Genomic DNA, 144179 nt, shown 5'->3' with positions numbered 1-144179 from the left:
CTTCAATATATTTTTGGAAGATAGCTGTCATTTATAACTCTGCAGGATTGTGAATTACAGTGCCCCTGAGCTACTTTCTTCAACTCGCTTTCTTGTGAGCTGGCCGCAACACCGCAGGATTGCTTCAGGCCCTAGTGTAGTTCCGGCATTGCATGCTGAGCCTTTGGTTAATTCCTCTTCCTGGTTGGAAATGAGAGTTAAATTTGCCCGTCCTCACAGCTCCAGCTAGTCTCTCATTGGTTCTCCCTATTCCTGTTAATCCTACGCAGAAATTGCAAACTGGGCCAAACAGGAGGTTAAAGGCACTGACTCTCCAAGTGGGGAGAGTGTTAGTAAAGCGTCTTGAATGTTGCACCCGAGTACCAGGGGACGAAAACTGAGACACATTTGAACACGTTTCCTGATCACACGGTGGATCATACTCTGTGTTCCACATGCATGTTTCAGCTGAAGGAAGAATCCCTTAAACCTGGAGAGTTGAGACCCATGGAATGGGTACCATGCAGTATGACTTCAAAGGGTCTACATTTGCTCACCGAACCTCACCAATCCTATCACTGCTGCGTTTATGCCGCCGTACACACGCTTGATTCTCTTTCGGAGACATATAAATCCATAGGTTTTAAGATTATTTCTAGTCAGGTATATTCTTAGGCGTTTAATATGGGGTGTTGAGTCCACTGCGTTGAGCAAGGAGTAGCTCTTGTCTATTACATATTTGGCTTATGGAACGGTATCTGTGCTAATTTCAATCTCTGGTTTTAGGCAGCACCCCAACTCACCTTTCCCCTTAAGCAAGCATAAGTTGGTTTTCTACATTTGAGACCCTGTTCTGTTTTGTAATTCAGTTCCTGTGTAGCCAAGTTTACATTCCGTGTAGTAGTGATACCTTATGATGTTTCTTTTTCTGTGTGATTTATTTCACTTAGAATCATCGTACCTGCATCCACTCATTATGCTGCTACGGGCCTGATGACATTGATTTCATTGCTGAGTGATATTGCATTGTACGTAAGTACCACAACTTCTTTATCCATTTTTCGCTTTCTGTGATATTGAACTTGTACCGTAAACGAGGTTCTTGTCAACAGAGCCGGCCCAAACTTTGGGGTGGCTGTGTCTTTCTGATTTTAATTTCCCTAAGCTATAGGACCATAAGTGGAAGTGCCCTAGGCTCTGTTGCTTTGTTTTTTAGATGTTTCAGGAAACACCGTACACTTCTCCAGAGTGGCTGTTGGCAATTTACATCCCGCCCACCAGCATAACAAGGCTCCCAGTTCTCCATGGCCTGTCCTGCCTTTCTGGATTTTACACTTTTTTCAGATGGCCCTTTTGACCGTGGGGCAGTGAGACTTCATTGTAGTGCAGATTTCCTTTGCAAGCTTGCTTGGTTGGCCAAAAAGGGCGTATGCGTTTTTTCCTGAATATATTCAGGAAAAAACGCATACGCCCTTTTTGGCCAAGTGCATCATTGTGGACGTTCTGCCTCTTTTCCTATGCTGTACATGCAATTCCCGTCTACCTCCTGAAATCGGTTTCCTGCAATTCTGCCCCGCTTTCAAGTCCTCTTGGCAGCCTTACTTCAATATATTTTTGGACGATAGCTGTCCTTTATAACTCTGCAGGTTTTTGAATTACAGTGCCCCTGAGCTCCTTTCTTCAACTCGCTTTCTTGTGAGCTGGCCGCAACACCGCAGGATTGCTTCAGGCCCTAGTGTGGTTCCGGCACGGCACGCTGAGCCTTTGGTTAATTCCTCTTCCTGGTGGGAAATGAGAGTTAAATTTGCCCGTCCAGACACCTCCAGCTAGTTTCTCATTGGTTCTCCCTATTCCTGTATATTTTCCGCAGAAATTTCAAACTGGGCCAAACAGGAGTTTAAAGACACTGACTCTCCAAGTGGGGAGAGAGTTAGTAAAGCGTCTTGAATGTTGCACCCGAGTACCAGGGGATGAAAACTGAGACACATTTGAACACGTTTCCTGATCACACGGTGGATCATACTCTGTGTTCCACATGCATGTTTCAACTGAAGGAAGAATCCCTTAAACCTGGAGAGTTGAGACCCATGGAATGGGTACCATGCAATATGACTTCAAAGGGTCTGCATTTGCTCACCGAACTTCACCAATCCTATCACTGCTGCGTTTATGCCGCCGTACACACGCTTGATTCTCTTTCGGAGACATATAAATCGGTAGGTTTTAATATTCTTACTAGTCAGGTATATTCTTAGGCATTTAATATGGGGTGTTGAGTCCACTTCGTTGAGCAAGGAGTAGCTCTTGTCTATTACATATTTGGCTTATGGAACGGTATCTGTGCTAATTTCAATCTCTGGTTTCATGCAGCACCCCAACTCACCTTTCCCCTCAAGCAAGCATAAGTTGGTTTTCTACATTTGAGACCCTGTTCTGTTTTGTAATTCAGTTCTTGTGTAGCCAAGTTTACCTTCCTTGTAGTAGTGATATCTTATGGTGTTTCTTTTTCTGTGTGACTGATTTCACTTAGAATCATCATACCTGAATCCACTCATTATGCTGCTACGGGCCTGATGACATAGATTTCATTGCTGAGTGATATTGCATTGTACGTAAGTACCACAACTTCTTTATCCATTTTTTGCTTTCTGTGATATTGAACTTGTACCGTAAACGAGGTTCTTGTAAACAGAGCCGTCCCAAACTTTGGGGTGGCTGTGTCTTTTTGATTTTAATTTCCCTAAGCTATAGGACCATAAGTGGAAGTGCCCTAGGCTCTGTTGCTTAGTTTTTTAGATGTTTCAGGAAACACCATACACTTCCCCAGAGTGGCTGTTGGCAATTTACATCCCGCCCATCAGCATATCAAGGCTCCCAGTTCTGCATGGCCTGTCCTGCCTTTCTGGATTTTACACTTTTTTCAGATGGCCCTTTTGACCGTGGGGCAGTGAGACTTCATTGTAGTGCAGATTTCCTTTGCAAGCTTGCTTGGTTGGCCAAAAAGGGCGTATGCGTTTTTTCCTGAATATATTCAGGAAAAAACGCATACGCCCTTTTTGGCCAAGTGCATCATTGTGGACGTTCTGCCTCTTTTCCTATGCTGTACATGCACTTCCCGTCTACCTCCTGAAATCGGTTTCCTGCAATTCTGCCCCGCTTTCAAGTCCTCTTGGCAGCCTTACTTCAATATATTTTTGGACGATAGCTGTCCTTTATAACTCTGCAGGTTTGTGAATTACAGTGCCCCTGAGCTCCTTTCTTCAACTCGCTTTCTTGTGAGCTGGCCGCAACACCGCAGGATTGCTTCAGGCCCTAGTGTGGTTCCGGCACGGCACGCTGAGCCTTTGGTTAATTCCTCTTCGTGGTGGGAAATGAGAGTTAAATTTGCCCGTCCAGACACCTCCAGCTAGTTTCTCATTGGTTCTCCCTATTCCTGTATATTTTCCGCAGAAATTTCAAACTGGGCCAAACAGGAGTTTAAAGACACTGACTCTCCAAGTGGGGAGAGAGTTAGTAAAGCGTCTTGAATGTTGCACCCGAGTACCAGGGGATGAAAACTGAGACACATTTGAACACGTTTCCTGATCACACGGTGGATCATACTCTGTGTTCCACATGCATGTTTCAACTGAAGGAAGAATCCCTTAAACCTGGAGAGTTGAGACCCATGGAATGGGTACCATGCAATATGACTTCAAAGGGTCTGCATTTGCTCACCGAACTTCACCAATCCTATCACTGCTGCGTTTATGCCGCCGTACACACGCTTGATTCTCTTTCGGAGACATATAAATCGGTAGGTTTTAATATTCTTACTAGTCAGGTATATTCTTAGGCATTTAATATGGGGTGTTGAGTCCACTTCGTTGAGCAAGGAGTAGCTCTTGTCTATTACATATTTGGCTTATGGAACGGTATGTGTGCTAATTTCAATCTCTGGTTTCATGCAGCACCCCAACTCACCTTTCCCCTCAAGCAAGCATAAGTTGGTTTTCTACATTTGAGACCCTGTTCTGTTTTGTAATTCAGTTCTTGTGTAGCCAAGTTTACCTTCCTTGTAGTAGTGATATCTTATGGTGTTTCTTTTTCTGTGTGACTTATTTCACTTAGAATCATCATACCTGAATCCACTCATTATGCTGCTACGGGCCTGATGACATAGATTTCATTGCTGAGTGATATTGCATTGTACGTAAGTACCACAACTTCTTTATCCATTTTTCGCTTTCTGTGATATTGAACTTGTACCGTAAACGAGGTTCTTGTAAACAGAGCCGTCCCAAACTTTGGGGTGGCTGTGTCTTTTTGATTTTAATTTCCCTAAGCTATAGGACCATAAGTGGAAGTGCCCTAGGCTCTGTTGCTTAGTTTTTTAGATGTTTCAGGAAACACCATACACTTCCCCAGAGTGGCTGTTGGCAATTTACATCCCGCCCATCAGCATATCAAGGCTCCCAGTTCTGCATGGCCTGTCCTGCCTTTCTGGATTTTACACTTTTTTCAGATGGCCCTTTTGACCGGGGGGCAGTGAGACTTCATTGTAGTGCAGATTTCCTTTGCAAGCTTGCTTGGTTGGCCAAAAAGGGCGTATGCGTTTTTCCCTGAATATATTCAGGGAAAAACGCATACGCCCTTTTTGGCCAAGTGCATCATTGTGGACGTTCTGCCTCTTTTCCTATGCTTTACATGCAATTCCCGTCTACCTCCTGAAATCGGTTTCCTGCAATTCTGCCCCGCTTTCCAGTCCTCTTGGCAGCCTTACTTCAATATATTTTTGGACGATAGCTGTCATTTATAACTCTGCAGGTTTGTGAATTACAGTGCCCCTGAGCTCCTTTCTTCAACTCGCTTTCTTGTGAGCTGGCCGCAACACCGCAGGATTGCTTCAGGCCCTAGTGTGGTTCCGGCACGGCACGCTGAGCCTTTGGTTAATTCCTCTTCCTGGTGGGAAATGAGAGTTAAATTTGCCCGTCCACACACCTCCAGCTAGTCTCTCATTGGTTCTCCCTATTCCTGTACATTTTGCGCAGAAATTGCAAACTGGGCCAAACAGGAGTTTAAAGGCACTGACTCTCCAAGTGGGGAGAGTGTTAGTAAAGCGTCTTGAATGTTGCACCCGAGTACCAGGGGACGAAAACTGAGACACATTTGAACACGTTTCCTGATCACACGGTGGATCATACTCTGTGTTCCACATGCATGTTTCAGCTGAAGGAAGAATCCCTTAAACCTGGAGAGTTGAGACCCATGGAATGGGTACCATGCAATATGACTTCAAAGGGTCTGCATTTGCTCACCGAACCTCACCAATCCTATCACTGCTGCGTTTATGCCACCGTACACACGCTTGATTCTCTTTCGGAGACATATAAATCCGTAGGTTTTAAGATTATTTCTAGTCAGGTATATTCTTAGGCGTTTAATATGGGGTGTTGAGTCCACTTCGTTCAGCAAGGAGTAGCTCTTGTCTATTGCATATTTGGCTTATGGAACGGTATCTGTGCTATTTTCAATCTCTGGTTTCATGCAGCACCCCAACTCACCTTTCCCCTTAAGCAAGCATAAGTTGGTGTTCTACATTTGAGAACCTGTTCTGTTTTGTAATTCAGTTCCTGTGTAGCCAAGTTTATATTCCGTGTAGTAGTGATATCTTATGATGTTTCTTTTTCTGTGTGACTTATTTCACTTAGAATCATCGTACCTGAATCCACTCATTATGCTGCGACGGGCCTGATGACAAGATTTCATTGCTGAGTGATATTGCATTGTACGTAAGTACCACAACTTCTTTATCCATTTTTCGGTTTTGTGATATTGAACTTGTACCGTAAACAAGATTCTTGTAAACAGAGCCGTCCCAAACTTTGGGGTGGCTGTGTCTTTTTGATTTTAATTTCCCTAAGCTATAGGACCATAAGTGGATGTGCCCTAGGCTCTGTTGCTTGTTTTTTAGATGTTTCAGGAAACACCATACACTTCTCCAGAGTGGCTGTTGGCAATTTACATCCCGCCCATCAGCATAACAAGGCTCCCAGTTCTCCATGGCCTGTCCTGCCTTTCTGGATTTTACACTTTTTTCAGATGGCCCTTTTGACCGGGGGGCAGTGAGACTTCATTGTAGTGCAGATTTCCTTTGCAAGCTTGCTTGGTTGGCCAAAAAGGGCGTATGCGTTTTTTCCTGAATATATTCAGGAAAAAACGCATACGCCCTTTTTGGCCAAGTGCATCATTGTGGACGTTCTGCCTCTTTTCCTATGCTTTACATGCAATTCCCGTCTACCTCCTGAAATCGGTTTCCTCCAATTCTGCCCCGCTTTCAAGTCCTCTTGGCAGCCTTACTTCAATATATTTTTGGACGATAGCTGTCATTTATAACTCTGCAGGTTTGTGAATTACAGTGCCCCTGAGCTCCTTTCTTCAACTCGCTTTCTTGTGAGCTGGCCGCAACACCGCAGGATTGCTTCAGGCCCTAGTGTGGTTCTGGCACGGCACGCTGAGCCTTTGGTTAATTCCTCTTCCTGGTGGGAAATGAGAGTTAAATTTGCCCGTCCACACACCTCCAGCTAGTCTCTCATTGGTTCTCCCTATTCCTGTACATTTTCCGCAGAAATTGCAAACTGGGCCAAACAGGAGTTTAAAGGCACTGACTCTCCAAGTGGGGAGAGTGTTAGTAAAGCGTCTTGAATGTTGCACCCGAGTACCAGGGGACGAAAACTGAGACACATTTGAACACGTTTCCTGATCACACGGTGGATCCTACACTGTGTTCCACATGCATGTTTCAGCTGAAGGAAGAATCCCTTAAACCTGGAGAGTTGAGACCCATGGAATGCGTACCATGCAGTATGACTTCAAAGGGTCTGCATTTGCTCACCGAACCTCACCAATCCTATCACTGCTGCGTTTATGCCGCCGTACACACGCTTGATTCTCTTTCGGAGACATATAAATCCATAGGTTTTAAGATTATTTCTAGTCAGGTATATTCTTAGGCGTTTAATATGGGGTGTTGAGTCCACTGCGTTGAGCAAGGAGTAGCTCTTGTCTCTTACATATTTGGCTTATGGAACGGTATCTGTGCTAATTTCAATCTCTGGTTTTATGCAGCACCCCAACTCACCTTTCCCCTTAAGCAAGCATAAGTTGGTTTTCTACATTTGAGACCCTGTTCTGTTTTGTAATTCAGTTCCTGTGTAGCCAAGTTTACATTCCGTGTAGTAGTGATACCTTATGATGTTTCTTTTTCTGTGTGACTTATTTCACTTAGAATCATCGTACCTGCATCCACTCATTATGCTGCTACGCGCCTGATGACATAGATTTCATTGCTGAGTGATATTGCATTGTACGTAAGTACCACAACTTCTTTATCCATTTTTCGCTTTCTGTGATATTGAACTTGTACCGTAAACGAGGTTCTTGTAAACAGAGCCAGCCCAAACTTTGGGGTGGCTGTGTCTTTTAGATTTTAATTTCCCTAAGCTATAGGACCATAAGTGGAAGTGCCCTAGGCTCTGTTGCTTTGTTTTTTAGATGTTTCAGGAAACACCATACACTTCTCCAGAGTGGCTGTTGGCAGTTTACATCCCGCCCACCAGCATAACAAGGCTCCCAGTTCTCCATGGCCTGTCCTGCCTTTCTGGATTTTACACTTTTTTCAGATGGCCCTTTTGACCGGGGGGCAGTGAGACTTCATTGTAGTGCAGATTTCCTTTGCAAGCTTGCTTGGTTGGCCAAAAAGGGCGTATGCGTTTTTTCCTGAATATATTCAGGAAAAAACGCATACGCCCTTTTTGGCCAAGTGCATCATTGTGGACGTTCTGTCTCTTTTCCTATGCTTTACATGCAATTCCCGTCTACCTCCTGAAATCGGTTTCCTGCAATTCTGCCCCGCTTTCAAGTCCTCTTGGCAGCCTTACTTCAATATATTTTTGGACGATAGCTGTCATTTATAACTCTGCAGGTTTGTGAATTACAGTGCCCCTGAGCTCCTTTCTTCAACTCGCTTTCTTGTGAGCTGGCCGCAACACCGCAGGATTGCTTCAGGCCCTAGTGTGGTTCTGGCACGGCACGCTGAGCCTTTGGTTAATTCCTCTTCCTGGTGGGAAATGAGAGTTAAATTTGCCCGTCCACACACCTCCAGCTAGTCTCTCATTGGTTCTCCCTATTCCTGTACATTTTCCGCAGAAATTGCAAACTGGGCCAAACAGGAGTTTAAAGGCACTGACTCTCCAAGTGGGGAGAGTGTTAGTAAAGCGTCTTGAATGTTGCACCCGAGTACCAGGGGACGAAAACTGAGACACATTTGAACACGTTTCCTGATCACACGGTGGATCATACTCTGTGTTCCACATGCATGTTTCAGCTGAAGGAAGAATCCCTTAAACCTGGAGAGTTGAGACCCATGGAATGGGTACCATGCAGTATGACTTCAAAGGGTCTGCATTTGCTCCCCGAACCTCACCAATCCTATCACTGCTGCGTTTAAGCAGCCGTACACAGGCTTGATTCTCTTTCGGAGACATAAATCCGTAGGTTTTAAGATTATTTCTAGTCAGGTATATTCTTAGGCGTTTAATATGGGGTGTTGAGTCCACTGCGTTGAGCAAGGAGTAGCTCTTGTCTATTACATATTTGGCTTATGGAACGGTATCTGTGCTAATTTCAATCTCTGGTTTCATGCAGCACCCCAACTCACCTTTCCCCTCAATCAAGCATAAGTTGGTTTTCTACATTTGAGACCCTGTTCTGTTTTGTAATTCAGTTCTTGTGTAGCCAAGTTTACCTTCCGTGTAGTAGTGATATCTTCTGGTGTTTCTTTTTCTGTGTGACTTATTTCACTTAGAATCATCATACCTGAATCCACTCATTATCTGCTACGGGCCTGATGACATAGATTTCATTGCTGAGTGATATTGCATTGTACGTAAGTACCACAACTTCTTTATCCATTTTTTGCTTTCTGTGATATTGAACTTGTACCGTAAACGAGGTTCTTGTAAACAGAGCCGTCCCAAACTTTGGGGTGGCTTTGTCTTTTTGATTTTAATTTCCCTAAGCTATAGGACCATAAGTGGAAGTGCCCTAGGCTCTGTTGCTTAGTTTTTTAGATGTTTCAGGAAACACCATACACTTCTCCAGAGTGGCTGTTGGCAATTTACATCCCGCCCACCAGCATAACAAGACTCCCAGTTCTCCATGGCCTGTCCTGCCTTTCTGGATTTTACACTTTTTTCAGATGGCCCTTTTGACCGGGGGGCAGTGAGACTTCATTGTAGTGCAGATTTCCTTTGCAAGCTTGCTTGGTTGGCCAAAAAGGGCGTATGCGTTTTTTCCTGAATATATTCAGGAAAAAACGCATACGCCCTTTTTGGCCAAGTGCATCATTGTGGACGTTCTGCCTCTTTTCCTATGCTTTACATGCAATTCCCGTCTACCTCCTGAAATCGGTTTCCTGCAATTCTGCCCCGCTTTCAAGTTCTCTTGGCAGCCTTACTTCAATATATTTTTGGACGATAGCTGTCATTTATAACTCTGCAGGTTTGTGAATTACAGTGCCCCTGAGCTCCTTTCTTCAACTCGCTTTCTTGTGAGCTGGCCGCAACACCGCAGGATTGCTTCAGGCCCTAGTGTGGTTCCGGCACGGCACGCTGAACCTTTGGTTAATTCCTCTTCCTGGTGGGAAATGAGAGTTAAATTTGCCCGTCCAGAAACCTCCAGCTAGTCTCTCATTGGTTCTCCCTATTCCTGTTCATCTTACGCAGAAATTGCAAACTGGGCCAAACAGGAGGTTAAAGGCACTGACTCTCCAAGTGGGGAGAGTGTTAGTAAAGCGTCTGGAATGTTGCACCCGAGTACCAGGGAACGAAAACTGAGACACATTTGAAAACGTTTCCCGATCACACGGTGGATCATACTCTGGGTTCCACATGCATGTTTTAGCTGAAGGAAGAATCCCTTAAACCTGGAGAGTTGAGACCCATGGAATGGGTACCATGCAATATGACTTCAAAGAGTCTGCATTTGCTCACCGAACCTCACCAATCCTATCACTGCTGCGTTTATGCCACTATACACACGCTAGATTCTCTTTCGGAGACATATAAATCCATAGGTTTTAAGATTCTTACTAGTCAGGTATATTGTTAGGCGTTTAATATGGGGTGTTGAGTCCACTTCGTTGAGCAAGGAGTAGCTCTTGTCTATTACATATTTGGCTTATGGAACGGTATCTGTGCTAATTTCAATCACTGGTTTTATGCCGCACCCCAACTCACCTTTCCCCTTAAGCAAGCATAAGTTGGTTTTCTACATTTGAGACCCTGTTCTGTTTTGTAATTCAGTTCCTGTGTAGCCAAGTTTACATTCCGTGTAGTAGTGATACCTTATGATGTTTCTTTTTCTGTGTGACTGATTTCACTTAGAATCATCCTACCTGAATCCACTCATTATGCTGCTACGGGCCTGATGACATAGATTTCATTGCTGAGTGATATTGCATTGTACGTAATTCCCACAACTTCCTTATCCATTTTTCGCTTTCTGTGATATTGAACTTGTACCGTAAACGAGGTTCTTGTAAACAGAGCCGGCCCAAACTTTGGGGTGGCTGTGTCTTTTTGATTTTAATTTCCCTAAGCTATAGGACCATAAGTGGAAGTGCCGTAGGCTCTGTTGCTTTGTTTTTTAGATGTTTCAGGAAACACAATACACTTCTCCAGAGTGGCTGTTGGCAATTTACATCCCGCCCATCAGCATAACAAGGTTCCCAGTTCTCCATGGCCTGTCCTGCCTTTCTGGATTTTACACTTTTTTCAGATAGCCCTTTTGACCGGGGGGGCAGTGAGACTTCATTGTAGTGCAGATTTCCTTTGCAAACTTGCTTGGTTGGCCAAAACGGGCGTATGCGTTTTTTCCTGTATATATTCAGGAAAAAACGCATATGCACTTTTTGGCCAAGTGCATCATTGTGGACGTTCTGCCTCTTTTCCTATGCTTTACATGCAATTCCAATCTACCTCCTGAAATCGGTTTCCTGCAATTCTGCCCCGCTTTCAAGTCCTCTTGGCAGCCTTCCTTCAATATATTTTTGGAAGATAGCTGTCATTTATAACTCTGCAGGATTGTGAATTACAGTGCCCCTGAGCTACTTTCTTCAACTCGCTTTCTTGTGAGCTGGCCGCAACACCGCAGGATTGCTTCAGGCCCTAGTGTAGTTCCGGCATTGCATGCTGAGCCTTTGGTTAATTCCTCTTCCTGGTTGGAAATGAGAGTTAAATTTGCCCGTCCTCACAGCTCCAGCTAGTCTCTCATTGGTTCTCCCTATTCCTGTTAATCCTACGCAGAAATTGCAAACTGGGCCAAACAGGAGGTTAAAGGCACTGACTCTCCAAGTGGGGAGAGTGTTAGTAAAGCGTCTTGAATGTTGCACCCGAGTACCAGGGGACGAAAACTGAGACACATTTGAACACGTTTCCTGATCACACGGTGGATCATACTCTGTGTTCCACATGCATGTTTCAGCTGAAGGAAGAATCCCTTAAACCTGGAGAGTTGAGACCCATGGAATGGGTACCATGCAGTATGACTTCAAAGGGTCTACATTTGCTCACCGAACCTCACCAATCCTATCACTGCTGCGTTTATGCCGCCGTACACACGCTTGATTCTCTTTCGGAGACATATAAATCCATAGGTTTTAAGATTATTTCTAGTCAGGTATATTCTTAGGCGTTTAATATGGGGTGTTGAGTCCACTGCGTTGAGCAAGGAGTAGCTCTTGTCTATTACATATTTGGCTTATGGAACGGTATCTGTGCTAATTTCAATCTCTGGTTTTAGGCAGCACCCCAACTCACCTTTCCCCTTAAGCAAGCATAAGTTGGTTTTCTACATTTGAGACCCTGTTCTGTTTTGTAATTCAGTTCCTGTGTAGCCAAGTTTACATTCCGTGTAGTAGTGATACCTTATGATGTTTCTTTTTCTGTGTGATTTATTTCACTTAGAATCATCGTACCTGCATCCACTCATTATGCTGCTACGGGCCTGATGACATTGATTTCATTGCTGAGTGATATTGCATTGTACGTAAGTACCACAACTTCTTTATCCATTTTTCGCTTTCTGTGATATTGAACTTGTACCGTAAACGAGGTTCTTGTCAACAGAGCCGGCCCAAACTTTGGGGTGGCTGTGTCTTTCTGATTTTAATTTCCCTAAGCTATAGGACCATAAGTGGAAGTGCCCTAGGCTCTGTTGCTTTGTTTTTTAGATGTTTCAGGAAACACCGTACACTTCTCCAGAGTGGCTGTTGGCAATTTACATCCCGCCCACCAGCATAACAAGGCTCCCAGTTCTCCATGGCCTGTCCTGCCTTTCTGGATTTTACACTTTTTTCAGATGGCCCTTTTGACCGTGGGGCAGTGAGACTTCATTGTAGTGCAGATTTCCTTTGCAAGCTTGCTTGGTTGGCCAAAAAGGGCGTATGCGTTTTTTCCTGAATATATTCAGGAAAAAACGCATACGCCCTTTTTGGCCAAGTGCATCATTGTGGACGTTCTGCCTCTTTTCCTATGCTGTACATGCACTTCCCGTCTACCTCCTGAAATCGGTTTCCTGCAATTCTGCCCCGCTTTCAAGTCCTCTTGGCAGCCTTACTTCAATATATTTTTGGACGATAGCTGTCCTTTATAACTCTGCAGGTTTGTGAATTACAGTGCCCCTGAGCTCCTTTCTTCAACTCGCTTTCTTGTGAGCTGGCCGCAACACCGCAGGATTGCTTCAGGCCCTAGTGTGGTTCCGGCACGGCACGCTGAGCCTTTGGTTAATTCCTCTTCGTGGTGGGAAATGAGAGTTAAATTTGCCCGTCCAGACACCTCCAGCTAGTTTCTCATTGGTTCTCCCTATTCCTGTATATTTTCCGCAGAAATTTCAAACTGGGCCAAACAGGAGTTTAAAGACACTGACTCTCCAAGTGGGGAGAGAGTTAGTAAAGCGTCTTGAATGTTGCACCCGAGTACCAGGGGATGAAAACTGAGACACATTTGAACACGTTTCCTGATCACACGGTGGATCATACTCTGTGTTCCACATGCATGTTTCAACTGAAGGAAGAATCCCTTAAACCTGGAGAGTTGAGACCCATGGAATGGGTACCATGCAATATGACTTCAAAGGGTCTGCATTTGCTCACCGAACTACACCAATCCTATCACTGCTGCGTTTATGCCGCCGTACACACGCTTGATTCTCTTTCGGAGACATATAAATCGGTAGGTTTTAATATTCTTACTAGTCAGGTATATTCTTAGGCATTTAATATGGGGTGTTGAGTCCACTTCGTTGAGCAAGGAGTAGCTCTTGTCTATTACATATTTGGCTTATGGAACGGTATCTGTGCTAATTTCAATCTCTGGTTTCATGCAGCACCCCAACTCACCTTTCCCCTCAAGCAAGCATAAGTTGGTTTTCTACATTTGAGACCCTGTTCTGTTTTGTAATTCAGTTCTTGTGTAGCCAAGTTTACCTTCCTTGTAGTAGTGATATCTTATGGTGTTTCTTTTTCTGTGTGACTTATTTCACTTAGAATCATCATACCTGAATCCACTCATTATGCTGCTACGGGCCTGATGACATAGATTTCATTGCTGAGTGATATTGCATTGTACGTAAGTACCACAACTTCTTTATCCATTTTTCGCTTTCTGTGATATTGAACTTGTACCGTAAACGAGGTTCTTGTAAACAGAGCCGTCCCAAACTTTGGGGTGGCTGTGTCTTTTTGATTTTAATTTCCCTAAGCTATAGGACCATAAGTGGAAGTGCCCTAGGCTCTGTTGCTTAGTTTTTTAGATGTTTCAGGAAACACCATACACTTCCCCAGAGTGGCTGTTGGCAATTTACATCCCGCCCATCAGCATATCAAGGCTCCCAGTTCTGCATGGCCTGTCCTGCCTTTCTGGATTTTACACTTTTTTCAGATGGCCCTTTTGACCGGGGGGCAGTGAGACTTCATTGTAGTGCAGATTTCCTTTGCAAGCTTGCTTGGTTGGCCAAAAAGGGCGTATGCGTTTTTTCCTGAATATATTCAGGAAAAAACGCATACGCCCTTTTTGGCCAAGTGCATCATTGTGGACGTTCTGCCTCTTTTCCTATGCTTTACATGCAATTCCTGTCTACCTCCTGAAATCGGTTTCCTGCAATCCTGCCCCGCTTTCATGTCCTCTTGGCAGCCTTACTTCAATATATTTTTGGACGATAGCTGTCATTTATAACTCTGCTGGTTTGTGAATTACAGTGCCCCTGAGGTCCTTTCTTCAACTCGCTTTCTTGTGAGCTGGCCGCAACACCGCAGGATTGCTTCAGGCCCTAGTGTGGTTCCGGCACGGCATGCTGAGCCTTTGGTTAATTCCTCTTTCTGGTGGGAAATGAGAGTTAAATTTGCCCGTCCAGACACCTCCAGCTAGTTTCTCATTGGTTCTCCCTATTCCTGTACATTTTCCGCAGAAATTGCAAACTGGGCCAAACAGGAGTTTAAAGACACTGACTCTCCAAGAGGGGAGAGAGTTAGTAAAGCGTCTTGAATGTTGCACCCGAGTACCAGGGGATGAAAACTGAGACACATTTGAACACGTTTCCTGATCACACGGTGGATCATACTCTGTGTTCCACATGCATGTTTCAGCTGAAGGAAGAATCCCTTAAACCTGGAGAGTTGAGACCCATGGAATGGGTACCATGCAGTATGACTTCAAAGGGTCTGCATTTGCTCACCGAACCTCACAAATCCTATCACTGCTGCGTTTATGCCGCTGTACACACGCTTGATTCTCTTTCGGAGACATATAAATCCACAGGTTTTAAGATTCTTACTAGTCAGGTGTATTCTTAGGCGTTTAATATGGGGTGTTGAGTCCACTTCGTTGAGCAAGGAGTAGCTCTTGTCTATTACATATTTGGCTTATGGCACGGTATCTGTGCTAATTTCAATCTCTGGTTTCATGCAGCACCCCAACTCACCTTTCCCCTTAAACAAGCATAAGTTGGTTTTCTACATTTGAGACCCTGTTCTGTTTTGTAATTCAGTTCCTGTGTAGCCAAGTTTACATTCCGTGTAGTAGTGATATCTTATGATCTTTCTTTTTCTGTGTGACTTATTTCACTTAGAATCATCGTACCTAAATCCACTCATTATGCTGCGACGGGCCTGATGACATAGATTTCATTGCTGAGTGATATTGCATTGTACGTAAGTACCAAAACTTCTTTATCCATTTTTCGCTTTCTGTGATATTGAACTTGTACCGTAAACGAGGTTCTTGTAAACAGAGCCGTCCCAAACTTTGGGGTGGCTGTGTCTTTTTGATTTTAATTTCCCTAAGCTATAGGACCATAAGTGGAAGTGCCCTAGGCTCTGTTGCTTTGTTTTTTAGATGTTTCAGGAAACACCATACACTTCTCCAGAGTGGCTGTTGGCAATTTACATCCCGCCCATCAGCATAACAAAGCTCCCAGTTCTCCCTGGCCTGTCCTGCCTTTCTGGATTTTACACTTTTTTCAGATGGCCCTTTTGACGGGGGGCAGTGAGACTTCATTGTAGTGCAGATTTCCTTTGCAAGCTTTCTTGGTTGGCCAAAAAGGGCGTATGCGTTTTTCCCTGAATATATTCAGGGAAAAACGCATACGCCCTTTTTGGCCAAGTGCATCATTGTGGACGTTCTGCCTCTTTTCCTATGCTTTACATGCAATTCCCGTCTACCTCCTGAAATCGGTTTCCTGCAATTCTGCCCCGCTTTCAAGTCCTCTTGGCAGCCTTACTTCAATATATTTTTGGACGATAGCTGTCATTTATAACTCTGCAGGTTTGTGAATTACAGTGCCCCTGAGCTCCTTTCTTCAACTCGCTTTCTTGTGAGCTGGCCGCAACACCGCAGGATTGCTTCAGGCCCTAGTGTGGTTCCGGCACGGCACGCTGAGCCTTTGGTTAATTCCTCTTCCTGGTGGGAAATGAGAGTTAAATTTGCCCGTCCACACACCTCCAGCTAGTCTCTCATTGGTTCTCCCTATTCCTGTACATTTTGCGCAGAAATTGCAAACTGGGCCAAACAGGAGTTTAAAGGCACTGACTCTCCAAGTGGGGAGAGTGTTAGTAAAGCGTCTTGAATGTTGCACCCGAGTACCAGGGGACGAAAACTGAGACACATTTGAACACGTTTCCTGATCACACGGTGGATCATACTCTGTGTTCCACATGCATGTTTCAGCTGAAGGAAGAATCCCTTAAACCTGGAGAGTTGAGACCCATGGAATGGGTACCATGCAATATGACTTCAAAGGGTCTGCATTTGCTCACCGAACCTCACCAATCCTATCACTGCTGCGTTTATGCCACCGTACACACGCTTGATTCTCTTTCGGAGACATATAAATCCGTAGGTTTTAAGATTATTTCTAGTCAGGTATATTCTTAGGCGTTTAATATGGGGTGTTGAGTCCACTTCGTTCAGCAAGGAGTAGCTCTTGTCTATTGCATATTTGGCTTATGGAACGGTATCTGTGCTATTTTCAATCTCTGGTTTCATGCAGCACCCCAACTCACCTTTCCCCTTAAGCAAGCATAAGTTGGTGTTCTACATTTGAGAACCTGTTCTGTTTTGTAATTCAGTTCCTGTGTAGCCAAGTTTATATTCCGTGTAGTAGTGATATCTTATGATGTTTCTTTTTCTGTGTGACTTATTTCACTTAGAATCATCGTACCTGAATCCACTCATTATGCTGCGACGGGCCTGATGACAAGATTTCATTGCTGAGTGATATTGCATTGTACGTAAGTACCACAACTTCTTTATCCATTTTTCGGTTTTGTGATATTGAACTTGTACCGTAAACAAGATTCTTGTAAACAGAGCCGTCCCAAACTTTGGGGTGGCTGTGTCTTTTTGATTTTAATTTCCCTAAGCTATAGGACCATAAGTGGATGTGCCCTAGGCTCTGTTGCTTGTTTTTTAGATGTTTCAGGAAACACCATACACTTCTCCAGAGTGGCTGTTGGCAATTTACATCCCGCCCATCAGCATAACAAGGCTCCCAGTTCTCCATGGCCTGTCCTGCCTTTCTGGATTTTACACTTTTTTCAGATGGCCCTTTTGACCGGGGGGCAGTGAGACTTCATTGTAGTGCAGATTTCCTTTGCAAGCTTGCTTGGTTGGCCAAAAAGGGCGTATGCGTTTTTTCCTGAATATATTCAGGAAAAAACGCATACGCCCTTTTTGGCCAAGTGCATCATTGTGGACGTTCTGCCTCTTTTCCTATGCTTTACATGCAATTCCCGTCTACCTCCTGAAATCGGTTTCCTGCAATTCTGCCCCGCTTTCAAGTCCTCTTGGCAGCCTTACTTCAATATATTTTTGGACGATAGCTGTCATTTATAACTCTGCAGGTTTGTGAATTACAGTGCCCCTGAGCTCCTTTCTTCAACTCGCTTTCTTGTGAGCTGGCCGCAACACCGCAGGATTGCTTCAGGCCCTAGTGTGGTTCTGGCACGGCACGCTGAGCCTTTGGTTAATTCCTCTTCCTGGTGGGAAATGAGAGTTAAATTTGCCCGTCCACACACCTCCAGCTAGTCTCTCATTGGTTCTCCCTATTCCTGTACATTTTCCGCAGAAATTGCAAACTGGGCCAAACAGGAGTTTAAAGGCACTGACTCTCCAAGTGGGGAGAGTGTTAGTAAAGCGTCTTGAATGTTGCACCCGAGTACCAGGGGACGAAAACTGAGACACATTTGAACACGTTTCCTGATCACACGGTGGATCATACACTGTGTTCCACATGCATGTTTCAGCTGAAGGAAGAATCCCTTAAACCTGGAGAGTTGAGACCCATGGAATGCGTACCATGCAGTATGACTTCAAAGGGTCTGCATTTGCTCACCGAACCTCACCAATCCTATCACTGCTGCGTTTATGCCGCCGTACACACGCTTGATTCTCTTTCGGAGACATATAAATCCATAGGTTTTAAGATTATTTCTAGTCAGGTATATTCTTAGGCGTTTAATATGGGGTGTTGAGTCCACTGCGTTGAGCAAGGAGTAGCTCTTGTCTCTTACATATTTGGCTTATGGAACGGTATCTGTGCTAATTTCAATCTCTGGTTTTATGCAGCACCCCAACTCACCTTTCCCCTTAAGCAAGCATAAGTTGGTTTTCTACATTTGAGACCCTGTTCTGTTTTGTAATTCAGTTCCTGTGTAGCCAAGTTTACATTCCGTGTAGTAGTGATACCTTATGATGTTTCTTTTTCTGTGTGACTTATTTCACTTAGAATCATCGTACCTGCATCCACTCATTATGCTGCTACGGGCCTGATGACATAGATTTCATTGCTGAGTGATATTGCATTGTACGTAAGTACCACAACTTCTTTATCCATTTTTCGCTTTCTGTGATATTGAACTTGTACCGTAAACGAGGTTCTTGTAAACAGAGCCGGCCCAAACTTTGGGGTGGCTGTGTCTTTTAGATTTTAATTTCCCTAAGCTATAGGACCATAAGTGGAAGTGCCCTAGGCTCTGTTGCTTTGTTTTTTAGATGTTTCAGGAAACACCATACACTTCTCCAGAGTGGCTGTTGGCAGTTTACATCCCGCCCACCAGCATAACAAGGCTCCCAGTTCTCCATGGCCTGTCCTGCCTTTCTGGATTTTACACTTTTTTCAGATGGCCCTTTTGACCGGGGGGCAGTGAGACTTCATTGTAGTGCAGATTTCTTTGCAAGCTTGCTTGGTTGGCCAAAAAGGGCGTATGCGTTTTTTCCTGAATATATTCAGGAAAAAACGCATACGCCCTTTTTGGCCAAGTGCATCATTGTGGACGTTCTGCCTCTTTTCCTATGCTTTACATGCAATTCCCGTCTACCTCCTGAAATCGGTTTCCTGCAATTCTGCCCCGCTTTCAAGTCCTCTTGGCAGCCTTACTTCAATATATTTTTGGACGATAGCTGTCATTTATAACTCTGCAGGTTTGTGAATTACAGTGCCCCTGAGCTCCTTTCTTCAACTCGCTTTCTTGTGAGCTGGCCGCAACACCGCAGGATTGCTTCAGGCCCTAGTGTGGTTCTGGCACGGCACGCTGAGCCTTTGGTTAATTCCTCTTCCTGGTGGGAAATGAGAGTTAAATTTGCCCGTCCACACACCTCCAGCTAGTCTCTCATTGGTTCTCCCTATTCCTGTACATTTTCCGCAGAAATTGCAAACTGGGCCAAACAGGAGTTTAAAGGCACTGACTCTCCAAGTGGGGAGAGTGTTAGTAAAGCGTCTTGAATGTTGCACCCGAGTACCAGGGGACGAAAACTGAGACACATTTGAACACGTTTCCTGATCACACGGTGGATCATACTCTGTGTTCCACATGCATGTTTCAGCTGAAGGAAGAATCCCTTAAACCTGGAGAGTTGAGACCCATGGAATGGGTACCATGCAGTATGACTTCAAAGGGTCTGCATTTGCTCACCGAACCTCACCAATCCTATCACTGCTGCGTTTAAGCAGCCGTACACAGGCTTGATTCTCTTTCGGAGACATAAATCCGTAGGTTTTAAGATTATTTCTAGTCAGGTATATTCTTAGGCGTTTAATATGGGGTGTTGAGTCCACTGCGTTGAGCAAGGAGTAGCTCTTGTCTATTACATATTTGGCTTATGGAACGGTATCTGTGCTAATTTCAATCTCTGGTTTCATGCAGCACCCCAACTCACCTTTCCCCTCAATCAAGCATAAGTTGGTTTTCTACATTTGAGACCCTGTTCTGTTTTGTAATTCAGTTCTTGTGTAGCCAAGTTTACCTTCCGTGTAGTAGTGATATCTTCTGGTGTTTCTTTTTCTGTGTGACTTATTTCACTTAGAATCATCATACCTGAATTCACTCATTATCTGCTACGGGCCTGATGACATAGATTTCATTGCTGAGTGATATTGCATTGTACGTAAGTACCACAACTTCTTTATCCATTTTTTGCTTTCTGTGATATTGAACTTGTACCGTAAACGAGGTTCTTGTAAACAGAGCCGTCCCAAACTTTGGGGTGGCTTTGTCTTTTTGATTTTAATTTCCCTAAGCTATAGGACCATAAGTGGAAGTGCCCTAGGCTCTGTTGCTTAGTTTTTTAGATGTTTCAGGAAACACCATACACTTCTCCAGAGTGGCTGTTGGCAATTTACATCCCGCCCACCAGCATAACAAGACTCCCAGTTCTCCATGGCCTGTCCTGCCTTTCTGGATTTTACACTTTTTTCAGATGGCCCTTTTGACCGGGGGGCAGTGAGACTTCATTGTAGTGCAGATTTCCTTTGCAAGCTTGCTTGGTTGGCCAAAAAGGGCGTATGCGTTTTTTCCTGAATATATTCAGGAAAAAACGCATACGCCCTTTTTGGCCAAGTGCATCATTGTGGACGTTCTGCCTCTTTTCCTATGCTTTACATGCAATTCCCGTCTACCTCCTGAAATCGGTTTCCTGCAATTCTGCCCCGCTTTCAAGTTCTCTTGGCAGCCTTACTTCAATATATTTTTGGACGATAGCTGTCATTTATAACTCTGCAGGTTTGTGAATTACAGTGCCCCTGAGCTCCTTTCTTCAACTCGCTTTCTTGTGAGCTGGCCGCAACACCGCAGGATTGCTTCAGGCCCTAGTGTGGTTCCGGCACGGCACGCTGAACCTTTGGTTAATTCCTCTTCCTGGTGGGAAATGAGAGTTAAATTTGCCCGTCCAGAAACCTCCAGCTAGTCTCTCATTGGTTCTCCCTATTCCTGTACATTTTCCGCAGAAATTGCAAACTGGGCCAAACAGGAGTTTAAAGGCACTGACTCTCCAAGTGGGGAGAGTGTTAGTAAAGCGTCTTGAATGTTGCACCCGATTACCAGGGGACGAAAACTGAGACACATTTGAACACGTTTCCCGATCACACGGTGGATCATACTCTGGGTTCCACATGCATGTTTTAGCTGAAGGAAGAATCCCTTAAACCTGGAGAGTTGAGACCCATGGAATGGGTACCATGCAATATGACTTCAAAGGGTCTGCATTTGCTCACCGAACCTCACCAATCCTATCACTGCTGCGTTTATGCCGCCGTACACACGTTTGATTCTCTTTCGGAGACATATAAATCCACAGGTTTTAAGATTCTTACTAGTCAGGTGTATTCTTAGGCGTTTAATATGGGGTGTTGAGTACACTTCGTTTAGCAAGGAGTAGCTCTTGTCTATTACATATTTGGCTTATGGCACGGTATCTGTGCTAATTTCAATCTCTGGTTTCATGCAGCACCCCAACTCACCTTTCCCCTTAAGCAAGCATAAGTTGGTTTTCTACATTTGAGACCCTGTTCTGTTTTGTAATTCAGTTCCTGTGTAGCCAAGTTTACATTCCGTGTAGTAGTGATATCTTATGATCTTTCTTTTTCTGTGTGACTTATTTCACTTAGAATCATCGTACCTAAATCCACTCATTATGCTGCGACGGGCCTGATGACATAGATTTCATTGCTGAGTGATATTGCATTGTACGTAAGTACCACAACTTCTTTATCCATTTTTCGCTTTCTGTGATATTGAACTTGTACCGTAAACGAGGTTCTTGTAAACAGAGCCGGCCCAAACTTTGGGGTGGCTGTGTCTTTCTGATTTTAATTTCCCTAAGCTATAGGACCATAAGTGGAAGTGCCCTAGGCTCTGTTGCTTTGTTTTTTAAATGTTTCAGGAAACACCATACACTTCTCCAGAGTGGCTGTTGGCAATTTACATCCCGCCCACCGGCATAACAAGGCTCCCAGTTCTCCATGGCCTGTCCTGCCTTTCTTGATTTTACACTTTTTTCAGATGGCCTTTTTGACCGTGGGGCAGTGAGACTTCATTGTAGTGCAGATTTCCTTTGCAAGCTTGCTTGGTTGGCCAAAAAGGGCGTATGCGTTTTTTCCTGAATATATTCAGGAAAAAACGCATACGCCCTTTTTGGCCAAGTGCATCATTGTGGACGTTCTGCCTCTTTTCCTATGCTGTACATGCAATTCCCGTCTACCTCCTGAAATCGGTTTCCTGCAATTCTGCCCCGCTTTCAAGTCCTCTTGGCAGCCTTACTTCAATATATTTTTGGACGATAGCTGTCCTTTATAACTCTGCAGGTTTGTGAATTACAGTGCCCCTGAGCTCCTTTCTTCAACTCGCTTTCTTGTGAGCTGGCCGCAACACCGCAGGATTGCTTCAGGCCCTAGTGTGGTTCCGGCATGGCACGCTGAGCCTTTGGTTAATTCCTCTTCCTGGTGGGAAATGAGAGTTAAATTTGCCCGTCCAGACACCTCCAGCTAGTCTCTCTTTGGTTCTCCCTATTCCTGTACATTTTCCGCAGAAATTGCAAACTGGGCCAAACAGGAGTTTAAAGACACTGACTCTCCAAGTGGGGAGAGTGTTAGTAAAGCGTCTTGAATGTTGCACCCGAGTACCAGGGGACCAAAACTGAGACACATTTGAACACGTTTCCCGATCACACGGTGGATCATAATCTGTGTTCCACATGCATGTTTCAGCTGAAGGAAGAATCCCTTAAACCTGGAGAGTTGAGACCCATGGAATGGGGACCATGCAGTATGACTTCAAAGGGTCTGCATTTGCTCACCGAACCTCACCAATCCTATCACTGCTGCGTTTATGCAGCCGTACACACGCTTGATTCTCTTTCGGAGACATATAAATCCGTAGGTTTTAAGATTATTTCTAGTCAGGTATATTCTTAGGCGTTTAATATGGGGTGTTGAGTCCACTTCGTTGAGCAAGGAGTAGCTCTTGTCTATTACATATTTGGCTTATGGAACGGTATCTGTGCTAATTTCAATCTCTGGTTTCATGCAGCACCCCAACTCACCTTTCCCCTCAAGCAAGCATAAGTTGGTTTTCTACATTTGAGACCCTGTTCTGTTTTGTAATTCAGTTCTTGTGTAGCCAAGTTTACCTTCCTTGTAGTAGTGATATCTTATGGTGTTTCTTTTTCTGTGTGACTTATTTCACTTAGAATCATCATACCTGAATCCACTCATTATGCTGCTACGGGCCTGATGACATAGATTTCATTGCTGAGTGATATTGCATTGTACGTAAGTACCACAACTTCTTTATCCATTTTTCGCTTTCTGTGATATTGAACTTGTACCGTAAACGAGGTTCTTGTAAACAGAGCCGTCCCAAACTTTGGGGTGGCTGTGTCTTTTTGATTTTAATTTCCCTAAGCTATAGGACCATAAGTGGAAGTGCCCTAGGCTCTGTTGCTTTGTGTTTTAGATGTTTCAGGAAACACCATACACTTCTCCAGAGTGGCTGTTGGCAATTTACATCCCGCCCACCAGCATAACAAGGCTCCCAGTTCTCCATGGCCTGTCCTGCCTTTCTGGATTTTACACTTTTTTCAAATGGCCCTTTTGACCGGGGGGCAGTGAGACTTCATTGTAGTGCAGATTTCCTTTGCAAGCTTGCTTGGTTGGCCAAAAAGGGCGTATGCGTTTTTTCCTGAATATATTCAGGAAAAAACGCATACGCCCTTTTTGGCCAAGTGCATCATTGTGGACGTTCTGCCTCTTTTCCTATGCTTTACATGCAATTCCCGTCTACCTCCTGAAATCGGTTTCCTGCAATTCTGCCCCGCTTTCAAGTGCTCTTGGCAGCCTTACTTCAATATATTTTTGGACGATAGCTGTCATTTATAACTCTGCAGGTTTGTGAATTACAGTGCCCCTGAGCTCCTTTCTTCAACTCGCTTTCTTGTGAGCTGGCCGCAACACCGCAGGATTGCTTCAGGCCCTAGTGTGCTTCCGGCATGGCATGCTGAGCCTTTGGTTAATTCTTCTTCTTGGTGGGAAATGAGAGTTAAATTTGCCCGTCCAGACACCTCCAGCTAGTTTCTCATTGGTTCTCCCTATTCCTGTACATTTTCCGCAGAAATTGCAAACTGGGCCATACAGGAGGTTAAAGGCACTGACTCTCCAAGTGGGGAGAGTGTTAGTAAAGCGTCTGGAGTGTTGCACCCGAGTACCAGGGGACGAAAACTGAGACACATTTGAACACGTTTCCTGATCACACGGTGGATCATAATCTGTGTTCCACATGCATGTTTTAGCTGAAGGAAGAATCCCTTAAACCTGGAGAGTTGAGACCCATGGAATGGGTACCATGCAATATGACTTCAAAGGGTCTGCATTTGCTCACCGAACCTCACCAATCCTATCACTGCTGCGTTTATGCCGCTGTACACACGCTTGATTCTCTTTCGGAGACATATAAATCCGTAGTTTTTAAGATTATTTCTAGTCAGGTGTATTCTTAAGCGTTTAATATGGGGTGTTGAGTCCACTTCGTTGAGCAAGGAGTAGCTCTTGTCTATTACATATTTGGCTTATGGAACGGTATCTGTGCTAATTTCAATCTCTGGTTTCATGCAGCACCCCAACTCACCTTTCCCCTTAAGCAAGCATAAGTTGGTTTTCTACATTTGAGACCCTGTTCTGTTTTGTAATTCAGTTCTTGTGTAGCCAAGTTTACCTTCCGTGTAGTAGTGATATCTTATGGTGTTTCTTTTCCTGTTTGACTTATTTCACTTAGAATCATCATACCTGAATCCACTCATTATGCTGCTACGGGCCTGATGACATAGATTTCATTGCTGAGTGATATTGCATTGTACGTAAGTACCACAACTTCTTTATCCATTTTTCGCTTTCTGTGATATTGAACTTGTACCGTAAACGAGGTTCTTGTAAACAGAGCCGTCCCAAACTTTGGGGTGGCTGTGTCTTTTTGATTTTAATTTCCCTAAGCTATAGGACCATAAGTGGAAGTGCCCTAGGCTCTGTTGCTTTGTTTTTTAGATGTTTCAGGAAACACCATACACTTCTCCAGAGTGGCTGTTGGCAATTTACATCCCGCCCACCAGCATAACAAGGCTCCCAGTTCTCCATGGCCTGTCCTGCCTTTCTGGATTTTACACTTTTTTCAGATGGCCCTTTTGACCGGGGGGCAGTGAGACTTCATTGTAGTGCAGATTTCCTTTGCAAGCTTTCTTGGTTGGCCAAAAAGGGCGTATGCGTTTTTTCCTGAATATATTCAGGAAAAAACGCATACGCCCTTTTTGGCCAAGTGCATCATTGTGGACGTTCTGCCTCTTTTCCTATGCTTTACATGCAATTCCCGTCTACCTCCTGAAATCGGTTTCCTGCAATTCTGCCCCGCTTTCAAGTCCTCTTGGCAGCCTTACTTCAATATATTTTTGGACGATAGCTGTCATTTATAACTCTGCAGGTTTGTGAATTACAGTGCCCCTGAGCTCCTTTCTTCAACTCGCTTTCTTGTGAGCTGGCCGCAACACCGCAGGATTGCTTCAGGCCCTAGTGTGCTTCCGGCATGGCATGCTGAGCCTTTGGTTAATTCTTCTTCTTGGTGGGAAATGAGAGTTAAATTTGCCCGTCCAGACACCTCCAGCTAGTTTCTCATTGGTTCTCCCTATTCCTGTACATTTTCCGCAGAAATTGCAAACTGGGCCATACAGGAGGTTAAAGGCACTGACTCTCCAAGTGGGGAGAGTGTTAGTAAAGCATCTGGAATGTTGCACCCGAGTACCAGGGACGAAAACGAGACACATTTGAACACGTTTCCCGATCACACGGTGGATCATACTCTGGGTTCCACATGCATGTTTTAGCTGAAGGAAGAATCCCTTAAACCTGGAGAGTTGAGACCCATGGAATGGGTACCATGCAATATGACTTCAAAGGGTCTGCATTTGCTCACCGAACCTCACCAATCCTATCACTGCTGCGTTTATGCCGCTGTACACACGCTTGATTCTCTTTCGGAGACATATAAATCCGTAGGTTTTAAGATTATTTCTAGTCAGGTATATTCTTAGGCGTTTAATATGGGGTGTTGAGTCCACTTCGTTGAGCAAGGAGTAGCTCTTGTCTATTGCATATTTGGCTTATGGATCGGTATCTGTGCTAATTTCAATCTCTGGTTTCATGCAGCACCCCAACTCACCTTTCCCCTTAAGCAAGCATAAGTTGGTTTTCTACATTTGACACCCTGTTCTGTTTTGTAATTCAGTTCTTGTGTAGCCAAGTTTACCTTCCGTGTAGTAGTGATATCTTATGGTGTTTCTTTTCCTGTGTGACTTATTTCACTTAGAATCATCATACCTGAATCCACTCATTATGCTGCTACGGGCCTGATGACATAGATTTCATTGCTGAGTGATATTGCATTGTACGTAAGTACCACAACTTCTTTATCCATTTTTCGCTTTCTGTGATATTGAACTTGTACCGTAAACGAGGTTCTTGTAATCAGAGCCGTCCCAAACTTTGGGGTGACTGTGTCTTTTTGATTTTAATTTCCCTAAGCTATAGGACCATAAGTGGAAGTGCCCTAGGCTCTGTTGCTTTGTTTTTTAGATGTTTCAGGAAACACCATACACTTCTCCAGAGTGGCTGTTGGCAGTTTACATCCCGCCCATCAGCATAACAAGGCTCCCAGTTCTCCATGGCCTGTCCTGCCTTTCTGGATTTTACACTTTTTTCAGATGGCCCTTTTGACCGGGGGGCAGTGAGACTTCATTGTAGTGCAGATTTCCTTTGCAAGCTTGCTTGGTTGGCCAAAAAGGGCGTATGCGTTTTTTCCTGAATAGGAAAAAACGCATACGCCCTTTTTGGCCAAGTGCATCATTGTGGACGTTCTGCCTCTTTTCCTATGCTTTACATGCAATTCCAGTCTACCTCCTGAAATCGGTTTTCTGCAATTCTGCCCCGCTTTCAACTCCTCTTGGCAGCCTTCCTTCAATATATTTTTGGACGATAGCTGTCATTTATAACTCTGCAGGATTGTGAATTACAGTGCCCCTGAGCTCCTTTCTTCAACTCGCTTTCTTGTGAGCTGGCCGCAACACCGCAGGATGGCTTCAGGCCCTAGTTTGGTTCCGGCATCGCATGCTGAGCCTTTCGTTAATTCCTCTTCCTGGTGGGAAATGAGAGTTAAATTTGCCCGTCCTCACAGCTCCAGCTAGTCTCTCATTGGTTCTCCCTATTCCTGTTCATCTTACGCAGAAATTGCAAACTGGGCCAAACAGGAGGTTAAAGGCACTGACTCTCCAAGTGGGGAGAGTGTTAGTAAAGCGTCTGGAATGTTGCACCCGAGTACCAGGGAACGAAAACTGAGACACATTTGAAAACGTTTCCCGATCACACGGTGGATCATACTCTGGGTTCCACATGCATGTTTTAGCTGAAGGAAGAATCCCTTAAACCTGGAGAGTTGAGACCCATGGAATGGGTACCATGCAATATGACTTCAAAGAGTCTGCATTTGCTCACCGAACCTCACCAATCCTATCACTGCTGCGTTTATGCCACTGTACACACGCTAGATTCTCTTTCGGAGACATATAAATCCATAGGTTTTAAGATTCTTACTAGTCAGGTATATTGTTAGGCGTTTAATATGGGGTGTTGAGTCCACTTCGTTGAGCAAGGAGTAGCTCTTGTCTATTACATATTTGGCTTATGGAACGGTATCTGTGCTAATTTCAATCACTGGTTTTATGCCGCACCCCAACTCACCTTTCCCCTTAAGCAAGCATAAGTTGGTTTTCTACATTTGAGACCCTGTTCTGTTTTGTAATTCAGTTCCTGTGTAGCCAAGTTTACATTCCGTGTAGTAGTGATACCTTATGATGTTTCTTTTTCTGTGTGACTGATTTCACTTAGAATCATCCTACCTGAATCCACTCATTATGCTGCTACGGGCCTGATGACATAGATTTCATTGCTGAGTGATATTGCATTGTACGTAATTCCCACAACTTCCTTATCCATTTTTCGCTTTCTGTGATATTGAACTTGTACCGTAAACGAGGTTCTTGTAAACAGAGCCGGCCCAAACTTTGGGGTGGCTGTGTCTTTTTGATTTTAATTTCCCTAAGCTATAGGACCATAAGTGGAAGTGCCGTAGGCTCTGTTGCTTTGTTTTTTAGATGTTTCAGGAAACACAATACACTTCTCCAGAGTGGCTGTTGGCAATTTACATCCCGCCCATCAGCATAACAAGGTTCCCAGTTCTCCATGGCCTGTCCTGCCTTTCTGGATTTTACACTTTTTTCAGATAGCCCTTTTGACCGGGGGGGCAGTGAGACTTCATTGTAGTGCAGATTTCCTTTGCAAACTTGCTTGGTTGGCCAAAACGGGCGTATGCGTTTTTTCCTGTATATATTCAGGAAAAAACGCATATGCACTTTTTGGCCAAGTGCATCATTGTGGACGTTCTGCCTCTTTTCCTATGCTTTACATGCAATTCCAATCTACCTCCTGAAATCGGTTTCCTGCAATTCTGCCCCGCTTTCAAGTCCTCTTGGCAGCCTTCCTTCAATATATTTTTGGAAGATAGCTGTCATTTATAACTCTGCAGGATTGTGAATTACAGTGCCCCTGAGCTACTTTCTTCAAGTCGCTTTCTTGTGAGCTGGCCGCAACACCGCAGGATTGCTTCAGGCCCTAGTGTAGTTCCGGCATTGCATGCTGAGCCTTTGGTTAATTCCTCTTCCTGGTTGGAAATGAGAGTTAAATTTGCCCGTCCTCACAGCTCCAGCTAGTCTCTCATTGGTTCTCCCTATTCCTGTTAATCCTACGCAGAAATTGCAAACTGGGCCAAACAGGAGGTTAAAGGCACTGACTCTCCAAGTGGGGAGAGTGTTAGTAAAGCGTCTTGAATGTTGCACCCGAGTACCAGGGGACGAAAACTGAGACACATTTGAACACGTTTCCTGATCACACGGTGGATCATACTCTGTGTTCCACATGCATGTTTCAGCTGAAGGAAGAATCCCTTAAACCTGGAGAGTTGAGACCCATGGAATGGGTACCATGCAGTATGACTTCAAAGGGTCTACATTTGCTCACCGAACCTCACCAATCCTATCACTGCTGCGTTTATGCCGCCGTACACACGCTTGATTCTCTTTCGGAGACATATAAATCCATAGGTTTTAAGATTATTTCTAGTCAGGTATATTCTTAGGCGTTTAATATGGGGTGTTGAGTCCACTGCGTTGAGCAAGGAGTAGCTCTTGTCTATTACATATTTGGCTTATGGAACGGTATCTGTGCTAATTTCAATCTCTGGTTTTAGGCAGCACCCCAACTCACCTTTCCCCTTAAGCAAGCATAAGTTGGTTTTCTACATTTGAGACCCTGTTCTGTTTTGTAATTCAGTTCCTGTGTAGCCAAGTTTACATTCCGTGTAGTAGTGATACCTTATGATGTTTCTTTTTCTGTGTGATTTATTTCACTTAGAATCATCGTACCTGCATCCACTCATTATGCTGCTACGGGCCTGATGACATTGATTTCATTGCTGAGTGATATTGCATTGTACGTAAGTACCACAACTTCTTTATCCATTTTTCGCTTTCTGTGATATTGAACTTGTACCGTAAACGAGGTTCTTGTCAACAGAGCCGGCCCAAACTTTGGGGTGGCTGTGTCTTTCTGATTTTAATTTCCCTAAGCTATAGGACCATAAGTGGAAGTGCCCTAGGCTCTGTTGCTTTGTTTTTTAGATGTTTCAGGAAACACCGTACACTTCTCCAGAGTGGCTGTTGGCAATTTACATCCCGCCCACCAGCATAACAAGGCTCCCAGTTCTCCATGGCCTGTCCTGCCTTTCTGGATTTTACACTTTTTTCAGATGGCCCTTTTGACCGTGGGGCAGTGAGACTTCATTGTAGTGCAGATTTCCTTTGCAAGCTTGCTTGGTTGGCCAAAAAGGGCGTATGCGTTTTTTCCTGAATATATTCAGGAAAAAACGCATACGCCCTTTTTGGCCAAGTGCATCATTGTGGACGTTCTGCCTCTTTTCCTATGCTGTACATGCAATTCCCGTCTACCTCCTGAAATCGGTTTCCTGCAATTCTGCCCCGCTTTCAAGTCCTCTTGGCAGCCTTACTTCAATATATTTTTGGACGATAGCTGTCCTTTATAACTCTGCAGGTTTGTGAATTACAGTGCCCCTGAGCTCCTTTCTTCAACTCGCTTTCTTGTGAGCTGGCCGCAACACCGCAGGATTGCTTCAGGCCCTAGTGTGGTTCCGGCACGGCACGCTGAGCCTTTGGTTAATTCCTCTTCCTGGTGGGAAATGAGAGTTAAATTTGCCCGTCCAGACACCTCCAGCTAGTTTCTCATTGGTTCTCCCTATTCCTGTATATTTTCCGCAGAAATTTCAAACTGGGCCAAACAGGAGTTTAAAGACACTGACTCTCCAAGTGGGGAGAGAGTTAGTAAAGCGTCTTGAATGTTGCACCCGAGTACCAGGGGATGAAAACTGAGACACATTTGAACACGTTTCCTGATCACACGGTGGATCATACTCTGTGTTCCACATGCATGTTTCAACTGAAGGAAGAATCCCTTAAACCTGGAGAGTTGAGACCCATGGAATGGGTACCATGCAATATGACTTCAAAGGGTCTGCATTTGCTCACCGAACTTCACCAATCCTATCACTGCTGCGTTTATGCCGCCGTACACACGCTTGATTCTCTTTCGGAGACATATAAATCGGTAGGTTTTAATATTCTTACTAGTCAGGTATATTCTTAGGCATTTAATATGGGGTGTTGAGTCCACTTCGTTGAGCAAGGAGTAGCTCTTGTCTATTACATATTTGGCTTATGGAACGGTATCTGTGCTAATTTCAATCTCTGGTTTCATGCAGCACCCCAACTCACCTTTCCCCTCAAGCAAGCATAAGTTGGTTTTCTACATTTGAGACCCTGTTCTGTTTTGTAATTCAGTTCTTGTGTAGCCAAGTTTACCTTCCTTGTAGTAGTGATATCTTATGGTGTTTCTTTTTCTGTGTGACTTATTTCACTTAGAATCATCATACCTGAATCCACTCATTATGCTGCTACGGGCCTGATGACATAGATTTCATTGCTGAGTGATATTGCATTGTACGTAAGTACCACAACTTCTTTATCCATTTTTTGCTTTCTGTGATATTGAACTTGTACCGTAAACGAGGTTCTTGTAAACAGAGCCGTCCCAAACTTTGGGGTGGCTGTGTCTTTTTGATTTTAATTTCCCTAAGCTATAGGACCATAAGTGGAAGTGCCCTAGGCTCTGTTGCTTAGTTTTTTAGATGTTTCAGGAAACACCATACACTTCCCCAGAGTGGCTGTTGGCAATTTACATCCCGCCCATCAGCATATCAAGGCTCCCAGTTCTGCATGGCCTGTCCTGCCTTTCTGGATTTTACACTTTTTTCAGATGGCCCTTTTGACCGTGGGGCAGTGAGACTTCATTGTAGTGCAGATTTCCTTTGCAAGCTTGCTTGGTTGGCCAAAAAGGGCGTATGCGTTTTTTCCTGAATATATTCAGGAAAAAACGCATACGCCCTTTTTGGCCAAGTGCATCATTGTGGACGTTCTGCCTCTTTTCCTATGCTGTACATGCACTTCCCGTCTACCTCCTGAAATCGGTTTCCTGCAATTCTGCCCCGCTTTCAAGTCCTCTTGGCAGCCTTACTTCAATATATTTTTGGACGATAGCTGTCCTTTATAACTCTGCAGGTTTGTGAATTACAGTGCCCCTGAGCTCCTTTCTTCAACTCGCTTTCTTGTGAGCTGGCCGCAACACCGCAGGATTGCTTCAGGCCCTAGTGTGGTTCCGGCACGGCACGCTGAGCCTTTGGTTAATTCCTCTTCGTGGTGGGAAATGAGAGTTAAATTTGCCCGTCCAGACACCTCCAGCTAGTTTCTCATTGGTTCTCCCTATTCCTGTATATTTTCCGCAGAAATTTCAAACTGGGCCAAACAGGAGTTTAAAGACACTGACTCTCCAAGTGGGGAGAGAGTTAGTAAAGCGTCTTGAATGTTGCACCCGAGTACCAGGGGATGAAAACTGAGACACATTTGAACACGTTTCCTGATCACACGGTGGATCATACTCTGTGTTCCACATGCATGTTTCATCTGAAGGAAGAATCCCTTAAACCTGGAGAGTTGAGACCCATGGAATGGGTACCATGCAATATGACTTCAAAGGGTCTGCATTTGCTCACCGAACTTCACCAATCCTATCACTGCTGCGTTTATGCCGCCGTACACACGCTTGATTCTCTTTCGGAGACATATAAATCGGTAGGTTTTAATATTCTTACTAGTCAGGTATATTCTTAGGCATTTAATATGGGGTGTTGAGTCCACTTCGTTGAGCAAGGAGTAGCTCTTGCCTATTACATATTTGGCTTATGGAACGGTATCTGTGCTAATTTCAATCTCTGGTTTCATGCAGCACCCCAACTCACCTTTCCCCTCAAGCAAGCATAAGTTGGTTTTCTACATTTGAGACCCTGTTCTGTTTTGTAATTCAGTTCTTGTGTAGCCAAGTTTACCTTCCTTGTAGTAGTGATATCTTATGGTGTTTCTTTTTCTGTGTGACTTATTTCACTTAGAATCATCATACCTGAATCCACTCATTATGCTGCTACGGGCCTGATGACATAGATTTCATTGCTGAGTGATATTGCATTGTACGTAAGTACCACAACTTCTTTATCCATTTTTCGCTTTCTGTGATATTGAACTTGTACCGTAAACGAGGTTCTTGTAAACAGAGCCGTCCCAAACTTTGGGGTGGCTGTGTCTTTTTGATTTTAATTTCCCTAAGCTATAGGACCATAAGTGGAAGTGCCCTAGGCTCTGTTGCTTAGTTTTTTAGATGTTTCAGGAAACACCATACACTTCCCCAGAGTGGCTGTTGGCAATTTACATCCCGCCCATCAGCATATCAAGGCTCCCAGTTCTGCATGGCCTGTCCTGCCTTTCTGGATTTTACACTTTTTTCAGATGGCCCTTTTGACCGGGGGGCAGTGAGACTTCATTGTAGTGCAGATTTCCTTTGCAAGCTTGCTTGGTTGGCCAAAAAGGGCGTATGCGTTTTTTCCTGAATATATTCAGGGAAAAACGCATACGCCCTTTTTGGCCAAGTGCATCATTGTGGACGTTCTGCCTCTTTTCCTATGCTTTACATGCAATTCCCGTCTACCTCCTGAAATCGGTTTCCTGCAATTCTGCCCCGCTTTCAAGTCCTCTTGGCAGCCTTACTTCAATATATTTTTGGACGATAGCTGTCATTTATAACTCTGCAGGTTTGTGAATTACAGTGCCCCTGAGCTCCTTTCTTCAACTCGCTTTCTTGTGAGCTGGCCGCAACACCGCAGGATTGCTTCAGGCCCTAGTGTGGTTCCGGCATGGCACGCTGAGCCTTTGGTTAATTCCTCTTCCTGGTGGGAAATGAGAGTTAAATTTGCCCGTCCACACACCTCCAGCTAGTCTCTCATTGGTTCTCCCTATTCCTGTACATTTTGCGCAGAAATTGCAAACTGGGCCAAACAGGAGTTTAAAGGCACTGACTCTCCAAGTGGGGAGAGTGTTAGTAAAGCGTCTTGAATGTTGCACCCGAGTACCAGGGGACGAAAACTGAGACACATTTGAACACGTTTCCTGATCACACGGTGGATCATACTCTGTGTTCCACATGCATGTTTCAGCTGAAGGAAGAATCCCTTAAACCTGGAGAGTTGAGACCCATGGAATGGGTACCATGCAATATGACTTCAAAGGGTCTGCATTTGCTCACCGAACCTCACCAATCCTATCACTGCTGCGTTTATGCCGCCGTACACACGCTTGATTCTCTTTCGGAGACATATAAATCCGTAGGTTTTAAGATTATTTCTAGTCAGGTATATTCTTAGGCGTTTAATATGGGGTGTTGAGTCCACTTCGTTCAGCAAAGAGTAGCTCTTGTCTATTGCATATTTGGCTTATGGAACGGTATCTGTGCTATTTTCAATCTCTGGTTTCATGCAGCACCCCAACTCACCTTTCCCCTTAAGCAAGCATAAGTTGGTGTTCTACATTTGAGAACCTGTTCTGTTTTGTAATTCAGTTCCTGTGTAGCCAAGTTTATATTCCGTGTAGTAGTGATATCTTATGATGTTTCTTTTTCTGTGTGACTTATTTCACTTAGAATCATCGTACCTGAATCCACTCATTATGCTGCGACGGGCCTGATGACAAGATTTCATTGCTGAGTGATATTGCATTGTACGTAAGTACCACAACTTCTTTATCCATTTTTCGGTTTTGTGATATTGAACTTGTACCATAAACAAGATTCTTGTAAACAGAGCCGTCCCAAACTTTGGGGTGGCTGTGTCTTTTTGATTTTAATTTCCCTAAGCTATAGGACCATAAGTGGATGTGCCCTAGGCTCTGTTGCTTGTTTTTTAGATGTTTCAGGAAACACCATACACTTCTCCAGAGTGGCTGTTGGCAATTTACATCCCGCCCATCAGCATAACAAGGCTCCCAGTTCTCCATGGCCTGTCCTGCCTTTCTGGATTTTACACTTTTTTCAGATGGCCCTTTTGACCGGGGGGCAGTGAGACTTCATTGTAGTGCAGATTTCCTTTGCAAGCTTGCTTGGTTGGCCAAAAAGGGCGTATGCGTTTTTTCCTGAATATATTCAGGAAAAAACGCATACGCCCTTTTTGGCCAAGTGCATCATTGTGGACGTTCTGCCTCTTTTCCTATGCTTTACATGCAATTCCCGTCTACCTCCTGAAATCGGTTTCCTGCAATTCTGCCCCGCTTTCAAGTCCTCTTGGCAGCCTTACTTCAATATATTTTTGGACGATAGCTGTCATTTATAACTCTGCAGGTTTGTGAATTACAGTGCCCCTGAGCTCCTTTCTTCAACTCGCTTTCTTGTGAGCTGGCCGCAACACCGCAGGATTGCTTCAGGCCCTAGTGTGGTTCTGGCACGGCACGCTGAGCCTTTGGTTAATTCCTCTTCCTGGTGGGAAATGAGAGTTAAATTTGCCCGTCCACACACCTCCAGCTAGTCTCTCATTGGTTCTCCCTATTCCTGTACATTTTCCGCAGAAATTGCAAACTGGGCCAAACAGGAGTTTAAAGGCACTGACTCTCCAAGTGGGGAGAGTGTTAGTAAAGCGTCTTGAATGTTGCACCCGAGTACCAGGGGACGAAAACTGAGACACATTTGAACACGTTTCCTGATCACACGGTGGATCATACTCTGTGTTCCACATGCATGTTTCAGCTGAAGGAAGAATCCCTTAAACCTGGAGAGTTGAGACCCATGGAATGGGTACCATGCAGTATGACTTCAAAGGGTCTGCATTTGCTCACCGAACCTCACCAATCCTATCACTGCTGCGTTTATGCCGCCGTACACACGCTTGATTCTCTTTCGGAGACATATAAATCCATAGGTTTTAAGATTATTTCTAGTCAGGTATATTCTTAGGCGTTTAATATGGGGTGTTGAGTCCACTGCGTTGAGCAAGGAGTAGCTCTTGTCTCTTACATATTTGGCTTATGGAACGGTATCTGTGCTAATTTCAATCTCTGGTTTTATGCAGCACCCCAACTCACCTTTCCCCTTAAGCAAGCATAAGTTGGTTTTCTACATTTGAGACCCTGTTCTGTTTTGTAATTCAGTTCCTGTGTAGCCAAGTTTACATTCCGTGTAGTAGTGATACCTTATGATGTTTCTTTTTCTGTGTGACTTATTTCACTTAGAATCATCGTACCTGCATCCACTCATTATGCTGCTACGGGCCTGATGACATAGATTTCATTGCTGAGTGATATTGCATTGTACGTAAGTACCACAACTTCTTTATCCATTTTTCGCTTTCTGTGATATTGAACTTGTACCGTAAACGAGGTTCTTGTAAACAGAGCCAGCCCAAACTTTGGGGTGGCTGTGTCTTTTTGATTTTAATTTCCCTAAGCTATAGGACCATAAGTGGAAGTGCCCTAGGCTCTGTTGCTTTGTTTTTTAGATGTTTCAGGAAACACCATACACTTCTCCAGAGTGGCTGTTGGCAGTTTACATCCCGCCCACCAGCATAACAAGGCTCCCAGTTCTCCATGGCCTGTCCTGCCTTTCTGGATTTTACACTTTTTTCAGATGGCCCTTTTGACCGGGGGGCAGTGAGACTTCATTGTAGTGCAGATTTCCTTTGCAAGCTTGCTTGGTTGGCCAAAAAGGGCGTATGCGTTTTTTCCTGAATATATTCAGGAAAAAACGCATACGCCCTTTTTGGCCAAGTGCATCATTGTGGACGTTCTGCCTCTTTTCCTATGCTTTACATGCAATTCCCGTCTACCTCCTGAAATCGGTTTCCTGCAATTCTGCCCCGCTTTCAAGTCCTCTTGGCAGCCTTACTTCAATATATTTTTGGACGATAGCTGTCATTTATAACTCTGCAGGTTTGTGAATTACAGTGCCCCTGAGCTCCTTTCTTCAACTCGCTTTCTTGTGAGCTGGCCGCAACACCGCAGGATTGCTTCAGGCCCTAGTGTGGTTCTGGCACGGCACGCTGAGCCTTTGGTTAATTCCTCTTCCTGGTGGGAAATGAGAGTTAAATTTGCCCGTCCAGACACCTCCAGATAGTCTCTCTTTTGTTCTCCCTATTCCTGTTCATTTTCCACAGAAATTACAAACTGGGCCAAACAGGAGGTTAAAGGCACTGACTCTCCAAGTGGGGAGAGTGTTAGTAAAGCATCTGGAATGTTGCACCCGAGTACCAGGGACGAAAACGAGACACATTTGAACACGTTTCCCGATCACACGGTGGATCATACTCTGGGTTCCACATGCATGTTTTAGCTGAAGGAAGAATCCCTTAAACCTGGAGAGTTGAGACCCATGGAATGGGTACCATGCAATATGACTTCAAAGGGTCTGCATTTGCTCACCGAACCTCACCAATCCTATCACTGCTGCGTTTATGTCGCTGTACACACGCTTGATTCTCTTTCGGAGACATATAAATCTGTAGGTTTTAAGATTATTTCTAGTCAGGTATATTCTTAGGCGTTTAATATGGGGTGTTGAGTCCACTTCGTTGAGCAAGGAGTAGCTCTTGTCTATTGCATATTTGGCTTATGGAACGGTATCTGTGCTAATTTCAATCTCTGGTTTCATGCAGCACCCCAACTCACCTTTCCCCTTAAGCAAGCATAAGTTGGTTTTCTACATTTGACACCCTGTTCTGTTTTGTAATTCAGTTCTTGTGTAGCCAAGTTTACCTTCTGTGTAGTAGTGATATCTTATGGTGTTTCTTTTCCTGTGTGACTTATTTCACTTAGAATCATCATACCTGAATCCACTCATTATGCTGCTACGGGCCTGATGACATAGATTTCATTGCTGAGTGATATTGCATTGTACGTAAGTACCACAACTTCTTTATCCATTTTTCGCTTTCTGTGATATTGAACTTGTACCGTAAACGAGGTTCTTGTAAACAGAGCCGTCCCAAACTTTGGGGTGACTGTGTCTTTTTGATTTTAATTTCCCTAAGCTATAGGACCATAAGTGGAAGTGCCCTAGGCTCTGTTGCTTTGTTTTTTAGATGTTTCAGGAAACACCATACACTTCTCCAGAGTGGCTGTTGGCAATTTACATCCCGCCCATCAGCATAACAAGGCTCCCAGTTCTCCATGGCCTGTCCTGCCTTTCTGGATTTTACACTTTTTTCAGATGGCCCTTTTGACCGGGGGGCAGTGAGACTTCATTGTAGTGCAGATATCCTTTGCAAGCTTGCTTGGTTGGCCAAAAAGGGCGTATGCGTTTTTTCCTGAATATATTCAGGAAAAAACGCATACGCCCTTTTTGGCCAAGTGCATCATTGTGGACGTTCTGCCTCTTTTCCTATGCTTTACTTGCAATTCCAGTGTACCTCCTGAAATCGATTTCCTGCAATTCTGCCCCGCTTTCAAGTCCTCTTGGCAGCCTTACTTCAATATATTTTTGGACGATAGCTGTCATTTATAACTCTGCAGGTTTGTGAATTACAGTGCCCCTGAGCTCGTTTCTTCAACTCGCTTTCTTGTGAGCTGTCCGCAACACCGCAGGATTGCTTCAGGCCCTAGTGTAGTTCCGGCACGGCACGCTGAGCCTTTGGTTAATTCCTCTTCCTGGTGGGAAATGAGAGTTAAATTTGCCCGTCCAGACACCTCCAGCTAGTCTCTCTTTCGTTCTCCCTATTCCTGTTCATTTTCCACAGAAATTACAAACTGGGCGAAACAGGAGGTTAAAGGCACTGACTCTCCAAGTGGGGAGAGTGTTAGTAAAGCATCTGGAATGTTGCACCCGAGTACCAGGGACGAAAACGAGATACATTTGAACACGTTTCCCGATCACACGGTGGATCATACTCTGGGTTCCACATGCATGTTTTAGCTGAAGGAAGAATCCCTTAAACCTGGAGAGTTGAGACCCATGGAATGGGTACCATGCAATATGACTTCAAAGGGTCTGCATTTGCTCACCGAACCTCACCAATCCTATCACTGCTGCGTTTATGCCGCTGTACACACGCTTGATTCTCTTTCGGAGACATATAAATCCGTAGGTTTTAAGATTATTTCTAGTCAGGTATATTCTTAGGCGTTTAATATGGGGTGTTGAGTCCACTTCGTTGAGCAAGGAGTAGCTCTTGTCTATTGCATATTTGGCTTATGGAACGGTATCTGTGCTAATTTCAATCTCTGGTTTCATGCAGCACCCCAACTCACCTTTCCCCTTAAGCAAGCATAAGTTGGTTTTCTACATTTGACACTCTGTTCTGTTTTGTAATTCAGTTCCTGTGTAGCCAAGTTTACATTCCGTGTAGTAGTGATATCTTATGATGTTTCTTTTTCTGTGTGACTTATTTCACTTAGAATCATCGTACCTGAATCCACTCATTATGCTGCTACGGGCCTGATGACATAGATTTCATTGCTGAGTGATATTGCATTGTACGTAAGTACCACAACTTCTTTATCCATTTTTTGCTTTCTGTGATATTGAACTTGTACCGTAAACGAGGTTCTTGTAAACAGAGCCGTCCCAACCTTTGGGGTGGCTGTGTCTTTTTGATTTTAATTTCCCTAAGCTATAGGACCATAAGTGGAAGTGCCCTAGGCTCTGTTGCTTTGTTTTTTAGATGTTTCAGGAAACACCATACACTTCTCCAGAGTGGCTGTTGGCAATTTACATCCCACCCACCAGCATAACAAGGCTCCCATTTCTCCATGGCCTGTCCTGCCTTTCTGGATTTTACACTTTTTTCAGATGGCCCTTTTGACCGGGGGGCAGTGAGACTTCATTGTAGTGCAGATTTCCTTTGCAAGCTTGCTTGGTTGGGCAAAAAGGGCGTATGCGTTTTTTCCTGAATATATTCAGGAAAAAACGCATACGCCCTTTTTGGCCAAGTGCATCATTGTGGACGTTCTGCCTCTTTTCCTATGCTTTACATGCAATTTCAGTGTACCCCCTGAAATCGATTTCCTGCAATTCTGCCCCGCTTTCAAGTCCTCTTGGCAGCCTTACTTCAATATATTTTTGGACGATAGCTGTCATTTATAACTCTGCAGGTTTGTGAATTACAGTGCCCCTGAGCTCGTTTCTTCAACTCGTTTTCTTGTGAGCTGGCCGCAACACCGCAGGATTGCTTCAGGCCCTAGTGTAGTTCCGGCACGGCACGCTGAGCCTTTGGTTAATTCCTCTTCCTGGTGGGAAATGAGAGTTAAATTTGCCCGTCCAGACACCTCCAGCTAGTCTCTCTTTCGTTCTCCCTATTCCTGTTCATTTTCTACAGAAATTACAAACTGGGCCAAACAGGAGTTTAAAGGCACTGACTCTCCAAGTGGGGAGAGTGTTAGTAAAGCGTCTGGAGTGTTGCACCCGAGTACCAGGGGACGAAAACTGAGACACATTTGAACACGTTTCCTGATCACACGGTGGATCATAATCTGTGTTCCACATGCATGTTTTAGCTGAAGGAAGAATCCCTTAAACCTGGAGAGTTGAGACCCATGGAATGGGTACCATGCAATATGACTTCAAAGGGTCTGCATTTGCTCACCGAACCTCACCAATCCTATCACTGCTGCGTTTATGCCGCTGTACACACGCTTGATTCTCTTTCGGAGACATATAAATCCGTAGTTTTTAAGATTATTTCTAGTCAGGTGTATTCTTAAGCGTTTAATATGGGGTGTTGAGTCCACTTCGTTGAGCAAGGAGTAGCTCTTGTCTATTACATATTTGGCTTATGGAACGGTATCTGTGCTAATTTCAATCTCTGGTTTCATGCAGCACCCCAACTCACCTTTCCCCTTAAGCAAGCATAAGTTGGTTTTCTACATTTGAGACCCTGTTCTGTTTTGTAATTCAGTTCTTGTGTAGCCAAGTTTACCTTCCGTGTAGTAGTGATATCTTATGGTGTTTCTTTTCCTGTGTGACTTATTTCACTTAGAATCATCATACCTGAATCCACTCATTATGCTGCTACGGGCCTGATGACATAGATTTCATTGCTGAGTGATATTGCATTGTACGTAAGTACCACAACTTCTTTATCCATTTTTCGCTTTCTGTGATATTGAACTTGTACCGTAAACGAGGTTCTTGTAAACAGAGCCGTCCCAAACTTTGGGGTGGCTGTGTCTTTTTGATTTTAATTTCCCTAAGCTATAGGACCATAAGTGGAAGTGCCCTAGGCTCTGTTGCTTTGTTTTTTAGATGTTTCAGGAAACACCATACACTTCTCCACAGTGGCTGTTGGCAATTTACATCCCGCCCACCAGCATAACAAGGCTCCCAGTTCTCCATGGCCTGTCCTGCCTTTCTGGATTTTACACTTTTTTCAGATGGCCCTTTTGACCGGGGGGCAGTGAGACTTCATTGTAGTGCAGATATCCTTTGCAAGCTTGCTTGGTTGGCCAAAAAGGGCGTATGCGTTTTTTCCTGAATATATTCAGGAAAAAACGCATACGCCCTTTTTGGCCAAGTGCATCATTGTGGACGTTCTGCCTCTTTTCCTATGCTTTACATGCAATTCCAGTCTACCTCCTGAAATCGATTTCCTGCAATTCTGCCCCGCTTTCAAGTCCTCTTGGCAGCCTTACTTCAATATATTTTTGGACGATAGCTGTCATTTATAACTCTGCAGGTTTGTGAATTACAGTGCCCCTGAGCTCCTTTCTTCAACTCGCTTTCTTGTAAGCTGGCCGCAACACCGCAGGATTGCTTCAGGCCCTAGTGTAGTTCCGGCACGGCACGATGAGCCTTTGGTTAATTCCTCTTCCTGGTGGGAAATGAGAGTTAAATTTGCCCGTTCAGACACCTCCAGCTAGTCTCTCTTTCGTTCTCCCTATTCCTGTTCATTTTCCACAGAAATTACAAACTGGGCCAAACAGGAGGTTAAAGGCACTGACTCTCCAAGTGGGGAGAGTGTTAGTAAAGCGTCTGGAGTGTTGCACCCGAGTACCAGGGGACGAAAACTGAGACACATTTGAACACGTTTCCTGATCACACGGTGGATCATAATCTGTGTTCCACATGCATGTTTTAGTTGAAGGAAGAATCCCTTAAACCTGGAGAGTTGAGACCCATGGAATGGGTACCATGCAATATGACTTCAAAGGGTCTGCATTTGCTCACCGAACCTCACCAATCCTATCACTGCTGCGTTTATGCCGCTGTACACACGCTTGATTCTCTTTCGGAGACATATAAATCCGTAGTTTTTAAGATTATTTCTAGTCAGGTGTATTCTTAAGCGTTTAATATGGGGTGTTGAGTCCACTTCGTTGAGCAAGGAGTAGCTCTTGTCTATTACATATTTGGCTTATGGAACGGTATCTGTGCTAATTTCAATCTCTGGTTTCATGCAGCACCCCAACTCACCTTTCCCCTTAAGCAAGCATAAGTTGGTTTTCTACATTTGAGACCCTGTTCTGTTTTGTAATTCAGTTCTTGTGTAGCCAAGTTTACCTTCCGTGTAGTAGTGATATCTTATGGTGTTTCTTTTCCTGTGTGACTTATTTCACTTAGAATCATCATACCTGAATCCACTCATTATGCTGCTACGGGCCTGATGACATAGATTTCATTGCTGAGTGATATTGCATTGTACGTAAGTACCACAACTTCTTTATCCATTTTTCGCTTTCTGTGATATTGAACTTGTACCGTAAACGAGGTTCTTGTAAACAGAGCCGTCCCAAACTTTGGGGTGGCTGTGTCTTTTTGATTTTAATTTCCCTAAGCTATAGGACCATAAGTGGAAGTGCCCTAGGCTCTGTTGCTTTGTTTTTTAGATGTTTCAGGAAACACCATACACTTCTCCAGAGTGGCTGTTGGCAATTTACATCCCGCCCACCAGCATAACAAGGCTCCCAGTTCTCCATGGCCTGTCCTGCCTTTCTGGATTTTACACTTTTTTCAAATGGCCCTTTTGACCGGGGGGCAGTGAGACTTCATTGTAGTGCAGATTTCCTTTGCAAGCTTGCTTGGTTGGCCAAAAAGGGCGTATGCGTTTTTTCCTGAATATATTCAGGAAAAAACGCATACGCCCTTTTTGGCCAAGTGCATCATTGTGGACGTTCTGCCTCTTTTCCTATGCTTTACATGCAATTCCAGTGTACCCCCTGAAATCGATTTCCTGCAATTCTGCCCCGCTTTCAAGTCCTCTTGGCAGCCTTCCTTCAATATATTTTTGGACGATAGCTGTCATTTATAACTCTGCAGGTTTGTGAATTACAGTGCCCCTGAGCTCGTTTCTTCAACTCGCTTTCTTGTGAGCTGGCCGCAACACCGCAGGATTGCTTCAGGCCCTAGTGTAGTTCCGGCACGGCACGCTGAGCCTTTGGTTAATTCCTCTTCCTGGTGGGAAATGAGAGTTAAATTTGCCCGTCCAGACACCTCCAGATAGTCTCTCTTTCGTTCTCCCTATTCCTGTTCATTTTTCACAGAAATTACAAACTGGGCCAAACAGGAGGTTAAAGGCACTGACTCTCCAAGTGGGGAGAGTGTTAGTAAAGCATCTGGAATGTTGCACCCGAGTACCAGGGACGAAAACGAGACACATTTGAACACGTTTCCCGATCACACGGTGGATCATACTCTGGGTTCCACATGCATGTTTTAGCTGAAGGAAGAATCCCTTAAACCTGGAGAGTTGAGACCCATGGAATGGGTACCATGCAATATGACTTCAAAGGGTCTGCATTTGCTCACCGAACCTCACCAATCCTATCACTGCTGCGTTTATGCCGCTGTACACACGCTTGATTCTCTTTCGGAGACATATAAATCCGTAGTTTTTAAGATTATTTCTAGTCAGGTGTATTCTTAAGCGTTTAATATGGGGTGTTGAGTCCACTTCGTTGAGCAAGGAGTAGCTCTTGTCTATTACATATTTGGCTTATGGAACGGTATCTGTGCTAATTTCAATCTCTGGTTTCATGCAGCACCCCAACTCACCTTTCCCCTTAAGCAAGCATAAGTTGGTTTTCTACATTTGAGACCCTGTTCTGTTTTGTAATTCAGTTCTTGTGTAGCCAAGTTTACCTTCCGTGTAGTAGTGATATCTTATGGTGTTTCTTTTCCTGTGTGACTTATTTCACTTAGAATCATCATACCTGAATCCACTCATTATGCTGCTACGGGCCTGATGACATAGATTTCATTGCTGAGTGATATTGCATTGTACGTAAGTACCACAACTTCTTTATCCATTTTTCGCTTTCTGTGATATTGAACTTGTACCGTAAACGAGGTTCTTGTAAACAGAGCCGTCCCAAACTTTGGGGTGGCTGTGTCTTTTTGATTTTAATTTCCCTAAGCTATAGGACCATAAGTGGAAGTGCCCTAGGCTCTGTTGCTTTGTTTTTTAGATGTTTCAGGAAACACCATACACTTCTCCAGAGTGGCTGTTGGCAATTTACATCCCGCCCACCAGCATAACAAGGCTCCCAGTTCTCCATGGCCTGTCCTGCCTTTCTGGATTTTACACTTTTTTCAAATGGCCCTTTTGACCGGGGGGCAGTGAGACTTCATTGTAGTGCAGATTTCCTTTGCAAGCTTGCTTGGTTGGCCAAAAAGGGCGTATGCGTTTTTTCCTGAATATATTCAGGAAAAAACGCATACGCCCTTTTTGGCCAAGTGCATCATTGTGGACGTTCTGCCTCTTTTCCTATGCTTTACATGCAATTCCAGTGTACCCCCTGAAATCGATTTCCTGCAATTCTGCCCCGCTTTCAAGTCCTCTTGGCAGCCTTCCTTCAATATATTTTTGGACGATAGCTGTCATTTATAACTCTGCAGGTTTGTGAATTACAGTGCCCCTGAGCTCCTTTCTTCAACTCGCTTTCTTGTGAGCTGGACGCAACACCGCAGGATTGCTTCAGGCCCTAGTTTGGTTCCGGCACGGCATGTTGAGCCTTTGGTTAATTCCTCTTTCTGGTGGGAAATGAGAGTTAAATTTGCCCGTCCAGACACCTCCAGCTAGTCTCTCATTGGTTCTCCCTATTCCTGTTCATTTTCCACAGAAATTGCAAACTGGGCCAAACAGGAGGTTAAAGGCACTGACTCTCCAATTGGGGAGAGTGTTAGTAAAGCGTCTGGAATGTTGCACCCGAGTAGGAGGGGACGAAAACTGAGACACATTTGAACATGTTTTCCGATCACACGGTGGATCATACTCTGGGTTCCACATGCATGTTTTAGCTGAAGGAAGAATCCCTTAAACATGGAGAGTTGAGACCCATGGAATGGGTACCATGCAATATGACTTCAAAGGGTCTGCATTTGCTCACCGAACCTCACCAATCCTATCACTGCTGCGTTTATGACGCTGTACACACGCTTGATTCTCTTTCGGAGACATATAAATCCATAGGTTTTAAGATTCTTACTAGTCAGGTATATTGTTAGGCGTTTAATATGGGGTGTTGAGTCCACTTCGTTGAGCAAGGAGTAGCTCTTGTCTATTACATATTTGGCTTATGGAATGGTATCTGTGCTAATTTCAATCTCTTGTTGTATGCAGCACCCCAACTCACCTTTCCCCTTAAGCAAGCATAAGTTGGTTTTCTACATTTGACACCCTGTTCTGTTGAGTAATTCAGTTCCTCTGTAGCCAAGTTTACATTACGTGTAGTAGTGATATCTTATGATGTTTCTTTTTCTGTGTGACTTATTTCACTTAGAATCATCGTACCTGAATCCACTCATTATGCTGCTATGGGCCTGATGACATAGATTTCATTGCTGAGTGATATTGCATTGTACGTAAGTACCACAACTTCTTTATCCATTTTTCGCTTTCTGTGATATTGAACTTGTACCGTAAACGAGTTTCTTGTAAACAGAGCCGTCCCAAACTTTGGGGTGGCTGTGTCTTTTTGATTTTAATTTCCCTAAGCTATAGGACCATAAGTGGAAGTGCCCTAGGCTCTGTTGCTTTGTTTTTTGGATGTTTCAGGAAACACCATACACTTCTCCAGAGTGGCTGCTGGCAATTTACATCCCACCCATCAGCATAACAAGGCTCCTAGTTCTCCTTGGCCTGTCCTGCCTTTCTGGATTTTACACTTTTTTCAGATAGCCCTTTTGACCGGGGGGCAGTGAGACTATATTGTAGTGCAGATTTCCTTTGCAAGCTTGCTTGGTTGACCAAAAAGTGCGTATGCGTTTTTTCCTGAATATATTCAGGAAAAAACGCATACGCACTTTTTGGCCAAGTGCATCATTGTGGACGTTCTGCCTCTTTTCCTATGCTTTACATGCAATTCCAGTATACCTCCTGAAATCGGTTTCCTGCAATTCTGCCCCGCTTTCAAGTCCTCTTGGCAGCCTTCCTTCAATATATTTTTGGACGATAGCTGTCATTTATAACTCTGCAGGTTTGTGAATTACAGTGCCCCTGAGCTCCTTTCTTCAACTCGCTTTCTTGTGAGCTGGCCGCAACACCGCAGGATTGCTTCTGGCCCTAGTGTGGTTCCGGCATGGCACGCTGAGCCTTTGGTTAATTCCTCTTCCTGGTGGGAAATGAGAGTTAAATTTGCCCGTCCAGACGCCTCCAGCTAGTCTCTCATTGGTTCTCCCTATTCCTGTTCATTTTCCACAGAAATTGCAAACTGGGCCAAACAGGAGGTTAAAGGCACTGGCTCTCCAAGTGGGGAGAGTGTTAGTAAAGCGTCTGGAGTGTTGCACCCGAGTACCAGGGGACGAAAACTGAGACATATTTGAACACGTTTTCCGATCACACGGTGGATCGTACTCTGGGTTCCACATGCATGTTGTAGCTGAAGGAAGAATCCCTTAAACTTGGAGAGTTGAGACCCATGGAATGGGTACCATGCAATATGACTTCAAAGGGTCTGCATTTGCTCACCGAACCTCACCAATCCTATCACTGCTGCGTTTATGCCGCTGTACACACGCTTGATTCTCTTTCGGAGATATATAAATCGATAGGTTTTAAGATTCTTACTAGTCAGGTATATTGTTAAGCGTTTAATATGGGGTGTTGAGTCCACTTCGTTGAGCAAGGAGTAGCTCTTGTCTATTACATATTTGGCTTATGGAATGGTATCTGTGCTAATTTCAATCTCTGGTTTTATGCAGCACCCCAACTCACCTTTCCCCTTAAGCAAGCATAAGTTGGTTTTCTACATTTGAGACACTGTTCTGTTTTGTAATTCAGTTCCTGTGTAGCCAAGTTTACATTCCGTGTAGTAGTGATATCTTATGATGTTTCTTTTTCTGTGTGACTTATTTCACTTAGAATCATCGTACCTGAATCCACTCATTATGCTTCTACGGGCCTGATGACATAGATTTCGTTGCTGAGTGATATTGCATTGTACGTAAGTACCACAACTTCTTTATCCATTTTTCGCTTTCTGTGATATTGAACTTGTACCGTAAACGAGGTTCTTGTAAACAGAGCCGTCCCAAACTTTGGGGTGGCTGTGTCTTTTGATTTTAATTTCCCTAAGCTATAGGACCATAAGTGGAAGTGCCCTAGGCTCTGTTGCTTTGTTTTTTGGATGTTTCAGGAAACACCATACACTTCTCCAGAGTGGCTGCTGGCAATTTACATCCAACCCATCAGCATAACAAGGCTCCCATTTCTCCATGGCCTGTCCTGCCTTTCTGGATTTTACACTTTTTTCAGATGGCCCTTTTGACCCGGGGGGGGGGGGCAGTGAGACTTCATTGTAGTGCAGATTTCATTTGCAAGCTTGCTTGTTTGGCCAAAAAGGGCGTATGCGTTTTTTCCTGAATATATTCAGGAAAAAACGCATACGCCCTTTTTGGCCAAGTGCATCATTGTGGACATTGTGCCTCTTTTCCTATGCTTTACATGCAATTCCAGTCTCCCTCCTGAAATCGGTTTCCTGCAATTCTGCCCCGCTTTCAAGTCCTCTTGGCAGCCTTACTTCAATATATTTTTGGAAGATAGCTGTCATTTATCACTCTGCAGGTTTGTGAATTACAGTGCCCCTGAGCTCCTTTCTTCAACTCGCTTTCTTGTGAGCTGGCCGCAACACCGCAGGATTGCTTCAGGCCCTAGTTTGGTTCCGGCACGGCATGTTGAGCCTTTGGTTAATTCCTCTTTCTGGTGGGAAATGAGAGTTAAATTTGCCCGTCCAGACACCTCCAGCTAGTCTCTCATTGGTTCTCCCTATTCCTGTTCATTTTCCACAGAAATTGCAAACTGGGCCAAACAGGAGGTTAAAGGCACTGACTCTCCAATTGGGGAGAGTGTTAGTAAAGCGTCTGGAATGTTGCACCCGAGTAGGAGGGGACGAAAACTGAGACACATTTGAACATGTTTTCCGATCACACGGTGGATCATACTCTGGGTTCCACATGCATGTTTTAGCTGAAGGAAGAATCCCTTAAACATGGAGAGTTGAGACCCATGGAATGGGTACCATGCAATATGACTTCAAAGGGTCTGCATTTGCTCACCGAACCTCACCAATCCTATCACTGCTGCGTTTATGACGCTGAACACACGCTTGATTCTCTTTCGGAGACATATAAATCCATAGGTTTTAAGATTCTTACTAGTCAGGTATATTGTTAGGCGTTTAATATGGGGTGTTGAGTCCACTTCGTTGAGCAAGGAGTAGCTCTTGTCTATTACATATTTGGCTTATGGAAGGGTATCTGTGCTAATTTCAATCTCTGGTTTTATGCAGCACGCCAACTCACCTTTCCCCTTAAGCAAGCATAAGTTGGTTTTCTACATTTGACACCCTGTTCTGTTTTGTAATTCAGTTCCTGTGTAGCCAAGTTTACATTCCGTGTAGTAGTGATATCTTATGATGTTTCTTTTTCTGTGTGACTTATTTCACTTAGAATCATCGTACCTGAATCCACTCATTATGCTGCTACGGGCCTGATGACATAGATTTCATTGCTGAGTGATATTGCATTGTACGTAAGTACCACAACTTCTTTATACATTTTTCGCTTTCTGTGATATTGAACTTGTACCGTAAACGAGGTTCTTTTAAACAGAGCCGTCCCAAACTTTGGGGTGGCTGTGTCTTTTGGATTTTAATTTCCCTAAGCTATAGGACCATAAGTGGAAGTGCCCTAGGCTCTGTTGCTTTGTGTTTTAGATGTTTCAGGAAACACCATACACTTCTCCAGAGTGGCTGTTGGCAATTTACATCCCGCCCACCAGCATAACAAGGCTCCCAGTTCTCCATGGCCTGTCCTGCCTTTCTGGATTTTACACTTTTTTCAAATGGCCCTTTTGACCGGGGGGCAGTGAGACTTCATTGTAGTGCAGATTTCCTTTGCAAGCTTGCTTGGTTGGCCAAAAAGGGCGTATGCGTTTTTTCCTGAATATATTCAGGAAAAAACGCATACGCCCTTTTTGGCCAAGTGCATCATTGTGGACGTTCTGCCTCTTTTCCTATGCTTTACATGCAATTCCCGTCTACCTCCTGAAATCGGTTTCCTTCAATTCTGCCCCGCTTTCAAGTCCTCTTGGCAGCCTTACTTCAATATATTTTTGGACGATAGCTGTCATTTATAACTCTGCAGGTTTGTGAATTACAGTGCCCCTGAGCTCGTTTCTTCAACTCGCTTTCTTGTGAGCTGTCCGCAACACCGCAGGATTGCTTCAGGCCCTAGTGTGCTTCCGGCATGGCATGCTGAGCCTTTGGTTAATTCTTCTTCTTGGTGGGAAATGAGAGTTAAATTTGCCCGTCCAGACACCTCCAGCTAGTTTCTCATTGGTTCTCCCTATTCCTGTACATTTTCCGCAGAAATTGCAAACTGGGCCATACAGGAGGTTAAAGGCACTGACTCTCCAAGTGGGGAGAGTGTTAGTAAAGCGTCTGGAGTGTTGCACCCGAGTACCAGGGGACGAAAACTGAGACACATTTGAACACGTTTCCTGATCACACGGTGGATCATAATCTGTGTTCCACATGCATGTTTTAGCTGAAGGAAGAATCCCTTAAACCTGGAGAGTTGAGACCCATGGAATGGGTACCATGCAATATGACTTCAAAGGGTCTGCATTTGCTCACCGAACCTCACCAATCCTATCACTGCTGCGTTTATGCCGCTGTACACACGCTTGATTCTCTTTCGGAGACATATAAATCCGTAGTTTTTAAGATTATTTCTAGTCAGGTGTATTCTTAAGCGTTTAATATGGGGTGTTGAGTCCACTTCGTTGAGCAAGGAGTAGCTCTTGTCTATTACATATTTGGCTTATGGAACGGTATCTGTGCTAATTTCAATCTCTGGTTTCATGCAGCACCCCAACTCACCTTTCCCCTTAAGCAAGCATAAGTTGGTTTTCTACATTTGAGACCCTGTTCTGTTTTGTAATTCAGTTCCTGTGTAGCCAAGTTTACATTCCGTGTAGTAGTGATATCTTATGATCTTTCTTTTTCTGTGTGACTTATTTCACTTAGAATCATCGTACCTAAATCCACTCATTATGCTGCGACGGGCCTGATGACATAGATTTCATTGCTGAGTGATATTGCATTGTACGTAAGTACCACAACTTCTTTATCCATTTTTCGCTTTCTGTGATATTGAACTTGTACCGTAAACGAGGTTCTTGTAAACAGAGCCGGCCCAAACTTTGGGGTGGCTGTGTCTTTCTGATTTTAATTTCCCTAAGCTATAGGACCATAAGTGGAAGTGCCCTAGGCTCTGTTGCTTTGTTTTTTAGATGTTTCAGGAAACACCATACACTTCTCCAGAGTGGCTGTTGGCAATTTACATCCCGCCCACCGGCATAACAAGGCTCCCAGTTCTCCATGGCCTGTCCTGCCTTTCTTGATTTTACACTTTTTTCAGATGGCCTTTTTGACCATGGGGCAGTGAGACTTCATTGTAGTGCAGATTTCCTTTGCAAGCTTGCTTGGTTGGCCAAAAAGGGCGTATGCGTTTTTTCCTGAATATATTCAGGAAAAAACGCATACGCCCTTTTTGGCCAAGTGCATCATTGTGGACGTTCTGCCTCTTTTCCTATGCTTTACATGCAATTCCCGTCTACCTCCTGAAATCGGTTTCCTGCAATTCTGCCCCGCTTTCAAGTCCTCTTGGCAGCCTTACTTCAATATATTTTTGGACGATAGCTGTCATTTATAACTCTGCAGGTTTGTGAATTACAGTGCCCCTGAGCTCCTTTCTTCAACTCGCTTTCTTGTGAGCTGGCCGCAACACCGCAGGATTGCTTCAGGCCCTAGTGTGCTTCCGGCATGGCATGCTGAGCCTTTGGTTAATTCCTCTTTCTGGTGGGAAATGAGAGTTAAATTTGCCCGTCCAGACACCTCCAGCTAGTTTCTCATTGGTTCTCCCTATTCCTGTACATTTTCCGCAGAAATTGCAAACTGGGCCATACAGGAGGTTAAAGGCACTGACTCTCCAAGTGGGGAGAGTGTTAGTAAAGCGTCTGGAGTGTTGCACCCGAGTACCAGGGGACGAAAACTGAGACACATTTGAACACGTTTCCTGATCACACGGTGGATCATAATCTGTGTTCCACATGCATGTTTTAGCTGAAGGAAGAATCCCTTAAACCTGGAGAGTTGAGACCCATGGAATGGGTACCATGCAATATGACTTCAAAGGGTCTGCATTTGCTCACCGAACCTCACCAATCCTATCACTGCTGCGTTTATGCCGCTGTACACACGCTTGATTCTCTTTCGGAGACATATAAATCCGTAGTTTTTAAGATTATTTCTAGTCAGGTGTATTCTTAAGCGTTTAATATGGGGTGTTGAGTCCACTTCGTTGAGCAAGGAGTAGCTCTTGTCTATTACATATTTGGCTTATGGAACGGTATCTGTGCTAATTTCAATCTCTGGTTTCATGCAGCACCCCAACTCACCTTTCCCCTTAAGCAAGCATAAGTTGGTTTTCTACATTTGACACCCTGTTCTGTTTTGTAATTCAGTTCTTGTGTAGCCAAGTTTACCTTCCGTGTAGTAGTGATATCTTATGGTGTTTCTTTTCCTGTGTGACTTATTTCACTTAGAATCATCATACCTGAATCCACTCATTATGCTGCTACGGGCCTGATGACATAGATTTCATTGCTGAGTGATATTGCATTGTACGTAAGTACCACAACTTCTTTATCCATTTTTCGCTTTCTGTGATATTGAACTTGTACCGTAAACGAGGTTCTTGTAAACAGAGCCGTCCCAAACTTTGGGGTGGCTGTGTCTTTTTGATTTTAATTTCCCTAAGCTATAGGACCATAAGTGGAAGTGCCCTAGGCTCTGTTGCTTTGTTTTTTAGATGTTTCAGGAAACACCATACACTTCTCCAGAGTGGCTGTTGGCAATTTACATCCCGCCCACCAGCATAACAAGGCTCCCAGTTCTCCATGGCCTGTCCTGCCTTTCTGGATTTTACACTTTTTTCAAATGGCCCTTTTGACCGGGGGGCAGTGAGACTTCATTGTAGTGCAGATTTCCTTTGCAAGCTTTCTTGGTTGGCCAAAAAGGGCGTATGCGTTTTTTCCTGAATATATTCAGGAAAAAACGCATACGCCCTTTTTGGCCAAGTGCATCATTGTGGACGTTCTGCCTCTTTTCCTATGCTTTACATGCAATTCCCGTCTACCTCCTGAAATCGGTTTCCTGCAATTCTGCCCCGCTTTCCAGTCCTCTTGGCAGCCTTACTTCAATATATTTTTGGACGATAGCTGTCATTTATAACTCTGCAGGTTTGTGAATTACAGTGCCCCTGAGCTCCTTTCTTCAACTCGCTTTCTTGTGAGCTGGCCGCAACACCGCAGGATTGCTTCAGGCCCTAGTGTGCTTCCGGCATGGCATGCTGAGCCTTTGGTTAATTCTTCTTCTTGGTGGGAAATGAGAGTTAAATTTGCCCGTCCAGACACCTCCAGCTAGTTTCTCATTGGTTCTCCCTATTCCTGTACATTTTCCGCAGAAATTGCAAACTGGGCCATACAGGAGGTTAAAGGCACTGACTCTCCAAGTGGGGAGAGTGTTAGTAAAGCGTCTGGAGTGTTGCACCCGAGTACCAGGGGACGAAAACTGAGACACATTTGAACACGTTTCCTGATCACACGGTGGATCATAATCTGTGTTCCACATGCATGTTTTAGCTGAAGGAAGAATCCCTTAAACCTGGAGAGTTGAGACCCATGGAATGGGTACCATGCAATATGACTTCAAAGGGTCTGCATTTGCTCACCGAACCTCACCAATCCTATCACTGCTGCGTTTATGCCGCTGTACACACGCTTGATTCTCTTTCGGAGACATATAAATCCGTAGTTTTTAAGATTATTTCTAGTCAGGTGTATTCTTAAGCGTTTAATATGGGGTGTTGAGTCCACTTCGTTGAGCAAGGAGTAGCTCTTGTCTATTACATATTTGGCTTATGGAACGGTATCTGTGCTAATTTCAATCTCTGGTTTCATGCAGCACCCCAACTCACCTTTCCCCTTAAGCAAGCATAAGTTGGTTTTCTACATTTGACACCCTGTTCTGTTTTGTAATTCAGTTCCTGTGTAGCCAAGTTTACATTCCGTGTAGTAGTGATATCTTATGATGTTTCTTTTTCTGTGTGACTTATTTCACTTAGAATCATCGTACCTGAATCCACTCATTATGCTGCTACGGGCCTGATGACATAGATTTCAGTGCTGAGTGATATTGCATTGTACGTAAGTACCACAACTTCTTTATCCATTTTTTGCTTTCTGTGATATTGAACTTGTACCGTAAACGAGGTTCTTGTAAACAGAGCCGTCCCAACCTTTGGGGTGGCTGTGTCTTTTTGATTTTAATTTCCCTAAGCTATAGGACCATAAGTGGAAGTGCCCTAGGCTCTGTTGCTTTGTTTTTTAGATGTTTCAGGAAACACCATACACTTCTCCAGAGTGGCTGTTGGCAATTTACATCCCGCCCACCAGCATAACAAGGCTCCCAGTTCTCCATGGCCTGTCCTGCCTTTCTGGATTTTACACTTTTTTCAGATGGCCCTTTTGACCGGGGGGCAGTGAGACTTCATTGTAGTGCAGATTTCCTTTGCAAGCTTGCTTGGTTGGCCAAAAAGGGCGTATGCGTTTTTTCCTGAATATATTCAGGAAAAAACGCATACGCCTTTTTGGCCAAGTGCATCATTGTGGACGTTCTGCCTCTTTTCCTATGCTTTACATGCAATTCCAGTGTACCCCCTGAAATCGATTTCCTGCAATTCTGCCCCGCTTTCAAGTCCTCTTGGCAGCCTTACTTCAATATATTTTTGGACGATAGCTGTCATTTATAACTCTGCAGGTTTGTGAATTACAGTGCCCCTGAGCTCGTTTCTTCAACTTGTTTTCTTGTGAGCTGGCCGCAACACCGCAGGATTGCTTCAGGCCCTAGTGTAGTTCCGGCACGGCACGCTGAGCCTTTGGTTAATTCCTCTTCCTGGTGGGAAATGAGAGTTAAATTTGCCCGTCCAGACACCTCCAGATAGTCTCTCTTTAGTTCTCCCTATTCCTGTTCATTTTCCACAGAAATTACAAACTGGGCCAAACAGGAGGTTAAAGGCACTGACTCTCCAAGTGGGGAGAGTGTTAGTAAAGCATCTGGAATGTTGCACCCGAGTACCAGGGACGAAAACGAGACACATTTGAACACGTTTCCCGATCACACGGTGGTTCATACTCTGGGTTCCACATGCATGTTTTAGCTGAAGGAAGAATCCCTTAAACCTGGAGAGTTGAGACCCATGGAATGGGTACCATGCAATATGACTTCAAAGGGTCTGCATTTGCTCACCGAACCTCACCAATCCTATCACTGCTGCGTTTATGCCGCTGTACACACGCTTGATTCTCTTTCGGAGACATATAAATCTGTAGGTTTTAAGATTATTTCTAGTCAGGTATATTCTTAGGCGTTTAATATGGGGTGTTGAGTCCACTTCGTTGAGCAAGGAGTAGCTCTTGTCTATTGCATATTTGGCTTATGGAACGGTATCTGTGCTAATTTCAATCTCTGGTTTCATGCAGCACCCCAACTCACCTTTCCCCTTAAGCAAGCATAAGTTGGTTTTCTACATTTGAGACCCTGTTCTGTTTTGTAATTCAGTTCTTGTGTAGCCAAGTTTACCTTCCGTGTAGTAGTGATATCTTATGGTGTTTCTTTTCCTGTGTGACTTATTTCACTTAGAATCATCATACCTGAATCCACTCATTATGCTGCTACGGGCCTGATGACATAGATTTCATTGCTGAGTGATATTGCATTGTACGTAAGTACCACAACTTCTTTATCCATTTTTCGCTTTCTGTGATATTGAACTTGTACCGTAAACGAGGTTCTTGTAAACAGAGCCGTCCCAAACTTTGGGGTGACTGTGTCTTTTTGATTTTAATTTCCCTAAGCTATAGGACCATAAGTGGAAGTGCCCTAGGCTCTGTTGCTTTGTTTTTTAGATGTTTCAGGAAACACCATACACTTCTCCAGAGTGGCTGTTGGCAATTTACATCCCGCCCATCAGCATAACAAGGCTCCCAGTTCTCCATGGCCTGTCCTGCCTTTCTGGATTTTACACTTTTTTCAGATGGCCCTTTTGACCGGGGGGCAGTGAGACTTCATTGTAGTGCAGATATCCTTTGCAAGCTTGCTTGGTTGGCCAAAAAGGGCGTATGCGTTTTTTCCTGAATATATTCAGGAAAAAACGCATACGCCCTTTTTGGCCAAGTGCATCATTGTGGACGTTCTGCCTCTTTTCCTATGCTTTACATGCAATTCCCGTCTACCTCCTGAAATCGGTTTCCTGCAATTCTGCCCCGCTTTCAAGTTCTCTTGGCAGCCTTACTTCAATATATTTTTGGACGATAGCTGTCATTTATAACTCTGCAGGTTTGTGAATTACAGTGCCCCTGAGCTCGTTTCTTCAACTCGCTTTCTTGTGAGCTGTCCGCAACACCGCAGGATTGCTTCAGGCCCTAGTGTAGTTCCGGCACGGCACGCTGAGCCTTTGGTTAATTCCTCTTCCTGGTGGGAAATGAGAGTTAAATTTGCCCGTCCAGACACCTCCAGCTAGTCTCTCTTTCGTTCTCCCTATTCCTGTTCATTTTCCACAGAAATTACAAACTGGGCGAAACAGGAGGTTAAAGGCACTGACTCTCCAAGTGGGGAGAGTGTTAGTAAAGCATCTGGAATGTTGCACCCGAGTACCAGGGACGAAAACGAGATACATTTGAACACGTTTCCCGATCACACGGTGGATCATACTCTGGGTTCCACATGCATGTTTTAGCTGAAGGAAGAATCCCTTAAACCTGGAGAGTTGAGACCCATGGAATGGGTACCATGCAATATGACTTCAAAGGGTCTGCATTTGCTCACCGAACCTCACCAATCCTATCACTGCTGCGTTTATGCCGCTGTACACACGCTTGATTCTCTTTCGGAGACATATAAATCCGTAGGTTTTAAGATTATTTCTAGTCAGGTATATTCTTAGGCGTTTAATATGGGGTGTTGAGTCCACTTCGTTGAGCAAGGAGTAGCTCTTGTCTATTGCATATTTGGCTTATGGAACGGTATCTGTGCTAATTTCAATCTCTGGTTTCATGCAGCACCCCAACTCACCTTTCCCCTTAAGCAAGCATAAGTTGGTTTTCTACATTTGACACCCTGTTCTGTTTTGTAATTCAGTTCCTGTGTAGCCAAGTTTACATTCCGTGTAGTAGTGATATCTTATGATGTTTCTTTTTCTGTGTGACTTATTTCACTTAGAATCATCGTACCTGAATCCACTCATTATGCTGCTACGGGCCTGATGACATAGATTTCATTGCTGAGTGATATTGCATTGTACGTAAGTACCACAACTTCTTTATCCATTTTTCGCTTTCTGTGATATTGAACTTGTACCGTAAACGAGGTTCTTGTAAACAGAGCCGTCCCAAACTTTGGGGTGGCTGTGTCTTTTTGATTTTAATTTCCCTAAGCTATAGGACCATAAGTGGAAGTGCCCTAGGCTCTGTTGCTTTGTTTTTTAGATGTTTCAGGAAACACCATACACTTCTCCAGAGTGGCTGTTGGCAATTTACATCCCGCCCACCAGCATAACAAGGCTCCCAGTTCTCCATGGCCTGTCCTGCCTTTCTGGATTTTACACTTTTTTCAGATGGCCCTTTTGACCGGGGGGCAGTGAGACTTCATTGTAGTGCAGATATCCTTTGCAAGCTTGCTTGGTTGGCCAAAAAGGGCGTATGCGTTTTTTCCTGAATATATTCAGGAAAAAACGCATACGCCCTTTTTGGCCAAGTGCATCATTGTGGACGTTCTGCCTCTTTTCCTATGCTTTACATGCAATTCCAGTGTACCCCCTGAAATCGATTTCCTGCAATTCTGCCCCGCTTTCAAGTCCTCTTGGCAGCCTTCCTTCAATATATTTTTGGACGATAGCTGTCATTTATAACTCTGCAGGTTTGTGAATTACAGTGCCCCTGAGCTCGTTTCTTCAACTCGCTTTCTTGTGAGCTGGCCGCAACACCGCAGGATTGCTTCAGGCCCTAGTGTAGTTCCGGCACGGCACGCTGAGCCTTTGGTTAATTCCTCTTCCTGGTGGGAAATGAGAGTTAAATTTGCCCGTCCAGACACCTCCAGATAGTCTCTCTTTCGTTCTCCCTATTCCTGTTCATTTTTCACAGAAATTACAAACTGGGCCAAACAGGAGGTTAAAGGCACTGACTCTCCAAGTGGGGAGAGTGTTAGTAAAGCATCTGGAATGTTGCACCCGAGTACCAGGGACGAAAACGAGACACATTTGAACACGTTTCCCGATCACACGGTGGATCATACTCTGGGTTCCACATGCATGTTTTAGCTGAAGGAAGAATCCCTTAAACCTGGAGAGTTGAGACCCATGGAATGGGTACCATGCAATATGACTTCAAAGGGTCTGCATTTGCTCACCGAACCTCACCAATCCTATCACTGCTGCGTTTATGCCGCTGTACACACGCTTGATTCTCTTTCGGAGACATATAAATCCGTAGGTTTTAAGATTATTTCTAGTCAGGTATATTCTTAGGCGTTTAATATGGGGTGTTGAGTCCACTTCGTTGAGCAAGGAGTAGCTCTTGTCTATTGCATATTTGGCTTATGGATCGGTATCTGTGCTAATTTCAATCTCTGGTTTCATGCAGCACCCCAACTCACCTTTCCCCTTAAGCAAGCATAAGTTGGTTTTCTACATTTGACACCCTGTTCTGTTTTGTAATTCAGTTCCTGTGTAGCCAAGTTTACATTCCGTGTAGTAGTGATATCTTATGATGTTTCTTTTTCTGTGTGACTTATTTCACTTAGAATCATCGTACCTGAATCCACTCATTATGCTGCTACGGGCCTGATGACATAGATTTCAGTGCTGAGTGATATTGCATTGTACGTAAGTACCACAACTTCTTTATCCATTTTTTGCTTTCTGTGATATTGAACTTGTACCGTAAACGAGGTTCTTGTAAACAGAGCCGTCCCAACCTTTGGGGTGGCTGTGTCTTTTTGATTTTAATTTCCCTAAGCTATAGGACCATAAGTGGAAGTGCCCTAGGCTCTGTTGCTTTGTTTTTTAGATGTTTCAGGAAACACCATACACTTCTCCAGAGTGGCTGTTGGCAATTTACATCCCGCCCACCAGCATAACAAGGCTCCCAGTTCTCCATGGCCTGTCCTGCCTTTCTGGATTTTACACTTTTTTCAGATGGCCCTTTTGACCGGGGGGCAGTGAGACTTCATTGTAGTGCAGATTTCCTTTGCAAGCTTGCTTGGTTGGCCAAAAAGGGCGTATGCGTTTTTTCCTGAATATATTCAGGAAAAAACGCATACGCCCTTTTTGGCCAAGTGCATCATTGTGGACGTTCTGCCTCTTTTCCTATGCTTTACATGCAATTCCAGTGTACCCCCTGAAATCGATTTCCTGCAATTCTGCCCCGCTTTCAAGTCCTCTTGGCAGCCTTACTTCAATATATTTTTGGACGATAGCTGTCATTTATAACTCTGCAGGTTTGTGAATTACAGTGCCCCTGAGCTCGTTTCTTCAACTCGTTTTCTTGTGAGCTGGCCGCAACACCGCAGGATTGCTTCAGGCCCTAGTGTAGTTCCGGCACGGCACGCTGAGCCTTTGGTTAATTCCTCTTCCTGGTGGGAAATGAGAGTTAAATTTGCCCGTCCAGACACCTCCAGATAGTCTCTCTTTTGTTCTCCCTATTCCTGTTCATTTTCCACAGAAATTACAAACTGGGCCAAACAGGAGGTTAAAGGCACTGACTCTCCAAGTGGGGAGAGTGTTAGTAAAGCATCTGGAATGTTGCACCCGAGTACCAGGGACGAAAACGAGACACATTTGAACACGTTTCCCGATCACACGGTGGATCATACTCTGGGTTCCACATGCATGTTTTAGCTGAAGGAAGAATCCCTTAAACCTGGAGAGTTGAGACCCATGGAATGGGTACCATGCAATATGACTTCAAAGGGTCTGCATTTGCTCACCGAACCTCACCAATCCTATCACTGCTGCGTTTATGCCGCTGTACACACGCTTGATTCTCTTTCGGAGACATATAAATCTGTAGGTTTTAAGATTATTTCTAGTCAGGTATATTCTTAGGCGTTTAATATGGGGTGTTGAGTCCACTTCGTTGAGCAAGGAGTAGCTCTTGTCTATTGCATATTTGGCTTATGGAACGGTATCTGTGCTAATTTCAATCTCTGGTTTCATGCAGCACCCCAACTCACCTTTCCCCTTAAGCAAGCATAAGTTGGTTTTCTACATTTGAGACCCTGTTCTGTTTTGTAATTCAGTTCTTGTGTAGCCAAGTTTACCTTCTGTGTAGTAGTGATATCTTATGGTGTTTCTTTTCCTGTGTGACTTATTTCACTTAGAATCATCATACCTGAATCCACTCATTATGCTGCTACGGGCCTGATGACATAGATTTCATTGCTGAGTGATATTGCATTGTACGTAAGTACCACAACTTCTTTATCCATTTTTCGCTTTCTGTGATATTGAACTTGTACCGTAAACGAGGTTCTTGTAAACAGAGCCGTCCCAAACTTTGGGGTGACTGTGTCTTTTTGATTTTAATTTCCCTAAGCTATAGGACCATAAGTGGAAGTGCCCTAGGCTCTGTTGCTTTGTTTTTTAGATGTTTCAGGAAACACCATACACTTCTCCAGAGTGGCTGTTGGCAATTTACATCCCGCCCATCAGCATAACAAGGCTCCCAGTTCTCCATGGCCTGTCCTGCCTTTCTGGATTTTACACTTTTTTCAGATGGCCCTTTTGACCGGGGGGCAGTGAGACTTCATTGTAGTGCAGATATCCTTTGCAAGCTTGCTTGGTTGGCCAAAAAGGGCGTATGCGTTTTTTCCTGAATATATTCAGGAAAAAACGCATACGCCCTTTTTGGCCAAGTGCATCATTGTGGACGTTCTGCCTCTTTTCCTATGCTTTACTTGCAATTCCAGTGTACCTCCTGAAATCGATTTCCTGCAATTCTGCCCCGCTTTCAAGTCCTCTTGGCAGCCTTACTTCAATATATTTTTGGACGATAGCTGTCATTTATAACTCTGCAGGTTTGTGAATTACAGTGCCCCTGAGCTCGTTTCTTCAACTCGCTTTCTTGTGAGCTGTCCGCAACACCGCAGGATTGCTTCAGGCCCTAGTGTAGTTCCGGCACGGCACGCTGAGCCTTTGGTTAATTCCTCTTCCTGGTGGGAAATGAGAGTTAAATTTGCCCGTCCAGACACCTCCAGCTAGTCTCTCTTTCGTTCTCCCTATTCCTGTTCATTTTCCACAGAAATTACAAACTGGGCGAAACAGGAGGTTAAAGGCACTGACTCTCCAAGTGGGGAGAGTGTTAGTAAAGCATCTGGAATGTTGCACCCGAGTACCAGGGACGAAAACGAGATACATTTGAACACGTTTCCCGATCACACGGTGGATCATACTCTGGGTTCCACATGCATGTTTTAGCTGAAGGAAGAATCCCTTAAACCTGGAGAGTTGAGACCCATGGAATGGGTACCATGCAATATGACTTCAAAGGGTCTGCATTTGCTCACCGAACCTCACCAATCCTATCACTGCTGCGTTTATGCCGCTGTACACACGCTTGATTCTCTTTCGGAGACATATAAATCCGTAGGTTTTAAGATTATTTCTAGTCAGGTATATTCTTAGGCGTTTAATATGGGGTGTTGAGTCCACTTCGTTGAGCAAGGAGTAGCTCTTGTCTATTGCATATTTGGCTTATGGAACGGTATCTGTGCTAATTTCAATCTCTGGTTTCATGCAGCACCCCAACTCACCTTTCCCCTTAAGCAAGCATAAGTTGGTTTTCTACATTTGACACTCTGTTCTGTTTTGTAATTCAGTTCCTGTGTAGCCAAGTTTACATTCCGTGTAGTAGTGATATCTTATGATGTTTCTTTTTCTGTGTGACTTATTTCACTTAGAATCATCGTACCTGAATCCACTCATTATGCTGCTACGGGCCTGATGACATAGATTTCATTGCTGAGTGATATTGCATTGTACGTAAGTACCACAACTTCTTTATCCATTTTTTGCTTTCTGTGATATTGAACTTGTACCGTAAACGAGGTTCTTGTAAACAGAGCCGTCCCAACCTTTGGGGTGGCTGTGTCTTTTTGATTTTAATTTCCCTAAGCTATAGGACCATAAGTGGAAGTGCCCTAGGCTCTGTTGCTTTGTTTTTTAGATGTTTCAGGAAACACCATACACTTCTCCAGAGTGGCTGTTGGCAATTTACATCCCACCCACCAGCATAACAAGGCTCCCATTTCTCCATGGCCTGTCCTGCCTTTCTGGATTTTACACTTTTTTCAGATGGCCCTTTTGACCGGGGGGCAGTGAGACTTCATTGTAGTGCAGATTTCCTTTGCAAGCTTGCTTGGTTGGGCAAAAAGGGCGTATGCGTTTTTTCCTGAATATATTCAGGAAAAAACGCATACGCCCTTTTTGGCCAAGTGCATCATTGTGGACGTTCTGCCTCTTTTCCTATGCTTTACATGCAATTTCAGTGTACCCCCTGAAATCGATTTCCTGCAATTCTGCCCCGCTTTCAAGTCCTCTTGGCAGCCTTACTTCAATATATTTTTGGACGATAGCTGTCATTTATAACTCTGCAGGTTTGTGAATTACAGTGCCCCTGAGCTCGTTTCTTCAACTCGTTTTCTTGTGAGCTGGCCGCAACACCGCAGGATTGCTTCAGGCCCTAGTGTAGTTCCGGCACGGCACGCTGAGCCTTTGGTTAATTCCTCTTCCTAGTGGGAAATGAGAGTTAAATTTGCCCGTCCAGACACCTCCAGCTAGTCTCTCTTTCGTTCTCCCTATTCCTGTTCATTTTCTACAGAAATTACAAACTGGGCCAAACAGGAGTTTAAAGGCACTGACTCTCCAAGTGGGGAGAGTGTTAGTAAAGCGTCTGGAGTGTTGCACCCGAGTACCAGGGGACGAAAACTGAGACACATTTGAACACGTTTCCTGATCACACGGTGGATCATAATCTGTGTTCCACATGCATGTTTTAGCTGAAGGAAGAATCCCTTAAACCTGGAGAGTTGAGACCCATGGAATGGGTACCATGCAATATGACTTCAAAGGGTCTGCATTTGCTCACCGAACCTCACCAATCCTATCACTGCTGCGTTTATGCCGCTGTACACACGCTTGATTCTCTTTCGGAGACATATAAATCCGTAGTTTTTAAGATTATTTCTAGTCAGGTGTATTCTTAAGCGTTTAATATGGGGTGTTGAGTCCACTTCGTTGAGCAAGGAGTAGCTCTTGTCTATTACATATTTGGCTTATGGAACGGTATCTGTGCTAATTTCAATCTCTGGTTTCATGCAGCACCCCAACTCACCTTTCCCCTTAAGCAAGCATAAGTTGGTTTTCTACATTTGAGACCCTGTTCTGTTTTGTAATTCAGTTCTTGTGTAGCCAAGTTTACCTTCCGTGTAGTAGTGATATCTTATGGTGTTTCTTTTCCTGTGTGACTTATTTCACTTAGAATCATCATACCTGAATCCACTCATTATGCTGCTACGGGCCTGATGACATAGATTTCATTGCTGAGTGATATTGCATTGTACGTAAGTACCACAACTTCTTTATCCATTTTTCGCTTTCTGTGATATTGAACTTGTACCGTAAACGAGGTTCTTGTAAACAGAGCCGTCCCAAACTTTGGGGTGGCTGTGTCTTTTTGATTTTAATTTCCCTAAGCTATAGGACCATAAGTGGAAGTGCCCTAGGCTCTGTTGCTTTGTTTTTTAGATGTTTCAGGAAACACCATACACTTCTCCACAGTGGCTGTTGGCAATTTACATCCCGCCCACCAGCATAACAAGGCTCCCAGTTCTCCATGGCCTGTCCTGCCTTTCTGGATTTTACACTTTTTTCAGATGGCCCTTTTGACCGGGGGGCAGTGAGACTTCATTGTAGTGCAGATATCCTTTGCAAGCTTGCTTGGTTGGCCAAAAAGGGCGTATGCGTTTTTTCCTGAATATATTCAGGAAAAAACGCATACGCCCTTTTTGGCCAAGTGCATCATTGTGGACGTTCTGCCTCTTTTCCTATGCTTTACATGCAATTCCAGTCTACCTCCTGAAATCGATTTCCTGCAATTCTGCCCCGCTTTCAAGTCCTCTTGGCAGCCTTACTTCAATATATTTTTGGACGATAGCTGTCATTTATAACTCTGCAGGTTTGTGAATTACAGTGCCCCTGAGCTCCTTTCTTCAACTCGCTTTCTTGTGAGCTGGCCGCAACACCGCAGGATTGCTTCAGGCCCTAGTGTAGTTCCGGCACGGCACGATGAGCCTTTGGTTAATTCCTCTTCCTGGTGGGAAATGAGAGTTAAATTTGCCCGTCCAGACACCTCCAGCTAGTCTCTCTTTCGTTCTCCCTATTCCTGTTCATTTTCCACAGAAATTACAAACTGGGCCAAACAGGAGGTTAAAGGCACTGACTCTCCAAGTGGGGAGAGTGTTAGTAAAGCGTCTGGAGTGTTGCACCCGAGTACCAGGGGACGAAAACTGAGACACATTTGAACACGTTTCCTGATCACACGGTGGATCATAATCTGTGTTCCACATGCATGTTTTAGTTGAAGGAAGAATCCCTTAAACCTGGAGAGTTGAGACCCATGGAATGGGTACCATGCAATATGACTTCAAAGGGTCTGCATTTGCTCACCGAACCTCACCAATCCTATCACTGCTGCGTTTATGCCGCTGTACACACGCTTGATTCTCTTTCGGAGACATATAAATCCGTAGTTTTTAAGATTATTTCTAGTCAGGTGTATTCTTAAGCGTTTAATATGGGGTGTTGAGTCCACTTCGTTGAGCAAGGAGTAGCTCTTGTCTATTACATATTTGGCTTATGGAACGGTATCTGTGCTAATTTCAATCTCTGGTTTCATGCAGCACCCCAACTCACCTTTCCCCTTAAGCAAGCATAAGTTGGTTTTCCACATTTGAGACCCTGTTCTGTTTTGTAATTCAGTTCTTGTGTAGCCAAGTTTACCTTCCGTGTAGTAGTGATATCTTATGGTGTTTCTTTTCCTGTGTGACTTATTTCACTTAGAATCATCATACCTGAATCCACTCATTATGCTGCTACGGGCCTGATGACATAGATTTCATTGCTGAGTGATATTGCATTGTACGTAAGTACCACAACTTCTTTATCCATTTTTCGCTTTCTGTGATATTGAACTTGTACCGTAAACGAGGTTCTTGTAAACAGAGCCGTCCCAAACTTTGGGGTGGCTGTGTCTTTTTGATTTTAATTTCCCTAAGCTATAGGACCATAAGTGGAAGTGCCCTAGGCTCTGTTGCTTTGTTTTTTAGATGTTTCAGGAAACACCATACACTTCTCCAGAGTGGCTGTTGGCAATTTACATCCCGCCCACCAGCATAACAAGGCTCCCAGTTCTCCATGGCCTGTCCTGCCTTTCTGGATTTTACACTTTTTTCAAATGGCCCTTTTGACCGGGGGGCAGTGAGACTTCATTGTAGTGCAGATTTCCTTTGCAAGCTTGCTTGGTTGGCCAAAAAGGGCGTATGCGTTTTTTCCTGAATATATTCAGGAAAAAACGCATACGCCCTTTTTGGCCAAGTGCATCATTGTGGACGTTCTGCCTCTTTTCCTATGCTTTACATGCAATTCCAGTGTACCCCCTGAAATCGATTTCCTGCAATTCTGCCCCGCTTTCAAGTCCTCTTGGCAGCCTTCCTTCAATATATTTTTGGACGATAGCTGTCATTTATAACTCTGCAGGTTTGTGAATTACAGTGCCCCTGAGCTCGTTTCTTCAACTCGCTTTCTTGTGAGCTGGCCGCAACACCGCAGGATTGCTTCAGGCCCTAGTGTAGTTCCGGCACGGCACGCTGAGCCTTTGGTTAATTCCTCTTCCTGGTGGGAAATGAGAGTTAAATTTGCCCGTCCAGACACCTCCAGATAGTCTCTCTTTCGTTCTCCCTATTCCTGTTCATTTTTCACAGAAATTACAAACTGGGCCAAACAGGAGGTTAAAGGCACTGACTCTCCAAGTGGGGAGAGTGTTAGTAAAGCATCTGGAATGTTGCACCCGAGTACCAGGGACGAAAACGAGACACATTTGAACACGTTTCCCGATCACACGGTGGATCATACTCTGGGTTCCACATGCATGTTTTAGCTGAAGGAAGAATCCCTTAAACCTGGAGAGTTGAGACCCATGGAATGGGTACCATGCAATATGACTTCAAAGGGTCTGCATTTGCTCACCGAACCTCACCAATCCTATCACTGCTGCGTTTATGCCGCTGTACACACGCTTGATTCTCTTTCGGAGACATATAAATCCGTAGTTTTTAAGATTATTTCTAGTCAGGTGTATTCTTAAGCGTTTAATATGGGGTGTTGAGTCCACTTCGTTGAGCAAGGAGTAGCTCTTGTCTATTACATATTTGGCTTATGGAACGGTATCTGTGCTAATTTCAATCTCTGGTTTCATGCAGCACCCCAACTCACCTTTCCCCTTAAGCAAGCATAAGTTGGTTTTCTACATTTGAGACCCTGTTCTGTTTTGTAATTCAGTTCTTGTGTAGCCAAGTTTACCTTCCGTGTAGTAGTGATATCTTATGGTGTTTCTTTTCCTGTGTGACTTATTTCACTTAGAATCATCATACCTGAATCCACTCATTATGCTGCTACGGGCCTGATGACATAGATTTCATTGCTGAGTGATATTGCATTGTACGTAAGTACCACAACTTCTTTATCCATTTTTCGCTTTCTGTGATATTGAACTTGTACCGTAAACGAGGTTCTTGTAAACAGAGCCGTCCCAAACTTTGGGGTGGCTGTGTCTTTTTGATTTTAATTTCCCTAAGCTATAGGACCATAAGTGGAAGTGCCCTAGGCTCTGTTGCTTTGTTTTTTAGATGTTTCAGGAAACACCATACACTTCTCCAGAGTGGCTGTTGGCAATTTACATCCCGCCCACCAGCATAACAAGGCTCCCAGTTCTCCATGGCCTGTCCTGCCTTTCTGGATTTTACACTTTTTTCAAATGGCCCTTTTGACCGGGGGGCAGTGAGACTTCATTGTAGTGCAGATTTCCTTTGCAAGCTTGCTTGGTTGGCCAAAAAGGGCGTATGCGTTTTTTCCTGAATATATTCAGGAAAAAACGCATACGCCCTTTTTGGCCAAGTGCATCATTGTGGACGTTCTGCCTCTTTTCCTATGCTTTACATGCAATTCCAGTGTACCCCCTGAAATCGATTTCCTGCAATTCTGCCCCGCTTTCAAGTCCTCTTGGCAGCCTTCCTTCAATATATTTTTGGACGATAGCTGTCATTTATAACTCTGCAGGTTTGTGAATTACAGTGCCCCTGAGCTCCTTTCTTCAACTCGCTTTCTTGTGAGCTGGCCGCAACACCGCAGGATTGCTTCAGGCCCTAGTTTGGTTCCGGCACGGCATGTTGAGCCTTTGGTTAATTCCTCTTTCTGGTGGGAAATGAGAGTTAAATTTGCCCGTCCAGACACCTCCAGCTAGTCTCTCATTGGTTCTCCCTATTCCTGTTCATTTTCCACAGAAATTGCAAAATGGGCCAAACAGGAGGTTAAAGGCACTGACTCTCCAATTGGGGAGAGTGTTAGTAAAGCGTCTGGAATGTTGCACCCGAGTAGGAGGGGACGAAAACTGAGACACATTTGAACATGTTTTCCGATCACACGGTGGATCATACTCTGGGTTCCACATGCATGTTTTAGCTGAAGGAAGAATCCCTTAAACATGGAGAGTTGAGACCCATGGAATGGGTACCATGCAATATGACTTCAAAGGGTCTGCATTTGCTCACCGAACCTCACCAATCCTATCACTGCTGCGTTTATGACGCTGTACACACGCTTGATTCTCTTTCGGAGACATATAAATCCATAGGTTTTAAGATTCTTACTAGTCAGGTATATTGTTAGGCGTTTAATATGGGGTGTTGAGTCCACTTCGTTGAGCAAGGAGTAGCTCTTGTCTATTACATATTTGGCTTATGGAATGGTATCTGTGCTAATTTCAATCTCTTGTTGTATGCAGCACCCCAACTCACCTTTCCCCTTAAGCAAGCATAAGTTGGTTTTCTACATTTGACACCCTGTTCTGTTGAGTAATTCAGTTCCTCTGTAGCCAAGTTTACATTACGTGTAGTAGTGATATCTTATGATGTTTCTTTTTCTGTGTGACTTATTTCACTTAGAATCATCGTACCTGAATCCACTCATTATGCTGCTATGGGCCTGATGACATAGATTTCATTGCTGAGTGATATTGCATTGTACGTAAGTACCACAACTTCTTTATCCATTTTTCGCTTTCTGTGATATTGAACTTGTACCGTAAACGAGTTTCTTGTAAACAGAGCCGTCCCAAACTTTGGGGTGGCTGTGTCTTTTTGATTTTAATTTCCCTAAGCTATAGGACCATAAGTGGAAGTGCCCTAGGCTCTGTTGCTTTGTTGTTTGGATGTTTCAGGAAACACCATACACTTCTCCAGAGTGGCTGCTGGCAATTTACATCCCACCCATCAGCATAACAAGGCTCCTAGTTCTCCTTGGCCTGTCCTGCCTTTCTGGATTTTACACTTTTTTCAGATAGCCCTTTTGACCGGGGGGCAGTGAGACTATATTGTAGTGCAGATTTCCTTTGCAAGCTTGCTTGGTTGACCAAAAAGTGCGTATGCGTTTTTTCCTGAATATATTCAGGAAAAAACGCATACGCACTTTTTGGCCAAGTGCATCATTGTGGACGTTCTGCCTCTTTTCCTATGCTTTACATGCAATTCCAGTATACCTCCTGAAATCGGTTTCCTGCAATTCTGCCCCGCTTTCAAGTCCTCTTGGCAGCCTTCCTTCAATATATTTTTGGACGATAGCTGTCATTTATAACTCTGCAGGTTTGTGAATTACAGTGCCCCTGAGCTCCTTTCTTCAACTCGCTTTCTTGTGAGCTGGCCGCAACACCGCAGGATTGCTTCTGGCCCTAGTGTGGTTCCGGCATGGCACGCTGAGCCTTTGGTTAATTCATCTTCCTGGTGGGAAATGAGAGTTAAATTTGCCCGTCCAGACGCCTCCAGCTAGTCTCTCATTGGTTCTCCCTATTCCTGTTCATTTTCCACAGAAATTGCAAACTGGGCCAAACAGGAGGTTAAAGGCACTGGCTCTCCAAGTGGGGAGAGTGTTAGTAAAGCGTCTGGAGTGTTGCACCCGAGTACCAGGGGACGAAAACTGAGACATATTTGAACACGTTTTCCGATCACACGGTGGATCGTACTCTGGGTTCCACATGCATGTTGTAGCTGAAGGAAGAATCCCTTAAACTTGGAGAGTTGAGACCCATGGAATGGGTACCATGCAATATGACTTCAAAGGGTCTGCATTTGCTCACCGAACCTCACCAATCCTATCACTGCTGCGTTTATGACGCTGAACACACGCTTGATTCTCTTTCGGAGACATATAAATCCATAGGTTTTAAGATTCTTACTAGTCAGGTATATTGTTAGGCGTTTAATATGGGGTGTTGAGTCCACTTCGTTGAGCAAGGAGTAGCTCTTGTCTATTACATATTTGGCTTATGGAAGGGTATCTGTGCTAATTTCAATCTCTGGTTTTATGCAGCACGCCAACTCACCTTTCTCCTTAAGCAAGCATAAGTTGGTTTTCTACATTTGACACCCTGTTCTGTTTTGTAATTCAGTTCCTGTGTAGCCAAGTTTACATTCCGTGTAGTAGTGATATCTTATGATGTTTCTTTTTCTGTGTGACTTATTTCACTTAGAATCATCGTACCTGAATCCACTCATTATGCTGCTACGGGCCTGATGACATAGATTTCATTGCTGAGTGATATTGCATTGTACGTAAGTACCACAACTTCTTTATACATTTTTCGCTTTCTGTGATATTGAACTTGTACCGTAAACGAGGTTCTTTTAAACAGAGCCGTCCCAAACTTTGGGGTGGCTGTGTCTTTTGGATTTTAATTTCCCTAAGCTATAGGACCATAAGTGGAAGTGCCCTAGGCTCTGTTGCTTTGTTTTTTGGATGTTTCAGGAAACACCATACACTTCTCCAGAGTGGCTGCTGGCAATTTACATCCCGCCCATCAGCATAACAAGGCTCCCAGTTCTCCTTGGCCTGTCCTGCCTTTCTGGATTTTACACTTTTTTCAGATGGCCCTTTTGACCGGGGGGCAGTGAGACTTCATTGTAGTGCAGATTTCCTTTGCAAGCTTGCTTGGTTGGCCAAAAAGGGCGTATGCGTTTTTTCCTGAATATATTCAGGAAAAAACGCATACGCCCTTTTTGGCCAAGTGCATCATTGTGGACATTGTGCCTCTTTTCCTATGCTTTACATGCAATTCCAGTCTCCCTCCTGAAATCGGTTTCCTGCAATTCTGCCCCGCTTTCAAGTCCTCTTGGCAGCCTTACTTCAATATATTTTTGGAAGATAGCTGTCATTTATAACTCTGCAGGTTTGTGAATTACAGTGCCCCTGAGCTCCTTTCTTCAACTCGCTTTCTTGTGAGCTGGCCGCAACACCGCAGGATTGCTTCAGGACCTAGTTTGGTTCCGGCACGGCATGCTGAGCCTTTGGTTAATTCCTCTTCCTGGTGGGAAATGAGAGTTAAATTTGCCCGTCCAGACACCTCCACCTAGTCTCTCATTGGTTCTCCCTATTCCTGTTCATTTTCCACAGAAATTGCAAACTGGGCCAAACAGGAGGTTAAAGGCACTGGCTCTCCAAGTGGGGAGAGTGTTAGTAAAGCGTCTGGAATGTTGCACCCGAGTAGCAGGGGACGAAAACTGAGACACATTTGAACACGTTTTCCGATCACACAGTGGATCATACTCTGGGTTCCACATGCATGTTTTTGCTGACGGAAGAATCCCTTAAACCTGGAGAGTTGAGACCCATGGAATGGGTACCATGCAATATGACTTCAAAGGGTCTGCATTTGCTCACCGAACCTCACCAATCCTATCACTGCTGCGTTTATGACGCTGTACACACGCTTGATTCTCTTTCAGAGACATATAAATCCATAGGTTTTAAGATTCTTACTAGTCAGGTATAATGTTAGGCGTTTAATATGGGGTGTTGAGTCCACTTCGTTGAGCAAGGAGTAGCTCTTGTCTATTACATATTTGGCTTATGGAATGGTATCTGTGCTAATTTCAATCTCTGGTTTCATGCAGCACCCCAACTCACCTTTCCCCTTAAGCAAGCATAAGTTGGTTTTCTACATTTGACACCCTGTTCTGTTGAGTAATTCAGTTCCTGTGTAGCCAAGTTTACATTACGTGTAGTAGTGATATCTTATGATGCTTCTTTTTCTGTGTGACTTATTTCACTTAGAATCATCGTACCTGAATCCACTCATTATGCTGCTATGGCCCTGATGACATAGATTTCATTGCTGAGTGATATTGCATTGTACGTAAGTACCACAACTTCTTTATCCATTTTTCGCTTTCTGTGATATTGAACTTGTACCGTAAACGAGTTTCTTGTAAACAGAGCCGTCCCAAACTTTGGGGTGGCTGTGTCTTTTTGGTTTTCATTTCCCTAAGCTATAGGACCATAAGTGGAAGTGCCCTAGGCTCTGTTGCTTTGTTTTTTGGATGTTTCAGGAAACACCATACACTTCTCCAGAGTGGCTGCTGGCAATTTACATCCCAACCATCAGCATAACAAGGCTCCTAGTTCTCCTTGGCCTGTCCTGCCTTTCTGGATTTTACACTTTTTTCAGATAGCCCTTTTGACCGGGGAGCAGTGAGACTTCATTGTAGTGCAGATTTCCTTTGCAAGCTTGCTTGGTTGGCCAAAAAGGGCGTATGCGTTTTTTCCTGAATATATTCAGGAAAAAACGCATACGCCCTTTTTGGCCAAGTGCATCATTGTGGACGTTCTGCCTCTTTTCCTATGCTTTACATGCAATTCCAGTCTACCTCCTGAAATCGGTTTCCTGCAATTCTGCCCCGCTTTCAACTCCTCTTGGCTGCCTTACTTCAATATATTTTTGGAAGATAGCTGTCATTTATAACTCTGCAGTTTTGTGAATTACAGTGCCCCTGAGCTCCTTTCTTCAACTCGCTTTCTTGTGAGCTGGCCGCAGCACCGCAGGATTGCTTCAGGCCCTAGTTTGGTTCCGGCAGGGCATGTTGAGCCTTTGGTTAATTCCTCTTCCTGGTGGGAAATGAGAGTTAAATTTGCCCGTTCAGACACCTCCACCTAGTCTCTCATTGATTCTCCCTATTCCTGTTCATTTTCCACAGAAATTGCAAACTGGGCCAAACAGGAGGTTAAAGGCACTGACTCTCCAAGTGGGGAGAGTGTTAGTAAAGCGTCTGGAATGTTGCACCCGAGTACCAGGGGACGAAAACTCAGACACATTTGAACACGTTTCCCGATCACACGGTGGATCATACTCTGTGTTCCACATGCATGTTTTAGCTGAAGGAAGAATCCCTTAAACCTGGAGAGTTGAGACCCATGGAATGGGTACCATGCAATATGACTTCAAAGGGTCTGCATTTGCTCACCGAACCTCACCAATCCTATCACTGCTGCGTTTATGCCGCCGTACACACGTTTGATTCTCTTTCGGAGACATATAAATCCACAGGTTTTAAGATTCTTACTAGTCAGGTGTATTCTTAGGCGTTTAATATGGGGTGTTGAGTACACTTCGTTTAGCAAGGAGTAGCTCTTGTCTATTACATATTTGGCTTATGGCACGGTATCTGTGCTAATTTCAATCTCTGGTTTCATGCAGCACCCCAACTCACCTTTCCCCTTAAGCAAGCATAAGTTGGTTTTCTACATTTGAGACCCTGTTCTGTTTTGTAATTCAGTTCCTGTGTAGCCAAGTTTACATTCCGTGTAGTAGTGATATCTTATGATCTTTCTTTTTCTGTGTGACTTATTTCACTTAGAATCATCGTACCTAAATCCACTCATTATGCTGCGACGGGCCTGATGACATAGATTTCATTGCTGAGTGATATTGCATTGTACGTAAGTACCACAACTTCTTTATCCATTTTTCGCTTTCTGTGATATTGAACTTGTACCGTAAACGAGGTTCTTGTAAACAGAGCCGGCCCAAACTTTGGGGTGGCTGTGTCTTTCTGATTTTAATTTCCCTAAGCTATAGGACCATAAGTGGAAGTGCCCTAGGCTCTGTTGCTTTGTTTTTTAGATGTTTCAGGAAACACCATACACTTCTCCAGAGTGGCTGTTGGCAATTTACATCCCGCCCACCGGCATAACAAGGCTCCCAGTTCTCCATGGCCTGTCCTGCCTTTCTTGATTTTACACTTTTTTCAGATGGCCTTTTTGACCGTGGGGCAGTGAGACTTCATTGTAGTGCAGATTTCCTTTGCAAGCTTGCTTGGTTGGCCAAAAAGGGCGTATGCGTTTTTTCCTGAATATATTCAGGAAAAAACGCATACGCCCTTTTTGGCCAAGTGCATCATTGTGGACGTTCTGCCTCTTTTCCTATGCTGTACATGCAATTCCCGTCTACCTCCTGAAATCGGTTTCCTGCAATTCTGCCCCGCTTTCAAGTCCTCTTGGCAGCCTTACTTCAATATATTTTTGGACGATAGCTGTCCTTTATAACTCTGCAGGTTTGTGAATTACAGTGCCCCTGAGCTCCTTTCTTCAACTTGCTTTCTTGTGAGCTGGCCGCAACACCGCAGGATTGTTTCAGGCCCTAGTGTGGTTCCGGCACGGCACGCTGAGCCTTTGGTTAATTCCTCTTCCTGGTGGGAAATGAGAGTTAAATTTGCCCGTCCAGACACCTCCAGCTAGTCTCTCATTGGTTCTCCCTATTCCTGTACATTTTCCGCAGAAATTGCAAACTGGGCCATACAGGAGGTTAAAGGCACTGACTCTCCAAGTGGGGAGAGTGTTAGTAAAGCGTCTGGAGTGTTGCACCCGAGTACCAGGGGACGAAAACTGAGACACATTTGAACACGTTTCCTGATCACACGGTGGATCATAATCTGTGTTCCACATGCATGTTTTAGCTGAAGGAAGAATCCCTTAAACCTGGAGAGTTGAGACCCATGGAATGGGTACCATGCAATATGACTTCAAAGGGTCTGCATTTGCTCACCGAACCTCACCAATCCTATCACTGCTGCGTTTATGCCGCTGTACACACGCTTGATTCTCTTTCGGAGACATATAAATCCGTAGTTTTTAAGATTATTTCTAGTCAGGTGTATTCTTAAGCGTTTAATATGGGGTGTTGAGTCCACTTCGTTGAGCAAGGAGTAGCTCTTGTCTATTACATATTTGGCTTATGGAACGGTATCTGTGCTAATTTCAATCTCTGGTTTCATGCAGCACCCCAACTCACCTTTCCCCTTAAGCAAGCATAAGTTGGTTTTCTACATTTGAGACCCTGTTCTGTTTTGTAATTCAGTTCTTGTGTAGCCAAGTTTACCTTCCGTGTAGTAGTGATATCTTATGGTGTTTCTTTTCCTGTGTGACTTATTTCACTTAGAATCATCATACCTGAATCCACTCATTATGCTGCTACGGGCCTGATGACATAGATTTCATTGCTGAGTGATATTGCATTGTACGTAAGTACCACAACTTCTTTATCCATTTTTCGCTTTCTGTGATATTGAACTTGTACCGTAAACGAGGTTCTTGTAAACAGAGCCGTCCCAAACTTTGGGATGGCTGTGTCTTTTTGATTTTAATTTCCCTAAGCTATAGGACCATAAGTGGAAGTGCCCTAGGCTCTGTTGCTTTGTTTTTTAGATGTTTCAGGAAACACCATACACTTCTCCAGAGTGGCTGTTGGCAATTTACATCCCGCCCACCAGCATAACAAGGCTCCCAGTTCTCCATGGCCTGTCCTGCCTTTCTGGATTTTACACTTTTTTCAGATGGCCCTTTTGACCGGGGGGCAGTGAGACTTCATTGTAGTGCAGATTTCCTTTGCAAGCTTTCTTGGTTGGCCAAAAAGGGCGTATGCGTTTTTTCCTGAATATATTCAGGAAAAAACGCATACGCCCTTTTTGGCCAAGTGCATCATTGTGGACGTTCTGCCTCTTTTCCTATGCTGTACATGCACTTCCCGTCTACCTCCTGAAATCGGTTTCCTGCAATTCTGCCCCGCTTTCAAGTCCTCTTGGCAGCCTTACTTCAATATATTTTTGGACGATAGCTGTCCTTTATAACTCTGCAGGTTTGTGAATTACAGTGCCCCTGAGCTCCTTTCTTCAACTCGGTTTCTTGTGAGCTGGCCGCAACACCGCAGGATTGCTTCAGGCCCTAGTGTGCTTCCGGCATGGCATGCTGAGCCTTTGGTTAATTCTTCTTCTTGGTGGGAAATGAGAGTTAAATTTGCCCGTCCAGACACCTCCAGCTAGTTTCTCATTGGTTCTCCCTATTCCTGTACATTTTCCGCAGAAATTGCAAACTGGGCCATACAGGAGGTTAAAGGCACTGACTCTCCAAGTGGGGAGAGTGTTAGTAAAGCGTCTGGAGTGTTGCACCCGAGTACCAGGGGACGAAAACTGAGACACATTTGAACACGTTTCCTGATCACACGGTGGATCATAATCTGTGTTCCACATGCATGTTTTAGCTGAAGGAAGAATCCCTTAAACCTGGAGAGTTGAGACCCATGGAATGGGTACCATGCAATATGACTTCAAAGGGTCTGCATTTGCTCACCGAACCTCACCAATCCTATCACTGCTGCGTTTATGCCGCTGTACACACGCTTGATTCTCTTTCGGAGACATATAAATCCGTAGTTTTTAAGATTATTTCTAGTCAGGTGTATTCTTAAGCGTTTAATATGGGGTGTTGAGTCCACTTCGTTGAGCAAGGAGTAGCTCTTGTCTATTACATATTTGGCTTATGGAACGGTATCTGTGCTAATTTCAATCTCTGGTTTCATGCAGCACCCCAACTCACCTTTCCCCTTAAGCAAGCATAAGTTGGTTTTCTACATTTGAGACCCTGTTCTGTTTTGTAATTCAGTTCTTGTATAGCCAAGTTTACCTTCTGTGTAGTAGTGATATCTTATGGTGTTTCTTTTCCTGTGTGACTTATTTCACTTAGAATCATCATACCTGAATCCACTCATTATGCTGCTACGGGCCTGATGACATAGATTTCATTGCTGAGTGATATTGCATTGTACGTAAGTACCACAACTTCTTTATCCATTTTTCGCTTTCTGTGATATTGAACTTGTACCGTAAACGAGGTTCTTGTAAACAGAGCCGTCCCAAACTTTGGGGTGGCTGTGTCTTTTTGATTTTAATTTCCCTAAGCTATAGGACCATAAGTGGAAGTGCCCTAGGCTCTGTTGCTTTGTTTTTCAGATGTTTCAGGAAACACCATACACTTCTCCAGAGTGGCTGTTGGCAATTTACATCCCACCCACCGGCATAACAAGGCTCCCAGTTCTCCATGGCCTGTCCTGCCTTTCTGGATTTTACACTTTTTTCAAATGGCCCTTTTGACCGGGGGGCAGTGAGACTTCATTGTAGTGCAGATTTCCTTTGCAAGCTTGCTTGGTTGGCCAAAAAGGGCGTATGCGTTTTTTCCTGAATATATTCAGGAAAAAACGCATACGCCCTTTTTGGCCAAGTGCATCATTGTGGACGTTCTGCCTCTTTTCCTATGCTTTACATGCAATTCCAGTGTACCCCCTGAAATCGATTTCCTGCAATTCTGCCCCGCTTTCAAGTCCTCTTGGCAGCCTTCCTTCAATATATTTTTGGACGATAGCTGTCATTTATAACTCTGCAGGTTTGTGAATTACAGTGCCCCTGAGCTCGTTTCTTCAACTCGCTTTCTTGTGAGCTGGCCGCAACACCGCAGGATTGCTTCAGGCCCTAGTGTAGTTCCGGCACGGCACGCTGAGCCTTTGGTTAATTCCTCTTCCTGGTGGGAAATGAGAGTTAAATTTGCCCGTCCAGACACCTCCAGATAGTCTCTCTTTCGTTCTCCCTATTCCTGTTCATTTTTCACAGAAATTACAAACTGGGCCAAACAGGAGGTTAAAGGCACTGACTCTCCAAGTGGGGAGAGTGTTAGTAAAGCATCTGGAATGTTGCACCCGAGTACCAGGGACGAAAACGAGACACATTTGAACACGTTTCCTGATCACACGGTGGATCATACTCTGGGTTCCACATGCATGTTTTAGCTGAAGGAAGAATCCCTTAAACCTGGAGAGTTGAGACCCATGGAATGGGTACCATGCAATATGACTTCAAAGGGTCTGCATTTGCTCACCGAACCTCACCAATCCTATCACTGCTGCGTTTATGCCGCTGTACACACGCTTGATTCTCTTTCGGAGACATATAAATCCGTAGGTTTTAAGATTATTTCTAGTCAGGTATATTCTTAGGCGTTTAATATGGGGTGTTGAGTCCACTTCGTTGAGCAAGGAGTAGCTCTTGTCTATTGCATATTTGGCTTATGGATCGGTATCTGTGCTAATTTCAATCTCTGGTTTCATGCAGCACCCCAACTCACCTTTCCCCTTAAGCAAGCATAAGTTGGTTTTCTACATTTGACACCCTGTTCTGTTTTGTAATTCAGTTCCTGTGTAGCCAAGTTTACATTCCGTGTAGTAGTGATATCTTATGATGTTTCTTTTTCTGTGTGACTTATTTCACTTAGAATCATCGTACCTGAATCCACTCATTATGCTGCTACGGGCCTGATGACATAGATTTCAGTGCTGAGTGATATTGCATTGTACGTAAGTACCACAACTTCTTTATCCATTTTTTGCTTTCTGTGATATTGAACTTGTACCGTAAACGAGGTTCTTGTAAACAGAGCAGTCCCAACCTTTGGGGTGGCTGTGTCTTTTTGATTTTAATTTCCCTAAGCTATAGGACCATAAGTGGAAGTGCCCTAGGCTCTGTTGCTTTGTTTTTTAGATGTTTCAGGAAACACCATACACTTCTCCAGAGTGGCTGTTGGCAATTTACATCCCGCCCACCAGCATAACAAGGCTCCCAGTTCTCCATGGCCTGTCCTGCCTTTCTGGATTTTACACTTTTTTCAGATGGCCCTTTTGACCGGGGGGCAGTGAGACTTCATTGTAGTGCAGATTTCCTTTGCAAGCTTGCTTGGTTGGCCAAAAAGGGCGTATGCGTTTTTTCCTGAATATATTCAGGAAAAAACGCATACGCCCTTTTTGGCCAAGTGCATCATTGTGGACGTTCTGCCTCTTTTCCTATGCTTTACATGCAATTCCAGTGTACCCCCTGAAATCGATTTCCTGCAATTCTGCCCCGCTTTCAAGTCCTCTTGGCAGCCTTACTTCAATATATTTTTGGACGATAGCTGTCATTTATAACTCTGCAGGTTTGTGAATTACAGTGCCCCTGAGCTCGTTTCTTCAACTCGTTTTCTTGTGAGCTGGCCGCAACACCGCAGGATTGCTTCAGGCCCTAGTGTAGTTCCGGCACGGCACGCTGAGCCTTTGGTTAATTCCTCTTCCTGGTGGGAAATGAGAGTTAAATTTGCCCGTCCAGACACCTCCAGATAGTCTGTCTTTCGTTCTCCCTATTCCTGTTCATTTTCCACAGAAATTACAAACTGGGCCAAACAGGAGGTTAAAGGCACTGACTCTCCAAGTGGGGAGAGTGTTAGTAAAGCATCTGGAATGTTGCACCCGAGTACCAGGGACGAAAACGAGACACATTTGAACACGTTTCCCGATCACACGGTGGATCATACTCTGGGTTCCACATGCATGTTTTAGCTGAAGGAAGAATCCCTTAAACCTGGAGAGTTGAGACCCATGGAATGGGTACCATGCAATATGACTTCAAAGGGTCTGCATTTGCTCACCGAACCTCACCAATCCTATCACTGCTGCGTTTATGCCGCTGTACACACGCTTGATTCTCTTTCGGAGACATATAAATCTGTAGGTTTTAAGATTATTTCTAGTCAGGTATATTCTTAGGCGTTTAATATGGGGTGTTGAGTCCACTTCGTTGAGCAAGGAGTAGCTCTTGTCTATTGCATATTTGGCTTATGGAACGGTATCTGTGCTAATTTCAATCTCTGGTTTCATGCAGCACCCCAACTCACCTTTCCCCTTAAGCAAGCATAAGTTGGTTTTCTACATTTGAGACCCTGTTCTGTTTTGTAATTCAGTTCTTGTGTAGCCAAGTTTACCTTCCGTGTAGTAGTGATATCTTATGGTGTTTCTTTTCCTGTGTGACTTATTTCACTTAGAATCATCATACCTGAATCCACTCATTATGCTGCTACGGGCCTGATGACATAGATTTCATTGCTGAGTGATATTGCATTGTACGTAAGTACCACAACTTCTTTATCCATTTTTCGCTTTCTGTGATATTGAACTTGTACCGTAAACGAGGTTCTTGTAAACAGAGCCGTCCCAAACTTTGGGGTGACTGTGTCTTTTTGATTTTAATTTCCCTAAGCTATAGGACCATAAGTGGAAGTGCCCTAGGCTCTGTTGCTTTGTTTTTTAGATGTTTCAGGAAACACCATACACTTCTCCAGAGTGGCTGTTGGCAATTTACATCCCGCCCATCAGCATAACAAGGCTCCCAGTTCTCCATGGCCTGTCCTGCCTTTCTGGATTTTACACTTTTTTCAGATGGCCCTTTTGACCGGGGGGCAGTGAGACTTCATTGTAGTGCAGATTTCCTTTGCAAGCTTGCTTGGTTGGCCAAAAAGGGCGTATGCGTTTTTTCCAGAATAGGAAAAAACGCATACGCCCTTTTTGGCCAAGTGCATCATTGTGGACGTTCTGCCTCTTTTCCTATGCTTTACATGCAATTCCAGTCTACCTCCTGAAATCGGTTTTCTGCAATTCTGCCCCGCTTTCAACTCCTCTTGGCAGCCTTCCTTCAATATATTTTTGGACGATAGCTGTCATTTATAACTCTGCAGGATTGTGAATTACAGTGCCCCTGAGCTCCTTTCTTCAACTCGCTTTCTTGTGAGCTGGCCGCAACACCGCAGGATGGCTTCAGGCCCTAGTTTGGTTCCGGCATCGCATGCTGAGCCTTTCGTTAATTCCTCTTCCTGGTGGGAAATGAGAGTTAAATTTGCCCGTCCTCACAGCTCCAGCTAGTCTCTCATTGGTTCTCCCTATTCCTGTTCATCTTACGCAGAAATTGCAAACTGGGCCAAACAGGAGGTTAAAGGCACTGACTCTCCAAGTGGGGAGAGTGTTAGTAAAGCGTCTGGAATGTTGCACCCGAGTACCAGGGAACGAAAACTGAGACACATTTGAAAACGTTTCCCGATCACACGGTGGATCATACTCTGGGTTCCACATGCATGTTTTAGCTGAAGGAAGAATCCCTTAAACCTGGAGAGTTGAGACCCATGGAATGGGTACCATGCAATATGACTTCAAAGAGTCTGCATTTGCTCACCGAACCTCACCAATCCTATCACTGCTGCGTTTATGCCACTGTACACACGCTAGATTCTCTTTCGGAGACATATAAATCCATAGGTTTTAAGATTCTTACTAGTCAGGTATATTGTTAGGCGTTTAATATGGGGTGTTGAGTCCACTTCGTTGAGCAAGGAGTAGCTCTTGTCTATTACATATTTGGCTTATGGAACGGTATCTGTGCTAATTTCAATCACTGGTTTTATGCCGCACCCCAACTCACCTTTCCCCTTAAGCAAGCATAAGTTGGTTTTCTACATTTGAGACCCTGTTCTGTTTTGTAATTCAGTTCCTGTGTAGCCAAGTTTACATTCCGTGTAGTAGTGATACCTTATGATGTTTCTTTTTCTGTGTGACTGATTTCACTTAGAATCATCCTACCTGAATCCACTCATTATGCTGCTACGGGCCTGATGACATAGATTTCATTGCTGAGTGATATTGCATTGTACGTAATTCCCACAACTTCCTTATCCATTTTTCGCTTTCTGTGATATTGAACTTGTACCGTAAACGAGGTTCTTGTAAACAGAGCCGGCCCAAACTTTGGGGTGGCTGTGTCTTTTTGATTTTAATTTCCCTAAGCTATAGGACCATAAGTGGAAGTGCCGTAGGCTCTGTTGCTTTGTTTTTTAGATGTTTCAGGAAACACAATACACTTCTCCAGAGTGGCTGTTGGCAATTTACATCCCGCCCATCAGCATAACAAGGTTCCCAGTTCTCCATGGCCTGTCCTGCCTTTCTGGATTTTACACTTTTTTCAGATAGCCCTTTTGACCGGGGGGGGCAGTGAGACTTCATTGTAGTGCAGATTTCCTTTGCAAACTTGCTTGGTTGGCCAAAACGGGCGTATGCGTTTTTTCCTGTATATATTCAGGAAAAAACGCATATGCACTTTTTGGCCAAGTGCATCATTGTGGACGTTCTGCCTCTTTTCCTATGCTTTACATGCAATTCCAATCTACCTCCTGAAATCGGTTTCCTGCAATTCTGCCCCGCTTTCAAGTCCTCTTGGCAGCCTTCCTTCAATATATTTTTGGAAGATAGCTGTCATTTATAACTCTGCAGGATTGTGAATTACAGTGCCCCTGAGCTACTTTCTTCAACTCGCTTTCTTGTGAGCTGGCCGCAACACCGCAGGATTGCTTCAGGCCCTAGTGTAGTTCCGGCATTGCATGCTGAGCCTTTGGTTAATTCCTCTTCCTGGTTGGAAATGAGAGTTAAATTTGCCCGTCCTCACAGCTCCAGCTAGTCTCTCATTGGTTCTCCCTATTCCTGTTAATCCTACGCAGAAATTGCAAACTGGGCCAAACAGGAGGTTAAAGGCACTGACTCTCCAAGTGGGGAGAGTGTTAGTAAAGCGTCTTGAATGTTGCACCCGAGTACCAGGGGACGAAAACTGAGACACATTTGAACACGTTTCCTGATCACACGGTGGATCATACTCTGTGTTCCACATGCATGTTTCAGCTGAAGGAAGAATCCCTTAAACCTGGAGAGTTGAGACCCATGGAATGGGTACCATGCAGTATGACTTCAAAGGGTCTACATTTGCTCACCGAACCTCACCAATCCTATCACTGCTGCGTTTATGCCGCCGTACACACGCTTGATTCTCTTTCGGAGACATATAAATCCATAGGTTTTAAGATTATTTCTAGTCAGGTATATTCTTAGGCGTTTAATATGGGGTGTTGAGTCCACTGCGTTGAGCAAGGAGTAGCTCTTGTCTATTACATATTTGGCTTATGGAACGGTATCTGTGCTAATTTCAATCTCTGGTTTTAGGCAGCACCCCAACTCACCTTTCCCCTTAAGCAAGCATAAGTTGGTTTTCTACATTTGAGACCCTGTTCTGTTTTGTAATTCAGTTCCTGTGTAGCCAAGTTTACATTCCGTGTAGTAGTGATACCTTATGATGTTTCTTTTTCTGTGTGATTTATTTCACTTAGAATCATCGTACCTGCATCCACTCATTATGCTGCTACGGGCCTGATGACATTGATTTCATTGCTGAGTGATATTGCATTGTACGTAAGTACCACAACTTCTTTATCCATTTTTCGCTTTCTGTGATATTGAACTTGTACCGTAAACGAGGTTCTTGTCAACAGAGCCGGCCCAAACTTTGGGGTGGCTGTGTCTTTCTGATTTTAATTTCCCTAAGCTATAGGACCATAAGTGGAAGTGCCCTAGGCTCTGTTGCTTTGTTTTTTAGATGTTTCAGGAAACACCGTACACTTCTCCAGAGTGGCTGTTGGCAATTTACATCCCGCCCACCAGCATAACAAGGCTCCCAGTTCTCCATGGCCTGTCCTGCCTTTCTGGATTTTACACTTTTTTCAGATGGCCCTTTTGACCGTGGGGCAGTGAGACTTCATTGTAGTGCAGATTTCCTTTGCAAGCTTGCTTGGTTGGCCAAAAAGGGCGTATGCGTTTTTTCCTGAATATATTCAGGAAAAAACGCATACGCCCTTTTTGGCCAAGTGCATCATTGTGGACGTTCTGCCTCTTTTCCTATGCTGTACATGCAATTCCCGTCTACCTCCTGAAATCGGTTTCCTGCAATTCTGCCCCGCTTTCAAGTCCTCTTGGCAGCCTTACTTCAATATATTTTTGGACGATAGCTGTCCTTTATAACTCTGCAGGTTTTTGAATTACAGTGCCCCTGAGCTCCTTTCTTCAACTCGCTTTCTTGTGAGCTGGCCGCAACACCGCAGGATTGCTTCAGGCCCTAGTGTGGTTCCGGCACGGCACGCTGAGCCTTTGGTTAATTCCTCTTCCTGGTGGGAAATGAGAGTTAAATTTGCCCGTCCAGACACCTCCAGCTAGTTTCTCATTGGTTCTCCCTATTCCTGTATATTTTCCGCAGAAATTTCAAACTGGGCCAAACAGGAGTTTAAAGACACTGACTCTCCAAGTGGGGAGAGAGTTAGTAAAGCGTCTTGAATGTTGCACCCGAGTACCAGGGGATGAAAACTGAGACACATTTGAACACGTTTCCTGATCACACGGTGGATCATACTCTGTGTTCCACATGCATGTTTCAACTGAAGGAAGAATCCCTTAAACCTGGAGAGTTGAGACCCATGGAATGGGTACCATGCAATATGACTTCAAAGGGTCTGCATTTGCTCACCGAACTTCACCAATCCTATCACTGCTGCGTTTATGCCGCCGTACACACGCTTGATTCTCTTTCGGAGACATATAAATCGGTAGGTTTTAATATTCTTACTAGTCAGGTATATTCTTAGGCATTTAATATGGGGTGTTGAGTCCACTTCGTTGAGCAAGGAGTAGCTCTTGTCTATTACATATTTGGCTTATGGAACGGTATCTGTGCTAATTTCAATCTCTGGTTTCATGCAGCACCCCAACTCACCTTTCCCCTCAAGCAAGCATAAGTTGGTTTTCTACATTTGAGACCCTGTTCTGTTTTGTAATTCAGTTCTTGTGTAGCCAAGTTTACCTTCCTTGTAGTAGTGATATCTTATGGTGTTTCTTTTTCTGTGTGACTTATTTCACTTAGAATCATCATACCTGAATCCACTCATTATGCTGCTACGGGCCTGATGACATAGATTTCATTGCTGAGTGATATTGCATTGTACGTAAGTACCACAACTTCTTTATCCATTTTTTGCTTTCTGTGATATTGATCTTGTACCGTAAACGAGGTTCTTGTAAACAGAGCCGTCCCAAACTTTGGGGTGGCTGTGTCTTTTTGATTTTAATTTCCCTAAGCTATAGGACCATAAGTGGAAGTGCCCTAGGCTCTGTTGCTTAGTTTTTTAGATGTTTCAGGAAACACCATACACTTCCCCAGAGTGGCTGTTGGCAATTTACATCCCGCCCATCAGCATATCAAGGCTCCCAGTTCTGCATGGCCTGTCCTGCCTTTCTGGATTTTACACTTTTTTCAGATGGCCCTTTTGACCGGGGGGCAGTGAGACTTCATTGTAGTGCAGATTTCCTTTGCAAGCTTGCTTGGTTGGCCAAAAAGGGCGTATGCGTTTTTTCCTGAATATATTCAGGAAAAAACGCATACGCCCTTTTTGGCCAAGTGCATCATTGTGGACGTTCTGCCTCTTTTCCTATGCTGTACATGCACTTCCCGTCTACCTCCTGAAATCGGTTTCCTGCAATTCTGCCCCGCTTTCAAGTCCTCTTGGCAGCCTTACTTCAATATATTTTTGGACGATAGCTGTCCTTTATAACTCTGCAGGTTTGTGAATTACAGTGCCCCTGAGCTCCTTTCTTCAACTCGCTTTCTTGTGAGCTGGCCGCAACACCGCAGGATTGCTTCAGGCCCTAGTGTGGTTCCGGCACGGCACGCTGAGCCTTTGGTTAATTCCTCTTCGTGGTGGGAAATGAGAGTTAAATTTGCCCGTCCAGACACCTCCAGCTAGTTTCTCATTGGTTCTCCCTATTCCTGTATATTTTCCGCAGAAATTTCAAACTGGGCCAAACAGGAGTTTAAAGACACTGACTCTCCAAGTGGGGAGAGAGTTAGTAAAGTGTCTTGAATGTTGCACCCGAGTACCAGGGGATGAAAACTGAGACACATTTGAACACGTTTCCTGATCACACGGTGGATCATACTCTGTGTTCCACATGCATGTTTCAACTGAAGGAAGAATCCCTTAAACCTGGAGAGTTGAGACCCATGGAATGGGTACCATGCAATATGACTTCAAAGGGTCTGCATTTGCTCACCGAACTTCACCAATCCTATCACTGCTGCGTTTATGCCGCCGTACACACGCTTGATTCTCTTTCGGAGACATATAAATCGGTAGGTTTTAATATTCTTACTAGTCAGGTATATTCTTAGGCATTTAATATGGGGTGTTGAGTCCACTTCGTTGAGCAAGGAGTAGCTCTTGTCTATTACATATTTGGCTTATGGAACGGTATCTGTGCTAATTTCAATCTCTGGTTTCATGCAGCACCCCAACTCACCTTTCCCCTCAAGCAAGCATAAGTTGGTTTTCTACATTTGAGACCCTGTTCTGTTTTGTAATTCAGTTCTTGTGTAGCCAAGTTTACCTTCCTTGTAGTAGTGATATCTTATGGTGTTTCTTTTTCTGTGTGACTTATTTCACTTAGAATCATCATACCTGAATCCACTCATTATGCTGCTACGGGCCTGATGACATAGATTTCATTGCTGAGTGATATTGCATTGTACGTAAGTACCACAACTTCTTTATCCATTTTTCGCTTTCTGTGATATTGAACTTGTACTGTAAACGAGGTTCTTGTAAACAGAGCCGTCCCAAACTTTGGGGTGGCTGTGTCTTTTTGATTTTAATTTCCCTAAGCTATAGGACCATAAGTGGAAGTGCCCTAGGCTCTGTTGCTTAGTTTTTTAGATGTTTCAGGAAACACCATACACTTCCCCAGAGTGGCTGTTGGCAATTTACATCCCGCCCATCAGCATATCAAGGCTCCCAGTTCTGCATGGCCTGTCCTGCCTTTCTGGATTTTACACTTTTTTCAGATGGCCCTTTTGACCGGGGGGCAGTGAGACTTCATTGTAGTGCAGATTTCCTTTGCAAGCTTGCTTGGTTGGTCAAAAAGGGCGTATGCGTTTTTTCCTGAATATATTCAGGAAAAAACGCATACGCCCTTTTTGGCCAAGTGCATCATTGTGGACGTTCTGCCTCTTTTCCTATGCTTTACATGCAATTCCTGTCTACCTCCTGAAATCGGTTTCCTGCAATCCTGCCCCGCTTTCATGTCCTCTTGGCAGCCTTACTTCAATATATTTTTGGACGATAGCTGTCATTTATAACTCTGCTGGTTTGTGAATTACAGTGCCCCTGAGCTCCTTTCTTCAACTCGCTTTCTTGTGAGCTGGCCGCAACACCGCAGGATTGCTTCAGGCCCTAGTGTGGTTCCGGCACGGCATGCTGAGCCTTTGGTTAATTCCTCTTTCTGGTGGGAAATGAGAGTTAAATTTGCCCGTCCAGACACCTCCAGCTAGTTTCTCATTGGTTCTCCCTATTCCTGTACATTTTCCGCAGAAATTGCAAACTGGGCCAAACAGGAGTTTAAAGACACTGACTCTCCAAGAGGGGAGAGAGTTAGTAAAGCGTCTTGAATGTTGCACCCGAGTACCAGGGGATGAAAACTGAGACACATTTGAACACGTTTCCTGATCACACGGTGGATCATACTCTGTGTTCCACATGCATGTTTCAGCTGAAGGAAGAATCCCTTAAACCTGGAGAGTTGAGACCCATGGAATGGGTACCATGCAGTATGACTTCAAAGGGTCTGCATTTGCTCACCGAACCTCACAAATCCTATCACTGCTGCGTTTATGCCGCTGTACACACGCTTGATTCTCTTTCGGAGACATATAAATCCACAGGTTTTAAGATTCTTACTAGTCAGGTGTATTCTTAGGCGTTTAATATGGGGTGTTGAGTCCACTTCGTTGAGCAAGGAGTAGCTCTTGTCTATTACATATTTGGCTTATGGCACGGTATCTGTGCTAATTTCAATCTCTGGTTTCATGCAGCACCCCAACTAACCTTTCCCCTTAAACAAGCATAAGTTGGTTTTCTACATTTGAGACCCTGTTCTGTTTTGTAATTCAGTTCCTGTGTAGCCAAGTTTACATTCCGTGTAGTAGTGATATCTTATGATCTTTCTTTTTCTGTGTGACTTATTTCACTTAGAATCATCGTACCTAAATCCACTCATTATGCTGCGACGGGCCTGATGACATAGATTTCATTGCTGAGTGATATTGCATTGTACGTAAGTACCACAACTTCTTTATCCATTTTTCGCTTTCTGTGATATTGAACTTGTACCGTAAACGAGGTTCTTGTAAACAGAGCCAGCCCAAACTTTGGGGTGGCTGTGTCTTTTAGATTTTAATTTCCCTAAGCTATAGGACCATAAGTGGAAGTGCCCTAGGCTCTGTTGCTTTGTTTTTTAGATGTTTCAGGAAACACCATACACTTCTCCAGAGTGGCTGTTGGCAGTTTACATCCCGCCCACCAGCATAACAAGGCTCCCAGTTCTCCATGGCCTGTCCTGCCTTTCTGGATTTTACACTTTTTTCAGATGGCCCTTTTGACCGGGGGGCAGTGAGACTTCATTGTAGTGCAGATTTCCTTTGCAAGCTTACTTGGTTGGCCAAAAAGGGCGTATGCGTTTTTTCCTGAATATATTCAGGAAAAAACGCATACGCCCTTTTTGGCCAAGTGCATCATTGTGGACGTTCTGCCTCTTTTCCTATGCTTTACATGCAATTCCCGTCTACCTCCTGAAATCGGTTTCCTGCAATTCTGCCCCGCTTTCAAGTCCTCTTGGCAGCCTTACTTCAATATATTTTTGGACGATAGCTGTCATTTATAACTCTGCAGGTTTGTGAATTACAGTGCCCCTGAGCTCCTTTCTTCAACTCGCTTTCTTGTGAGCTGGCCGCAACACCGCAGGATTGCTTCAGGCCCTAGTGTGGTTCTGGCACGGCACGCTGAGCCTTTGGTTAATTCCTCTTCCTGGTGGGAAATGAGAGTTAAATTTGCCCGTCCACACACCTCCAGCTAGTCTCTCATTGGTTCTCCCTATTCCTGTACATTTTCCGCAGAAATTGCAAACTGGGCCAAACAGGAGTTTAAAGGCACTGACTCTCCAAGTGGGGAGAGTGTTAGTAAAGCGTCTTGAATGTTGCACCAGAGTACCAGGGGACGAAAACTGAGACACATTTGAACACGTTTCCTGATCACACGGTGGATCATACTCTGTGTTCCACATGCATGTTTCAGCTGAAGGAAGAATCCCTTAAACCTGGAGAGTTGAGACCCATGGAATGGGTACCATGCAGTATGACTTCAAAGGGTCTGCATTTGCTCACCGAACCTCACCAATCCTATCACTGCTGCGTTTAAGCAGCCGTACACAGGCTTGATTCTCTTTCGGAGACATAAATCCGTAGGTTTTAAGATTATTTCTAGTCAGGTATATTCTTAGGCGTTTAATATGGGGTGTTGAGTCCACTGCGTTGAGCAAGGAGTAGCTCTTGTCTATTACATATTTGGCTTATGGAACGGTATCTGTGCTAATTTCAATCTCTGGTTTCATGCAGCACCCCAACTCACCTTTCCCCTCAATCAAGCATAAGTTGGTTTTCTACATTTGAGACCCTGTTCTGTTTTGTAATTCAGTTCTTGTGTAGCCAAGTTTACCTTCCGTGTAGTAGTGATATCTTCTGGTGTTTCTTTTTCTGTGTGACTTATTTCACTTAGAATCATCATACCTGAATCCACTCATTATCTGCTACGGGCCTGATGACATAGATTTCATTGCTGAGTGATATTGCATTGTACGTAAGTACCACAACTTCTTTATCCATTTTTTGCTTTCTGTGATATTGAACTTGTACCGTAAACGAGGTTCTTGTAAACAGAGCCGTCCCAAACTTTGGGGTGGCTTTGTCTTTTTGATTTTAATTTCCCTAAGCTATAGGACCATAAGTGGAAGTGCCCTAGGATCTGTTGCTTAGTTTTTTAGATGTTTCAGGAAACACCATACACTTCTCCAGAGTGGCTGTTGGCAATTTACATCCCGCCCACCAGCATAACAAGACTCCCAGTTCTCCATGGCCTGTCCTGCCTTTCTGGATTTTACACTTTTTTCAGATGGCCCTTTTGACCGGGGGGCAGTGAGACTTCATTGTAGTGCAGATTTCCTTTGCAAGCTTGCTTGGTTGGCCAAAAAGGGCGTATGCGTTTTTTCCTGAATATATTCAGGAAAAAACGCATACGCCCTTTTTGGCCAAGTGCATCATTGTGGACGTTCTGCCTCTTTTCCTATGCTTTACATGCAATTCCCGTCTACCTCCTGAAATCGGTTTCCTGCAATTCTGCCCCGCTTTCAAGTTCTCTTGGCAGCCTTACTTCAATATATTTTTGGACGATAGCTGTCATTTATAACTCTGCAGGTTTGTGAATTACAGTGCCCCTGAGCTCCTTTCTTCCACTCGCTTTCTTGTGAGCTGGCCGCAACACCGCAGGATTGCTTCAGGCCCTAGTGTGCTTCCGGCACGGCACGCTGAACCTTTGGTTAATTCCTCTTCCTGGTGGGAAATGAGAGTTCAATTTGCCCGTCCAGAAACCTCCAGCTAGTCTCTCATTGGTTCTCCCTATTCCTGTACATTTTCCGCAGAAATTGCAAACTGGGCCAAACAGGAGTTTAAAGGCACTGACTCTCCAAGTGGGGAGAGTGTTAGTAAAGCGTCTTGAATGTTGCACCCGATTACCAGGGGACGAAAACTGAGACACATTTGAACACGTTTCCCGATCACACGGTGGATCATACTCTGGGTTCCACATGCATGTTTTAGCTGAAGGAAGAATCCCTTAAACCTGGAGAGTTGAGACCCATGGAATGGGTACCATGCAATATGACTTCAAAGGGTCTGCATTTGCTCACCGAACCTCACCAATCCTATCACTGCTGCGTTTATGCCGCCGTACACACGTTTGATTCTCTTTCGGAGACATATAAATCCACAGGTTTTAAGATTCTTACTAGTCAGGTGTATTCTTAGGCGTTTAATATGGGGTGTTGAGTACACTTCGTTTAGCAAGGAGTAGCTCTTGTCTATTACATATTTGGCTTATGGCACGGTATCTGTGCTAATTTCAATCTCTGGTTTCATGCAGCACCCCAACTCACCTTTCCCCTTAAGCAAGCATAAGTTGGTTTTCTACATTTGAGACCCTGTTCTGTTTTGTAATTCAGTTCCTGTGTAGCCAAGTTTACATTCCGTGTAGTAGTGATATCTTATGATCTTTCTTTTTCTGTGTGACTTATTTCACTTAGAATCATCGTACCTAAATCCACTCATTATGCTGCGACGGGCCTGATGACATAGATTTCATTGCTGAGTGATATTGCATTGTACGTAAGTACCACAACTTCTTTATCCATTTTTCGCTTTCTGTGATATTGAACTTGTACCGTAAACGAGGTTCTTGTAAACAGAGCCGGCCCAAACTTTGGGGTCGCTGTGTCTTTCTGATTTTAATTTCCCTAAGCTATAGGACCATAAGTGGAAGTGCCCTAGGCTCTGTTGCTTTGTTTTTTAGATGTTTCAGGAAACACCATACACTTCTCCAGAGTGGCTGTTGGCAATTTACATCCCGCCCACCGGCATAACAAGGCTCCCAGTTCTCCATGGCCTGTCCTGCCTTTCTTGATTTTACACTTTTTTCAGATGGCCTTTTTGACCGTGGGGCAGTGAGACTTCATTGTAGTGCAGATTTCCTTTGCAAGCTTGCTTGGTTGGCCAAAAAGGGCGTATGCGTTTTTTCCTGAATATATTCAGGAAAAAACGCATACGCCCTTTTTGGCCAAGTGCATCATTGTGGACGTTCTGCCTCTTTTCCTATGCTGTACATGCAATTCCCGTCTACCTCCTGAAATCGGTTTCCTGCAATTCTGCCCCGCTTTCAAGTCCTCTTGGCAGCCTTACTTCAATATATTTTTGGATGATAGCTGTCCTTTATAACTCTGCAGGTTTGTGAATTACAGTGCCCCTGAGCTCCTTTCTTCAACTCGCTTTCTTGTGAGCTGGCCGCAACACCGCAGGATTGTTTCAGGCCCTAGTGTGGTTCCGGCACGGCACGCTGAGCCTTTGGTTAATTCCTCTTCCTGGTGGGAAATGAGAGTTAAATTTGCCCGTCCAGACACTTCCAGCTAGTCTCTCTTTGGTTCTCCCTATTCCTGTACATTTTCCGCAGAAATTGCAAACTGGGCCAAACAGGAGTTTAAAGACACTGACTCTCCAAGTGGGGAGAGTGTTAGTAAAGCGTCTTGAATGTTGCACCCGAGTACCAGGGGACGAAAACTGAGACACATTTGAACACGTTTCCCGATCACACGGTGGATCATAATCTGTGTTCCACATGCATGTTTCAGCTGAAGGAAGAATCCCTTAAACCTGGAGAGTTGAGACCCATGGAATGGGGACCATGCAGTATGACTTCAAAGGGTCTGCATTTGCTCACCGAACCTCACCAATCCTATCACTGCTGCGTTTATGCAGCCGTACACACGCTTGATTCTCTTTCGGAGACATATAAATCCGTAGTTTTTAAGATTATTTCTAGTCAGGTGTATTCTTAAGCGTTTAATATGGGGTGTTGAGTCCACTTCGTTGAGCAAGGAGTAGCTCTTGTCTATTACATATTTGGCTTATGGAACGGTATCTGTGCTAATTTCAATCTCTGGTTTCATGCAGCACCCCAACTCACCTTTCCCCTTAAGCAAGCATAAGTTGGTTTTCTACATTTGAGACCCTGTTCTGTTTTGTAATTCAGTTCTTGTGTAGCCAAGTTTACCTTCCGTGTAGTAGTGATATCTTATGGTGTTTCTTTTCCTGTGTGACTTATTTCACTTAGAATCATCATACCTGAATCCACTCATTATGCTGCTACGGGCCTGATGACATAGATTTCATTGCTGAGTGATATTGCATTGTACGTCAGTACCACAACTTCTTTATCCATTTTTCGCTTTCTGTGATATTGAACTTGTACCGTAAACGAGGTTCTTGTAAACAGAGCCGTCCCAAACTTTGGGGTGGCTGTGTCTTTTTGATTTTAATTTCCCTAAGCTATAGGACCATAAGTGGAAGTGCCCTAGGCTCTGTTGCTTTGTTTTTTAGATGTTTCAGGAAACACCATACACTTCTCCAGAGTGGCTGTTGGCAATTTACATCCCGCCCACCAGCATAACAAGGCTCCCAGTTCTCCATGGCCTGTCCTGCCTTTCTGGATTTTACACTTTTTTCAAATGGCCCTTTTGACCGGGGGGCAGTGAGACTTCATTGTAGTGCAGATTTCCTTTGCAAGCTTGCTTGGTTGGCCAAAAAGGGCGTATGCGTTTTTTCCTGAATATATTCAGGAAAAAACGCATACGCCCTTTTTGGCCAAGTGCATCATTGTGGACGTTCTGCCTCTTTTCCTATGCTTTACATGCAATTCCAGTGTACCCCCTGAAATCGATTTCCTGCAATTCTGCCCCGCTTTCAAGTCCTCTTGGCAGCCTTCCTTCAATATATTTTTGGACGATAGCTGTCATTTATAACTCTGCAGGTTTGTGAATTACAGTGCCCCTGAGCTCGTTTCTTCAACTCGCTTTCTTGTGAGCTGGCCGCAACACCGCAGGATTGCTTCAGGCCCTAGTGTAGTTCCGGCACGGCACGCTGAGCCTTTGGTTAATTCCTCTTCCTGGTGGGAAATGAGAGTTAAATTTGCCCGTCCAGACACCTCCAGATAGTCTCTCTTTCGTTCTCCCTATTCCTGTTCATTTTTCACAGAAATTACAAACTGGGCCAAACAGGAGGTTAAAGGCACTGACTCTCCAAGTGGGGAGAGTGTTAGTAAAGCATCTGGAATGTTGCACCCGAGTACCAGGGACGAAAACGAGACACATTTGAACACGTTTCCCGATCACACGGTGGATCATACTCTGGGTTCCACATGCATGTTTTAGCTGAAGGAAGAATCCCTTAAACCTGGAGAGTTGAGACCCATGGAATGGGTACCATGCAATATGACTTCAAAGGGTCTGCATTTGCTCACCGAACCTCACCAATCCTATCACTGCTGCGTTTATGCCGCTGTACACACGCTTGATTCTCTTTCGGAGACATATAAATCCGTAGGTTTTAAGATTATTTCTAGTCAGGTATATTCTTAGGCGTTTAATATGGGGTGTTGAGTCCACTTCGTTGAGCAAGGAGTAGCTCTTGTCTATTGCATATTTGGCTTATGGATCGGTATCTGTGCTAATTTCAATCTCTGGTTTCATGCAGCACCCCAACTCACCTTTCCCCTTAAGCAAGCATAAGTTGGTTTTCTACATTTGACACCCTGTTCTGTTTTGTAATTCAGTTCCTGTGTAGCCAAGTTTACATTCCGTGTAGTAGTGATATCTTATGATGTTTCTTTTTCTGTGTGACTTATTTCACTTAGAATCATCGTACCTGAATCCACTCATTATGCTGCTACGGGCCTGATGACATAGATTTCAGTGCTGAGTGATATTGCATTGTACGTAAGTACCACAACTTCTTTATCCATTTTTTGCTTTCTGTGATATTGAACTTGTACCGTAAACGAGGTTCTTGTAAACAGAGCCGTCCCAACCTTTGGGGTGGCTGTGTCTTTTTGATTTTAATTTCCCTAAGCTATAGGACCATAAGTGGAAGTGCCCTAGGCTCTGTTGCTTTGTTTTTTAGATGTTTCAGGAAACACCATACACTTCTCCAGAGTGGCTGTTGGCAATTTACATCCCGCCCACCAGCATAACAAGGCTCCCAGTTCTCCATGGCCTGTCCTGCCTTTCTGGATTTTACACTTTTTTCAGATGGCCCTTTTGACCGGAGGTCAGTGAGACTTCATTGTAGTGCAGATTTCCTTTGCAAGCTTGCTTGGTTGGCCAAAAAGGGCGTATGCGTTTTTTCCTGAATATATTCAGGAAAAAACGCATACGCCCTTTTTGGCCAAGTGCATCATTGTGGACGTTCTGCCTCTTTTCCTATGCTTTACATGCAATTCCCGTCTACCTCCTGAAATCGGTTTCCTGCAATTCTGCCCCGCTTTCAAGTCCTCTTGGCAGCCTTACTTCAATATATTTTTGGACGATAGCTGTCATTTATAACTCTGCAGGTTTGTGAATTACAGTGCCCCTGAGCTCCTTTCTTCAACTCGCTTTCTTGTGAGCTGGCCGCAACACCGCAGGATTGCTTCAGGCCCTAGTGTGCTTCCGGCATGGCATGCTGAGCCTTTGGTTAATTCTTCTTCTTGGTGGGAAATGAGAGTTAAATTTGCCCGTCCAGACACCTCCAGCTAGTTTCTCATTGGTTCTCCCTATTCCTGTACATTTTCCGCAGAAATTGCAAACTGGGCCATACAGGAGGTTAAAGGCACTGACTCTCCAAGTGGGGAGAGTGTTAGTAAAGCGTCTGGAGTGTTGCACCCGAGTACCAGGGGACGAAAACTGAGACACATTTGAACACGTTTCCTGATCACACGGTGGATCATAATCTGTGTTCCACATGCATGTTTTAGCTGAAGGAAGAATCCCTTAAACCTGGAGAGTTGAGACCCATGGAATGGGTACCATGCAATATGACTTCAAAGGGTCTGCATTTGCTCACCGAACCTCACCAATCCTATCACTGCTGCGTTTATGCCGCTGTACACACGCTTGATTCTCTTTCGGAGACATATAAATCCGTAGTTTTTAAGATTATTTCTAGTCAGGTGTATTCTTAAGCGTTTAATATGGGGTGTTGAGTCCACTTCGTTTAGCAAGGAGTAGCTCTTGTCTATTACATATTTGGCTTATGGAACGGTATCTGTGCTAATTTCAATCTCTGGTTTCATGCAGCACCCCAACTCACCTTTCCCCTTAAGCAAGCATAAGTTGGTTTTCTACATTTGAGACCCTGTTCTGTTTTGTAATTCAGTTCTTGTGTAGCCAAGTTTACCTTCCGTGTAGTAGTGATATCTTATGGTGTTTCTTTTCCTGTGTGACTTATTTCACTTAGAATCATCATACCTGAATCCACTCATTATGCTGCTACGGGCCTGATGACATAGATTTCATTGCTGAGTGATATTGCATTGTACGTAAGTACCACAACTTCTTTATCCATTATTCGCTTTCTGTGATATTGAACTTGTACCGTAAACGAGGTTCTTGTAAACAGAGCCGTCCCAAACTTTGGGGTGGCTGTGTCTTTTTGATTTTAATTTCCCTAAGCTATAGGACCATAAGTGGAAGTGCCCTAGGCTCTGTTGCTTTGTTTTTTAGATGTTTCAGGAAACACCATACACTTCTCCAGAGTGGCTGTTGGCAATTTACATCCCGCCCACCAGCATAACAAGGCTCCCAGTTCTCCATGGCCTGTCCTGCCTTTCTGGATTTTACACTTTTTTCAAATGGCCCTTTTGACCGGGGGGCAGTGAGACTTCATTGTAGTGCAGATTTCCTTTGCAAGCTTGCTTGGTTGGCCAAAAAGGGCGTATGCGTTTTTTCCTGAATATATTCAGGAAAAAACGCATACGCCCTTTTTGGCCAAGTGCATCATTGTGGACGTTCTGCCTCTTTTCCTATGCTTTACATGCAATTCCAGTGTACCCCCTGAAATCGATTTCCTGCAATTCTGCCCCGCTTTCAAGTCCTCTTGGCAGCCTTCCTTCAATATATTTTTGGACGATAGCTGTCATTTATAACTCTGCAGGTTTGTGAATTACAGTGCCCCTGAGCTCGTTTCTTCAACTCGCTTTCTTGTGAGCTGGCCGCAACACCGCAGGATTGCTTCAGGCCCTAGTGTAGTTCCGGCACGGCACACTGAGCCTTTGGTTAATTCCTCTTCCTGGTGGGAAATGAGAGTTAAATTTGCCCGTCCAGACACCTCCAGATAGTCTCTCTTTCGTTCTCCCTATTCCTGTTCATTTTTCACAGAAATTACAAACTGGGCCAAACAGGAGGTTAAAGGCACTGACTCTCCAAGTGGGGAGAGTGTTAGTAAAGCATCTGGAATGTTGCACCCGAGTACCAGGGACGAAAACGAGACACATTTGAACACGTTTCCCGATCACACGGTGGATCATACTCTGGGTTCCACATGCATGTTTTAGCTGAAGGAAGAATCCCTTAAACCTGGAGAGTTGAGACCCATGGAATGGGTACCATGCAATATGACTTCAAAGGGTCTGCATTTGCTCACCGAACCTCACCAATCCTATCACTGCTGCGTTTATGCCGCTGTACACACGCTTGATTCTCTTTCGGAGACATATAAATCCGTAGGTTTTAAGATTATTTCTAGTCAGGTATATTCTTAGGCGTTTAATATGGGGTGTTGAGTCCACTTCGTTGAGCAAGGAGTAGCTCTTGTCTATTGCATATTTGGCTTATGGATCGGTATCTGTGCTAATTTCAATCTCTGGTTTCATGCAGCACCCCAACTCACCTTTCCCCTTAAGCAAGCATAAGTTGGTTTTCTACATTTGACACCCTGTTCTGTTTTGTAATTCAGTTCCTGTGTAGCCAAGTTTACATTCCGTGTAGTAGTGATATCTTATGATGTTTCTTTTTCTGTGTGACTTATTTCACTTAGAATCATCGTACCTGAATCCACTCATTATGCTGCTACGGGCCTGATGACATAGATTTCAGTGCTGAGTGATATTGCATTGTACGTAAGTACCACAACTTCTTTATCCATTTTTTGCTTTCTGTGATATTGAACTTGTACCGTAAACGAGGTTCTTGTAAACAGAGCCGTCCCAACCTTTGGGGTGGCTGTGTCTTTTTGATTTTAATTTCCCTAAGCTATAGGACCATAAGTGGAAGTGCCCTAGGCTCTGTTGCTTTGTTTATTAGATGTTTCAGGAAACACCATACACTTCTCCAGAGTGGCTGTTGGCAATTTACATCCCGCCCACCAGCATAACAAGGCTCCCAGTTCTCCATGGCCTGTCCTGCCTTTCTGGATTTTACACTTTTTTCAGATGGCCCTTTTGACCGGGGGGCAGTGAGACTTCATTGTAGTGCAGATTTCCTTTGCAAGCTTGCTTGGTTGGCCAAAAAGGGCGTATGCGTTTTTTCCTGAATATATTCAGGAAAAAACGCATACGCCCTTTTTGGCCAAGTGCATCATTGTGGACGTTCTGCCTCTTTTCCTATGCTTTACATGCAATTCCAGTGTACCCCCTGAAATCGATTTCCTGCAATTCTGCCCCGCTTTCAAGTCCTCTTGGCAGCCTTCCTTCAATATATTTTTGGACGATAGCTGTCATTTATAACTCTGCAGGTTTGTGAATTACAGTGCCCCTGAGCTCGTTTCTTCAACTCGCTTTCTTGTGAGCTGGCCGCAACACCGCAGGATTGCTTCAGGCCCTAGTGTAGTTCCGGCACGGCACACTGAGCCTTTGGTTAATTCCTCTTCCTGGTGGGAAATGAGAGTTAAATTTGCCCGTCCAGACACCTCCAGATAGTCTCTCTTTCGTTCTCCCTATTCCTGTTCATTTTTCACAGAAATTACAAACTGGGCCAAACAGGAGGTTAAAGGCACTGACTCTCCAAGTGGGGAGAGTGTTAGTAAAGCATCTGGAATGTTGCACCCGAGTACCAGGGACGAAAACGAGACACATTTGAACACGTTTCCCGATCACACGGTGGATCATACTCTGGGTTCCACATGCATGTTTTAGCTGAAGGAAGAATCCCTTAAACCTGGAGAGTTGAGACCCATGGAATGGGTACCATGCAATATGACTTCAAAGGGTCTGCATTTGCTCACCGAACCTCACCAATCCTATCACTGCTGCGTTTATGCCGCTGTACACACGCTTGATTCTCTTTCGGAGACATATAAATCCGTAGGTTTTAAGATTATTTCTAGTCAGGTATATTCTTAGGCGTTTAATATGGGGTGTTGAGTCCACTTCGTTGAGCAAGGAGTAGCTCTTGTCTATTGCATATTTGGCTTATGGATCGGTATCTGTGCTAATTTCAATCTCTGGTTTCATGCAGCACCCCAACTCACCTTTCCCCTTAAGCAAGCATAAGTTGGTTTTCTACATTTGACACCCTGTTCTGTTTTGTAATTCAGTTCCTGTGTAGCCAAGTTTACATTCCGTGTAGTAGTGATATCTTATGATGTTTCTTTTTCTGTGTGACTTATTTCACTTAGAATCATCGTACCTGAATCCACTCATTATGCTGCTACGGGCCTGATGACATAGATTTCAGTGCTGAGTGATATTGCATTGTACGTAAGTACCACAACTTCTTTATCCATTTTTTGCTTTCTGTGATATTGAACTTGTACCGTAAACGAGGTTCTTGTAAACAGAGCCGTCCCAACCTTTGGGGTGGCTGTGTCTTTTTGATTTTAATTTCCCTAAGCTATAGGACCATAAGTGGAAGTGCCCTAGGCTCTGTTGCTTTGTTTATTAGATGTTTCAGGAAACACCATACACTTCTCCAGAGTGGCTGTTGGCAATTTACATCCCGCCCACCAGCATAACAAGGCTCCCAGTTCTCCATGGCCTGTCCTGCCTTTCTGGATTTTACACTTTTTTCAGATGGCCCTTTTGACCGGGGGGCAGTGAGACTTCATTGTAGTGCAGATTTCCTTTGCAAGCTTGCTTGGTTGGCCAAAAAGGGCGTATGCGTTTTTTCCTGAATACATTCAGGAAAAAACGCATACGCCCTTTTTGGCCAAGTGCATCATTGTGGACGTTCTGCCTCTTTTCCTATGCTTTACATGCAATTCCAGTGTACCCCCTGAAATCGATTTCCTGCAATTCTGCCCCGCTTTCAAGTCCTCTTGGCAGCCTTACTTCAATATATTTTTGGACGATAGCTGTCATTTATAACTCTGCAGGTTTGTGAATTACAGTGCCCCTGAGCTCGTTTCTTCAACTCGTTTTCTTGTGAGCTGGCCGCAACACCGCATGATTGCTTCAGGCCCTAGTGTAGTTCCGGCACGGCACGCTGAGCCTTTGGTTAATTCCTCTTCCTGGTGGGAAATGAGAGTTAAATTTGCCCGTCCAGACACCTCCAGATAGTCTCTCTTTCGTTCTCCCTATTCCTGTTCATTTTTCACAGAAATTACAAACTGGGCCAAACAGGAGGTTAAAGGCACTGACTCTCCAAGTGGGGAGAGTGTTAGTAAAGCATCTGGAATGTTGCACCCGAGTACCAGGGACGAAAACGAGACACATTTGAACACGTTTCCCGATCACACGGTGGATCATACTCTGGGTTCCACATGCATGTTTTAGCTGAAGGAAGAATCCCTTAAACCTGGAGAGTTGAGACCCATGGAATGGGTACCATGCAATATGACTTCAAAGGGTCTGCATTTGCTCACCGAACCTCACCAATCCTATCACTGCTGCGTTTATGCCGCTGTACACACGCTTGATTCTCTTTCGGAGACATATAAATCCGTAGGTTTTAAGATTATTTCTAGTCAGGTATATTCTTAGGCGTTTAATATGGGGTGTTGAGTCCACTTCGTTGAGCAAGGAGTAGCTCTTGTCTATTGCATATTTGGCTTATGGATCGGTATCTGTGCTAATTTCAATCTCTGGTTTCATGCAGCACCCCAACTCACCTTTCCCCTTAAGCAAGCATAAGTTGGTTTTCTACATTTGACACCCTGTTCTGTTTTGTAATTCAGTTCCTGTGTAGCCAAGTTTACATTCCGTGTAGTAGTGATATCTTATGATGTTTCTTTTTCTGTGTGACTTATTTCACTTAGAATCATCGTACCTGAATCCACTCATTATGCTGCTACGGGCCTGATGACATAGATTTCATTGCTGAGTGATATTGCATTGTACGTAAGTACCACAACTTCTTTATCCATTTTTCGCTTTCTGTGATATTGAACTTGTACCGTAAACGAGGTTCTTGTAAACAGAGCCGTCCCAAACTTTGGGGTGGCTGTGTCTTTTTGATTTTAATTTCCCTAAGCTATAGGACCATAAGTGGAAGTGCCCTAGGCTCTGTTGCTTTGTTTTTTAGATGTTTCAGGAAACACCATACACTTCTCCACAGTGGCTGTTGGCAATTTACATCCCGCCCACCAGCATAACAAGGCTCCCAGTTCTCCATGGCCTGTCCTGCCTTTCTGGATTTTACACTTTTTTCAGATGGCCCTTTTGACCGGGGGGCAGTGAGACTTCATTGTAGTGCAGATATCCTTTGCAAGCTTGCTTGGTTGGCCAAAAAGGGCGTATGCGTTTTTTCCTGAATATATTCAGGAAAAAACGCATACGCCCTTTTTGGCCAAGTGCATCATTGTGGACGTTCTGCCTCTTTTCCTATGCTTTACATGCAATTCCAGTCTACTTTCTGAAATCGATTTCCTGCAATTCTGCCCCGCTTTCAAGTCCTCTTGGCAGCCTTACTTCAATATATTTTTGGACGATAGCTGTCATTTATAACTCTGCAGGTTTGTGAATTACAGTGCCCCTGAGCTCCTTTCTTCAACTCGCTTTCTTGTGAGCTGGCCGCAACACCGCAGGATTGCTTCAGGCCCTAGTGTAGTTCCGGCACGGCACGATGAGCCTTTGGTTAATTCCTCTTCCTGGTGGGAAATGAGAGTTAAATTTGCCCGTCCAGACACCTCCAGCTAGTCTCTCTTTCGTTCTCCCTATTCCTGTTCATTTTCCACAGAAATTACAAACTGGGCCAAACAGGAGGTTAAAGGCACTGACTCTCCAAGTGGGGAGAGTGTTAGTAAAGCGTCTGGAGTGTTGCACCCGAGTACCAGGGGACGAAAACTGAGACACATTTGAACACGTTTCCTGATCACACGGTGGATCATAATCTGTGTTCCACATGCATGTTTTAGCTGAAGGAAGAATCCCTTAAACCTGGAGAGTTGAGACCCATGGAATGGGTACCATGCAATATGACTTCAAAGGGTCTGCATTTGCTCACCGAACCTCACCAATCCTATCACTGCTGCGTTTATGCCGCTGTACACACGCTTGATTCTCTTTCGGAGACATATAAATCCGTAGTTTTTAAGATTATTTCTAGTCAGGTGTATTCTTAAGCGTTTAATATGGGGTGTTGAGTCCACTTCGTTGAGCAAGGAGTAGCTCTTGTCTATTACATATTTGGCTTATGGAACGGTATCTGTGCTAATTTCAATCTCTGGTTTCATGCAGCACCCCAACTCACCTTTCCCCTTAAGCAAGCATAAGTTGGTTTTCTACATTTGAGACCCTGTTCTGTTTTGTAATTCAGTTCTTGTGTAGCCAAGTTTACCTTCCGTGTAGTAGTGATATCTTATGGTGTTTCTTTTCCTGTGTGACTTATTTCACTTAGAATCATCATACCTGAATCCACTCATTATGCTGCTACGGGCCTGATGACATAGATTTCATTGCTGAGTGATATTGCATTGTACGTAAGTACCACAACTTCTTTATCCATTTTTCGCTTTCTGTGATATTGAACTTGTACCGTAAACGAGGTTCTTGTAAACAGAGCCGTCCCAAACTTTGGGGTGGCTGTGTCTTTTTGATTTTAATTTCCCTAAGCTATAGGACCATAAGTGGAAGTGCCCTAGGCTCTGTTGCTTTGTTTTTTAGATGTTTCAGGAAACACCATACACTTCTCCAGAGTGGCTGTTGGCAATTTACATCCCGCCCACCAGCATAACAAGGCTCCCAGTTCTCCATGGCCTGTCCTGCCTTTCTGGATTTTACACTTTTTTCAAATGGCCCTTTTGACGGGGGGGCAGTGAGACTTCATTGTAGTGCAGATTTCCTTTGCAAGCTTGCTTGGTTGGCCAAAAAGGGCGTATGCGTTTTTTCCTGAATATATTCAGGAAAAAACGCATACGCCCTTTTTGGCCAAGTGCATCATTGTGGACGTTCTGCCTCTTTTCCTATGCTTTACATGCAATTCCAGTGTACCCCCTGAAATCGATTTCCTGCAATTCTGCCCCGCTTTCAAGTCCTCTTGGCAGCCTTCCTTCAATATATTTTTGGACGATAGCTGTCATTTATAACTCTGCAGGTTTGTGAATTACAGTGCCCCTGAGCTCCTTTCTTCAACTCGCTTTCTTGTGAGCTGGCCGCAACACCGCAGGATTGCTTCAGGCCCTAGTGTAGTTCCGGCACGGCACGCTGAGCCTTTGGTTAATTCCTCTTCCTGGTGGGAAATGAGAGTTAAATTTGCCCGTCCAGACACCTCCAGATAGTCTCTCTTTCGTTCTCCCTATTCCTGTTCATTTTTCACAGAAATTACAAACTGGGCCAAACAGGAGGTTAAAGGCACTGACTCTCCAAGTGGGGAGAGTGTTAGTAAAGCATCTGGAATGTTGCACCCGAGTACCAGGGACGAAAACGAGACACATTTGAACACGTTTCCCGATCACACGGTGGATCATACTCTGGGTTCCACATGCATGTTTTAGCTGAAGGAAGAATCCCTTAAACCTGGAGAGTTGAGACCCATGGAATGGGTACCATGCAATATGACTTCAAAGGGTCTGCATTTGCTCACCGAACCTCACCAATCCTATCACTGCTGCGTTTATGCCGCTGTACACACGCTTGATTCTCTTTCGGAGACATATAAATCCGTAGTTTTTAAGATTATTTCTAGTCAGGTGTATTCTTAAGCGTTTAATATGGGGTGTTGAGTCCACTTCGTTGAGCAAGGAGTAGCTCTTGTCTATTACATATTTGGCTTATGGAACGGTATCTGTGCTAATTTCAATCTCTGGTTTCATGCAGCACCCCAACTCACCTTTCCCCTTAAGCAAGCATAAGTTGGTTTTCTACATTTGAGACCCTGTTCTGTTTTGTAATTCAGTTCTTGTGTAGCCAAGTTTACCTTCCGTGTAGTAGTGATATCTTATGGTGTTTCTTTTCCTGTGTGACTTATTTCACTTAGAATCATCATACCTGAATCCACTCATTATGCTGCTACGGGCCTGATGACATAGATTTCATTGCTGAGTGATATTGCATTGTACGTAAGTACCACAACTTCTTTATCCATTATTCGCTTTCTGTGATATTGAACTTGTACCGTAAACGAGGTTCTTGTAAACAGAGCCGTCCCAAACTTTGGGGTGGCTGTGTCTTTTTGATTTTAATTTCCCTAAGCTATAGGACCATAAGTGGAAGTGCCCTAGGCTCTGTTGCTTTGTTTTTTAGATGTTTCAGGAAACACCATACACTTCTCCAGAGTGGCTGTTGGCAATTTACATCCCGCCCACCAGCATAACAAGGCTCCCAGTTCTCCATGGCCTGTCCTGCCTTTCTGGATTTTACACTTTTTTCAAATGGCCCTTTTGACCGGGGGGCAGTGAGACTTCATTGTAGTGCAGATTTCCTTTGCAAGCTTGCTTGGTTGGCCAAAAAGGGCGTATGCGTTTTTTCCTGAATATATTCAGGAAAAAACGCATACGCCCTTTTTGGCCAAGTGCATCATTGTGGACGTTCTGCCTCTTTTCCTATGCTTTACATGCAATTCCAGTGTACCCCCTGAAATCGATTTCCTGCAATTCTGCCCCGCTTTCAAGTCCTCTTGGCAGCCTTCCTTCAATATATTTTTGGACGATAGCTGTCATTTATAACTCTGCAGGTTTGTGAATTACAGTGCCCCTGAGCTCGTTTCTTCAACTCGCTTTCTTGTGAGCTGTCCGCAACACCGCAGGATTGCTTCAGGCCCTAGTGTAGTTCCGGCACGGCACGCTGAGCCTTTGGTTAATTCCTCTTCCTGGTGGGAAATGAGAGTTAAATTTGCCCGTCCAGACACCTCCAGATAGTCTCTCTTTCGTTCTCCCTATTCCTGTTCATTTTTCACAGAAATTACAAACTGGGCCAAACAGGAGGTTAAAGGCACTGACTCTCCAAGTGGGGAGAGTGTTAGTAAAGCATCTGGAATGTTGCACCCGAGTACCAGGGACGAAAACGAGACACATTTGAACACGTTTCCCGATCACACGGTGGATCATACTCTGGGTTCCACATGCATGTTTTAGCTGAAGGAAGAATCCCTTAAACCTGGAGAGTTGAGACCCATGGAATGGGTACCATGCAATATGACTTCAAAGGGTCTGCATTTGCTCACCGAACCTCACCAATCCTATCACTGCTGCGTTTATGCCGCTGTACACACGCTTGATTCTCTTTCGGAGACATATAAATCCGTAGGTTTTAAGATTATTTCTAGTCAGGTATATTCTTAGGCGTTTAATATGGGGTGTTGAGTCCACTTCGTTGAGCAAGGAGTAGCTCTTGTCTATTGCATATTTGGCTTATGGATCGGTATCTGTGCTAATTTCAATCTCTGGTTTCATGCAGCACCCCAACTCACCTTTCCCCTTAAGCAAGCATAAGTTGGTTTTCTACATTTGACACCCTGTTCTGTTTTGTAATTCAGTTCCTGTGTAGCCAAGTTTACATTCCGTGTAGTAGTGATATCTTATGATGTTTCTTTTTCTGTGTGACTTATTTCACTTAGAATCATCGTACCTGAATCCACTCATTATGCTGCTACGGGCCTGATGACATAGATTTCAGTGCTGAGTGATATTGCATTGTACGTAAGTACCACAACTTCTTTATCCATTTTTTGCTTTCTGTGATATTGAACTTGTACCGTAAACGAGGTTCTTGTAAACAGAGCCGTCCCAACCTTTGGGGTGGCTGTGTCTTTTTGATTTTAATTTCCCTAAGCTATAGGACCATAAGTGGAAGTGCCCTAGGCTCTGTTGCTTTGTTTATTAGATGTTTCAGGAAACACCATACACTTCTCCAGAGTGGCTGTTGGCAATTTACATCCCGCCCACCAGCATAACAAGGCTCCCAGTTCTCCATGGCCTGTCCTGCCTTTCTGGATTTTACACTTTTTTCAGATGGCCCTTTTGACCGGGGGGCAGTGAGACTTCATTGTAGTGCAGATTTCCTTTGCAAGCTTGCTTGGTTGGCCAAAAAGGGCGTATGCGTTTTTTCCTGAATACATTCAGGAAAAAACGCATACGCCCTTTTTGGCCAAGTGCATCATTGTGGACGTTCTGCCTCTTTTCCTATGCTTTACATGCAATTCCAGTGTACCCCCTGAAATCGATTTCCTGCAATTCTGCCCCGCTTTCAAGTCCTCTTGGCAGCCTTACTTCAATATATTTTTGGACGATAGCTGTCATTTATAACTCTGCAGGTTTGTGAATTACAGTGCCCCTGAGCTCGTTTCTTCAACTCGTTTTCTTGTGAGCTGGCCGCAACACCGCATGATTGCTTCAGGCCCTAGTGTAGTTCCGGCACGGCACGCTGAGCCTTTGGTTAATTCCTCTTCCTGGTGGGAAATGAGAGTTAAATTTGCCCGTCCAGACACCTCCAGATAGTCTCTCTTTTGTTCTCCCTATTCCTGTTCATTTTCCACAGAAATTACAAACTGGGCCAAACAGGAGGTTAAAGGCACTGACTCTCCAAGTGGGGAGAGTGTTAGTAAAGCATCTGGAATGTTGCACCCCAGTACCAGGGACGAAAACGAGACACATTTGAACACGTTTCCCGATCACACGGTGGATCATACTCTGGGTTCCACATGCATGTTTTAGCTGAAGGAAGAATCCCTTAAACCTGGAGAGTTGAGACCCATGGAATGGGTACCATGCAATATGACTTCAAAGGGTCTGCATTTGCTCACCGAACCTCACCAATCCTATCACTGCTGCGTTTATGCCGCTGTACACACGCTTGATTCTCTTTCGGAGACATATAAATCTGTAGGTTTTAAGATTATTTCTAGTCAGGTATATTCTTAGGCGTTTAATATGGGGTGTTGAGTCCACTTCGTTGAGCAAGGAGTAGCTCTTGTCTATTGCATATTTGGCTTATGGAACGGTATCTGTGCTAATTTCAATCTCTGGTTTCATGCAGCACCCCAACTCACCTTTCCCCTTAAGCAAGCATAAGTTGGTTTTCTACATTTGAGACCCTGTTCTGTTTTGTAATTCAGTTCTTGTGTAGCCAAGTTTACCTTCCGTGTAGTAGTGATATCTTATGGTGTTTCTTTTCCTGTGTGACTTATTTCACTTAGAATCATCATACCTGAATCCACTCATTATGCTGCTACGGGCCTGATGACATAGATTTCATTGCTGAGTGATATTGCATTGTACGTAAGTACCACAACTTCTTTATCCATTTTTCGCTTTCTGTGATATTGAACTTGTACCGTAAACGAGGTTCTTGTAAACAGAGCCGTCCCAAACTTTGGGGTGACTGTGTCTTTTTGATTTTAATTTCCCTAAGCTATAGGACCATAAGTGGAAGTGCCCTAGGCTCTGTTGCTTTGTTTTTTAGATGTTTCAGGAAACACCATACACTTCTCCAGAGTGGCTGTTGGCAATTTACATCCCGCCCATCAGCATAACAAGGCTCCCAGTTCTCCATGGCCTGTCCTGCCTTTCTGGATTTTACACTTTTTTCAGATGGCCCTTTTGACCGGGGGGCAGTGAGACTTCATTGTAGTGCAGATTTCCTTTGCAAGCTTACTTGGTTGGCCAAAAAGGGCGTATGCGTTTTTTCCTGAATATATTCAGGAAAAAACGCATACGCCCTTTTTGGCCAAGTGCATCATTGTGGACGTTCTGCCTCTTTTCCTGTGCTTTACTTGCAATTCCAGTGTACCTCCTGAAATCGATTTCCTGCAATTCTGCCCCGCTTTCAAGTCCTCTTGGCAGCCTTCCTTCAATATATTTTTGGACGATAGCTGTCATTTATAACTCTGCAGGTTTGTGAATTACAGTGTCCCTGAGCTCGTTTCTTCAACTCGCTTTCTTGTGAGCTGTCCGCAACACCGCAGGATTGCTTCAGGCCCTAGTGTAGTTCCGGCACGGCACGCTGAGCCTTTGGTTAATTCCTCTTCCTGGTGGGAAATGAGAGTTAAATTTGCCCGTCCAGACACCTCCAGCTAGTCTCTCTTTCGTTCTCCCTATTCCTGTTCATTTTCCACAGAAATTACAAACTGGGCCAAACAGGAGATTAAAGGCACTGACTCTCCAAGTGGGGAGAGTGTTAGTAAAGCGTCTGGAGTGTTGCACCCGAGTACCAGGGGACGAAAACTGAGACACATTTGAACACGTTTCCTGATCACACGGTGGATCATAATCTGTGTTCCACATGCATGTTTTAGCTGAAGGAAGAATCCCTTAAACCTGGAGAGTTGAGACCCATGGAATGGGTACCATGCAATATGACTTCAAAGGGTCTGCATTTGCTCACCGAACCTCACCAATCCTATCACTGCTGCGTTTATGCCGCTGTACACACGCTTGATTCTCTTTCGGAGACAAATAAATCCGTAGGTTTTAAGATTATTTCTAGTCAGGTATATTCTTAGGCGTTTAATATGGGGTGTTGAGTCCACTTTGTTGAGCAAGGAGTAGCTCTTGTCTATTACATATTTGGCTTATGGAACGGTATCTGTGCTAATTTCAATCTCTGGTTTCATGCAGCACCCCAACTCACCTTTCCCCTTAAGCAAGCATAAGTTGGTTTTCTACATTTGAGACCCTGTTCTGTTTTGTAATTCAGTTCCTTTGTAGCCAAGTTTACATTCCGTGTATTGGTGATATCTTATGAAGTTTCTTTTTCTGTGTGACTTATTTCACTTAGAATCATCGTTCCTGAATCCACTCATTATGCTGCTACGGGCCTGATGACATAGATTTCATTGCTGAGTGATATTGCATTGTACGTAAGTACCACAACTTCTTTATCCATTTTTCGCTTTCTGTGATATTGAACTTGTACCATAAACGAGGTTCTTGTAAACAGAGCCGTCCCAAACTTTGGGGTGGCTGTGTCTTTTTGATTTTAATTTCCCTAAGCTATAGGACCATAAGTGCAAGTGCCCTAGGCTCTGTTGCTTTGTTTTTTAGATGTTTCAGGAAACACCATACACTTCTCCAGAGTGGCTGCTGGCAATTTACATCCCGCCCATCAGCATAACAAGGCTCCCAGTTCTCCATGGCCTGTCCTGCCTTTCTGGATTTTACACTTTTTTCAGATGGCCCTTTGACCGGGGTGAAGTGAGACTTCATTGTAGTGCAGATTTCCTTTGAGAGCTTGCTTGGTTGGCCAGAAAGGGCGTATGCGTTTCTTCCTGAATATATTCAGGAAAAAACGCATACGCCCTTTTTGGCCAAGTGCATCATTGTCGACGTTCTGAGTGTTTTCATATGTTTTCAGTGCAATTCCTGTCTACCTCCTGAAATCGGTTTCCTGCAGTTCTGCCTTGCTCTCAGTGCCTCTTCATAGCCTTACCTCAATATACTTTTGGAGAATAGTTGGCCTTTATAACTCTGCAGGTTTTTGAATTGCAGTGGCCCTTAGCTCCATTTTTCAGCTCTTATTTTTGTGATCTTGCCTCATATCCACAGGATTTCTTCAGGCCCTATTCTTCTTCTGGGGTGCCTTGCTCTGCCTTTGGTTAATTCTTCTTCCTGATGTGAAATTAGAGTGACATGTGCCCATTGATACCGCTACAGCTATTTTCTCACTGGTTCCCCCTATTCCCATTCATCCTCCGCACTAACTGCAGACTGTGCGATACCGGAACTTAAAGGCATTGACTCTCCATGTGGAGATGTTGTTAGTAAAGTGGCTGGAATGTTGATCCGGAGCCCCAGGAGAGGAAAATGAGGTGCATTTTAGAAACCTTTCCCGATCATATGGTATACCATCCGCTGGATTTCCCATGCATGGTTTAGCTGTAGGAAGATTCCCTTCAACTTGGAGTGTTGGGACCCTTGGAATAAGTAGCATGAAGTATTGCATTAAACTTTCGGCAGTTGCTCACCAAAGCTCTCCAATCCTTTCAGCCCCAAGTGTCCAGCCTTATGTCTTATCCAGCTGTGGGTTTATATGTGGTCATTCCAGGTTGCATCACAGCCCCTGAGCGAATTTTGTAAGAATTTTTCTCTCTTTCATTGTTTCTGCGTTTTGGTTTTAAAATTTATTTCTATAATGGGGTTTAGCTCATTTTCACTGCTGTGTTTGTGCCGCTCTGCGCACACTTGATTCCCTTATGGAGATATATCAATACATGGGTTTTAAGATTCTTATTACTCAGATATATTTCTCTGCGGTGTATAGGGTGTGTTGAGGCCAGTTCATTGAGCGAGGTGTAGATCTTGTCTGATACCTATTTGGTTTATTGAACGGTATCTGTGCTAATTTCAAACTCTGGTTTTATGCATCACCCCACCTCTCCTTTCCCCTTAAGCTGACATAAGTGTGTTTTCTAAATGTGAGACACTGTTCTGTTTTGTAATTCATTTTTTGTGCAGCCATATTTATCCTCCCTCTATAAGTGATATCTTATGATATGTTTCTTTTTCTGTTTGACTTATTTCAAGTAGTATTATCGGACCTCAATCCACTCTTTATCCTTCTACTAGCCTTATTACATTGATTTCATGGTGAAGAGATATTCCATTGTACATAAGTACCACATTTTCTTTATCCATTGTTCTCTTTCCTGGGATATTTAAGGTGTACTGAAGTTGAGGTTCTTGTAAACAGAGTAGCCCTAAACTGTGGTGTGCTTGTGTCTTGTTGATTTTTAGACTTCCCTAGATATACTCCCGTGATTGGAAGTGCCCTATGCTCTGTCGCTCTGTTTTTTAGATGATTTAGGAACCACCATACACTTCTCCAGAGTGGCTCTCGGCAGTTCACACACTGTCCATCAGCGTATAAAGGCTCCCTGTTCTCCATGGCCTGTCCTGCATTTCTGGTGTTTACAATTTTTTCGGATGGCCCTTTTGACCGGTGGGAAATGAGACTTCTTTGTTGTGCACATTTGCATTGCTTGCTTGCTTGGTTGCCCATAAAGTGCGTATGCGTTTTTTCCTGGATATATTCAGGAACTAACGCATACTCCCTTTTGGGCCAACTGCATCATTGTCGAAATTCTGCCGCTTTTCATGTGCTTTAAAGGCGAGTCCAATCTATCTCTTGAAATCTGTTTCTTGCAATTCTGTCTTGCATTCAGATCCTCTTCTTTGCCTTACCTCAACATATTTTTGGACGTTAGTTTTCATTTATAACTCTGCAGGTTTGTGAATTGCAGTGACCCTGAGCTCCATTTTTTAAGTTGCTCTTTTGTGAGCTGGCCTCAAAACCGCAGGATTGCTTCAGGCCCTATTTTGGCTCCGGCGAGGCGGGCTGAGCCTTTTTTTAATTCTTATTCTTAATGGGAAATTAGAGTGACATGTGCCCGTCCAAACCCCTACAACTATTCTCTCATTGTTTCCCCCTCTTCCCGTTCATCCTCCTCACAATTTGCAAAATGTGTGAAACAGAAGTTTAAATGTGCTGATTCTCTAAGTGGGGAGATTCTAAGTAACGTGGCTGGAATGATGAACAGGAGCACCAGGAGAGGATAAATGAGGTGCATTTTAGACACATCTCCCGATCACATGGTGTACAGTCCTCTGGGTTTTCCATGCATGTTTTAGCTGTAGGAAGATTCCTTGAACCTGCAGATTTGGGACCCATTGAATGGGTACCAGGTAGTATTACTTTAAAGGGTGTGCATTTCCTCACCCAACCTCACATTTCTCTTAGCGTGAACAGTTTCCAGCCTTATGTCTCATCCTGCTGTGGGTCTAGATGTGTTCAATCCATGTTGCATCACCGTCCCTGAGGAAAAGTTGTAAGAGGTTTTCTCTGTCTCTCTGTCGTTTATTTTTTTCAATTTATTACTATATTGGTTACAGCTGATTTTCAAAGCTCTGTTTCTTGCTGCTGTACATCCACTTGATTCACGTACAGAGAGACATCAATAAATTCTTTTTCAGATTCTTACCAGTCATAGATATTCTTTTCCGGTGACTTGAGTGTGCTGAGTGCAGTTCTTTTAGCTACCGTGTAGGCCTTGTTGATTATCAGTTTGGTATTTGGAATGGTATCTTTGCTAATTTCAACCTCCTGGATGATGCCTCACCCCTCCCCACCTTTCCCGTTTAGCAGCCTTACGCGTGTTTTCTACATATTTGACTATGTTTTTGTTTTGTAATTTATTTCATGTGTAGCCATTTTGGATTCCACCTTTAAGTGATATCTTATGATATGTGTCTTTTTCTTTTTGAATTATGTCACTTAGAATGATCATACGTAACTCCTCCGGAGTTGTTACAACTGGCCATATTTCATTGATTTCCAGGCTGAGTAATATTCCACTCTACATAAGTACCACATCTCTATCCATTTTTTCCCTCCAGAGACATTTAAGTTATATCCTAGTCGAGGATCTTTTAAACAGAGAGGCAGTAAACATTGGGGTGCCTGTGTCCTCTCGATTTTTGTTTTTCCCAAGATATACGCCCATGAGTGCAAGTGCCCTATGCTCTGTAGCTCATTTTTTAGATGCTTTAGTAAACACAATACACTTCTCCAGAATGGCCGTTGGCAATATACATTTCCACTATAAGCCTCACAGGGCTCCCTCTTCTCCTTGCCCTGTCCTGCATTTCTGGTGTTTACACTTTATGAGGATGGCTCTTCTGACTGATGCGAAGTGATATCTTTTGTAGTATTGATTTCCAGTGCCCACCTGTTTGGTTGGCTAAAAAAGTGTATGCCCTTTTCTTGAATATATACAGAAAAAAACGCATACAGCCTTTTTGGCCAACTGCAATGTCGGCAATGTTCAGCCCCTTTTCTTGTGCTTAATGGCGAGTCCTTTCTACCTCCTCAAATCCCTTTCCTGCCATTCTCCCTTGCTTGCCAATCCTTTTCTCTGACTTTCCTCAAGACATTTTTCAGTGATAGATATTTTCAACTCTGCAGTTTCGTGAATTTTACTGCCCCTGAGTTCCATTGTTCAACTTGTGTTTATGGGAACTGGCCACAAAGCAGTGGGATTTCCTCAAGCCCTATACTGTTTCCATGGGCAACCCTAGCCTTTGGTCAATTCATCTTCCTGATTGGAAATTAGAGTGACATGTGCCTGTCTGAACACCTAGGACTTGTCTCTCATTGTTCCTCATCCTTCCGCTTCATCCTCTGGACAAATTCCAAACTGTACGCAACAGGATGTTGACAGTGTTGACATCTCCAAGTGGGGAGACTGTTAGTAAAGACGCTGGAGGGGTGAACCCGAGCACCAGGAGATGAGGAGATGAGATGCCTTTTCCAAACTCTTCCCGATCAGACGGTATACCATCCTCTGGATGTGACAGACATGTTTTAGCAGTAGGAAGAGTCCCATTCATGTAAGGAGAACACCAGGGCTTTTTCAAAATCAGTGTCTCCCCGAAACCCAAACTGGGGAGTTTTTTAAGCTACGGCTACACATATGTTCATTAAGGGCCTTGGGAAGTAGGCAGAGTCCAAACTTTAGATGACTGAAGTCTTCAGGGTCAGAAGCACTCACCACCGGCTTCCCTTAGGTTACACTTTAACTGTCATTGATAGATGATGTCAATAAAAATATCTATTCTTTTTCCGATTATTTCCCCTTATAGGTTATTGCACAATATTGAGTGTAGTTCCCTGTGCTATACAGTAGTTCCTTGTTGATGATCTATTTTATACATAGCAGTGTGTATGTGTTAATTCCAAACTGTTAATTTATCCCTCCTCCCACCTTTCCCCTTTGGTAATAATAAATTATAAGATTTTATACTTCTCAGAAATGGGGGAGCTGAAAGAGAGGTATCATTTTCAATGGAAAAGCATTTAAAACAAGATTGAAGCTTTAACCAAGATTATTAGATGTACATCCTTGGAAAGAAATCACTTCATTTCTCTAATATTGACCTGACAAATAAGACAAACCTTTTCACTGAACTTGCTTATAATAAAGTGATGGAAATATCAAATGGAAGTGTTAGAAACATCTTATTTTACCCGAGCCTTATAAACTGTTCTATGTTAACTACAGTTTGGCTCACACATCTGTTCATTGAAGTTACAATAGTCTCAATTTCTGTTACTGATCCTCCAGAGTGGACCCCAACAAGGGTCCCCCTGCCCAGTGTCATTGGGGCCAACAGATCGAGACTGAGTTTGGTTCCCAAGCAAAGGAAACTTTATATTTTCATCAGAGAATGGAGAGGTGAGAGCATGCACTACCCCGTGGGCTGTGGGCTGGGCTGCTGTGTAGAGATCCTGTCAGAGTCAGTGGGAGGGAGGGGGCGGAGCTCTCAAGGGCCGGGTTGGCTGCAGCTCAGGCTCTATATCTCGGAGTCTGCACTGGGCCCCAGGAGCTGAGGTGTCGACCCAGCCATTCTGCACCAGGAAATCTGGTCTGAAGTGCCGGGTGTGGAACCTCTGCATGCGGGACCCTAGGAGCACGTGAAATTAGACAAAGCACAAAGGATAAAAAAGGTCAGACTTGACTTTATTGCCCACATTCTATTTTTATCTCCCAGGGATTTTTAATGGGCTTTGCTGGGGACAAACCCCTCCTCTGCCTTTTGTCCCGTTCCTCATTCTTGGAGTGCTGAGGGTGCAGACCCTTCTTCTGTAACTGCTGAGTGCTGAGTTGGGAGCCCTCATACCAGGGGACGAGGGTCAGAACTTCTCCCCAGCAGCCTCCAGGTGACGTTGATTGGCCCCAGGACCCCTGCCTCCCTGCTCGTCCGCCTGAGCACCAGCATTGGAAGTGTTATAGATTCTAATGACCTTTAAGGGTCCAGGAAAGAGATGTGCAGAGACGCTGTGGGGGCCGGTTTCACCCCGCCCCACATTTGTTCGGCCACCTTAGGCTGACCGTTTCTGCCAGCCTAGATGCTCTGACCAGTAGTCTGCTCTTTCTTCAATTAGGCCCCTGAATTAACGTAAAAACAGCACCAGGTGTCAGAGCCCTGCCCGCTCAACTCCCAGACAGTCCAGGGTCAGTGGTGATCAAGGACCATGATGGCCACTGAGTCAACAGCCTTTTGAAGTAAACAGGAGTCCAGCCGGTCTTATTGGCCACCATCATCACGGTGTCTGTAGGCTTTTCTATGGTGACAGTGTGATATACGGTTCCCCCGCCAAGATTATTAGCTCCCCTCCGGGTGCAGGAAGTCCTGCAAGCAGTAGTCTACTCCTTCGGGACACACTATTGTTGTTTTATGAGAGAAACTCCAGGTCAAGTGATGTTCACACGAGTCGTCATGGTGCCCTGTTGCCCCCGGTTATCTCTCTGGATGTTGGAGTTGGAGGGCCTCCTCACTCGAGGTCGGTGTGCCCACGGAGCGAACCCTGCAACTTCAGGGCATGGTTGGTGATTAGGATCACCACGTGGGGTCCTTTTCCCTTAGGAGGGAGGTGGCCTTTTGGGCTGCTGATTTCCAGGTTTTTAGATACCGCCAGTATCTTGGCCAGATGTGGCAGTGGGCCAAGCCCCTTGGTGACTGTAGTTTATCCTACCTGGATGGCATTCTTGCGTTGTTCCATTTCAAGTGGTCCCAGTTTTTGCACTAATTCTCCAATGGCGATTCACCTTTCACCGGGAATGGAAAGGTCAAAGGGTTTAGCTCAATTAGGGAGTTCCAGGGCAAGGGTCTGAATTGACTGCTCTTTCCATTCTTGAAAGGCCACTTCTGGATTCTGTTCAAAAGGATCATCATCTTTTCCTTTCAGTGTTTCATATAGAGGCCCAGCTAGTAGACTGTAGTTAGGGATCCAGAAGCAGCAAACCCTGGCCTCCCCAGGAACCCCTAAGCTGTCTTCTAGTTTTAGAAAGGGGTAAGGCTGCAAATGGTTTCTTCCCTTTCCTGGGATGGGCTTCTCTGACCTTGTGTGAGAATGAAGCCCAGGCAGGTCACTGCAGTCTGTGATATTTGAGCTTTTTCTTGGACAACTTCTATCCTTTATTGGCTTGGTAGTTCAGAGGCCTCCTTAGTAGGGCTGGCGATCAGAATGTCGTCTGCATATTGAAGGAGGGTTTCCTTTTCCAGAGGTAGAACTTTTCGGTCTTTAGCTAAGCTTTCCCCAAAGATGGTGTGGGAATTTTTGAACCCTTGGGGCAAGACGGCCCGGAAGTATTGTTTTAGTTGTATGTTGAGTCCTGCCACTCACAAGCCAAAATTTCTTGTGACTCTGGGACTAATGGAATACAAAAGAAGGCATCATTGAAGACTAATACAGAATACCATGTCCTGGTGGTTGGTAGAATGACCAGCAGGGTGTAGGAATCAGGAGCAACTGGAGGTATATCCTCGGTGGCTTCACTGACTGTCCTGACATCCTTTACCAGGTCCCCAGCAGCCCATGGGGCTCTCGTGGTCAGGCCAATCCCAGGATATGGAGCTCTCCTGGGCAGGTACCCCACCCCCAACCCAGCCCACGGGGCTCTCATGGTCAGGCCCCTCCCAGGATACAGAGCTACCCTTGCAGGTACCATGGCAGGGCTGGGCACACAGGAACCGTGCACATAGCCCTCATTGAAGAGCACCCCCAGCTCACCTGTCACTCAGAGCTGACACAGAGCACCTCAGAGCAGGACTTGAACTAACAAACAGCAGCTCCGACAGGTCTGTGACCCTGGGCATCACTCTGTGTGGCCTCCCTCCACCTGGTCTTCCAGAGACTTCCACTGCACCCAGGGCACCAGGCCTCTGTCTCCAACCACCACCCACCCCTCCTCTCCCTGACTCCTGGGTTCCTCTCATTAGGAGAGGGTTTTCTTGAAGTTGTCTCCCACTCATGGGCCAGATAAAATGATTAGAAAACAAGCCAAAGCTGCAGCCCCTTGTCTATCCTGACTCTCAGGAGCCCACACCTGTTCCTTGGACCTGGCTGGTTCAGCAAGTTCCATTTTCTGCAACTGTGAGCCCCTGAGGGGTGATGATTGGCTACCTGGGCAGCCTTACCATGCCGGCCAGCCCTCCCCAGGTGTGCCTGGGTTGAGATCAATATAAATACCACTCCAGGCAGCAAAAGCCCCTGCAGCTGTGCCTGACGCCATTTTCTCTGCCCTGTCAGCAGTCTCGGGGCTGGGCTGGTGGGAGGGAGTGAGAGGCCACGGCTTTGTGGGTGGCCCAGTGTGAGTGGGGCTCTGCTGGACTTTCTGCAGCAGTTGCCAGGCTGCCACCTGCTAAAGAAGAGGATGTGTCACCCATACCTGCTGCTGGAATTTCTCCCTGGGCAGAGGTGAGGAAGGAAAAAAGCAGTGGGGGCAGGGACAGGACGGGTATCTCAGGCAGGGAAATGGAAATCTTCCAGAAGAGCACCCAGGGCCAGGACCATCCTGGCTGGCCTGCAGGCACCAAGTCAGCTGGCATGCTGTCACTCGTGTGGCTCCATGGCCCTTCCTCTAGGCTTTCAAGTCCTTGTATATATTCAGGTGTTTTACCTGGGAAGGGCGGGAACAGTTCAGCAGCAACTGGCCTGGGGCTCAGCTCACGTTTACTCACAGATGCCTCGGCACGGTGCCCCAGCTTTGCAATGAGGACGCTTGTTGTGTGGGGGCTGCTGGCTGAATGGGAGACGATTCCCCACCACTGACCAACTTCAGAATTGTTTACAACTGGAGCAAGTGCCCTGATACGGTTTTCCTCTGAGTAACTGGTGGGTTCTGTTTTTTTTTTCTCTTTTTTGTTTTTGGTTCAAGGTAGATTTTATTCCTCTTTTTTGTATTTACAGATATAAGCATGGAAATAATTTATTCATATAAATGTATGTGAAGGGAATAATTGTTTTTTCTGTTTTATTTTTTAAATTTTATTTCTTTTTAATTTTGAATTTTATTTTATATTTTTATACAGCAGGTTCTCATTGGTTATCTATTTTATACATATAAATGTTTACATGCCAATCCCAATCTCTCAACTCCTCCCACCACCACCCCTCCAAGAGCTTTCCCCCCTTGTTGTCCATACGATTGTTGTCTACATCTGTTGCTCTATTTATGCCTTGCAAAACGGTTAATCTGTACAGTTTTTCTAGGTTCCACATATATGCATGAATATACAAGATTTGTTTTTCTCTTTCTGACTTACTTCACTCTGTATGACAGTCTCTAGATCCATCGACGTCTCTACAAATGACCCAATTTCATTCCTTTCATGGCTTAGTAATATTCCATTTTATATATGTACCACATCTTTATGCATTCGTCTGTCTGTGGGCATTTAGGTTGCTTCCATTACCTCGATATTGTAAATAGTGATGCAATGAACATTGCGGTGAATGTCTCTTTTTGATTTATGGTTTTGTCTGGGTATATGTCCAGTCCTGGGATCGCTGTATCATATGGTAATTCTATTATTAGTTTCTTAAGAAACTCCATATTGTTCTCCATAGTGACTGTATCAACTTATATTCCCAACAATAGTGGAAGAGGGTTCCTTTTCTCCACACCCTTTCCAGCATTTGTTGTTTGTAGATTTTCAGATGATGCCCATTCTAACAGGTGTGAGGTGATACCTCATTGTTGAGTCCATTTCGTTGAGCAGGGGGTAGGTCTTGTCTATTACATATTTGGCTTATGGAACGGTATCTGTGCTAATTTCAATCTCTGGTTTTATGCAGCACCCCCTTAACTCACCTTTCCCTTTAAGCAAGCATAAGTTGGTTTTCTAATCTTGAGACCCTGTTCTGTTTTGTAATTCAGTTCATGTGTAGCCAAGTTTACATTCCGTGCATTAGTGATACCTTATGATGTTTCTTTTTCTGTGTGACTTATTTCACTTAGAATCATCATGCCTCAATCCACTCATTATGCTGGTACAGGCCTGGTGACACAGATTTCATTGCTGAGTGGTATTCTGTTGTACGTAAGTACCGCAACTTCTTTATCAATTCTTTGTTCTCTGGGATATTTAACTCGTACTGTAGAAGAGGTTCCTGTAAACAGAGCCGTCCCAAATTTTGGGGTGGCTGTGTCTTTTTGATTTTAATTTCCCTAAGCTATAGGACCATAAGTGGAAATGCCCTAGACTCTGTTGCTTTGTTTTTCAGATGTATCAGGAAACACCATACACTTCTCCAGAGTGGCTGTTGGCAATTTACATCCCGCCCATCAGCATAACAAGGCTCCTTTTTCCCCATGGCCTGTCTTGCCTTTCTGGATTTTACACTTTTCTCAGATGGCCCTTTAGACCGGGGGGAAGTGACACTTCATAGTAGTTCGGATTTCCATTGCAAGCTTGCTTGGTTTGCCAAAAAGGGCGTATGTGTTTTTTCCTGAATATATTCAGGAACAAACTCATACGCCCTTTGTTGCCAAGTGCATCATTGTCGATGTTCTGCCTCTTTTCCTATGCTTTAAATGCAATTCCAGTCTACCTCCTGAAATCGGTTTCCTGAAATTCTGCCCCGCTTTCAAGTCCTCTTCGCAGCCTTACTTCAATATATTTTTGGACGTTATCTGTTATTTATAACTCTCCAGGTTTGTGAATTACAGGGCCCCTGAGCTCCTTTCTTCAACTCGCTTTCTTGTGAGCTGGCCGCAAACCCGCAAGACTGCTTCAGGCCCTAATCTGCTTCTGGCAGGGCACGCTGAGCCTTTGGTTAATTTCTCTTCCTGGTGGGAAATGAGTGTTAAATATACCCGTCCAGACACCTACCTCACTCTCAACCCCTTGGTGATGTGGGTCCTCTGGTTTGTGGCCACCTTTGCTGGGTTCCTCACCTTTCGATGATGTGGCCCCACTAGTGTGAGGACACTCCTGCTTGGTTCTCATCCACGTGGTTATGTGGACCCCCTGGTGAGAGTCTGTTCCTGGCTTTGTTCCTCACCCACCTGTGAGGGAGACCCTCTGCTGATAGGTCACTCCTGCATGGCTGGCACACATTGCCTTGGTGAAGTCAGCCGTGTGGTGGCAGTTGGAGCGTGCTGGGAATCTCCTCCCCCCGGTGATGAGGACCCTCTTGCGTCAGGCCCTAACTGCTGGACTCACCAACTTTTCTTAGGGAGCCCGGTGATGCTTTGGCACTCCTCTTAGGATCCCATCTCCATGGGGTTGTGGGCCTTCTGCTCTGAGGTCCCAACGGCTGGGTTGTTCACATTTTCATGATGTGGGCTCTCTGGTGTTCACAGAAGCCTGGATCCCATAGCCTCTGTGCTCTTGGCCGCCTGCTGGGAGGTTCCAACTGCTGGATTCCTCACTTTTTTAATTTTTTGGGCCCTCTGTTGTGAGGATCCTCCTGCCTTCCTCACTCCCATCCCCTTCGTGATGTGTGTCGTCTGGTTTGAGGCCACATGTGCTGGGTTCCTCACCTTTCGATGATGTGGGACCAATGGTCTTAGGAGACTCCTGCCTGGTTCCCATCCCCTTGCTGATGTGGGCCCTCAGGTGAGAGTCTGATCCTGGCTGGGTTCCTCACCCTTCTGTGAGGTGGGCCCTCTGCTGTGAGGTCAATCATGCCTGTCTGGCACACGTCACCTTGGCGACGTGGGCCCTCTGGTGGCAGTTGGAGTGTGCTGGGATCCTCCTCCCCTCGGTGATGAGGGCCCTCTTGCCTTAGGCCATAACTGCTGGGCTCCCCACATTTTCTGATGTGCGCCAAGTGAGTGAGGAGACTCTTGCCAGGTTCCCATCCCCATGGCGATATGGGCCTTCTGCTCTGAGGTCAAGACGGCTGGCTTGCTCACAGTACCATGATGTGGGCCCTCTGCTGTGAGTTCACTCCGGCAAGGATCCCTTATCATCGGTGCTCTGGGCCGCCTGCTGGGAGGTTCCAACTGCTGGATTCCTCAACTTTTGTATTCTATGGGTCCTGTGTTGTGATGCTCCTCCTGCCTGCCTCACTCGCAACCCCTTCGTGATGTGGGTCTTCTGGTTTGAGGCCACATGTGCTGGGTTAGGCAACTTTCAATGATGTGGCCCCACTGGTGTGAGGACACTCCTGCCTGGTTCCCATCCCCTTGGTGATGTGGGCCTTCTGGTGACAGTCTTATCCTGGCTGGGTTCCTCACTCTTCTGTGAGGTAGGCCCTCTGCTGTGAGGTCAATCCTGCCTGACTTGCACACATCACCTTGGCGACGTGGGCCCTCTGTTGGCACATGGAACCTGCTGGGAGCCTCCTGCCCTCGGTGATGATGGCCCTCTAGCATCAGGCTCTAACTGCTGGGCTCCCCACGTTTTCTGATGTGAGCCCAGTGATGCCAGGACACTCCTGTCAGGTTCCCATCCCCATGGGGATGTGGGCTTTCTGCTCTGAGGTCCCAATGCCTGGGTTGCTCACAGTTTCATGATGTGGGCTCTCTGGTGTTAGTTAACTCCTGCCTGCATCCCATAGCTTCTGTGCTCTCGGCCGCCTGCTGGGAGGTTCCAAATGCTGGATTCCTCACTTTTTTTATTCTTTGGGCCCTCTGTTTTTAGGCTACTCCTACCTGCCTCACTCCCATCCCCTTTGTGATGTATGTCCTCTGATATGAGGCCACATGTGCTGGGTTCCTCACCTTTCGATGATGTGGCCCCACTGGTGGGAGGACAGTCCTGACTGGTTCCCATCCCCTTGGTGTTGTGGGCCCTCTGGTGAGAGTCTCATCCTGCCTCGGTTCCTCACCCTTCTGTGAGATAGGCCCTCTGCTGTGAGGTCACTACTGCCTGGCTGGCGCATGCCACCTTGTAGATGTGGGCCCTCTGTTGGCAGTTGGAACCTGCTGGGAGTCTCCTCCCCTCAGTTATGAGGGCCCCCTGGCATCAGGCCCTAACTGCTGGGCTCCTAACTTTTTCTGATATGTGCTAAGTGGTGCAAAGCCACTCCTGCCAGGTTCCCATCCCAATGGGGATGTGGGCCTTCTGTTCTGAGGTCCCAACAGCTGGGCTGCTCACAGGTTCATGATGTGGGCCCTCTGCTGTGAGTTCACTGCGGCCTGGATCCCATAGCCTCGGTGCTCTGGGCCACTTGCTGGGAGGTTCCAACTGCTGGATTCCTCAACTTTTATATTCTATGGACCCTGTGTTGTGAGGCCAGTCCTGCCAGCCTCATTCTGAACCCCTTGGTGATGTGGTTCCTCTGGTTTGAGGACACATGTGCTGGGATCCTCACCTTTCGATGATGTTGTCCCACTGGTGTGGGGACACTCCTGCCTGGTTCCCATCCCCTTGGTGATGTGGGCCCTCTGGTGAGAGTCTGATCCTGGCTGTGTTCCTCACCCTTCTGTGAGGTGGGCCCTCTGCTGTGAGGTCACTCCTGCCAGACTGGCACACATCGCCTTGGCGACGTTGGCCCTCTGGTGGCAGCTGGAGCCTGCTGGGAGCCTCCTCCTCTCGGTGATGAGTGCCCTCTAGCGTCAGGCCCTAACTTCTGAGCACCCCACGTTTTCTGATGTGAGCCCAGTGATGCCAGGACACTCCTGTCATGTTCCCATCACCATGGGGATGTGGGCCTTCTGCTCTGAGGTCCCAATGTCTGGGTTGCTCACAGTTTCATGATGTGGGCTGTCTGGTGTTAGTTCACTCTGGCCTGGTTCCTCTAGCCTCTGTGCTCTGGGCCGCCTGCTGGGAGGTTCCAACTGCTGGATTCCTCACCTTTCTTATTTTTGGGCCCTCTGTTATGAGGCTCCTCCTGCCTGCCTCACTCCCAGCCCCTTGGTGATGGGTGTCCTATGGTTTGAAGCCACATGTTCTGGGTTCCTCACCTTTAGATGATGTGGCCCTACTCATGTGAGGACACTCCTGCCTGGTTCCAATCCATTTGGTGATGTGGGCCCTCTGGTGCGAGTCTGATCCTGACTGGGTTCGTCACACTTCTCTGAGGTGGGCCCTCTGCTGTGAGGTCATTCGTGCCTGGTTGGCACACATCGCCTTGGCGACGTCAGCCCTCTGGTGGCAGTTGGAGCCTGCTGGGAGCCTCCTTCCCTTGGTGATGAGGGTCCTCTGGCGTCAGGCCCTAACTGCTGGTCGCCCAAAATTTTCTGATACGTTCTCAGTGGTGCGAGGACACTCCTACCAGAATTCCATCCCCATGGGGATGTGGGCCTCCTGCTCTGAGGTCCCAATGGTTGGGTTGCTCAGTTTCATGACATGGGGCCTCTTCTGTGAGTTCACTGTGGCCTGGATCCCATAGCCTCGGTGCTCTGGGCCGCCTGCTGGGAGGTTCCAACTGCTGGATTCCTCACTTTTTTATTCTATGGGCCCAGTGTTGTGAGGCTACTCCTGCCTGCCTCACTCCGAGGTCCTTGGTGATGTGGGTCCTCTGGTTTGAGGACACATGTGCTGAGTACCTCAGCTTTTGATGATGTGGCCCCACTGATGTGAAGACACTCCTGCCTGGTTCCCATCCCCTTGGTGATGTGGGCCCTCTGGTGAGAGTCTGATGTTGGCTGGGTTTCTCACCCTTCTGTGAGGTGGGACCTCTGCTGTGAGGTAACTCCTGCCTGGCATGCTCACGTTGCCTTGGCAATGTGAGCCCTCAGGTGGCAGTTGGAGCCTGCTGGGAATCTCCTCCCCTCAGTTATGAGAGCTCTGGATAAAACACATATGCCCTTTTTTGCCAAGTGCATAATTTTCCAAGTTCTGTCTCTTTTCCTATGCTTTAAGAGCTACTCCCGTGTATGTTCTGAAATCAGTTTCCAGCAATTCTGCCCGGCATTCAAGTCCTCATCGCAGCCTTACTTCAGTATAATTTTGGATGATAGCTGTCATTTATAACTCCGCAGGTTTCTGAATTACAGTGCCCCTGAGCTGCTTTCTTCAACTCGCTTTCTTGTGAGCTGGCCGCAACACCGCAGGATCTCCTCAGGCCCTAATCTAGTTCCAGCATGGCACGCAGAGCCTTTGGTTCATTTATCTTCCTGGTGGGAAATGAGAGTTAAATTTGCCCGTCCAGACACCTACAGATAGTCTCCCATTGCTTCTCCTTATTCCTGTTTATCTTCCGAAGAAATTGCAAACTGGGCCAAACAGGAGGTTAAAGGCACTGACTCTCCAAGTGGGGAGAGTGTTAGTAAAGCGTCTGGAATGTTGCACCCGAGTACCAGGGGACGAAAACTGAGACACATTTGAACACGTTTCCCGATCACACGGTGGATCATACTCTTGGTTCCACATGCATGTTTTAGCTGAAGGAAGAATCCCTTAAACATGGAGAGTTGAGACCCATGGAATGGGTACCATGCAATATGACTTCAAAGGGTCTGCATTTGCTCACCAAAACTCACCAATCCTATCACTGCTGCGTTTATGCCACTGTACACACGCTTCATTCTCTTCCGGAGACATATAAATCCATAGGTTTTAAGATTCTTACTAGTCAGGTATATTGTTAGGCGTTTAATATGGGGTGTTGAGTCCACTTCGTTGAGCAAGGAGTAGCTCTTGTCTATTACATATTTGGCTTATGGAACGGTATCTGTGCTAATTTCAATCTCTGGTTTTATGCAGCACCCCAACTCACCTTTCCCCTTAAGCAAGTATAAGTTGGTTTTCTACATTTGACACCCTGTTCTGTTTTGTAATTCAGTTCCTGTGTAGCCAAGTTTACATTCCATGTAGTAGTGATATCTTATGATGTTTCTTTTTCTGTGTGACTTATTTCACTTAGAATCATCGTACCTGAATCCACTCATTATGCTGCTACGGACCTGATGACATAGATTTCATTGCTGAGTGATATTGCATTGTACGTAAGTACCACAACTTCTTTATCCATTTTTCGCTTTCTGTGATATTGAACTTGTACCGTAAACGAGGTTCTTGTAGACAGAGCCGGCCCAAACTTTAGGGTGGCTGTGTCTTTTGGATTTTAATTTCCCTAAGCTATAGGACCATAAGTGGAAGTGCCCTAGGCTCTGTTGCTTTGTTTTTTGGATGTTTCAGGAAACACCATACACTTCTCCAGAGTGGCTGCTGGCAATTTACATGCCGCCCATGATCATAACAAGGTTCCCAGTTCTCCATGGCCTGTCCTGCCTTTCTGGATTTTACACTTTTTTCAGATAGCCCTTTTGACCGGGGGGCAGTGAGACTTCATTGTAGTGCAGATTTCCTTTGCAAGCTTGCTTGGTTGGCCAAAACGGGCGTATGCGTTTTTTCCTGTATATATTCAGGAAAAAACGCATATGCCCTTTTTGGCCAAGTGCATCATTGTGGACGTTCTGCCTCTTTTCCTATGATTTACATGCAATTCCAGTCTACCTCCTGAAATCGGTTTCCTGCAATTCTGCCCCGCTTTCAAGTCCTCTTGGCAGCCTTCCTTCAATATATTTTTGGACGATAGCTGTCATTTATAACTCTGCAGGATTGTGAATTACAGAGCCCCTGAGCTCCTTTCTTCAACTCGCTTTCTTGTGAGCTGGCCGCAACACTGCAGGATTGCTTCAGGCCGTAGTTTGGTTCCGGCATCGCATGCTGAGCCTTTGGTTAATTCCTCTTCCTGGTGGGAAATGAGAGTTAAATTTGCCCGTCCTCACAGCTCCAGCTAGTCTCTCATTGGTTCTCCCTCTTCCTGTTCATCTTACGCAGAAATTGCAAACTGGGCCAAACAGGAGGTTAAAGGCACTGACTCTCCAAGTGGGGAGAGTGTTAGTAAAGCGTCTGGAATGTTGCACCCGAGTACCACGGAACGAAAACTGAGACACATTTGAACACGTTTCCCGATCACATGGTGGATCATTCTCTGGGTTCCACATGCATGTTTTAGCTGAAGGAAGAATCCCTTAAACCTGGAGAGTTGAGACCCATGGAATGGGTACCATGCAATATGACTTCAAAGAGTCTGCATTTGCTCACCGAACTTCACCAATCCTATCACTGCTGCGTTTATGCCACTGTACGCACGCTTGATTCTCTTTCGGAGACATATAAATCCATAGGTTTTAACATTCTTACTAGTCAGGTATATTGTTAGGCGTTTAATATGGGGTGTTGAGTCCACTTCGTTGAGCAAGGAGTAGCTCTTGTCTATTACATATTTGGCTTATGGAACGGTATCTGTGCTAATTTCAATCTCTGGTTTTATGCCGCACCCCAAGTCACCTTTCCCCTTAAGCAAGCATAAGTTGGTTTTCTACATTTGAGACCCTGTTCTGTTTTGTAATTCAGTTCCTGTGTAGCCAAGTTTACATTCCGTGTAGTAGTGATACCTTATGATGTTTCTTTTTCTGTGTGACTGATTTCACTTAGAATCATCCTACCTGAATCCACTCATTATGCTGCTACGGGCCTGATGACATAGATTTCATTGCTGAGTGATATTGCATTGTACGTAATTCCCACAACTTCCTTATCCATTTTTCGCTTTCTGTGATATTGAACTTGTACCGTAAACGAGGTTCTTGTAAACAAAGCCGGCCCAAACTTTGGGGTGGCTGTGTCTTTTTGATTTTAATTTCCCTAAGCTATAGGACCATAAGTGGAAGTGCCCTAGGCTCTGTTGCTTTGTTTTTTAGATGTTTCAGGAAACACAATACACTTCTCCAGAGTGGCTGTTGGCAATTTACATCCCGCCCATCAGCATAACAAGGTTCCCAGTTCTCCATGGCCTGTCCTGCCTTTCTGGATTTTACACTTTTTTCAGATAGCCCTTTTGACCGGGGGGCAGTGAGACTTCATTGTAGTGCAGATTTCCTTTGCAAACTTGCTTGGTTGGCCAAAACGGGCGTATGCGTTTTTTCCTGTATATATTCAGGAAAAAACGCATATGCCCTTTTTGGCCAAGTGCATCATTGTGGACGTTCTGCCTCTTTTCCTATGCTTTACATGCAATTCCAGTCTACCTCCTGAAATCGGTTTCCTGCAATTCTGCCCTGCTTTCAGGTCCTCTTGGCAGCCTTCCTTCAATATATTTTTGGAAGATAGCTGTCATTTATAACTCTGCAGGATTGTGAATTACAGTGCCCCTGAGCTCCTTTCTTCAACTCGCTTTCTTGTGAGCTGGCCGCAACACCGCAGGATTGCTTCAGGCCCTAGTATGGTTCCGGCACGGCACGCTGAGCCTTTGGTTAATTCCTCTTCCTGGTGGGAAATGAGAGTTAAATTTGCCCGTCCACACACCTCCAGCTAGTCTCTCATTGGTTCTCCCTATTCCTGTACATTTTCCGCAGAAATTGCAAACTGGGCCAAACAGGAGTTTAAAGGCACTGACTCTCCAAGTGGGGAGAGTGTTAGTAAAGCGTCTTGAATGTTGCACCCGAGTACCAGGGGACGAAAACTGAGACACATTTGAACACGTTTCCTGATCACACGGTGGATCATACTCTGTGTTCCACATGCATGTTTCAGCTGAAGGAAGAATCCCTTAAACCTGGAGAGTTGAGACCCATGGAATGGGTACCATGCAACATGACTTCAAAGGGTCTGCATTTGCTCACCGAACCTCACCAATCCTATCACTGCTGCGTTTATGCCACCGTACACACGCTTGATTCTCTTTCGGAGACATATAAATCCGTAGGTTTTAAGATTATTTCTAGTCAGGTATATTCTTAGGCGTTTAATATGGGGTGTTGAGTCCACTGCGTTGAGCAAGGAGTAGCTCTTGTCTATTACATATTTGGCTTATGGAACGGTATCTGTGCTAATTTCAATCTCTGGTTTCATGCAGCACCCCAATTCACCTTTCCCCTCAATCAAGCATAAGTTGGTTTTCTACATTTGAGACCCTGTTCTGTTTTGTAATTCAGTTCTTGTGTAGCCAAGTTTACCTTCCGTGTAGTAGTGATATCTTCTGGTGTTTCTTTTTCTGTGTGACTTATTTCACTTAGAATCATCATACCTGAATCCACTCATTATCTGCTACGGGCCTGATGACATAGATTTCATTGCTGAGTGATATTGCATTGTACGTAAGTACCACAACTTCTTTATCCATTTTTTGCTTTCTGTGATATTGAACTTGTACCGTAAACGAGGTTCTTGTAAACAGAGCCGTCCCAAACTTTGGGGTGGCTTTGTCTTTTTGATTTTAATTTCCCTAAGCTATAGGACCATAAGTGGAAGTGCCCTAGGCTCTGTTGCTTAGTTTTTTAGATGTTTCAGGAAACACCATACACTTCTCCAGAGTGGCTGTTGGCAATTTACATCCCGCCCACCAGCATAACAAGACTCCCAGTTCTCCATGGCCTGTCCTGCCTTTCTGGATTTTACACTTTTTTCAGATGGCCCTTTTGACCGGGGGGCAGTGAGACTTCATTGTAGTGCAGATTTCCTTTGCAAGCTTGCTTGGTTGGCCAAAAAGGGCGTATGCGTTTTTTCCTGAATATATTCAGGAAAAAACGCATACGCCCTTTTTGGCCAAGTGCATCATTGTGGACGTTCTGCCTCTTTTCCTATGCTGTACATGCAATTCCCGTCTACCTCCTGAAATCGGTTTCCTGCAATTCTGCCCCGCTTTCAAGTTCTCTTGGCAGCCTTACTTCAATATATTTTTGGACGATAGCTGTCATTTATAACTCTGCAGGTTTGTGAATTACAGTGCCCCTGAGCTCCTTTCTTCAACTCGCTTTCTTGTGAGCTGGCCGCAACACCGCAGGATTGCTTCAGGCCCTAGTGTGGTTCCGGCACGGCACGCTGAGCCTTTGGTTAATTCCTCTTCCTGGTGGGAAATGAGAGTTAAATTTGCCCGTCCAGACACCTCCAGCTAGTCTCTCTTTGGTTCTCCCTATTCCTGTACATTTTCCGCAGAAATTGCAAACTGGGCCAAACAGGAGTTTAAAGGCACTGACTCTCCAAGTGGGGAGAGTGTTAGTAAAGCGTCTTGAATGTTGCACCCGAGTACCAGGGGACGAAAACTGAGACACATTTGAACACGTTTCCCGATCACACGGTGGATCATACTCTGTGTTCCACATGCATGTTTCAGCTGAAGGAAGAATCCCTTAAACCTGGAGAGTTGAGACCCATGGAATGGGGACCATGCTGTATGACTTCAAAGGGTCTGCATTTGCTCACCGAACCTCACCAATCCTATCACTGCTGCGTTTATGCAGCCGTACACACGCTTGATTCTCTTTCGGAGACATATAAATCCGTAGGTTTTAAGATTATTTCTAGTCAGGTATATTCTTAGGCGTTTAATATGGGGTGTTGAGTCCACTTCGTTGAGCAAGGAGTAGCTCTTGTCTATTACATATTTGGCTTATGGAACGGTATCTGTGCTAATTTCAATCTCTGGTTTCATGCAGCACCCCAACTCACCTTTCCCCTCAAGCAAGCATAAGTTGGTTTTCTACATTTGAGACCCTGTTCTGTTTTGTAATTCAGTTCTTGTGTAGCCAAGTTTACCTTCCGTGTAGTAGTGATATCTTATGGTGTTTCTTTTTCTGTGTGACTTATTTCACTTAGAATCATCATACCTGAATCCACTCATTATGCTGCTACGGGCCTGATGACATAGATTTCATTGCTGAGTGATATTGCATTGTACGTAAGTACCACAACTTCTTTATCCATTTTTCGCTTTCTGTGATATTGAACTTGTACCGTAAACGAGGTTCTTGTAAACAGAGCCGTCCCAAACTTTGGGGTGGCTGTGTCTTTTTGATTTTAATTTCCCTAAGCTATAGGACCATAAGTGGAAGTGCCCTAGGCTCTGTTGCTTTGTTTTTTAGATGTTTCAGGAAACACCATACACTTCTCCAGAGTGGCTGTTGGCAATTTACATCCCGCCCACCGGCATAACAAGGCTCCCAGTTCTCCATGGCCTGTCCTGCCTTTCTGGATTTTACACTTTTTTCAGATGGCCCTTTTGACCGGGGGGCAGTGAGACTTCATTGTAGTGCAGATTTCCTTTGCAAGCTTTCTTGGTTGGCCAAAAAGGGCGTATGCGTTTTTTCCTGAATATATTCAGGAAAAAACGCATACGCCCTTTTTGGCCAAGTGCATCATTGTGGACGTTCTGCCTCTTTTCCTATGCTTTACATGCAATTCCCGTCTACCTCCTGAAATCGGTTTCCTGCAATTCTGCCCCGCTTTCAAGTCCTCTTGGCAGCCTTACTTCAATATATTTTTGGACGATAGCTGTCATTTATAACTCTGCAGGTTTGTGAATTACAGTGCCCATGAGCTCCTTTCTTCAACTCGCTTTCTTGTGAGCTGGCCGCAACACCGCAGGATTGCTTCAGGCCCTAGTGTGGTTCCGGCACGGCATGCTGAGCCTTTGGTTAATTCCTCTTTCTGGTGGGAAATGAGAGTTAAATTTGCCCGTCCAGACACCTACAGCTAGTTTCTCATTGGTTCTCCCTATTCCTGTACATTTTCCGCAGAAATTGCAAACTGGGCCATACAGGAGGTTAAAGGCACTGACTCTCCAAGTGGGGAGAGTGTTAGTAAAGCGTCTGGAGTGTTGCACCCGAGTACCAAGGGACGAAAACTGAGACACATTTGAACACGTTTTCTGATCACACGGTGGATCATAATCTGTGTTCCACATGCATGTTTTAGCTGAAGGAAGAATCCCTTAAACTTGGAGAGTTGAGACCCATGGAATGGGTACCATGCAATATGACTTCAAAGGGTCTGCATTTGCTCACCGAACCTCACCAATCCTATCACTGCTGCGTTTATGCCGCTGTACACACGCTTGATTCTCTTTCGGAGACATATAAATCCGTAGTTTTTAAGATTATTTCTAGTCAGGTGTATTCTTAAGCGTTTAATATGGGGTGTTGAGTCCACTTCGTTGAGCAAGGAGTAGCTCTTGTCTATTACATATTTGGCTTATGGAACGGTATCTGTGCTAATTTCAATCTCTGGTTTCATGCAGCACCCCAACTCACCTTTCCCCTTAAGCAAGCATAAGTTGGTTTTCTACATTTGAGACCCTGTTCTGTTTTGTAATTCAGTTCTTGTGTAGCCAAGTTTACCTTCCGTGTAGTAGTGATATCTTATGGTGTTTCTTTTCCTGTGTGACTTATTTCACTTAGAATCATCATACCTGAATCCACTCATTATGCTGCTACGGGCCTGATGACATAGATTTCATTGCTGAGTGATATTGCATTGTACGTCAGTACCACAACTTCTTTATCCATTTTTCGCTTTCTGTGATATTGAACTTGTACCGTAAACGAGGTTCTTGTAAACAGAGCCGTCCCAAACTTTGGGGTGGCTGTGTCTTTTTGATTTTAATTTCCCTAAGCTATAGGACCATAAGTGGAAGTGCCCTAGGCTCTGTTGCTTTGTTTTTTAGATGTTTCAGGAAACACCATACACTTCTCCAGAGTGGCTGTTGGCAATTTACATCCCGCCCACCAGCATAACAAGGCTCCCAGTTCTCCATGGCCTGTCCTGCCTTTCTGGATTTTACACTTTTTTCAAATGGCCCTTTTGACCGGGGGGCAGTGAGACTTCATTGTAGTGCAGATTTCCTTTGCAAGCTTGCTTGGTTGGCCAAAAAGGGCGTATGCGTTTTTTCCTGAATATATTCAGGAAAAAACGCATACGCCCTTTTTGGCCAAGTGCATCATTGTGGACGTTCTGCCTCTTTTCCTATGCTTTACATGCAATTCCAGTGTACCCCCTGAAATCGATTTCCTGCAATTCTGCCCCGCTTTCAAGTCCTCTTGGCAGCCTTCCTTCAATATATTTTTGGACGATAGCTGTCATTTATAACTCTGCAGGTTTGTGAATTACAGTGCCCCTGAGCTCGTTTCTTCAACTCGCTTTCTTGTGAGCTGGCCGCAACACCGCAGGATTGCTTCAGGCCCTAGTGTAGTTCCGGCACGGCACGCTGAGCCTTTGGTTAATTCCTCTTCCTGGTGGGAAATGAGAGTTAAATTTGCCCGTCCAGACACCTCCAGATAGTCTCTCTTTCGTTCTCCCTATTCCTGTTCATTTTTCACAGAAATTACAAACTGGGCCAAACAGGAGGTTAAAGGCACTGACTCTCCAAGTGGGGAGAGTGTTAGTAAAGCATCTGGAATGTTGCACCCGAGTACCAGGGACGAAAACGAGACACATTTGAACACGTTTCCCGATCACACGGTGGATCATATTCTGGGTTCCACATGCATGTTTTAGCTGAAGGAAGAATCCCTTAAACCTGGAGAGTTGAGACCCATGGAATGGGTACCATGCAATATGACTTCAAAGGGTCTGCATTTGCTCACCGAACCTCACCAATCCTATCACTGCTGCGTTTATGCCGCTGTACACACGCTTGATTCTCTTTCGGAGACATATAAATCCGTAGGTTTTAAGATTATTTCTAGTCAGGTATATTCTTAGGCGTTTAATATGGGGTGTTGAGTCCACTTCGTTGAGCAAGGAGTAGCTCTTGTCTATTGCATATTTGGCTTATGGATCGGTATCTGTGCTAATTTCAATCTCTGGTTTCATGCAGCACCCCAACTCACCTTTCCCCTTAAGCAAGCATAAGTTGGTTTTCTACATTTGACACCCTGTTCTGTTTTGTAATTCAGTTCCTGTGTAGCCAAGTTTACATTCCGTGTAGTAGTGATATCTTATGATGTTTCTTTTTCTGTGTGACTTATTTCACTTAGAATCATCGTACCTGAATCCACTCATTATGCTGCTACGGGCCTGATGACATAGATTTCAGTGCTGAGTGATATTGCATTGTACGTAAGTACCACAACTTCTTTATCCATTTTTTGCTTTCTGTGATATTGAACTTGTACCGTAAACGAGGTTCTTGTAAACAGAGCCGTCCCAACCTTTGGGGTGGCTGTGTCTTTTTGATTTTAATTTCCCTAAGCTATAGGACCATAAGTGGAAGTGCCCTAGGCTCTGTTGCTTTGTTTTTTAGATGTTTCAGGAAACACCATACACTTCTCCAGAGTGGCTGTTGGCAATTTACATCCCGCCCACCAGCATAACAAGGCTCCCAGTTCTCCATGGCCTGTCCTGCCTTTCTGGATTTTACACTTTTTTCAGATGGCCCTTTTGACCGGGGGGCAGTGAGACTTCATTGTAGTGCAGATTTCCTTTGCAAGCTTGCTTGGTTGGCCAAAAAGGGCGTATGCGTTTTTTCCTGAATATATTCAGGAAAAAAACGCATACGCCCTTTTTGGCCAAGTGCATCATTGTGGACGTTCTGCCTCTTTTCCTATGCTTTACATGCAATTCCAGTGTACCCCCTGAAATCGATTTCCTGCAATTCTGCCCCGCTTTCAAGTCCTCTTGGCAGCCTTACTTCAATATATTTTTGGACGATAGCTGTCATTTATAACTCTGCAGGTTTGTGAATTACAGTGCCCCTGAGCTCGTTTCTTCAACTCGTTTTCTTGTGAGCTGGCCGCAACACCGCAGGATTGCTTCAGGCCCTAGTGTAGTTCCGGCACGGCACGCTGAGCCTTTGGTTAATTCCTCTTCCTGGTGGGAAATGAGAGTTAAATTTGCCCGTCCAGACACCTCCAGATAGTCTCTCTTTTGTTCTCCCTATTCCTGTTCATTTTCCACAGAAATTACAAACTGGGCCAAACAGGAGGTTAAAGGCACTGACTCTCCAAGTGGGGAGAGTGTTAGTAAAGCATCTGGAATGTTGCACCCGAGTACCAGGGACGAAAACGAGACACATTTGAACACGTTTCCCGATCACACGGTGGATCATACTCTGGGTTCCACATGCATGTTTTAGCTGAAGGAAGAATCCCTTAAACCTGGAGAGTTGAGACCCATGGAATGGGTACCATGCAATATGACTTCAAAGGGTCTGCATTTGCTCACCGAACCTCACCAATCCTATCACTGCTGCGTTTATGCCGCTGTACACACGCTTGATTCTCTTTCGGAGACATATAAATCCGTAGGTTTTAAGATTATTTCTAGTCAGGTATATTCTTAGGCGTTTAATATGGGGTGTTGAGTCCACTTCGTTGAGCAAGGAGTAGCTCTTGTCTATTGCATATTTGGCTTATGGAACGGTATCTGTGCTAATTTCAATCTCTGGTTTCATGCAGCACCCCAACTCACCTTTCCCCTTAAGCAAGCATAAGTTGGTTTTCTACATTTGAGACCCTGTTCTGTTTTGTAATTCAGTTCTTGTGTAGCCAAGTTTACCTTCCATGTAGTAGTGATATCTTATGGTGTTTCTTTTCCTGTGTGACTTATTTCACTTAGAATCATCATACCTGAATCCACTCATTATGCTGCTACGGGCCTGATGACATAGATTTCATTGCTGAGTGATATTGCATTGTACGTAAGTACCACAACTTCTTTATCCATTTTTCGCTTTCTGTGATATTGAACTTGTACCGTAAACGAGGTTCTTGTAAACAGAGCCGTCCCAAACTTTGGGGTGACTGTGTCTTTTTGATTTTAATTTCCCTAAGCTATAGGACCATAAGTGGAAGTGCCCTAGGCTCTGTTGCTTTGTTTTTTAGATGTTTCAGGAAACACCATACACTTCTCCAGAGTGGCTGTTGGCAATTTACATCCCGCCCATCAGCATAACAAGGCTCCCAGTTCTCCATGGCCTGTCCTGCCTTTCTGGATTTTACACTTTTTTCAGATGGCCCTTTTGACCGGGGGGCAGTGAGACTTCATTGTAGTGCAGATATCCTTTGCAAGCTTGCTTGGTTGGCCAAAAGGGCGTATGCGTTTTTTCCTGAATATATTCAGGAAAAAACGCATACGCCCTTTTTGGCCAAGTGCATCATTGTGGACGTTCTGCCTCTTTTCCTATGCTTTACTTGCAATTCCAGTGTACCTCCTGAAATCGATTTCCTGCAATTCTGCCCCGCTTTCAAGTCCTCTTGGCAGCCTTACTTCAATATATTTTTGGACGATAGCTGTCATTTATAACTCTGCAGGTTTGTGAATTACAGTGCCCCTGAGCTCGTTTCTTCAACTCGCTTTCTTGTGAGCTGTCCGCAACACCGCAGGATTGCTTCAGGCCCTAGTGTAGTTCCGGCACGGCACGCTGAGCCTTTGGTTAATTCCTCTTCCTGGTGGGAAATGAGAGTTAAATTTGCCCGTCCAGACACCTCCAGCTAGTCTCTCTTTCGTTCTCCCTATTCCTGTTCATTTTCCACAGAAATTACAAACTGGGCGAAACAGGAGGTTAAAGACACTGACTCTCCAAGTGGGGAGAGTGTTAGTAAAGCATCTGGAATGTTGCACCCGAGTACCAGGGACGAAAACGAGATACATTTGAACACGTTTCCCGATCACACGGTGGATCATACTCTGGGTTCCACATGCATGTTTTAGCTGAAGGAAGAATCCCTTAAACCTGGAGAGTTGAGACCCATGGAATGGGTACCATGCAATATGACTTCAAAGGGTCTGCATTTGCTCACCGAACCTCACCAATCCTATCACTGCTGCGTTTATGCCGCTGTACACACGCTTGATTCTCTTTCGGAGACATATAAATCCGTAGGTTTTAAGATTATTTCTAGTCAGGTATATTCTTAGGCGTTTAATATGGGGTGTTGAGTCCACTTCGTTGAGCAAGGAGTAGCTCTTGTCTATTGCATATTTGGCTTATGGAACGGTATCTGTGCTAATTTCAATCTCTGGTTTCATGCAGCACCCCAACTCACCTTTCCCCTTAAGCAAGCATAAGTTGGTTTTCTACATTTGACACTCTGTTCTGTTTTGTAATTCAGTTCCTGTGTAGCCAAGTTTACATTCCGTGTAGTAGTGATATCTTACGATGTTTCTTTTTCTGTGTGACTTATTTCACTTAGAATCATCGTACCTGAATCCACTCATTATGCTGCTACGGGCCTGATGACATAGATTTCATTGCTGAGTGATATTGCATTGTACGTAAGTACCACAACTTCTTTATCCATTTTTTGCTTTCTGTGATATTGAACTTGTACCGTAAACGAGGTTCTTGTAAACAGAGCCTTCCCAACCTTTGGGGTGGCTGTGTCTTTTTGATTTTAATTTCCCTAAGCTATAGGACCATAAGTGGAAGTGCCCTAGGCTGTGTTGCTTTGTTTTTTAGATGTTTCAGGAAACACCATACACTTCTCCAGAGTGGCTGTTGGCAATTTACATCCCGCCCACCAGCATAACAAGGCTCCCAGTTCTCCATGGCCTGTCCTGCCTTTCTGGATTTTACACTTTTTTCAGATGGCCCTTTTGACCGGGGGGCAGTGAGACTTCATTGTAGTGCAGATTTCCTTTGCAAGCTTGCTTGGTTGGGCAAAAAGGGCGTATGCGTTTTTTCCTGAATATATTCAGGAAAAAACGCATACGCCCTTTTTGGCCAAGTGCATCATTGTGGACGTTCTGCCTCTTTTCCTATGCTTTACATGCAATTTCAGTGTACCCCCTGAAATCGATTTCCTGCAATTCTGCCCCGCTTTCAAGTCCTCTTGGCAGCCTTACTTCAATATATTTTTGGACGATAGCTGTCATTTATAACTCTGCAGGTTTGTGAATTACAGTGCCCCTGAGCTCGTTTCTTCAACTCGTTTTCTTGTGAGCTGGCCGCAACACCGCAGGATTGCTTCAGGCCCTAGTGTAGTTCCGGCACGGCACGCTGAGCCTTTGGTTAATTCCTCTTCCTGGTGGGAAATGAGAGTTAAATTTGCCCGTCCAGACACCTCCAGCTAGTCTCTCTTTCGTTCTCCCTATTCCTGTTCATTTTCCACAGAAATTACAAACTGGGCCAAACAGGAGGTTAAAGGCACTGACTCTCCAAGTGGGGAGAGTGTTAGTAAAGCGTCTGGAGTGTTGCACCCGAGTACCAGGGGACGAAAACTGAGACACATTTGAACACGTTTCCTGATCACACGGTGGATCATAATCTGTGTTCCACATGCATGTTTTAGCTGAAGGAAGAATCCCTTAAACCTGGAGAGTTGAGACCCATGGAATGGGTACCATGCAATATGACTTCAAAGGGTCTGCATTTGCTCACCGAACCTCACCAATCCTATCACTGCTGCGTTTATGCCGCTGTACACACGCTTGATTCTCTTTCGGAGACATATAAATCCGTAGTTTTTAAGATTATTTCTAGTCAGGTGTATTCTTAAGCGTTTAATATGGGGTGTTGAGTCCACTTCGTTGAGCAAGGAGTAGCTCTTGTCTATTACATATTTGGCTTATGGAACGGTATCTGTGCTAATTTCAATCTCTGGTTTCATGCAGCACCCCAACTCACCTTTCCCCTTAAGCAAGCATAAGTTGGTTTTCTACATTTGAGACCCTGTTCTGTTTTGTAATTCAGTTCTTGTGTAGCCAAGTTTACCTTCCGTGTAGTAGTGATATCTTATGGTGTTTCTTTTCCTGTGTGACTTATTTCACTTAGAATCATCATACCTGAATCCACTCATTATGCTGCTACGGGCCTGATGACATAGATTTCATTGCTGAGTGATATTGCATTGTACGTAAGTACCACAACTTCTTTATCCATTTTTCGCTTTCTGTGATATTGAACTTGTACCGTAAACGAGGTTCTTGTAAACAGAGCCGTCCCAAACTTTGGGGTGGCTGTGTCTTTTTGATTTTAATTTCCCTAAGCTATAGGACCATAAGTGGAAGTGCCCTAGGCTCTGTTGCTTTGTTTTTTAGATGTTTCAGGAAACACCATACACTTCTCCAGAGTGGCTGTTGGCAATTTACATCCCGCCCACCAGCATAACAAGGCTCCCAGTTCTCCATGGCCTGTCCTGCCTTTCTGGATTTTACACTTTTTTCAGATGGCCCTTTTGACCGGGGGGCAGTGAGACTTCATTGTAGTGCAGATATCCTTTGCAAGCTTGCTTGGTTGGCCAAAAAGGGCGTATGCGTTTTTTCCTGAATATATTCAGGAAAAAACGCATACGCCCTTTTTGGCCAAGTGCATCATTGTGGACGTTCTGCCTCTTTTCCTATGCTTTACATGCAATTCCAGTCTACCTCCTGAAATCGATTTCCTGCAATTCTGCCCCGCTTTCAAGTCCTCTTGGCAGCCTTACTTCAATATATTTTTGGACGATAGCTGTCATTTATAACTCTGCAGGTTTGTGAATTACAGTGCCCCTGAGCTCGTTTCTTCAACTCGCTTTCTTGTGAGCTGGCCGCAACACCGCAGGATTGCTTCAGGCCCTAGTGTAGTTCCGGCACGGCACGCTGAGCCTTTGGTTAATTCCTCTTCCTGGTGGGAAATGAGAGTTAAATTTGCCCGTCCAGACACCTCCAGCTAGTCTCTCTTTCGTTCTCCCTATTCCTGTTCATTTTCCACAGAAATTACAAACTGGGCCAAACAGGAGGTTAAAGGCACTGACTCTCCAAGTGGGGAGAGTGTTAGTAAAGCGTCTGGAGTGTTGCACCCGAGTACCAGGGGACGAAAACTGAGACACATTTGAACACGTTTCCTGATCACACGGTGGATCATAATCTGTGTTCCACATGCATGTTTTAGCTGAAGGAAGAATCCCTTAAACCTGGAGAGTTGAGACCCATGGAATGGGTACCATGCAATATGACTTCAAAGGGTCTGCATTTGCTCACCGAACCTCACCAATCCTATCACTGCTGCGTTTATGCCGCTGTACACACGCTTGATTCTCTTTCGGAGACATATAAATCCGTAGTTTTTAAGATTATTTCTAGTCAGGTGTATTCTTAAGCGTTTAATATGGGGTGTTGAGTCCACTTCGTTGAGCAAGGAGTAGCTCTTGTCTATTACATATTTGGCTTATGGAACGGTATCTGTGCTAATTTCAATCTCTGGTTTCATGCAGCACCCCAACTCACCTTTCCCCTTAAGCAAGCATAAGTTGGTTTTCTACATATGAGACCCTGTTCTGTTTTGTAATTCAGTTCTTGTGTAGCCAAGTTTACCTTCCGTGTAGTAGTGATATCTTATGGTGTTTCTTTTCGTGTGTGACTTATTTCACTTAGAATCATCATACCTGAATCCACTCATTATGCTGCTACAGGCCTGATGACATAGATTTCATTGCTGAGTGATATTGCATTGTACGTAAGTACCACAACTTCTTTATCCATTTTTCGCTTTCTGTGATATTGAACTTGTACCGTAAACGAGGTTCTTGTAAACAGAGCCGTCCCAAACTTTGGGGTGGCTGTGTCTTTTTGATTTTAATTTCCCTAAGCTATAGGACCATAAGTGGAAGTGCCCTAGGCTCTGTTGCTTTGTTTTTTAGATGTTTCAGGAAACACCATACACTTCTCCAGAGTGGCTGTTGGCAATTTACATCCCGCCCACCAGCATAACAAGGCTCCCAGTTCTCCATGGCCTGTCCTGCCTTTCTGGATTTTACACTTTGTTCAAATGGCCCTTTTGACCGGGGGGCAGTGAGACTTCATTGTAGTGCAGATTTCCTTTGCAAGCTTGCTTGGTTGGCCAGAAAGGGCGTATGCGTTTTTTCCTGAATATATTCAGGAAAAAACGCATACGCCCTTTTTGGCCAAGTGCATCATTGTGGACGTTCTGCCTCTTTTCCTATGCTTTACATGCAATTCCAGTGTACCCCCTGAAATCGATTTCCTGCAATTCTGCCCCGCTTTCAAGTCCTCTTGGCAGCCTTCCTTCAATATATTTTTGGACGATAGCTGTCATTTATAACTCTGCAGGTTTGTGAATTACAGTGCCCCTGAGCTCGTTTCTTCAACTCGCTTTCTTGTGAGCTGGCCGCAACACCGCAGGATTGCTTCAGGCCCTAGTGTAGTTCCGGCACGGCACGCTGAGCCTTTGGTTAATTCCTCTTCCTGGTGGGAAATGAGAGTTAAATTTGCCCGTCCAGACACCTCCAGATAGTCTCTCTTTCGTTCTCCCTATTCCTGTTCATTTTTCACAGAAATTACAAACTGGGCCAAACAGGAGGTTAAAGGCACTGACTCTCCAAGTGGGGAGAGTGTTAGTAAAGCATCTGGAATGTTGCACCCGAGTACCAGGGACGAAAACGAGACACATTTGAACACGTTTCCCGATCACACAGTGGATCATACTCTGGGTTCCACATGCATGTTTTAGCTGAAGGAAGAATCCCTTAAACCTGGAGAGTTGAGACCCATGGAATGGGTACCATGCAATATGACTTCAAAGGGTCTGCATTTGCTCACCGAACCTCACCAATCCTATCACTGCTGCGTTTATGCCGCTGTACACACGCTTGATTCTCTTTCGGAGACATATAAATCCGTAGGTTTTAAGATTATTTCTAGTCAGGTATATTCTTAGGCGTTTAATATGGGGTGTTGAGTCCACTTCGTTGAGCAAGGAGTAGCTCTTGTCTATTGCATATTTGGCTTATGGATCGGTATCTGTGCTAATTTCAATCTCTGGTTTCATGCAGCACCCCAACTCACCTTTCCCCTTAAGCAAGCATAAGTTGGTTTTCTACATTTGACACCCTGTTCTGTTTTGTAATTCAGTTCCTGTGTAGCCAAGTTTACATTCCGTGTAGTAGTGATATCTTATGATGTTTCTTTTTCTGTGTGACTTATTTCACTTAGAATCATCGTACCTGAATCCACTCATTATGCTGCTACGGGCCTGATGACATAGATTTCAGTGCTGAGTGATATTGCATTGTACGTAAGTACCACAACTTCTTTATCCATTTTTTGCTTTCTGTGATATTGAACTTGTACCGTAAACGAGGTTCTTGTAAACAGAGCCGTCCCAACCTTTGGGGTGGCTGTGTCTTTTTGATTTTAATTTCCCTAAGCTATAGGACCATAAGTGGAAGTGCCCTAGGCTCTGTTGCTTTGTTTTTTAGATGTTTCAGGAAACACCATACACTTCTCCAGAGTGGCTGTTGGCAATTTACATCCCGCCCATCAGCATAACAAGGCTCCCAGTTCTCCATGGCCTGTCCTGCCTTTCTGGATTTTACACTTTTTTCAGATGGCCCTTTTGACCGGGGGGCAGTGAGACTTCATTGTAGTGCAGATATCCTTTGCAAGCTTGCTTGGTTGGCCAAAAAGGGCGTATGCGTTTTTTCCTGAATATATTCAGGAAAAAACGCATACGCCCTTTTTGGCCAAGTGCATCATTGTGGACGTTCTGCCTCTTTTCCTATGCTTTACTTGCAATTCCAGTGTACCTCCTGAAATCGATTTCCTGCAATTCTGCCCCGCTTTCAAGTCCTCTTGGCAGCCTTACTTCAATATATTTTTGGACGATAGCTGTCATTTATAACTCTGCAGGTTTGTGAATTACAGTGCCCCTGAGCTCGTTTCTTCAACTCGCTTTCTTGTGAGCTGTCCGCAACACCGCAGGATTGCTTCAGGCCCTAGTGTAGTTCCGGCACGGCACGCTGAGCCTTTGGTTAATTCCTCTTCCTGGTGGGAAATGAGAGTTAAATTTGCCCGTCCAGACACCTCCAGCTAGTCTCTCTTTCGTTCTCCCTATTCCTGTTCATTTTCCACAGAAATTACAAACTGGGCGAAACAGGAGGTTAAAGGCACTGACTCTCCAAGTGGGGAGAGTGTTAGTAAAGCATCTGGAATGTTGCACCCGAGTACCAGGGACGAAAACGAGATACATTTGAACACGTTTCCCGATCACACGGTGGATCATACTCTGGGTTCCACATGCATGTTTTAGCTGAAGGAAGAATCCCTTAAACCTGGAGAGTTGAGACCCATGGAATGGGTACCATGCAATATGACTTCAAAGGGTCTGCATTTGCTCACCGAACCTCACCAATCCTATCACTGCTGCGTTTATGCCGCTGTACACACGCTTGATTCTCTTTCGGAGACATATAAATCCGTAGGTTTTAAGATTATTTCTAGTCAGGTATATTCTTAGGCGTTTAATATGGGGTGTTGAGTCCACTTCGTTGAGCAAGGAGTAGCTCTTGTCTATTGCATATTTGGCTTATGGAACGGTATCTGTGCTAATTTCAATCTCTGGTTTCATGCAGCACCCCAACTCACCTTTCCCCTTAAGCAAGCATAAGTTGGTTTTCTACATTTGACACCCTGTTCTGTTTTGTAATTCAGTTCCTGTGTAGCCAAGTTTACATTCCGTGTAGTAGTGATATCTTATGATGTTTCTTTTTCTGTGTGACTTATTTCACTTAGAATCATCGTACCTGAATCCACTCATTATGCTGCTACGGGCCTGATGACATAGATTTCATTGCTGAGTGATATTGCATTGTACGTAAGTACCACAACTTCTTTATCCATTTTTTGCTTTCTGTGATATTGAACTTGTACCGTAAACGAGGTTCTTGTAAACAGAGCCGTCCCAACCTTTGGGGTGGCTGTGTCTTTTTGATATTAATTTCCCTAAGCTATAGGACCATAAGTGGAAGTGCCCTAGGCTCTGTTGCTTTGTTTTTTAGATGTTTCAGGAAACACCATACACTTCTCCAGAGTGGCTGTTGGCAATTTACATCCCGCCCACCAGCATAACAAGGCTCCCAGTTCTCCATGGCCTGTCCTGCCTTTCTGGATTTTACACTTTTTTCAGATGGCCCTTTTGACCGGGGGGCAGTGAGACTTCATTGTAGTGCAGATTTCCTTTGCAAGCTTGCTTGGTTGGGCAAAAAGGGCGTATGCGTTTTTTCCTGAATATATTCAGGAAAAAACGCATACGCCCTTTTTGGCCAAGTGCATCATTGTGGACGTTCTGCCTCTTTTCCTATGCTTTACATGCAATTTCAGTGTACCCCCTGAAATCGATTTCCTGCAATTCTGCCCCGCTTTCAAGTCCTCTTGGCAGCCTTCCTTCAATATATTTTTGGACGATAGCTGTCATTTATAACTCTGCAGGTTTGTGAATTACAGTGCCCCTGAGCTCGTTTCTTCAACTCGTTTTCTTGTGAGCTGGCCGCAACACCGCAGGATTGCTTCAGGCCCTAGTGTAGTTCCGGCACGGCACGCTGAGCCTTTGGTTAATTCCTCTTCCTGGTGGGAAATGAGAGTTAAATTTGCCCGTCCAGACACCTCCAGATAGTCTCTCTTTCGTTCTCCCTATTCCTGTTCATTTTTCACAGAAATTACAAACTGGGCCAAACAGGAGGTTAAAGGCACTGACTCTCCAAGTGGGGAGAGTGTTAGTAAAGCATCTGGAATGTTGCACCCGAGTACCAGGGACGAAAACGAGACACATTTGAACACGTTTCCCGATCACACGGTGGATCATACTCTGGGTTCCACATGCATGTTTTAGCTGAAGGAAGAATCCCTTAAACCTGGAGAGTTGAGACCCATGGAATGGGTACCATGCAATATGACTTCAAAGGGTCTGCATTTGCTCACCGAACCTCACCAATCCTATCACTGCTGCGTTTATGCCGCTGTACACACGCTTGATTGTCTTTCGGAGACATATAAATCCGTAGGTTTTAAGATTATTTCTAGTCAGGTATATTCTTAGGCGTTTAATATGGGGTGTTGAGTCCACTTCGTTGAGCAAGGAGTAGCTCTGGTCTATTACATATTTGGCTTATGGAACGGTATCTGTGCTAATTTCAATCTCTGGTTTTATGCAGCACCCCAACTCACCTTTCCCCTTAAGCTAGCGTAAGTTGGTTTTCTACATTTGAGACCCTGTTCTGTTTTGAAATTCAGTTCCTGTGTAGCCAAGTTTACATTCCGTGTAGTAGTGATATCTTATGATGTTTCTTTTTCTGTGTGACTTATTTCACTTAGAATCATCATACCTGAATCCACTCATTATGCTGCTACGGGCCTGATGACATAGATTTCATTGCTGAGTGATATTGCATTGTACGTAAGTACCACAACTTCTTTATCCATTTTTCGCTTTCTGTGATATTGAACTTGTACCGTAAACGAGGTTCTTGTAAACAGAGCCGTCCCAAACTTTGGGGTGGCTGTGTCTTTTTGATTTTCATTTGCCTAAGCTATAGGACCATAAGTGGAAGTGCCCTAGGCTCTGTTGCTTTGTTTTTTAGATGTTTCAGGAAACACCATACACTTCTCCAGAGTGGCTGTTGGCAATTTACATCCCGCCCACCAGCATAACAAGGCTCCCAGTTCTCCATGGCCTGTCCTGCCTTTCTGGATTTTACACTTTTTTCAGATGGCCCTTTTGACCGGGGGGCAGTGAGACTTCATTGTAGTGCAGATTTCCTTTGCAAGCTTGCTTGGTTGGCCAAAAAGGGCGTATGCGTTTTTTCCTGAATATATTCAGGAAAAAACGCATACGCCCTTTTTGGCCAAGTGCATCATTGTGGACGTTCTGCCTCTTTTCCTATGCTTTACATGCAATTCCCGTCTACCTCCTGAAATCGGTTTCCTGCAATTCTGCCCCGCTTTCAAGTCCTCTTGGCAGCCTTACTTCAATATATTTTTGGACGATAGCTGTCATTTATAACTCTGCAGGTTTGTGAATTACAGTGCCCCTGAGCTCCTTTCTTCAACTCGCTTTCTTGTGAGCTGGCCGCAACACCGCAGGATTGCTTCAGGCCCTAGTGTGGTTCTGGCACGGCACGCTGAGCCTTTGGTTAATTCCTCTTCCTGGTGGGAAATGAGAGTTAAATTTGCCCGTCCACACACCTCCAGCTAGTCTCTCATTGGTTCTCCCTATTCCTGTACATTTTCCGCAGAAATTGCAAACTGGGCCAAACAGGAGTTTAAAGGCACTGACTCTCCAATTGGGGAGAGTGTTAGTAAAGCGTCTTGAATGTTGCACCCGAGTACCAGGGGACGAAAACTGAGACACATTTGAACACGTTTCCTGATCACACGGTGGATCATACTCTGTGTTCCACATGCATGTTTCAGCTGAAGGAAGAATCCCTTAAACCTGGAGAGTTGAGACCCATGGAATGGGTACCATGCAGTATGACTTCAAAGGGTCTGCATTTGCTCACCGAACCTCACCAATCCTATCACTGCTGCGTTTAAGCAGCCGTACACAGGCTTGATTCTCTTTCGGAGACATAAATCCGTAGGTTTTAAGATTATTTCTAGTCAGGTATATTCTTAGGCGTTTAATATGGGGTGTTGAGTCCACTGCGTTGAGCAAGGAGTAGCTCTTGTCTATTACATATTTGGCTTATGGAACGGTATCTGTGCTAATTTCAATCTCTGGTTTCATGCAGCACCCCAACTCACCTTTCCCCTCAATCAAGCATAAGTTGGTTTTCTACATTTGAGACCCTGTTCTGTTTTGTAATTCAGTTCTTGTGTAGCCAAGTTTACCTTCCGTGTAGTAGTGATATCTTCTGGTGTTTCTTTTTCTGTGTGACTTATTTCACTTAGAATCATCATACCTGAATTCACTCATTATCTGCTACGGGCCTGATGACATAGATTTCATTGCTGAGTGATATTGCATTGTACGTAAGTACCACAACTTCTTTATCCATTTTTTGCTTTCTGTGATATTGAACTTGTACCGTAAACGAGGTTCTTGTAAACAGAGCCGTCCCAAACTTTGGGGTGGCTTTGTCTTTTTGATTTTAATTTCCCTAAGCTATAGGACCATAAGTGGAAGTGCCCTAGGCTCTGTTGCTTAGTTTTTTAGATGTTTCAGGAAACACCATACACTTCCCCAGAGTGGCTGTTGGCAATTTACATCCCGCCCACCAGCATAACAAGACTCCCAGTTCTCCATGGCCTGTCCTGCCTTTCTGGATTTTACACTTTTTTCAGATGGCCCTTTTGACCGTGGGGCAGTGAGACTTCATTGTAGTGCAGATTTCCTTTGCAAGCTTGCTTGGTTGGCCAAAAAGGGCGTATGCGTTTTTTCCTGAATATATTCAGGAAAAAACGCATACGCCCTTTTTGGCCAAGTGCATCATTGTGGACGTTCTGCCTCTTTTCCTATGCTGTACATGCACTTCCCGTCTACCTCCTGAAATCGGTTTCCTGCAATTCTGCCCCGCTTTCAAGTCCTCTTGGCAGCCTTACTTCAATATATTTTTGGACGATAGCTGTCCTTTATAACTCTGCAGGTTTGTGAATTACAGTGCCCCTGAGCTCCTTTCTTCAACTCGCTTTCTTGTGAGCTGGCCGCAACACCGCAGGATTGCTTCAGGCCCTAGTGTGGTTCCGGCACGGCACGCTGAGCCTTTGGTTAATTCCTCTTCGTGGTGGGAAATGAGAGTTAAATTTGCCCGTCCAGACACCTCCAGCTAGTTTCTCATTGGTTCTCCCTATTCCTGTATATTTTCCGCAGAAATTTCAAACTGGGCCAAACAGGAGTTTAAAGACACTGACTCTCCAAGTGGGGAGAGAGTTAGTAAAGCGTCTTGAATGTTGCACCCGAGTACCAGGGGATGAAAACTGAGACACATTTGAACACGTTTCCTGATCACACGGTGGATCATACTCTGTGTTCCACATGCATGTTTCATCTGAAGG

The sequence above is a fragment of the Leucopleurus acutus genome, assembly GCF_964270905.1.
Source record: "Leucopleurus acutus genome assembly, chromosome: 1".
NCBI classification, from domain to species: domain Eukaryota; kingdom Metazoa; phylum Chordata; class Mammalia; order Artiodactyla; family Delphinidae; genus Leucopleurus; species Leucopleurus acutus.
The sequence above is the reverse complement of the archived record's forward strand: the minus strand, read 5'-3'. Positions refer to the sequence as shown.